Below are 120581 nucleotides of genomic sequence, written 5' to 3' on the forward strand. Positions count from 1 at the left end.
TTTGGCTGATCAGTGTATTTAAACCTGAAATACATTAATATGCTGATATGGTGTTAGCAAACAGGTGCTTATGTACACCTCCTGTTGAAATGAAGCAATCTACTATTCACTCTCCGTTTGGTTTTATTTGTATTTCTGAGGAATATATCTGTCTCTTCAGCTGTTAAAGGCTCCTCTCTGTTTATCTGGTTCTTTTTTTCTGTCTGCCTTTGGGTGGTGGGTAGGTAGCTTTCACTGATAACAGCTGCTGGTGCAGACCAGAAAACCAAACCAAAGTGCTGAAAAACAGTTAAAAAAAATAAAAATAAAAAGTTTATTTCCTTATAGTTTAGTCTTAGTTAGTTTTGTATTGTTGCCAATACAGATTTACAGAGCCAGATACCCAGTTTTCAGAAAAATAAATACCTGGCAATCCTTGGCAAAAAAACATCAATTATACCAATATAACAGGTTATGAAGTAAAATGTGGCTGCCATTATACAAATTGAGCAAGGGGATATGTCATTTCCAGCTATCTTCTGTTTGTTTTATAAAAAAGAGTGTGAAAGAGTATTTTTGTGCAGCAGACAGAATATTTATTTTTTTGAGTTTTTCAATGATTACCGGGCGTTTATTTTTGGGAAACCAGATGCTTAGGTCTGTGACTCAAAAGTAATTATAATACATGAAAGACAATCACTAGAGCTACGTATAGCTGCAAATTCAGGTGATAATTCTCTTTGGGTCCATCAAGATAGAAATCTTTCACAGACAGGTAGATATAGTTGCATGACTTTCTGCAAGCATATCTAAACTATTATGTTCAACTGAGGTTCAAAGTTTAGCAGAAAATAGCAAAAACCAATCTCACCATTTATCAACTCGTCTACAATTCCATGACAACTGTGAACTCCATCAACTGATGAAAATAAAGCGATGTAATCAAAGGTGTGTCTGTTTTTTTATGTTAAAGTTTAATTTATTTTTTCTGGAATAGATTGCACTTTAACATTACAACCAGAAGTTACTGATGAGTTATTGGTTGGATTGAAACAGATTTTACTTAAAAGATTCCACTTGTCAATGACTTGCTTATAAAGCCACATGTTCTCTGCAGTATGTTATTGTAAATTATGCCTGCAGAAAGGACAGCTGAATACATATGAATAAGGACTATTTTTTATGTTTTTTTTTTATTCACATGATTGATGTTTTGTAAAAGACAGAAACATACAGCATACATTAGGCATAAGCCGAAAACATCACTAAGGAAAACGTCTGCATTTGTCGAGCACAAATCCACAAGTATGACATGCACACAAGTTATATGTGCTTGTGCATAATATACACATATACACACACACACACAATGTGGTGTGCTGGACAGACTCCATAATTCAAGTAGTTTTCAGGAGACAGTCTGGCTTGGTGGAGATGTTCTGTCATCCCATCTTGTCAGCTTAACACTGCTGTCCCGCAGAGCTCGTTTTCATTCCCTCCACCTCATCCTTGGCTCTTCATGTCTCCTCTCCATGCTCTGTAAAATATGTATTTTTCCCCCTGAGGTAAAGAACTGATTTCTCATCTGCAGCAGGATGGGAAGGCTCTCCAGAGCAGCAATCCTTTATTCCACCTGTCACAGCAACAACTGAAGCACACACAATCCCAGTCCAGTCAGCAAAAAGCTTGGGATTTGACTGCCGGTTCATCATATCAGAGGAGGTCAGAGGCTGCAGTGGAACAACACCTGAAGACACAGCATGGATGAACCTGAGGGCATGACTACATGGGGCCCATCTGTAGTCAAAGAGATACAGTCAGATGCTCCCCCCCCCCCCCCCCCCCACAAAAGGACATCAAATATAATCGGCTTGGCACACTCTGCAATCCCCATCAGTCAAATGTTTGCTTGTCAGGATATTTCATAGTAATAGAAAAAACATGGCAGTGATATTGGATTTTTTTAATCCATTAACTTGTTGAAATTCCTCTCTACACTGTACGCTTTGAGATACTGGAGGAATTTAAGTACTGACGTGAGGCTGAATTCACAAGTAGAATTTTGTCCAAAACACTCCTTAGTCTGTGAGGAGCTTCTTAGAAAATATACACAAACAAGCAATTTGCAGCCAATGAGGGATATTTAACAAATACAGCAGCAGCAGATTTCTGCACTTGTCATTATTTACATGAACTCTTCATAATGACTGTACCGATGCTGCCTCGAAGGAGAATGTCTGTCCTGTTTTTGTCTTAGTTTGAATATAGGTGGTTAAAGAGAGCTGTCCATCATTGGTTTCAGTAGTGCAGGCTGACCCAAGCCTGCTGGGAACTGAACTGTAGTTAATTAGTGCACAAAGCCGGGGGGACAAAGAAACTTTGGGGGGGCTGAGGAGCTGAGTGGGGGGGCTGAAGATTTGGGAGAGGGGGATTGGGGGTGGGTGAGTGGGAGGGCGGTGAGGGGGTCTTGAGTTTGTAGGGAAGAGGGACTTTTGGGGGGAAAACTTTGTGTGTGTGTGTGTGTGTGTGTGTGTGTGTGTGTGTGTGTGTGTGTGTGTGTGTGTGTGTGTGTGTGTGTGTGTGTGTGTGTGTGTGTTCCTCTGTGTAGGGGTACAGCAGGGGGGGTTGAAGCAGTGGGAGGGAGGTGGGGAAGGGGGGACAGACAGATGAATTAGCAGTGTGAAGGGGAGCCTTGTGCCTGAGCTGAGAGCCTCTCCCTGCTGGAGCCCGCAGTGGGACAAAAGACCGGGTGGGTCTGGTGGAGAGGGACCTCAAAGGAGAGACTGTGTGACAGAGACTGCAAAAGGTCAAAGTATGACATGAACTAACGAGGGAAGGCAGTCTGTCAAGACATTGCTTTGCACTGAAGATATCACTTTGACTTGTAGTAAACTGTATTGCCTTTCTTAAAAACCTAGAGGGAAACCCAGTCTGTGTTCCAGCAGTCTGTCTATGGGCTTCAAAGTGTCTGTGCTACCCAATAATGAGGTTTGAGTTTCCTTACTGTAGGGCCACTTTATTATGAAATGAATCAAATAGCCTAAACCTCTGTTATTTACTATGATTTCGGTCAGCCTCATTGGTCAGATCTGTGAATTTTCTTTCGTTAAATCACCATATGCAACTCAACCCACAGATGGTTGTTATGCAGTATCAGCCTCAAAGGCCATTCAATAACCCGCGGGAGGCGCTGTCTATCCATTGTTATCAGAGCTCCTATTGACGTTCACCGCAAGCGAGACCGCAAGCCATTTAATAACAGAATTGATCGACGTTTAGCGGCTCTGAGCGGAGCGTCCAGGCCGGTGAAAGCTGCTGCCAGGACGGACAAACACTGCGGGCTGGTGGCCGCCTCAGTCTGCTGGCCAACAAGCCTCCTCCTTCTCCTTCTCCTCCTCTCCCTCCTCCTCCTCCTCCTCCTCACCCCCACATCCTCCGCCAGTTTCGTCAAGTGAAGCAGAGACATCGGGAGGAGAGCCGGAAGTGTGGCTGTTTTGACTTCAAAGTACAAGGTTAATAATGTGTTTCATGCTTTGAGATGAAAATATGTTTTGGGGGATGAATGATTGATGAAATACATTAGCAATGATTTACATAACCTCCGACCAGTAATGCCAGAGCAAGATATTTTGACAGATGATCGAAAACCTAGTGATGCTATGACATCACTGCTTAGGATGAGGTCATCTTGGGACAGCTGCTGAATTGCCATCTAATTAATGAGGTGTAAAAATGAACAGTGGTTCACAACTGTACTGCACTGTGACCAAAAACTGTGAAATTTTATAATGAGAAAGTCTCTGATAGATAGACGACAGCAGTGGTTTTCAAAGTGGGGTGCAGAGACTCCTGAGGGTCCTTCAGCAGGTTCCAAGGGGTCTCCAGTAAAAAGAGGAATGATTTATTTTCAGTATAATCAATTTCATGAGTAACACAATGACAGAATGTGTGACTATTTTGGTCATGGGTTTCATACACTTCCTCCTAACAAAACATCTAGAGGCAAAAATTGCATCAGATGGGGAATTGGGTCTAATTTGTGTCAGTTAAGCGGTCCATGATGAGCAAAAATACATTCCCAGTATTGTCTGTTAGTGTATATTATAACTAAACTAATCTGTGATTGCTGGTTCGACAGAAAATGTGCCTTTAATACCATTAACACATAGAATAATAAAGGACGACTACTATGAAACAGGAAAAACAGTCAATTGTAATTAAAAGAGGCAGGACGGCTATTTGTACAGGTCATACAAACATATAGGCTAATTTTTTTTTTAACTGAAGTGTTAGTGTGATAGTGGTAGATGCATAAGAGCAGACACATCCAAGAATATTAGACATCTATAAATAAAATTAAATAAAGCATGCAAAAACAATCATAACTAAATACTGAATAATTTATGGGCTACACCAAACATAAATAGTAGCAAACTATGAAGTGTATTCACACTTCAAGATAAAGTAAGGAGACAAAGAGGCTGCTATATACAATAGACCATTGTAGATTATTTCCCCTTTTACATTTACTGTAATTATAATGAATAATATTTGGTTTGGTTAAGTCGTCATACTGATGCTATGTGTGCCATCATTTTGAAAATCCCGACTGGAAGCGGGCTGCTCATTTTTTTTGTCTTGACCCAGCCAGTGCCCCCAGCCCCCAGCCCCCTCTGTGTCTCTGTCCCAGTGTTGCCATTCCGACGCACATCCCTCGCAGAGGAGCAACAGCTTGGTCAAAGTGGACTACACACATACAAAGTACATACAGTGCATCCCTCCCGCGGACACAGACGTTCTCTCTGATCCGGGTTTTCCATCCTCTGCTCGGGGAGGGCAGCAGCCGAAAGATGCGCCCCTGGACAGAGGCTCACTGTCCGTAAAGTCAGATAAAGAGAATGAGACTGAGAAAGGACGCATTGTAGAGCTCCTGTGCCATCGCATTCATAACTCCGGAGGAATAACGCGACCTGATTGAATGGGAAAAAAACAAAGCAAGACGCGTTTGGTTATTTTTTATGTGGATTTTTTTCTTTTTTTCTTGGTAGAATGGGGCGATGAGAGCCCTCCTGGTAACTGAAGACATGAGAATTGGGAGAGGAACAAAAAGCTCGGCTGCGGTGGTCTGTGTTTGAGTCTCCATCCATCCGAAGGGTCCAGTCTACACACCTTTATTCATGTTGCAAAAGCCAGTTTTATGACAATGGATTACTTGCTGTGGGTGTGCAGCCTCATTGTTCCTGTGGTGCTGGCTGTAGAAGGTATGTCGCTTTATATTTTGATCACTACTTTTTTTTTTTTTTTCCTCCCGCTGATGAACAATGGACTGTTAGGCTGAATTTCAATTTGGCCATTCAAAAAAACACACACACAAGATACGAGATAGACAATGGATAGGGAGGGAAAAAGTAGAGCGTGTGTGTAAGCTATCTGATATCTGACATTTTAAATCATGTTTGGGAAGGTCCATCCTGTCAGTTTAATCCTCACATCAGTCATTTCTACATGTTTCAATAGGATTCAATCAGATCTGTAAGCAAGACTCCCTTCATGTTTTGGTTAATTAAAGCTGTTAATATCATGCCGTCCCGCTCTGTTAAATAGGCAATTATGCTGAGTATCAATTTGCTTTTTGATTGTAATCCATGTACACATGTAGCAGCACGTCCCATTCCCTCTGCATGTGGTGTGTCTGTCTTTCTATGTGTGTGTGTGTGTGTGTGTATGTGGTAGTGTGTGATGACATCCCAGTGTTCCCATTGCGGCTGAAGGACTGCCCTGTTGCTATTGTCCCTGTTGTTGTCACACCCACAAGCTGAGTGTGAGGGTGCCCATCTGCCCCACCTTTCCTCCCCCCCCACCATTGCCCCACAGAGGTTTGATCCGCACCACAGAGACAGGCAGAGTGGGGTGTTCCTCTGCTGCCACTGTCACAAGAGAGAAATACACTGTTCATACGATGCACGCCAAAGGTTTAAAACCTGCTGGTGGGGTTCGGCCACCGCCAATCAGTGCTTTGGACGCTTGAACACAGACCAGAGCGGATCAATCTCAGCCCCCTGAAGCACCACAGGGACACACATGTGAAACATATTAGATGACAAGTGTGAATTAAAGGTCAATGGCTTAACAAGTATGCTGCAGCCCCCGAAGCTCTTTCCACCATCGAGGGATTGTTGCTCCGGGGAGAAGCCCACCCTCGCCTCCTCTGCTGCTACTCACCCACCCACCCAGCTCCTCCTCTCTGAGCTGTAGCTACATTTCTCTGCCTTGCCTCCTTCTTTTCTCCCTGTCCAATCTGCCTCTCTTGGACCGTGGCCAGCCCGATCCCTCATCAATTCTGGTGTCAGCAAGTAAATCAATGCAGCGGCAGCAGCCCTCCAAGTCCCAGTGGGCTCTCACGCCGAGATGATCAGCCCCGTTTCCCAGCCCGGCCACTTTACTGTTACTCAAGGCTCAGGGGTTAACTAATGTTTGTCCTCTGAGTATAAACATGAAGGGCAGATCATCGGATGGGTTTAAATGAGTGGGAAAAAGAAGGCCTTTTTCAGCGGGTTGTTTGCCGTTATTTAGCTGCTTACTTGGTGGATTTCAACACATGGCTAGAATCTGGAATTTGTTTTTTCAGATTTCCAAGTGTTTGCGCATGGATGATGCAAGCTGGACTGCAACTTGAAGTGTGTGCTTATTTACAAAAGCTCCAAGTGATGAGTTATCTCCAGTTCGCACCAACAGAATGCAGTAAAAGCCTCAGCAACTGTGACATTTTTATGCTGTATTACCCTCATTCACAGTCAGTGTTTACTGTACTGTTATTTTAAAAGCTCATAAACTAGATGGATGACCACTTAGAAAGCATTTTATGAAATAATCTAAAGCATGTATGTATGTATTGTAGATGAATCATTGAGCATTAGATGAGTTTGACATTAATGGAGTGCTTCATGCCCATTTAGCTGCTTTCTCTAGATCAAAATATCAGCAAGCATAATTATTTGTTGACCTGTAAAGGCAGATGTAAGCAGCCCTGAAGACAGATGGAATTAGGTCAGCTTGACTTGCTCAGAAATTCCTCATCAAGTGACAAATGAAGCATCACACTCATCGTGATTCTATATAGAGAAGCATACACACATATTCAAATGAACCGTTGCTCTGTGCGAGTCAAGAAGTCACGCAAACCTCAGATTTTCTCCACTTTTTTTTATAGCCTCACATTTTGATCATTCTCCAATAGCTGATGATGATGTTTGGCTGTTAATATTTCATATGTTTGCTTGTTGGCAGCGAGTGTCAGTGTAGTACGAGGCGAGGCCTCCCTTTCATGATGCACACGCTCTCACAAAGTGAATAAAACATAAGCATGTGTGAGTTCCCAGAGCGCACTGAGAATGCAGAGATGTGTGGCATTTTGGCTCTGGTGATCAAAATGCCATGGGTGGTGATGCTTTAAAGTTGCCACTGCAGCATTGTGTTTTTTTACCCAGGGGCAGAGTGACTCCACTGCTGCTGTAGTTTTATGGGAGAAGGGGGAGATTTCTGGATTTGAGTTATGGCAGCGAGGCAATCTCATAGGCATTGTAAATTTAACAGGGAGGGGGGAGCTGTGGAACAAATGGGATCTTTTTCAATCTTGGATTTAGTGAGTTGACGATAGCATGAACAAAAACTTTTTTTGTTCTGAAATGTTAGTGCATTAAAGCGAGCTTGAACTTAGATGTCAAGCTCGACAATATACTGTCATCCACTCCTGCTGGTTAATAATAGTTTTTATAACAATACCAGGGTTCCTCATTTTTCTTGAGGACGGTCTCGGCTACAGAATAACACCTTTGGGATGGAAGATGCTCGAGTAGGGTAAAATCCTGCTTTCATGGGGGCTTGAACTCAGCTTTTACAGATACAGGATGGTCACCCTGCTGCCCCTGCATGTGTGTAGTGTGAGGTGAAGCCTGTTTAAAGGAGCATCAGGTCAGACTCGTGGCTAGCTGGATCAGGCACTTAAGAGGCAGGCGTGATACACGGATCAGCAGCATGTAGTCCGGCAGCTCTCAGCTGTGTGCCACCAAGGGCCAAGTGTAGCCAAGCAAACACAACGGTCTCTGATTTCACTGATTAGTAGTGCTGATTAGTTCCTCCTCTTCGACTCAAGTCGTGCTAATCAGTAAAACAACCTTGTTCACAATCGTGTATTTAGACTCTACAACTCAAGTTATTAACTGCTGTCGTCACGTCTTCAGAAGAATGAAAAGGCTTTTACAAATGAGTTACAGGACTTGCTTTTGTAGTTAAAGACTTGTCAGCTATTGTAGTGTCAAATTTCTTTGTGCATGATTATTACTTATTAAATATCATGCAGAGATAAATGTGATCCCCACTGTCCACAAAGATGGTGCCACTTATTTCTTTTTAGATTAAATGATTTTAACTTAATGCAGCACTATTCATCTGAAACCTACCAGCCCACTTTTCATTTCTTAAAAATACTGTGCTCTGCACACAACTTAAGCCTGATTTATGATGATTTAATGCAGGATGTATCATGAATCCTGCTCACTGTTAAGAAATGATCAAGTGATTATGTGTTTATGATTAGTAGAATGATTAGTGTAATGAATCATCTATTAATGATAGGATTTTTTTCCACAGTCACTTTGATTTATACGCCATCAAATTAGCTGGAATCCAGTTATGTAGAAAAAAAAGCATTTCAGATCCATGCATATGAAAGCAGAGCAGTACCTGTTTTCATTAGAAATATGAAACTGTTTTTATCACTACAAACTTCCAGGGTGGCAGCTAACATTTTTTTTCATCATCTATTCTTTTCCCGATTAATCAGTTAGTTGTTTGGTGTAAAAAATGAAATGAAATGGAATGAAAAAAGAAAATAGGGAAAAATGTTGATTTCTGTTTCTCAAAGCCTAAGATGATGACATCCTCAAATGTCCTCTTTTGTCCTGACAGTCCACAACTTAAAGATATTTAGCTTACTGTCATAGAAGAGGACCAAAGAAACCAGCAAGTATTCACATTTGAGAAGATAGAATGAGAGAATTTACCCTTTTTTTTAACTAAAATATGACAATAAAACAATGAATCGATTGCCAAAATAGTTGAATAATTAATTTAGCAGTTGGCAACTAATTGATTAATTGACTAACTATTGCAGTCCTTCAAACATCTATATGTTGCTGCATGACCCAGTCACTGATGGTAATTGTGTCAACAAATCACAGACACTCACTTTGACTTGATCATTTCTTAGTGAGCAACAGAGATTCATGATAATTTATGCATCAAATCCTCATGAATCATGAATCCTGCTTTAGTTATGCATTACCTTAACATTTGTTTTGTACCCCTCTTGTTCCCTCTTGGACCATGATCTGCCAAACTAACCATTATTTTCAAGGGGAACAAAAAGCTCTGAGAGCATTAAATAAGTACTTTATCCCTGCACATCTGATACCAGTTGTCAACTTGTGCTCCCATTAACACACACAGCGGGCTAATTTGCATGCAAACAAGTCTTACTGGTTTTGTGTTCTCTACAGTGTGAGTTTGACCATATGAAGATGTAAAATAAGGAGAGAAAACCATATTTAGTTCTCCCTCTACCTGCAGTCTGGTTAGAATTTAAACACACTGTTGACTCAATTGAATCCCTCAGATGTAATCTGTCCTTTTGTACATATCACTATTCATTATCCCCATCTTCTAAAAAGAAAAATAAGCCATTGTGGTTTTCTCTAATGAACACTGCAGCACAGACTGTAAACACTCTGCAATCTCCAGCTCAGCAGCAGCTACAGATGGACCAGTGATCTATTCACTCAATCAAATAACTTCTATTATTGACACACAAAAGCAAAGGACACACTGTTCTTTAAACTGCATTGTTTTCTGCCTTTGAAGCAAAAACATCAACCAACAGTATGGACCCAGAACAAAAAGCCACGCTCCCTGGGAAAGAGTGCATCTTCATTTTACTGCCACGCCGCTGTTATTCTACACAGGACATGCTATTTGTTTACACTCTCACACCCTCCTTTAGTGCCGTTATCAACGACTTGCGAGCAAATGGTGCACAGCAGGCGACGTGTCATTGAGTCTCCATGAAGAAAGTGTAATTGTTTCACTAATTATGTGCTAACAGCAACATAACAATGGGAGTCAACACGGCCACAGCTGTATGTTGAGAACATGTTGAGGTTGGTGAGCTGAGGTGAAGTGAAGTTGCTGGACCAGGTGACATCTGATTGACAGCTTGACAACAATACCCATTGATCCTGCTGTTTATTCTTCATCTGGCCTCTGATTGTCTGTCCTGCTTTCACCTCCTCACAAAGTCGTAAAGAAGGTGAAGAAAACAACCTCCAAGATAACATCTGATCTCAAATTTCAGGTGTCAAATGTATGCCCTGCTGCTTGTATGACCTCCCTGAATGAGCTCTATTTAATGGAATATTTCCCTTGAAGGCATCTTGGAGGATGCTTTGTTCTTAGCTCCACAAATGATTTTTGAAAGATGTGCATTTGTGTGTGACAAACACATAATTTTTTTTTTCAGAGGGAGAAAGCCTTAATTTGGCGGCATCACAGATATGCCATGATTGTCAGAGCAGTGAGGCTTTCAAAAACTGAGAGCGTGTGGGTGGAGGTTATGAAAGAGAGGGAGAGGAAGTTTTACCTGCATCCTTTGTCAAACAGAGAGAGGGAACGTGTGTGTGTGTGGGCGCGCGCACGTGTGTGTCTGTGTGTGTGTGTGTGTTTCTGTGTGTGTTTGTGTCTGTGTGTGTGTGGTCCTTAATGCCATGCAGCAATTTCGTTTTCCCTCTTCACATCATTTAATACCAGTTTGTCAACCTTCCTCCTACTCTCAATTTGCAGAAACCCTTATGGACAGTCGGTGGGCAACCACAGAGCTGGCCTGGACTACATTCCCAGAGAGTGGGGTGAGTAAGTGTGTGTGTGTGTGTGCATGTATCGGGTTCGTTTTGTCTTGCCTTTTTTCTCTTTAATAACATTTGTTCCATTTGTTAGTTAATAGAGCCCAGTCTGCCTTGAACAGCACACCTCCTACTGTTTTATATCTTTGTTTGTGCGGTGTGTGTTTGCTTTCTTGGATAGTAAAAAAGCAAATGAGAAAAACAATGTATGATATTGTGGGGATGAAATCGACGATTTTCAGTATTTAGCTAAATGTATAACGCTTGATGAACTGCACAGAATTTAAACAAACAAGGGAGCAGATACACAAAGCAAATCCCCCAGTGTGTGAGGACTATTAGGTAGGCTCTACCTTGTACGCCTCCCTAGGATAGAGAGCCTGATAATTGAAAGCATGTGTCTGTTTCTTTTATAATATGGGCCCAAGAGCGCATTACAGGCAGAAATTAAGGTTTTCAGTTGATACCCCCCTATAGGAATGGTGAGAAAATAAAACAACATGAATTTGACCCCAGGGCTAACAGCCTGACAGACCTCCCCCACTCCCGGCCAGTGTAATTTGTCTTCGCTACGTGAGCGCAAAGTCAGTCAATGGAAATGGTGGGTTTCCATGGAAACGATCTTCGGCAGCCCCGGCTCTTTCCTTTTCCCCACCAGGGCCGAGTCTGAATGTCCTAGCATCCATGAAGTCATATGTCATGACTGGCGAGGCAGCCCCTCTCCTCATGCCTGACAAGCCCATACGTTCGGGGGCCGGCAATTATCATATTTGTCAGGTAGTGCATCAACGTGTTGCTGGTGATTTACGACGTATAATGCTGACTCTTGGGCTCATCGTTTGGGAATAAATTGCACAGGAGCTCAGAGATGTGAGATGAGTTATGCATTATTTTCTTCCAGTTGAAATAATCAATTTCTGGGAACCTCATTTGTTATGGAAACGAAGCATTCAGTCCAAGAGGGAATTAGGGAAAAAATCAAAAAAGATTGACTTCTCACAAGGTTATTTCCTAATGGACTAAATTTATTGAACAATTGGGCCATTTATCATAGACTGTAATGTTAGTTACCATACAATATCACAGAAAGATCACTGTTACCACCATATAATATTCTAATATTTTGAACTTCACCCCAAAAAATAGTCATGTCAGTAATTAAATAACTATTTTGAAAGCAAACTGTAAAAGACACCAGTCCCCTGTTATATTAACCACAGCAAATGCATATATCTGCACTCAGACTGTGTGTGTGGGCATGGGAAAATAACTGTAATATATTCTGCATAACCTGAAGTGCTCAGGAGTGCTGCCATGGTGCAATCACACTCACAGCATTGCATTTAGTTGGCCATTTCAATAAATAACTCACTCTATTTATATTATAGATATATGGAGAATGTTGCAATTTCAAATGTGCAGTTTTATACTCTCTCCTCTCTCAAGCGCCGATAATAAATGTATATGTTATAGACACCAAATCTCTTTTTGAGGCTGTTTCAATCTGCTCTGCAGCAGTTATAGATATAGTATGAGCGCTGTATACGTGTCTGTGGTTTATTTCATAGCTATTGAAGGTAGATTTTTATAAAGCCCCCTCCAACATATTTGTGATGATCCTTGATGCAAAACAACCTCCAAACAGCTGACACGTGATCAGCATCAGGACTGTTAGTCAAATAGGCATAATGCGTGAAATGTGTTTTAATGGGCGAATGTTTTCTATTAATAGCCCGTAATGATTGGAATTTCTGAATGATTCATGCAATTAGAAACATTTTAGCAGCAAATGAGTCCTCACAAGCCACACATACACATCACACTGTGGGAATGTTTGTGTCTCTTTGGGCGCGTGTGTGTGTGGTCTGTCATAGGCTACTTTTGGGGACAAATTTCAGACTTATGACCAGCTAATTGGGGAAGGCTTTTCCAAGTAATTTTGTTCCCAAGGAGAAGGCTGATTTTTTTGGTCAGTGGTTAAGGTTATGGTAAGGTTATGGTAACATTTAGGCAAGTAGTGGTGATGTTTAGGGTTAGGGTAAATCTCCAGCAAATAAATGTAAGTCTATGTAATGTCCCCAAAAGTGACGACAGTCTGATGGTGATGGTGTAGGTGAAATGATGTATGTGTGTGTTTGTGTGTGTTTGATTTGCATATTCAGTGTATATCAGATGTCAATTGACATTTGTTTGTAATGCCCTGTGTGCTTGAATGGTTTGCATTCTGTTGCTCTGCATTTAACATTACTCAATATTAATTAACAGCATGTTAGATAAGTGAGTTCAGTTGCTTCCCAATGAGAAGCAGAACTGTTATCGCATTAAGAAAAAGCATTTGATTATTAATTAAACTGTGTAAACCTTATTCTCTTCATTGTTTCCATCAGTCATGTCTCAGAAATGTCTTTCTTCTGAATTTCCTTGTTTTCATGTTTTCTTGTGTCACAGTATCTCTCTGTTGTTTCCACAGTGGGAGGAGGTTAGTGGCTATGACGACTCCATGAGCCCAATCAGAACATACCAGGTGTGTAATGTCCGACAGCCCAATCAAAACAACTGGCTGAGGACAGACTTTATCCCCCGCAAGGGCGTACTGCGTGTTTACGTGGAGCTTAAGTTCTCCGTCCGTGACTGTGCCAGCATCCCCAACATCCCCGGCTCCTGTAAAGAGACCTTTAATCTGTTTTACTATGAGTCAGAAGGGGACACAGCTACAGACACGAGCCCTCTGTGGAGGGAGAACCCTTATGTGAAGGTGGATACTATAGCCCCAGATGAGAGTTTCTCTCTCCTGGAGGCGGGAAGGATCAACACCAAAGTGCGCAGCTTTGGCCCGCTCTCGAAGGCTGGCTTTTACCTGGCTTTCCAGGACCTCGGCGCCTGCATGTCTCTCATCTCAGTCAGGGTTTTCTTCAGAAAGTGCTCCACCACCATTGCCAATTTCGCTGTCTTCCCCGAGACTGCTACAGGTGCAGAAGCTACTTCCTTAGTGATTGCTCCGGGGGCCTGTGTGACCAACGCTATGGAGGTGTCTGTCCCTCTGAAGCTGTACTGTAACGGGGACGGCGAGTGGATGGTTCCTGTGGGCTCGTGCACCTGCATCGCTGGTTTCGAACCTTCTGGAGACGGGACTCAGTGCCAGGGTATGTGTATTTAACAGACGTTTGGACTTTTATTTAACCAAACCTCCTTTGTATGCTCGGTGCAAGTCACCTCAGTCTGTGCCCTCTTCTCTGCATTTATTGTGTGGCTCCTGAAAGGGGGTGAAGGAGGGTGGAGGAGAGTATGAATTAATGAGGTGTTGCAGTGAGGGGCAGCATACAAATATTGTGAGAGCAGGACAGAAGGGAGAGAAAGATAGCGGGAAGGCACAAAATACAGAGCCAATAGATTCGCAAGGAAAATACAGATAATAGGAGGGATAGGCGTTGGGAGCTCAGAGAAGAGAGATATTAACAGAGAAAGAAAGATGAAGTAAAAGGTGTGTATTGCCAAGGATGGGACAGAAACAGCTGCAGAAAAGACGAAGAATGAAAAGGGAGGGGGGCGGCTGCAGGAAGTCAAAGACAGACAAGCAAAGCCTCCTCTCACCTGGGCGTGAGAAATCGTGTCTAACACGCGCTGGAGAGCTCATTCGTTGCCATTTGGCGGCTCAAGGTTAAAAGCTTGCCGCCAATGCCTGATAAAAAGCTCTCCAGGGCCTCAGCCAGCGGTTGCGATGAGGAAGTGTAATTTCCTCCGCGGCCTCCCGTTAGTTAATCTACAGGCGGCCACACTCATTAACACCATTCAGACCAACGTGAGCCAACACTGCCACGCTAACATTAATCACTCCGACATTTCATTTCTTACCTCAGTCCCGTCACCGCTCGCAGCCAAACGCCGCATGAGATGGAGAGAAGGCGAGGGAGAAGAGCGGAGGAGAAAAAGGAGGAGCAGGAAGAGAGACAGTAGAGGGGGAGAGAGGGAAACATTAGTGTATCAGAAACAGGGAAATCATCATGCCCTCCAAAGAGGTTAATGGATTGAAGCAAGACAGTGGGGGTGATTCAGCACCCTCTTGAAAGAAGCGAGGAAAATAAACAAATAAAATATAATGATGATGCACTGTGTAATAGAAGAAAAATAAATCAGATCAGAGAGTGTTGAGCCCAAAGGTCTCGGTGCATTATGCGATGGAGAAAAAAAAAAACATTTTCATCTTATCTTCTTTGGCTTTTTATTGCACGGTTTTAGAGCTACAATGCGGGGGCCATTAGCTGCGCTGATTTTCCTAAAAGTGCCATTGTTGGGAATTAGGGTGGAAAGACCACTTAGCCCAACTAGTTAATCACACTGTCTCTCTCACTGGCTGCATTTTACGAGGCCTCACGCTGACAGGACAGATGTTTGCCAGAGACCCCACTTTTACACCACCAGTTAGGAATGTGGCAAACAGTAAAGCGTGGGGCTCTGGAGGCTGATATATCCAGACCTTTTGCTGCTAATCCCCTTTATCTGAATCCTTCTTTAGTCTGGGCTTATGCTGGTTTATCCTTTAGACTTGATATTAGCCAACCTTCAGCGTGACACTTTGGAATTCAAATTAATCGCTTGGACACATCGTCTAAGATTACCCTACTTTGTATATTTTAACTCCTCTCAGCTAATTTATGTCTGGTCTGATGTCCTTTTATTTGGATTGATTTATTGGCTTATTATGGAGCTGCTCTGCATGCATTTGGAGGCCTTGTTTGTATGCAGCGTGCGGTTTGGAGAGCTGATGACTGAACAGACACTGATTGATGGGTTTGGGTGTATCCTGTATCTCAGAAACATTCTCCATCCCTGTTTGCTTGACAACAGCAATCTCCTGTCAACAGTCTATCTCAATCTTCATCCTCCGTTTCCTCCTCTTCAACATGAAACTTTGCTGTCATCTCACCGCTCTTTTTGGGTAGATTAACGTCACCTGGAGGGGAGAGAGAAAACGAGAGAGCAGATGCAAATGTATAGATAAGACCTTATGCTTAAGTGTGTGCCATTTCTCACTTACCTATCAACATTTTCCCCATAAATATTGGCCTCCGCTGGTACAGTTTTTTTGTTCCGTGACAGACGTAATAGCAGCTTGTCTTTTACACAAGTGACAGCTTTGTTTAGTTTTTCTTTTTTGTCTTCATTGTCCTTTTTTTCTTTTCTCTCCCTCTCATCCAGCTTGCATCCCTGGGACTTTCAAATCCAAATTCGGGGAGGGATCCTGCATCGCCTGTCCTTCCAACAGTCGCACCAGCGTCCGAGGAGCCAATATTTGTCCCTGCCAAAATGGTTTCTACCGTGCTGACAGTGACCCCCCTGACTCTGCCTGCACCAGTAAGTCATCCTCCGCTGCACAGACCGAAGAAAATCCTCAGCTTTTCTAGTGCTGAGTCAGAGAAGGGCTCCGTTAATGTACTCTAAATGATCATTGCCAGGCTCTCGCTGTAGCTGTTTTGTTCGAAATGGCAAATCTGCAGCTGCGTGTCAATATTTCAAATGGAAACATGATACCTGGTGGTGCTGGTAACGTGGTAACATGTTAACACGGTCTGATGCTGAAGAGCTTGTCTATTCTTGTTCTGCATGAAGAGACCTTTAAAAGAAGTTCCAGCAGTTGTGCTGATAGAGAGAGATGTGCTGCCATGACCGTGTAAAATCGCCCCCCACGGGCCTTTCACGCATTAAATGACACACACGGCCCGCAACTGTCTTCACCAGATCCTCGTCACAGCAACACTGTGGACTCTGACATTGACCAGCACGCACAGACAGGCTGGGCAGGGACACAAGCACCACCTCCGACTAAACACACACACACACACAGAAACACACACGCACGCACAGGCCTGACAGTTCAGTCCCTGCGGTTTGTCAGAGCTTGTGCCAGGCAGCCTGTGCTTTGTGTTAGAAGCAGTGTGTTGCACAAGCGAGGCTCAGCCAGTCAATGGCCGGCAGCTTGGGCTCAGCGTGTGTTTTAGACGGGTGTCCAATTAGAAGAGCCTCCACTCTGAACTGAGTCTGCCTAATTAGAAAGGACAGTGCGAGTGGAATTGCGGCTTAGAGCGAGCCGGGTAAGGAGCTGAATTCAGCGGACGGGCACTTTTGGCCGAGGAGAGCTTGATGCCCTGAGAGCTTACTTTCCCTCGCTCTCTTTTTCTCACTCTCTCTCTCTCTCTTTCTCTGCTGTGAGACAGGTTAGACTTTCTGCCACTCGAAGCTCAGAGGGAAGGCCCTTCTCTTTTTTCGCTGTAATAGGATGAAAAACGCGTTTGCAGAGCCAATCTTTGTTGCCTCCCTCTGTGGTTATCATACTTCATCCAGGTTTCAAACGCTCGTCACTCAAAACGCAATACTGCTTATTGAAACGAGGTGGCCTTGGGTTATACTGATACAACAACATGACTTTTCTATCACAGTGGATTAGCCCAGTTCCAAAAGCACCGATAAGGTTTATGCATAGAAATAGTCACACTGCAGAGCTGCACAGGATTCTGATTTTCTATAAGGAACATTACTAAATGATGAGGAGTGGTGTTCTGTTTGTGCATGACAAGTTGTATTTATCCTCCAGTTTCTGAATGTGTTGATTTATTTATTTGAACCATGAAGAGATTTTTCCTCTTGTGGTGTTTTACATGTATCCATGTACATTGCTGCATCTTGAGGATTTGTTTGGAGCGTTTTATTTATGCAAAAGGCCTCTATAAAAAGAAGAGGATTACAGTATTCGCCTATTTCTGTACATTAAATACTCCCCGTTGTTGCCTTCTTATATCGAAATTAAGCTTTTTTTTCTGTCATCAGTGTGGAGAGAGGATAATGTAAGCACTGCATAGGGAGCAAGGCTAAAGTCTCTCGTGTGTGTTCCTCTACTCTGCCTGCCCACCTTCTTTAACATTGGTGTGTTTGTGCAGCTATCCCCTCAGCACCTCGCAACGTTATATCCAGCGTGAATGAGACTTCACTGTCCTTGGAGTGGGAGGAGCCCGAGGACACAGGCGGGAGGAACGACCTGGTGTATAACGTGGTGTGTAAAAAATGCCTTCGAGACCGGAGTCCCTGCACGCGCTGTGACGACAACGTGGACATCGCCCCTCGGAGGCTGGGGCTGAGGCAGAGGAAGGTGGTGGTGAGGAATCTGCAGGCTCACACCCGCTACAGCTTCGAGGTGCAGGCTGTCAACGGGGTCTCTGGGAAGAACCCCATCTCACCCAGATACTCCACAGTCAACATCACCACCAACCAAGCCGGTCAGTAGAAGATATGTCAATGACATTAGATGTGTCCACAAACCAAGTTAATTAATATAGCTTACCCTGATCAATACCACTTAACATCAAGATGAAACAGGCTGGTTAGTGGATCCTACGTTCAGTCAATGTCAGTGAGTGTCTTAATGAGCTTTCACTATCCAGAGCAGTATTAGCACTAACAGTAAACATTGTTGAATACACTCAGTGAGAGCGACAGATGGGACAAATTCTCTGTTTTTCTAGGCAAGGAACAGGGAAGGCAGATAAAATGCAAAGTATACTTTTTATCTCCACTGTCAGCATTCAGCACACTGTCAACCAGGCATCTTACATTACATCACTGACAATGTCACCTTTCAACATCTCCTCTTCTCATATTTGCAGCGTCATCATCAACTAAACTGTTCAGCACCTTTCACAGGCTGTAATTACTCTCCCAGTTAACCTGCACTTAATCCACCTTACTGCAGTTTATAGACCCAGAACAATGACTGCCAATTGAGTCACTTTCAGGCCTCACAAATCAATAAACTGTAGAACAGTGAAGGTTAAGCAAGTACCATTTTTCTAAAACTACTCCAGTTGAGGAACTTCGGATAATTATGATCTTACTGTGATGGTTTGTGATTTCAAAAGAGAAAATCCTGGCAAGTCAGAAGTTGAAGTGACAATTCCCATTCGTCATAAGTGAAGCAACTTTCCCAGTGCCCCACATTATAATGTAAAGTGTCTCCTCTCCGATGTCTACCCGCAGCACCTTCAGCGGTGCCTACCGTCCATCTGATGCGCTCCACCTCAGACACTCTCAGCCTGTCGTGGCTGCCCCCCGAGAAACCCAATGGGGTCATCCTCGACTATGAGATTAAATACCATGAGAGGGTAAGTGCTGACTTTTTAGCAGTTGCCTTAATGGAGGTCTCACTCTGCCTTATTGATTTTGAAAATCTACTTCTCCAGCCTTGTACAGAGAGCAACTTTTTTTTTAGATGCTGAGAAATGTAATTTGGAAACGATCTGTGTGTATGGGTTTGGGGGAATTTAGAAATGTATTTTGTTGGAGTATGTACTGTCAGTTTCAGCAACTGGTGTGAGTTGCAAGTCATCGATATTGATCAGATTTCCTAGTAATTCCCTGCAGATACAATTCTGCCATTTTAATAACTGTGATGATGGTAAAGTACACATTCACATTCCTAAAAATGTTAACAGGACATGATCTGCCAACAATGTGTTTCCTGATTATGCTGCTTTGAAATGAAGGGAGCTGTATCTTATGCTGTCTGAACATGGATTTTTACCATCATGTAAAAGATGGGTTAATGGCTTTATGCTGAAACATAATGTAGCAGTTGCACAATCAGTGAAACGTCATACAATCATCATTACCAAATGTCAATTTTCAGTATTTTTTACAGTTAGGGTTAGGGCTAGCTAACCCCAACCCTAATCACTGTCAATCATCACTTATGGCCCACTAGGGTTAGCTCATGTTAGCCATCAAAAGAAACTGAGTCTAATGAAATGGAAAAAGACTGTAGTGGCAAAACTGCTGAGTGTATTAAAATGAGCAAAGGTACATTTTATGAATTCAATTATTAACGATATAATAACATTGTCTTATTCATTGTCAGCAGTGGTCCAATTTAATTTTTTGTCATGATGCCAACTGAGGACCAAAGCTGGATTCCTTACATGTGGCATCTGAAAATGATCTATTACTACTTTATAAAGGTCTATTGTTGTATTTCAGGGCCAGGCGATGTCGCACACTGTAACATCCCAGCACAGCTCGGCTAAGGTGGAGGGGCTGAGGGCGGCCACGCCCTACGTGGTGCAGGTTAGAGCTCGTACCGTTGCCGGATACGGACGCTACAGCAACCCATTGGACTTCAGCACCAATCTACACAGTATGGACAACCTCTCTGCTTTTGTTCTTGATGAATTGCTGCTATAGCTTTTCTCAATGAGGGCTCAGACTTAATCGTTTTTATGGCTGCCTTAATTGGCAGCCATTACCCATGCAGCACAGACCCCCCTCTAATCCCTTAAGTCATTCTTCAACTGTTATTTACTCATTTGTGTCTTTGTGTGTTATCTGGTCCAGGTGACCCTCAGAAGTCGGTACAGGACCAGCTGCCTCTCATCATCGGCTCAGCCTCCGCCGGTCTGGTGGTCATTGTTGCCTTGGTGGTAATCTCTGTTGTCTGCCTTAAGTAAGTGTTTGATTTTTATTACTGACAGCCTGAACTACATGTTGCATTTTGTTATTTAGAATCTGAACAAAGAGGCTCATTAAATTTTTACATGGTTTCAAAGGGTGTATACTGACTCTTTAGCTTCAAAAAGGAGCTCTGGAAGAAAGAGAAACAGAGCCGCTCTCTGTGTTCTTACCCTGGCAGTATGTGGATTCATCTGATAGTGATGTTAGATATTAGTTTGATTCGCTGTACCTTGAAAGGGTCAAGACTGATCATGTGAATGTGACTTTGTTCATGTGCTGCTTGTTTACAGGAAGCAGCGCAGCGGCTCAGAGCTGGAGTACACTGAAAAACTGCAGCAATACAGTAAGTTTATGTGTTCTGCTTGGAACCATGTCCTCCGTGGTCACGCCAGTACAGTTAACCTACTGATTCAATCAATTATCCAGTCACCTGATTGAGGCAAGAAGCCATTTCTGTGTTTGCTTGGAGGAAGCCGTGACCATGAAGTCCACACAATCCTTTTTTATATGTTAACTTTATAAGATATGTGGTTTAAGGTGTCTTTGTAACATTTAAGGGACAACAGATAATTACAGACATTACATTATATCAATTGCAAAAATAATAAATATATAGAGTTTGGCAATAATTATTGTATCAACTTTCTATGGAATTGCATTGGGCTGATGTGATTGTATCATCTTATGTTTAATTTTACACAATTTTGTCGCAATTAAAGAAATATTTTGACAGTTTGGGAGATACACTTATTTGTTTTCTTGCTTGATGATCAGTAAGCTATAGCCAGCTTAGCATATAGCCTGGAAACTGGAAAACAAGCTAACCTGGCTCCGTCCAAAGATAAAAATCAGCCCACCAGCACCTCTAAAACTCACCAATTATCATGCATCTCATTTATTTAAGTCATTAAATAAAATGAAGCTGCCAGGCACTGGAAGTCTTCTTGTCAGCAGCCAACCAGCATATACGACAGCCAAGAAACAGTCTGGCACATAACGCCCTAAAAAAACACAAATTTCCATTTTTACATATCAGTTTTTGTATGTATATAACTTGTTAATTAGTACATTTTTTGGCTAGCTGTTTCCTGCCCGTTCCCAGCATTTATGCTAAGCAAAGCTAACTGGCTGCTGCTGGCTTTAGTTTCATATTTACCATACAAACCTGAGTGTGGTATTGATCACCTAACTCTTATTACTGACAAAATCAAACTATTTCTTTAAGGATTATAATCTAATTGGATATCAGTAGTATTTTATGTCATATTATGATATATATGAATATATGATTTCTTAATTTTGTGACATTGATTTCAGTCATATTTCAAAGGCATGTGTGATTAGATGCTGACCTCTCGTCGACCTCTTCTTTATCCTCTCAGTTTCTCCAGGGGTCAAAGTGTACATCGATCCGTTCACCTACGAGGACCCCAACGACGCCATCCACGAGTTTGCCAAAGAAATAGACATCTCCTGCGTGAAGATAGAAGAAGTCATCGGTGCAGGTAAACACCGCCGCTGTTTTTGTCTAAGGGGACAGAGAAGGATTCAGGTTTATTAATCATTTATTTGAACAGGAGTGCACCACCAAGCCCCGAGTTCTGCTCTGTAGGAGAGTCCTCTCTGGGAGAAAAGGGTTAGGATTCAGAGGGTGCATGAGAGCTGCGGGTGGGAAGGATTGAAGTGAAAATCATCTCACTAGTTCTTTCCCTCTAGTCTTTTTTTTTTCTCTCCAGTGGCATGTTGTGTCCTAACATCACCTCAAATGACAGTCTGCTCCTGCTCGTTCAACCTTGCTCCCTGTCTTTTCTGTCTTTCTTTCTCTTTCTCTATCCATCGTAAACATTTGTACTCAGACACCAAATGCAAAACCCTGAGGTTCCTCGCCCGTCCTCTCTCTCCCTCCACTGCTCCGAGGTTCCACACTCGATCGATACCAGTCACACCCTCTCTCCCCAACATCTTTGACCCCTGACCTTCTGCTTGTTGGTCTTTCCTCTCCTCTTCTCTAATCCTCCTTCACAGTTGAAGCCGACCCCCGACTCTTTCAAATCAGCTCCCTCACTCCCAAATCCGACCAGTAATGTTCCCTCTCCCTGCACTTTCCCCAACTTCCTCTTTCCCTCCACTCCTCTTCTTCTTTCCTCTGCTCACTCAACCCCTCTTCCCCATCACCCTCACCCTCACCCCCACCCCCCCCACCCCTTCCCCTCGCCCCCACCCCGTTGTCTTACCCCAGGTGAATTCGGCGAGGTGTGTCGCGGACGGCTCAAGCAATTCGGCCGCAGGGAGATGGTGGTGGCGATTAAGACGCTGAAAGCCGGCTACACCGAGCGCCAGAGACGGGACTTTCTCGCTGAGGCCTCGATCATGGGCCAGTTCGACCACCCTAACGTGATCCGGCTGGAAGGTGTCCTGACGCGAAGCTGCCCTGTCCTCATCATCACTGAATTCATGGAGAATGGAGCGCTCGATTCCTTCCTCAGGGTAAGCGTGGCAGGAAGTGTGTACCGCAACACCTCTGACTGAGAAGATTACTTACTGTTTTTATCAAAGATGAGAGGAACACACACACTGACAGTCATTCACAATCGTGACACCTCTGGGTTATCGGAATGTTTTACTCTCTGTAAAACACCCCAAGGCGATCACTTGCTGAGTGATAGAGATTAAATGTGCAATATAACGCCTGGAGACAGCCATAGTTTCTCTGCTTGACGTGACTGACTGATGCTGACAGGTTTTCCAATGTACAAACTCCGGGTGGAAAACTGTCACACACCAGACCTTTGGGTAGATTTGCTTCAGTGTATTAGAGAGTCTTTGTACGGCTACAGAATACATTACTGATCAGAGTTTTCATTTAGACCACCACCACCTACACAAAATGCTGAACAAAGGAGAGATGAGAAATGAGGTGTCACACAGTACTTTCTCAGCTGTGTGGGGGCTATTACATGTCAATTATGCTTAATAAAATGTGTTTTCTTGCATGGCTGCACTGTGAGGAAGTCTAGTTACTGTAGCTGCTAGATGAGGTTACTTAAAGGTATACTGTGTAGGATTTTGCTTTAAAAATATGTATTGATTCATACAAAAGTAATCACTCTCAATCATCACTTGTGGCCCACTAGAAATGTAAGGTGGTGTATTTATCTGCAGAGACTCTGCCGCCTTCTACCTATTTTCTTATTATTTTGTTGTGTTCTGGATGCTTCTTGGCATCAACCTTTGGTCAGTGAGTGTGTAGCTCCCAGCCAATAACAGTGCACAGAGTATGAGGTCAGGACTCGTAGTGTAGCAACCAGGTTACATCACTGATCTATTTTCTATGCTCCACTCTGCTCTCTGTCTCTGTGTCATGGATGTATAAAGAGCTGCAGGTTTGTGTGTCTGCCTGACCGAGGGCGAGGCTGAGCTACACACACACACAGAGCAGATAGGCCACAGTGGACAGGATGAAGCTCTGCATTCATGCAAAATCATGTAATGCTGCACTTTCTAATAGGGTTGTGCAGGGGTTAGGGTTAGGGTTAGGGAAACAAGAAACAAGGAAACAACGTTATATTTCTCTTGATCCTGATTCACTGATTCACGACTTTGTTCTCGCCAGCATCGCTTCCTCTCTTCAGTCACTCTCTAGCTCGCTCGACCGCCGCTGCCCTCTCTCTTTCAGCCAGGGAGGAGGGGCCAACTTTGAAAGCTGTGTGTTTACAAACACCAACCGACAAATCCTGCGTAGTATACCTTTAATGTTTGTGGTGAATCAATGCAATGCTGCTGGTCTTAAAGGATAAAGCTGGTGATTTTCTGTGTTTTTCTTATTGTAAACAAATCTCATGTGCAGAGCCAAACCACCAATGAACTCATCCTTCTTAGAAGTATTGTGTGTGTTTGTGTGTGTGTGTGTGTGTGTGTGTGTGTGTGTGTGTGTGTGTGTGTGTGTGTGTGTGTGTGTGTGTGTGTGTGTGTGTGTGTGTGTGTGCGTGTGTGTGTGGGCATGTTTGTTTAGAAAAGGCTCCAAAGACTTTATAACAGCGATCATGTTTTCAGTCTCTGGAGAGTAGTTCTTTGTAAGGCAGACGCCATTATGCATGCATGGGAACGCTGTCCCAGCTTGTTGTGTTACATATCACAACGTCTTGACTTTACATTTAAGTTATATAAGAAACATACAATGTAGCAAAAGGTAAATTCATACACATTCATTGTTGGTTTGACTCTGACATGAAATTTCTCAACAATAACAAAAATATAGAAAATTGCCTTTCATATCCCTTAAAAGCAGTTGTTCTTTCAGTGATGGACAGCTGATTGTTACCAGAGGAGATGAGAAATTTAGTGTTTCTAAATTGATGACAATGATCATCTTGTCTTCGCTTAAGTGGGGTCAAAACATGTCATGTGACCATGTTTCCTGTCTGAATGTACCCATTAAGGAACAATAACCAAGACATATTATTAAAATGATTGGACATCATTTTGTAGGGCTCGGTATTGTTTTCAAAATGTTCAATATTATTTCCAGTAGTAGTTACAATACAAAAGAATACCCTTCAATATTGTGATTGTTATCTAGACCTCTTAGATGATAAATGTTGTCAAAACACAAGCAGTTATACAGGAAGTGTGACTAAATAAAATACCAACATTGGCAAAATGATTATTTAAATCAGTGAATAAATGAATGAAGAATGAGCATGAGTCTGATTCTTGAAATCAGAACTCCTTTCAGCCAGTGCAAAAAAAGTGAATATACGATTAAATTACAAATAAGCAAAAATATAAATTTGACCAGACGTTTGACAGCTGTCGATTCTTATGGATACGGACACATTTTAGCAAACATTTGAAGTAATTTCTTTCTTTCACAATTATTTTTATTGATTTTGTACCAATAGTGAGTACAGACAGTGGCAGCGTAGAGGAGGGGAAAAAAGAGAACACAGACAAGAGGATTATTTAAGTAATTTATTAAAGTCTCCCTCCACTCAAAAATGTGTTTATTTTCTCGATCCTATAGTTTAATGTCTCACTGTGCAGAATGATGTATGTGCAGAGTTTGACACTTGAAGACTGTTTTCACATCCAGCTGCTGAAAGTGAAAGGTTTCAATGTGCTCATCAAAAAATTCTGAGTTTAAGGGGCGGGCTTACCAGCAGGATTTTTGACATCACAACTAGTTTGGAGCTAATCGTGATCCAGTATGCAATTTGCAGAAATTGTGATGTAGAAACTTGGAGTACACATAGACTTGTTAAGTATATAAACTTTGGAAACTAAAATTATTTTTGAAATAAGGGAAAAAGGTAGATTTTAACAAGGTATTGATCATTTTTGGTGGAAAAAGCATATCAGGCTCAGTTAATTACTTCAAGCAGAGAATTTTTAGGTGTTTTAAAATATGTCCTTAGGGAATCTTCAAGCAAAATGGCTTACAAATTTGCTGCTTTTCTCAGTTTTGAAGATTGAATATCTTTGGGTATCGTTCAGACAAAGGAAGTGATTTGAAGACATCACCTTGGGCACTGGGAATTTGTGATTGTCATTTCTACAACTTTCTGCCATTTTATATACCAAGAAAAAGATCAATTAATTAAAAAAAACCACTGGTTAATCAGAAATTATAAAAAAATTTGAGCTGAAACGATTTGTCAATTACAGTAAAATTAATCAACTTTTTTGATAGCGAATTGATTGTTTGAGTAGTTTTTAAGCAGAAATTGTGGAAAACTGACTGGTTTGTGCTTGATATTTTCTCGTCGTCTATGACATTAAACTAAAAATATTTTTGAACCGTTGATCACACAAAACAAGAAATATGAAGACATTATCTTGGGCTCTGGGAAGTTGTGATAGGTGTTTTTTATTATTTTATTATTTTAGAAAACAACCAGTAGATGAAATGATAAAGAAAACAATCATTAGTTGCAGACCTACACTTGTACACAGTGTCCAGCCTGATTCTCTTTCCTCCTTCTCACCCACTCCTCTCAGTCAGCTGTCTTACAAATAATGCTAAAACACTCCTCGGCCTATGCGGTACTGTGCTGTACTCACCCCCGCGTCCGCTCTCACACTGTCTGTGACTCAGAGGAACTCGGAGTTCTGGTCTAATAAGGGGACTACAGAGTTAACTCACACAAAACTGTCCATGTGTGTCACACACAGGAGAGCTCGTACTCCAGCTCCCTGGAGACACATGACATATGCACATGTAGAAACAATGCAGATACACAGCACACACTCATGTGCACACACCGCCACGGCTCTAAAGGCCTGCTATGAATCATGGCTGTTTATACATCCATCTATCCTGGCTTATTTTGCTGTCAGACTTCATTGGAGTGTGCAGACTACAAAGCAGAATGTTTATGGTTTTGTCATGTCACGTCTTTCTCCTTGTGGAGTCAAAGAAGGGATTGATTATGTTGAAAATTGTTTTTTCTCCTCTAAATCCTGCTTGAATTAAGTATGCAGGTCAAGAAATAGAAGCCCAGTGTAGTTTCAGCTTTGCAGAAATTCTTACTTTTTTTCCCTCCATCAGTTAATTGTGTATTGACTCAGCATTGATTAGTTTAATTCACACACATCAGGTTTCACAAGCCCTCACAGGTTGGAGCGCTGATTTATTGCAATCTAGAGTTTATCCTACTGTGGCACGCTTCATAAATGTGGAGAATTGTAATTTAAACCCCTTAAAGCCCTAATCTCAGATTTGTTTCATGCTTCTCAAATGTTAACACAAAAGGGAAAATTCTCCAAATCGAGGGATTTCAAATGGGAAAATGAGCTTTCAGCAACATGCCATTCTCATTCAGTCAACGGGCCACTTTTGCTTTAATGTTCACAAACAAAACGAAAAAAAGAAATGCAAACAAAGCTTTTTCGCCTGAAGAAGTCATGTTAACAACCGTGCAGTGCCAGTACCTGCAACTAGTTTGAGGACGGAAAAAAACCCTGCTGTTTTTGATTTGAGTGCAGCTCCTTTTCTGTTTTTCATCTGGCTTCAAAATTGGGCCTTAATGGTTTTACTACAGCAGTAAAGAGTCTAATTAATCAGCTAATTGGACAGCTTGCATGAAAAGGTCAGCTGTCACTGATTGTCAGGAGCAGCCGTGAAGCATTATGACAGATGTCATGTTTATGTGGCCTCAGTGACCGATTGGCCGTCTCTGGTGCTTTCTCGCTCCTTTTATCTCTTACATTCTCTCCTATCTTCTACTTCTTCATATTCTAACATGTCTTCTTTTTTTCTCTTCATCATTTTCCACTCCTTCACTTTCTTCTCTGTTGATTAACCACCTTTTCTTGTACTCTCTCCCTCATTCTCTGGCTGTTTTTTGTTTTTTTGTAGCTGAACGACGGGCGTTTCACGATGACGCAGCTGGTCGGGATGTTGCGTGGCATCGCTTCAGGGATGAAGTACCTGTCAGACATGAACTATGTTCACAGAGACCTGGCTGCCCGGAATATCCTGGTCAACAGTAACTTGGTCTGCAAGGTGTCTGACTTTGGTCTGTCACGCTTTCTGGACGACACTTCCGCTGATCCCACATACACAAGCTCCCTGGTCAGTATTGTGTGTGTGTTCGTGTGTTTGAGTGTAAGTGTGTTTGCTAACTCTGCTTTGTGTTTGTATACTCAGCGCAAGTTTAATTGAGCTTGTTAATCTGAGCCCCCTCACTTGTTTCACATGTGCATATGGATGCATGTGTGACTGCTCATGTGTGCCAATATTTGCGTTAGCGTGCAAGACCGTCTGTGAAATTTGCATTAGCGTCTGCATGTGTGTGTTGTTATGTGTCTGCAGCGTCTCCCAGGATGTTGATACCATCCCCCTCTGTGTCTTTGTGTGTGTGTTTGAGCAGGGAGGGAAGATTCCTATTCGGTGGACGGCACCAGAGGCCATTGCCTTCAGGAAGTTCACCTCAGCCAGCGATGTATGGAGTTATGGCATCGTCATGTGGGAGGTGGTGTCGTATGGAGAGAGGCCGTACTGGGACATGAGCAACCAGGATGTGAGTTAAACATGCTACATACACATATCTATAGACCAAACGCACATGCAGAGAGTTTTATGTTAAGTTTAGGCCTTGCTGGGAGTTTAAGCTTAGCTTTTGTAGCTTTGATTTCCAGCGTAACATGTTGGACCTGGGCCTGCTCTGCTGTCTTTATCTCCTCAAAGCAGATGCTGGTGCAGCTGTGTGCCTGTGTTCTAGTTTTTACCACCTTATTTACAGCCCTAGCCTGCACACCCCCCTACAAATCCATACTGCAAAGCTCCCTCCTGACACACTCCCAGACATAGACACAAAGGCATGCTCAGGAAAAGGTTTTTTTACGGGCGTTGTTACCTGTAGGCTATCTGCACTGCACAGACATCGTAACTACAGCAGTGAGCTCACAGGAAAGAAAAAGAAATCTCTTGGTTCCTCCTCCCTGAACAAAGTGCCAAAGCAATGTGTACACCTCCACTTTATTCTCTGTGGAATAGCTGCTCTGTATTGTGCTTCAAAAAGAGACTTGGAACGCTGATAGCAATAAAGCAAAGAGGACCCAGAATGAAAAATGCCAGTAATGTATGTATAACTTTCATAACAAAACCCACATGCAGTAATGAAAGCATCAAAGTGGAGGCCCTCTATTGTTCCCAATAGCCTTTGTGCCACAGTCATTGCTCAATAAGCAACAGAGCCAACAAATACGAGATATAAACAGAGGTGCTCGCCGACTAGAAGCACGACATAAAAATCAAAGGACGAGCAGCAGGAGAAGAGGAGTGCAGCAGAAACGCTTTATTGTTCCCAAATGGCAATTTTTTATTGTTGTGGGGAGTTAAAACCCATACAGAGCTTATGGATAGAAATGCAGTTGCTAGGTGAAAACAAATCAATGAGCAAACGTTTCTGTCCTCCACTTATTGTCGTTCTCATCAATCATGTCACTTTTAAAGTGACAAGTTTGAGAATATTGTTTGTATAGTTTCGTACAGATACTGAAAGAAAGATTGGAATATGTGACAGCAAACTGTCTAATATACGACATTATACAGTAACCGGGGATTATTTTTTCCTCTACGCTAACAAAGGCCAAACAGAATGAACATAATACAAATGAGTCAAAGCCAAATGGTAACAAAAATGTTAACAAGAAATCTGTTTAAACCCTTGTGTGGGCTGTATTCTGGCTTAATACCTATACATAAACACACACATATACAATTTACTGTTAATTCCACATTTTTAACAATGACTTCCTGTCCCCAGGTGATGACGGCAGTAGAGCAGGACTACCGGCTGCCCCCACCTATGGACTGTCCCATGGTGCTGCACCAGCTGATGCTGGAGTGCTGGATGAAGGAGAGAAACCTGAGGCCCAAGTTCTCCCGCATCGTCAGCACCCTGGACAAGCTGCTCCGCAACGCCGCCAGCCTCAAGGTGGTGACCAGCACCTACTCAGGGTGAGCCGCAGGAACAGAGCGAGCCTTTAATCAGAACTGCTTTTTTTTTAATACATTTTTTTACTCTGGAGTAAATGTGGGGAAGTTGCAAGTTGTGCTTTTGGAAATGTGTTACATCTCAGCTCTTTTTAGGAACATCAGCAGAGCATTTTATTGTACTGACACCTCGGCACGATTGTTGCGAGATTTAACAACTTTACAGACTTAATAGCTGCAGCTTTAAATCTCACTGGGTTTATAGTCTGTAGAGGATTGCACCAAATAAACGTTCATGTGGAAATTAGTGCGACATTATCTGTGTTTTTTAGAGACGCATACATCACATGGTGTGTGCCTTCAGCAGCTTCAACAGCAACCAGGCTTTAAATGCAGACGCCAGTGGTAGACATTTTGTAGTATTTGTTAACAAATTCACAGGAAGTCAGAAAGTCAGCCTGTGTTGCAGTTTGTTGTGCTGTTGGCTGACTTGGCAGCTACACTTGTGGGAAATATATGCATTTGAGGTTTTTCCACAGTTGCGGCAGGGGAGTGCAAACATAAAAAAGAGGTGATGCAATTCTCTTTCTCTCTCACCTTGTGTGAAAATGTCCCCTGTATTGCGTATGACGGCTGTGCAGTGCAGGATGAAGACTCCTCCTCGTGCAGACATGAGCAGAGCTGTGTGGCTGGCCTGCTGGAATAAGATGTCACAGTAAAAAAAAAATTACGGCTGGCCTAAAGAGAGACACAACAAGGTTCATGCTTGTTGGGTTTGGCTTGTTTTATGCTTCTGGTTGATCTGGGAGGATGCTTCTTTGAGCTGAAGGATTTCACCGCCAGACAGACGCCTGCCTCTTTTCCACTGACATTTCCCTGAAGTGTAGAAGTTGACTTATTCATAGGTAGCCGTCGCGCTGACGAGTTGTTTTCCAGCTTTGTTTTGAACGCAGTGACTCCAAATGTTCCAGCCATCCTGTTTGTTCTGAATTTTGTCATCCTGGCACCCAGTCAACAGTATGATTACTGCTAGTTTAGATGCAAGATCCTCAGTTCCGTAGTGATGTATAATGAACCAAGCGCGCATCCTCAAAACTGTGGCTCTGCCTGGGCGATAGATTCCTGTTTCTGAACGACACAAAAGGCAGAATTCATACATACAGTATCCAGGTTTTGTGCGAGTTTCTTGGCACACAGTTTCACTCTAACACCGGGCCCCAAGGGCGATTCCAATGCCAGGATTTGGGCTCAGTGAAGCTAATTGTGTGTGGAAATGTAATGGCTGACCTCGGTTTAATTCCCCCTATACTTGGCTAGATGCTGGAATGTAGGTGATAGGACAGACAGCAGCCAGAGCTGCTGATGTGGAAAAGCAGGAGGTGATGAAGTGTGAGTAATAAGGGAGATTGAGGAGAAGCTAAAAGAGAGGAATGTGTTTAATTAGGTTGCTAATGAGCTTTTTAATGCATCGGGGGAGGGCGCGCCCAATGCCGCGATGGGCGAGGGATATGTGTGTGTATGTGTGTGTGTGTGTGTGTGTGATGCTTGTGTGTTTGTGATGCTTGTGTGTGTATGCATGTTATGCTTCGCGTCACTGTGTGCAGATGACATGCCAATGATTAATTTATGGCCTCATCTATATGCAACAGCAAGAGATAGACGGAAAAGGAGCAGGAGGAGGAGAGGGGAAGAGAAAGGATCATGTTGTCAGAGCATGATTTAGAGAGCGTCTCCTGTGTTTGCGCGTGCGAACGTTACGCTCGCGTATCTCCGCTGCTCCTCACCTGCCATTGGCTGCTCAATGATGTTTGGGCAGATAGCACAGGGAGAGAGAGGATATGAGATGCAGTGCTATCGGAAAGTATCTTCAGGCACGAGGGCCTTCAAAACAAGGACACCGGACGAGGAACAAAGGACAGTCAGACACTGCGGAGCTCTCTTCAAGATAACTGAAAAAATAGGTTAAACTTTTATTAAATCTAAAAATATGTGATGAATAGGTTTGACATTACATTTTATGTTTGTAGCCACAAGGTTGTAGGTGTCTGCAGGATTTACCTACGCTAACACTAAGATTGATGAGACCTTTATCCACTGGATGGAAGCACACAGAGGAGTAATAATGAGCTTTATGTTTTGTTTAAGTGGCCGTGAACCTGCCGCTGAACTGTGTTGCTTTGTGTTGGCAGGGACCTGCTGCGGCTCGGAGGTACGCTGCCGGGACACAACAGGAAGAGTCCGGACACATGTCAGGAAGTCGTTCGGCAACAGATGAGCCAAACTCTCCCCATCAGAGTGTGAGCTGCTGCGGAACCGAAGGATACAGAATTAAAACTACCTAGAAACTCTGACGTGAAGATCTCGATGTAAAATAAAAAAGAAGAAAAAAAAAGAAGGAAGCCACAGATACAGCGAGAGGACCGTTTGGGACATTTCCTCCGTGAACGACAGGAGAATTTTAAGAGAACTTCCCATCACAGTGTGTGTGTTCATTACTTGACACTTTGTGGATTTGTGACTGTTGACATAAACCCAAACTTCCTATTGCCCCCCCCCCCTCTCAGGTTGTGTTTGCATGTCTGCATGTGTTTTTCTGCTGGTTGGGAATCAGTCTTTCCTTCACTTCACCCGCTTCCTCAGACTGGAGGACGGGAGAGCTCACACAGATGATAGGATTCAGTGTCTAGAAAGATACAACAGTGCCAAGACAACTCAAACGTTTTCTTCAGACTAACTCCTTTAAGACAGCCACACATCTGTAGACCTTCCATCCAATCACTTTTTTTTTTTTTTTTACCCAGCCAACTATTCTTTTAATTTTTTGCTTTTTTTTTAAACCAGGACTAAAAGAAAAAAAAAAACACACTTTCATCCGCTTCCTCTTAAATACTGTCTTCCACATGTACTGGGAGACATACGTGTTACAATTTTGTACAAAGCATCCGAGTCTTCACGTCGTCTCTCTGCCAGAGGAGAGCCGTTACTGACACTGTGCGGGACACGTCATGTGCATGCCAAAGTGGAAACTTCTTCATGAGAAAAAAAAAAACAACAAAAAAAAAAACAAGCAAACGTGCCAATAAGTTCCACATTAACTGTTGCTTCGGTGGCGTTTGCTGTACGGACTTTTAACGTCCGCGTTTTTCTTAACCTTTGTTTGATTCATATAACGCATTGTTTTGAATGCTAAGTTATTATCTATTATCGCAAAGAGGTGTTTTTTGTGTTTTTTTTACAAGTGCCAGGGCTTAACTTTTTTATTACGATGTTTTTTGCTTTTTTTCACACATTAACAAACCAGACAGACAATGAATGAGTGAGATTAAAAGGAGAAGTTCTGCTCAGACAGAATAATTACCTTTTAAAAACACTGACAAGGCTTTGTCGAGATTGTTCTTTGGCCTTTTTTTTAAAAAAAATGATGAAAAGCGCCCGTGGTAGTGCTGTGTTGTATATTTTACTTTGGCAAATATGTTGCAGATCAGAGGGGAATTAAAAAGGTCGCTGTCCTGATGATAGCTTTGCGACCTTAATATTGACCTGACCTATAAACATTAATGTAAAAACAAGTCACTCATTGGTTCATTTCTCCTGACGTGTCTTCTTCAGCACGCCAGCTGTCAGTGCAGTTCCTATTTAAACGACTGCTTGTATATAACACTATATTTATATTAGACCAATCCGCTCAGCATTTACAACTATCTGATCTGACTTCGGCCTCTCTACAGTATGACCCTGATTTATATGCTTGTTTGTTTATTGTTGAGGAACAAACAGTGGGAGAAATTACAGTTCAGTCATTGCATATCTGAAACTATATGTCACAATGAAAGAAGAAAATGTGTGTCTGTTAGGGCAGACTTTTTCCTGTGCAATTAAAGGTGTATTAGATTGTAAAAAATGCCAGAAAACTAGAACAAAAATAAGCATTTCTGTTTCAGTATTTTTACGATAATCATATGCAAATAAATTATTAAACGGATCTCTGGTATTCTCTTTGATTTCTCGGCGGGTTCACTAGGCTGAAGTTCCAGGTCTCCTCTCATCCGGCCGAGGGATGAAAAAAAGGGAATAGCGAGTGTGTTTTACCTCCTCAGTCAGAATATCACAGCAGCTTTGGATGGACTCATTAAGTTTTAAGATTAATCAAAGACTGGTCCACGCAGCTCGCCAATTAGCGAGACCACAGGACTATTCTGGGGATTTCAGCCTCTGTTGCTGGAGAGGCTTCAAGGAGGCAAAGTTAATCTGGCTTCACACCAAATGTCAATGTTGTTTGGCTTTAATCTATCAGCCACAACGCAAACCCGTTCTCTCTCAGATGAGAATGCAGATGAGTGGAGCTGTCACTTCCTGTTTTTATTGACTGCGAGGAAGCTCATCTATCTAGGGGTGCGGGGGTTCATACTTAACCGGGCTCATTCTTAACCATTTTTGACTTGCTGCTCAGACAGCGGTTGCATGATCAGGCACCAAAGGGAGGACTGCTGGTATCGTGTTCTCTACATGTTCCCTGAACATCTCCGCTGCTCTCACAGGATGTATGTACAACAGGGCTGCACAAAGGCCCTCAGAAGCACACAGATGGAAATGTGCAATATATGCAGACAGTGAGCCACTGAACGTAACTCCACTGGGTGGCCCGCCAAGCGTGGCATTCATCATGTGTGTCAAAAGCTTTGCAGATAGGCAGCAGATAAATGCTTTGTGGTGGTATAGCTGCTCTTTCCCTGATGTAAGAAAGAAGAGGCACTTGACCTTGGAGGGTAGTATTATGCATACAAGTCTTCTGAGGAGGTGAAGTCTTCCAGTGAAAAGCTGCATATTGTGTTTTGATCCAGACATATTTTTAATCAAGTCTGAAAACACCAAGGGGAGCCTATTTTAAATGTTTGCTTGACATTTTTCATCGACACAATGTCAAAAGTGAAGTGTTGCGTCCTGTTTACCATTAAACATTTGAAGCGTTTCCACATCTGGCTCGCTGCCCACCAAGAGAGAAACTTTGCGTCCCTCCATTGCAGCTGAGCTGGATGTGTAATATTTTACGGTGCTGCATCCTAAAGATGATGCAAAATGGCAGGAAACCTAAAAGAAAATATCTCATTATCGTATTACAGACCATTAAGCGATGAGAAATCAGCTGCGACAGTTTCTCACAGAGATTTTAATGAGCGTGCTCGGTGGAGGGAAAACTGTGGATGTGATGGCAGGATGACACAGTTTTTATTTCATGGCTGCTGGTTGCTCGTCAGTGACCAGACAGTTTGCGGTTCAACATCAAATCCCTACATCACCAGAGTGATCCCCACGATTACTGCGAGATTAGCTGCAGCTCGGCCGTCATACTGGATGTGCATAATCGCACGCAAACACCGGCCAAGGAGGGGCATGCAAGAACAAGAAGACACATAGGCGCACTGCAAATACACATGCATATTCATATGCATAACTGTACACACTGCTACATCCTCCTCTCACACGCAGATCTGGTGGATTGGCAGTGATTTGTCAGATTTAACTGCATCTACTTGTGTACCCCTCCCGAATGCACCAGTCAGTTTTCTTCCAAGCTCAAAGCATTCATTTGCCACCCTGTCCAAAGCAAGTTTAATGCCTCCAATTACAGGGGGTCTGCAAGCAGGCAGATTTGGAGCGAGGAGGCTTGGCAGGAGAGTTTGCTACGCATCAGGGCCTTTTAACAGAGTAGTGATTTGCTGCTGGTGGTGCTGAAGCTGCCTGTGCCGGCTCATCAATGGAAAACTACCCTCTTTATGGCGAAGCGCATGCAGCACTAAGCTGAAACCGTGAGGAGAGACACAAAAATATCAGGCTTTTAACGAGTCGGCACCCGCTCTTTTTCACACTCTGTGTTGAGGAATTTCTGCATCTCTGCACCACAAGCACAAATGGAAATCAAAGTCTTTTCAGCAATAATTTTTATGTAAAACTGGCTCTGTTTTAATGGAATATTCTGAGACACTGGAGAGTGTCATGGTGGAAAGGCAGCAAATGAAGGAAACATTGCAAACAGACTTTCATCTTCAAATCGGATGTCAATTTTGTTGTTTTATTAAAATCAGCTTGGCTTTAACCTTGACAGTCATGCATTTTTGAGTTGATCTTTTTTCGTTATTTAAAGCTATATTGTCACTAAAGTTTATAAATCCCAGATTTCATTCATGCATATTCATATATTTGATGATATGCACCAGAATGAGAGGAATTATCACAAAGCTCAACATTTACAGGATCATTTTCTGCACTCCAAATGGCACATTAATTACTGTAGTTGTGCTCCATGATATCTGACAAAAAATATACTCAACTATTTACTGTGATCTATTGCAGTACTTACTTATTCCCACTAAAAGCATCAATTTTTGCAGGCACTCATTAAGCAATATGAATCTTTACAGATGTATAATTGTCTAGTTTATCCGTAATTTTACATTTAACTCAGTTCATAATAAAGCCACAAGTTATAAAACATTCTTATTTTTAATCCAAATTAATGGATTACATTAACCATTTCTTGTAACCAGATTATTGTAATCTTGTTAAAGATAATCCGTTACTCCCTAACCCTGGTCTTCAAGTATTATATCTGAATATATTTCAGTAGAGCAGTTAGCACTAAATGCAACTGTAATTTTTTCTGCAGCATCACCTCTAATGAAAAATATAAATGCGGAGCTGCAAAACATCTCATTACAGAAATACTCAATTTTCCCCTCAAATGATTTGTTCACATTTAATTAAAAAAGCCCCAACACCCTCAAACACTTTCGCACACTCACACACACACACACACACGCTGGCTGTGGTAAATAAAGCTTCCCAATTTCGCCTTTACCTCACAGCACTTTCCTCCTGAAAGCCTTTAGTGTTGCAGGGACTGATGATTAGCATGACAGTGCACTTTGTGCTCAGAGAGGCCTCCCCACCTCTGCCGTCTCTGACTGCATCTCTGCAGTGTGTATGATCCATTAAATGGCCTGTGAAGCCCCGGCCATTGATTAACGGGTGTCAGTACCCAGTTGGGTTTGAAGGACGGGACACTGTGCATCAGAAAAGGGGCTACTAGCTGCTAACCACCCTGAATCCCCCCTCCTCCCTACCACCACCCCTAATACACTGCTGCTGCTAGGGTGGCTGATCTCTGGGCCATAGCCACCCACAGTTTGAGGAGAATCAACAGGGACAGGCCAGCAAATGAGGGCAGGAGGAAGAGAGCAAGGGAGGAGGAAGGAGAGGTGTATAAATGAAAGGGTGAGGGATTGGAGATAAATCACTGTTAAAGGAATCGTTTTGGGAAATATGCTTAATTGCCTTCTTGCCAAGAGTTAAATGGGAAAGATTTTTGCAACTCAATCATGTCTGTAGATTTTGTTAAATTTTACAGCATACAAGGAAAAAGATTTTTCACTTTGTGTTAACATGAGAGCATTTTCATGACTCTCGTTCTGTCCAAGTCCAAGCAGCAGCCAATTAAAAGAATAGTTGGACATTTCTAGAAATACACTTATTGCTGGATGTAAGACGAAAAGATTGATACCAGTCATATGTCATATTTACAGTAAGCTACAACCAGAAGACCCAATTAGCGTAGCTTAGTTTAACACAAAGACTGATGTTTTTACTCTTTTCTACAAAACCATACGGTCACATTTTATTGGTTTAAACATATGTGTTGCACCCTTGTAAAATACTGATTTTGTGAGGATTAAACAGTCAAGATATAGTGTGTTAATCAGGGAGCTTTAAAGGTGCTGGTGGGGTTTTTTTTAGCTAGCTGTTTTGCTGTGTTTCCATTTTTTCACTAAACTAAGCTAATCTACTGCTGGCTCTACAGAGTCATATTTACCATACAGACATGAGAGGGGTATCAATCATTTAATTTAACTTTTGATAAGAAAGCTGAGAAGCATATTTCAAAATGTTGAACTATTCCTTTAATTGACGGCTGGTAATTGTGGCTTGGACAGGGTGAGGATGTGACATTTCACTGCTGAATTGTGTGAATGTTCGTCATGACTACACTGTCATGTTGCCATGAGGTGAAAAATCAGAAAACATCCCAACATTGTCTATTGTACACTGTAAAATATAACAGAATCTAGTCTGATCTCATCTAAAAGGCCTGGGTGTGTTTCAAAGTACCAAAGCATTGAGCCCCTGGTGAAAAGAGGGGCCAACAAAGATCATTAGCATGCATGTGAATGGGGCTGGAAAGAAAGAAAAGATTATGCATTTGTATGTTTGCTGATGAGATAGAGGGGTTTAGGTCCCTCAACCCAGTTTGAATCACAAATCCCCACCAGGGGAGGGGAAAGGCCATGAACAGAGAAGAGCAGGAAGAGACAGACTTTAGGCTTTTGAGTAAACGTAATGGGGGGGGATGCCGTGGTCTCAGAGCAGATGTCCCAAATTGGCAAAGAAAAGAAAAGGAGACCAAAGGGATTGGTGGATCCCTAGCTCAACTCCTATCCTTCTAAATCTGCAAAGTATCTGTGTGGAGCGTTGGGGCGGATCGCATCGCCAGGCTGCCAGTCAAAGTTTTGAGAGGTTGTTTTCAGAGCCCCTTTTGTTGTGGCCCGTGGGGCATGTTAGCAACAAGGCCGTGAGTGAGAAGGCTGGCTGGCTGGCTTCAGGGACTCTCCTCTACATGTGGAGGGCTTTACAGTTCGCTGGAAAGATGAGGAGAGACAGGGAACAAAAACACTTCCTCGTCGTCCGAGCTGAGAGCAGCGACGAGCCAGTATGTCACACTGTCTCGTCCTGTTACGGGGGTCAATGGCGCCGATCTTGACAGTGATGTGTTTCTCCGCAGGTTTGTAATTAAATAGGAGCAGGGTGTTTGACTGAAATGCAGCGTGATGTCTTTTTGTCTATATCTCAAAAAGAGACAAACACACTCACAGGCAGATTCTTATCGCCTGAAACTACCTGTATATTCGAAATAAATGGCCTGCCAAGCATTTGATGGGTTGGCTAGAAATCCCAAATGCTTATACTGCCTTGGTTGCTTTCAAGTAATCATCCCCATGGTAACACCTGACACCAGCTATTCATCATGCAGCCCATATAAACTCCAGCATATTCACAACAAGTCACACAGTCAACTTTTCATACCCGCTGCTGACAAATAGCCACACAAAACATGTCTGTGCATGATGATGGACTCAAAATCAAAGAGCTGGGCTGCATGTGTGTGCGCGCTAGGAAGTGCACGCATCGCGTTGCATCATGCAGCATCCTCAACAATAATTGTCAGTCGTTAGCGTTAATGTGACAGGTGAAAGTGAATTTGTTAAGATGGCACTGACTGTAATGAGATGCTATAGTTTCTATCAGCAGCTCGAGCGTGCAGCACCGGTGAATGAATATTCAAGAATCAGAGCCTCATTTAGCATTAAAACAAGATGGAAATTTTTGGTTTTTAAATTAGATGAGGTTGCACACATAGTACAAATAGACCTACTGTATGTACTGTAGCTATTATTTTTTCTCTCGCTGTGTTTCAACCATCTGTCAGTGATATTGATGTTTCTCGCAGAGGGCTACGGGGCTCAGGATGAAGGAGAGGAGTGATAGCGAAGAAATATTTGTGTGATGTAGTCATACACATCTTCTCATCACTCCTTCATAGTGAGTCTGGGGGCAGATAGAGAGACCTGAGGTTTGATGCTGGACTGCAATCAGCTTTAGACAGTGGTGAGAGCATACATATATAAATACTCTGCTACATGTAAATACAGAAATACACAACTTCAGCTCTGTAATACAGGTATATGTGTTGAGTGTATTAATCTGTACTATAATCTGCAAAGTAACTACCAGTGTCAAATAAATGGACAAGTATCTTGAAATAATGCTGTTTATTGGCCACTTGGATGAGATGGAAAAAACATAAACACAACAATGATATCATAACATTTTAAATTAATATTGCAAACTGAGCAACATTATCATTTGAAGTTGTGTCTCTGTCCACCTGGTGAGTGTAAGACCAATATTCACTCTCTTTTAGCTCTCTACCAACTCCTTAGGGAAATATGTGTCTCTTTAGCTGCTAAATGGTCCACTATGTTCACCAGCAATCTGCGAATTGTATCTGTTTGCCAGTATGTGCTGAGCAGGTAGTGTACAGTGGGTTTTTACAGCCTTTTCTCTGAAAACAGCTGCCTGCTGTGACCGATAACGATCCTATGAGAGAAGTGAGAGTGAACCAAAACAGGAACGTTGCAGCCGGACAGCTTAACAATGAACTGAAACTCACTGTGAAGCTCCATAAAGCCGAGCAGAGCTGCAAATTCGGGTGATAATTCTCTGTAGTTTCATCAGTATGAGCAGCATCCCTCACACTGTCATGATACATTGTTATTATTCAAAATATTGATTGTAGCCATTTTAAACCCTGTATGATATTAAGTTAGATTCAACCACTTGTTAGCAATGGCTCTAGGGGTGGCAATAACAGCCTGTTGGTCACTTTAGTCCAGACTGAAATATCTTAACAACTATTGGAAGAATTATTGTGACATTTTCTCCAAATGTTGATAGTCCTCTGACTTTTTCTCTGGCATCACCATCAAGTTTACATTTGTGGATTTCAATGTCTCAACAAGTATTGGTTGGATTACCAAGAAATGAGGTACACACATTAATGTCTCCTTTCCCACTAACAGTTAAACTCTGAAACTTTTCATCTTGTGCCATTGTCATAATTTCAATTACTTTAGTACTTTGGTTTATGACCTTGTTAAATAATAATATCCCATCAACTAAAATCAGCTGCACTTTATGTTTTGTGCTAATTAGCAAATGTATGTTAAAAAGAAAGTGAACATGGTTAATATTGTCCTTGCTAAACATCAGCATATTAGCGTGCTAACATTTAACATTTAGCTCCAAGCACAACCTGACAGAGCAGCTGGCATGGCTGTAGACTCTTAGGGCCTTATTTACTAAATTGCATGTGCAGTGCAACAGATTGCACGTATAGGTTAGCGTGCATTTTGCAGGTGATCTACTAAGAATAACAACGCAAATAACAACAGGGTGGAGACAGCAGTAATAAAAAGAGGGTTTTGCGTGTCTTAATGGAGAGTTTGGACAAATTAAATTTGATCCCATGGAATGGGAATTAGAGATTCTAGTGGAAGAGGTTAACAGACATATTGAGTTACAGCAAAAAAATATTACCAGAAAAATCACCATATGAGAGAGTATTTGTGACAAAATCAGGAATTCCACTTCTACAATATTAACATGTGTGGAAAAAAATCCATTCTCTGCATATTCTGTTTTATATTCTATTCTATCTATTGTGCCTCCGTCTCCTCCTCATTTCAGTAACAGCCGGTTAATACCTGCCCTTCAAACATATTATTTATAGACACAGTTACCGTCAGCAAAATTACCTCCAGGTTTGGTAAATCACAATGCGTGTGCTAAATAACATATTTGCATTTTCTCCTCCCTGTATTTTGCACACTGGGGTAAAATTTTGTATATTCATTATGGCAAACTTACTAAATGGACAGCGCGCACTATCTTGCACATTTGAAAGACGAAAGCCTCAGTGCGCCGCGTCAGAACATCAGCTTGCACATTTTTTTTGCACGGTGATGTCAAGTTTGCAAACGTTTCTACACATGCAAACTTTTAGTAAATCAGGCCCATAGTCTTGCTTTAATAGAGATGTCAGCCTTTTTTTGAAAGCCTGTATTTTAAAAGTCATAATTTGGCACAAAGAGTGCTGCTTTTTAAAGGTTTCGTTGAGCAGGAATTTTGAAGTTCATTGTTTTTGCTCCGGCTTCAAAGAGCGGAGTTGAAGAAAGCGATGCTCCTGGCTGCTGTGAGGTTCCCTAGCTGTGGACTGCAGATAATGAGGCGGTATCTGGTAGCTGGTGGAGAGCAGCCCAGCCGGACCAGAGCATCAGTCTGAGGAGAATCAGCGTCTCATCCAGTCAAACAGTAGCATAAGGTTTTGTAAGGTACATCCTGAATTCCTCCAGGTTTAATGTCTCCATCAAAAGAAGATCAAAAGGAAGGGATTAGAGCTACATAACAGAGGTAAGTGTGGAGAGGAGTCTTCGCTAAACTCCAGGGCGCTTTTGATACCACTCATCCCTGCCAAACCGTAGCCATGGCAACAGCTAGAGTGTGCGGCACTGATAAGAGTGCGACAGGGGATGAAGGGGTTGACAGATCATTTTGGAGAAGTCTGACCCTTCTGCAGAAGGACCGTCGTCTTGTCTGGGAAATTAATACCATACGCAGATGGTGTGTAGAGATTGACAGTCTCGGACCCATTTCTCCCTGTGGGAGCAATTTAACACATATCATACTACAAAGTGTTAACTTCAGACACTAGTGAGGGTATTTTCACACTGTAAATGTCTGTGACTGTGGGACTCTTCTTCAAGTCCTTTAGGATTTATCTGCTGTGGCAAGCTTACCCTGCTTTACATTGTTATGAAAATATGCACAAAACTTCACTACCATGCCTTTAGCTGCGCTTTGGCTCGGTGCTACAAAACGGTTGTCCTGCAGAAAAAGACGTTAACATCAGGGGCTGAAGTTTTTAAACGGACAGAGGCCACAAATGAAATATCGACACTTGCGTTCTTCTTTTATTTGTTAAAAGTGCACTCCCTGCTAGTAGGATTTTGTGTAAACAAGACTGAAAAAAGAAAACTAAGCTATGGGAAACCACTGGGATTCCTCTGTTTCCCCTCTCCGTCTCTGAACACATGAGCAGAGAGAGAAAGGAGGAAGAGGAAGAACAACGTACAGTAAAAGGGCCTCCAGCCTGCCTCAGGGGCAGCAAGCCGGATACAGCATATGATTTGACAAACAACGTTAGTTTTTGCACCACTGATTCAGGCAGAGTGTACTTAATTAGTAGAAATGGACACTAATTGAGCCCCAGCTGTATGTGAAAAAAAACAAAGATGTGAATCTCCAAGCACACACCAACCCAAGAGCTCCAAGTCTCTCTGATCCTCTTCTCCCCCTGAGCTCGGTCTGTTCACTCACTGAGTGTAGCGGCTTGTTAGCACTCTGGGAGATTTGTCAGGATAATGAAAAGTCAGGAGAAGATGGGAGATTCAGCAAGAGGACGAGGGACTGCAGAACTTGTTCTTTGCTGAACAACATGTTGTCCAGCAAGTGTTGTAGCAGCACTAGACATCCTCTGATTTAAGTGGCCAGCAATACATGATTTACAGCTAAATTTACAGCTAAATGGTAAAACATCTGTTAAAATCAAGCTATGGCATCGCACTGGGTATTTCAAAAGACACAAATATTGCTTTGCTGCATCATTTGCACATTTTGTTTATTGAAGGAGAGTAAATATGATTTCAGGATCTCAGCCAGACAGACACAGCGGCTGCAGCTGAAGTGAACCGACACAACAAACTTGAAAGCTGACTTTACTAAAACATGTAAATGAGCTTTTCGCTACGCTAATGAAAATGTAAATGTCCAAAAAAACCCAAAAAAAACATTAAACTATTCAGCCAGAAGGCAAAGTAGAAACAGTTAAAGTGAATTTGTCTCCGTGCGTCCACTGGGAGGCTTCGTATCTTCACACTGAGCACAAATCAGTGTAAATGCTTGCAAATGTTTTCAGCTGTGCAGGTTTCTTTCAGTACATGCTTACTTTTTTAGTGATGATTGCCTTAATTGTGCGATTGGTGGTTTTTCTGACAGATATTGCCATGTAGTTGTTACACACAGATGCTTTCACATGTCACACACTATGATCATGATAATTGCAATCATTACATTTGTGTCAAGGCTTTGTCTTATTTTTCTGTCATCTGTCTGGCAGGATCATGCAGTATGTGGCATAGTGTGTCCCTTTAGACCCTTTTAGTGATTTATCTATTGAAACCCAACTTATTGACAAACACATACATCTTTATGGCATGTACTGGGCCAAGAAAAAATAGACTTTATAATATATTCATCTTCATTTTGCACACATACACTAATCACACAGCAGCTGACAAAGGTAAGGTCAAATGGCTAATCCAATGAGTCCTTTAAAACTGCAAAATATTTCAGAGACAGTACAATGCATGATTTGCTCACACTTAATAATCCTGCTTCCCGTTATAAGGAGGTAATCCCAATTGGCAATATGTGAGGAAAACTGTTAAATCTGTCGTGATGAACGTAATTAAACCATTTAAGATGAATTATTTATAGTGTCGAGTGTAGAGAGTTGTTAATGTTCCACTGACAGATGCTTCTCTTTTGGCAGCAAAGCTTGTTGTTCATAATTTCTTTCCTTTTCCTATACTGGGTCTATAAATGATGGTCCGTCTGAAGGACAACTGCGCTGTATTTTTGATGCTGGCTGTTGATAGCCTGCAAGCTTTTATCTGCCATGTTGCTGAAAACAGAAATTGAGCCCTTTTTTTCCCCTTTTTTTTTTAAGCTAAACTCAGTGTAGCTAAATGAATTTTCTGTTTCCAAGTTCTGAGAAAAGATGTTTTCGTGTTAATCTTTATTCAGGACAGGAATTCAGACTCCCTGTAATCTGATTTTAGGCAGACTGATGAGGAAGATACTTTCCTGCTGGTTTTATTATAAACAATCAGGCAGCTGACAGAAAACACATGTGTTCATGTATAAAGGTCGAATGTTGAAAGTGAAGCTGCTTTCCCACAGTAAATAATCGTAAACCCCCCCAACATTTTGACCTCTGTCACATGATAATGTTGGATTATAGTATATCAATTCTTGCAAGTCAACTTAAAAGCAACAAGAAGTACTGCGAGTTTATGAGCATAGTCGTATAACGTCCTATCTGAAGGAGCTTTTTTGATGCCATTGTGATATCATCAGGGTTATCTGCTTGGAGACTACAAGTTAATAAGAAAAGCCTGCTTTAGAACTGGGGTACATGGTGTTTAAAGGATGCAGGCAGTTTCCAAGCAGTCAGGGCTGAACAAATGACACTATGCTATTATTTACAATTCGTAATTATTATAATTATGAATCGCTTACTAGTATTTAGAACTTCAAACTTAAATCATTACAAAGTCCATGAGTACTTATTAATGAATTACACACAGAATTTATTCCTGCATTATTACCAAAGAGAAAAGGATAAACACAACCTGGCAAACCAAGCTGCTGTGTTTGAATGGCTCATAATACTGATGTATAGAAAGCAGCAGTAAATAAGAAAAGTGATACCATCATTTGAAGTCATGACCACATTCTGCAGATTAGATCCTGAAAAACAACAACACTAATTCTTATTACAATGTTCTCGGCATGCAATGCATATTTTCCAGTATGCAAATTCACTTCATAGCAAGACATGCAGCCTATTAGAGAAGAGAACTTTCATTAAATGTATTCTTCACAATTCCAATGATGTGATGTATTATATACCTATAATTGAATGTGAAGTATCCTGGTGTTGGCTGTGAGTGAAAACAACATTGAAAAAGATTAATCAATTTCTTTTTAAGCCTTTTTGAAATGTGGGGGTTAAGCTTCTATTTGAAGTCTGCGTATTATAGCAGCCGTCACCAGTTAGAGGTCCAAGACGAAGCGACCTTCCAAACACACACCTTTTTCTTGAGTGATTCCCATTTTCAGGATACTGATGAATACAGCGAAGAACAGAGTTTAATCTCATTCTGCAAGCTTAAAATCAGGATTTTCATTTTTCAAATGTCCCGTGCAGTTTTGCCAACAGTCACTGCTCGATCAAAATAAGATATGAAAGTTTAGTGAAGGGCACACTTGATTTAATTAGGAGGAAGATTTTTTTCCTGCTGCTTCTCATACTGTAATCGTCTTGTTTTTCCTCGGCTGCGCCTTCCCATTATTTTCTAACATACAGTAATGAAAGTCTGTGCTGATTGCAACAGCACTGGTGGATCCTCTGCTCATTTTAACACATTAACATAGTTTGCAACAACTAGATGAGCTCCTGATGAAAGCGATTTGATTAGAAAATGGTGTATGGTTATGAAATGTGGGCTAGAATACATCTGTTAATTCAAGCTGGAAGTGTTTTGTAGTACAGTCACTGATTGAACTTTTCCTGACAAAGACCCTTTGACACCAACAAGTATTAACTTATTAGAGTAATAACATTTTTACAAAATCAAAAACATTCATCTATTTCAAAAAAATCCTACTTAGAGGTATCAACACTCTCACGCTTTTCAACTTACATCATTTTGATGACATGTGGACACTGTGGCCGCAGTGACGTGCACTGAAAAGAGGAGCCACTTTCAACCCTCTGTTGGAGAGCCAAACGCTGGGGTCTGAATACTGACTCTGACCTCTGACCTCCCTGTGGAGGCAGGTTAAGTGAAAAGAGAAGTTACAAATGGAGATCATTCCACATTAATGCCCCTAGGGTGAATTTCAACACCAATAAAATCCACGTAAGACATAAATCAGCTGAAGTGTGACAAAACTATACCCTTGTTTCTGTCAGTTAAAATGGATCTGCTGATGAGACTTTATTGTCGCTATTGAATTCAATAACTGAAGCAATAAAATGGTGGAGCCATATGGAACGAATGCTCCTACAGAGAGTTATGATCATATGGAGGATCCTGGTTTTAAATTCATATCCTAAAGTCTGGAGCACGTGTGTGTGGGTAACTGTTCACCCTCAACCCAGTGATAATTACAGCTGACATTATCGACTGGTTTTCGGGAGACGCTCTGGTTCTCTTGCTTGCTGGTAAACCTGTCCGAAAGAGGCTTTAGTCGAAGTGATTTAGTCTCAGTGATTTCCTAAAACAGCTGGGCACTGTAGATTTCAGCATATTTTACTCAAGCAGGAGTAAATAATACATCTTTTAATAATTATTTTCAGCTGGCAATTAATACACATTTGGCGCTCTAGTGAGTATTTACAGCAGAAGAACAGTGCATGTGTAAAATAAACTATAGTGGGCATGTTCATCATAATGAAGGAACACGTTAGCTAATGCAATAGTGTGACTCACTGATGTGTTTTTAATGGTTTTTGGACAACAATGGAGCTCTATGACACAGGGGAATAACATATATCAGGCTCTGGCAACACAGACAATCCTTAGTTAGTAGATCAGTTCGTTGTTGGTTTAGATCTTTTCGTGGTAATTGTTGAGAATAATTCATTTCATACCACCAGTTTCTAATACATTAATCCCTTTAATGATCAGTACATCTTTTTGTTATGTTTGGGTAAGGCCAACATGTTTGCTCTCATATTTTTCTGAGTCTGAATTTATGTTTCACCATTACTTTTCAATGAATCACAACTAGAAACTAAAAATGCCCTCAGGGCCACAAACATGAAAACAGCAAGGTCAGTATTTACTCTGGTGTTGGTAATATAAAGCTCATCTCAGCACTAGTGTCTCCAATTACGACAGACCACTGGGCTCACCGCTCTTCCTTAATAGCTTCCTCCATATCTGACACTCTACATTTCATGTAATGAGACTCTTCAAGATGTGAATAAAGGTATGCATATGATTTGGTACAAGGGCTGAAAATGAGATATGCCTCGGGGCTCACTTCAAACAAGACAAAATTTTCAGCTCAGGAGGAATTCTGTGGCTTTAAACCAGACATCTGTTCTTCGTCCCTCATTGGGCCGAAAAAGGAAGCAGGCTGGGCCTTGGTGCCAAGGAGACCCTGTCTAAATCTCTGCCAACTTATTTGTCACTGTGGCCTCATTGACCAGAGAACCAGCCAGCCACTCAGCCTAATGGTACGGTCATCTGTCGGTTCATCTCACAAATCGCAGCTAAAGCCTTACGACACAGAACATCAGAGAGAAGTGGAGGAGGAGGGAGAGGAGAGTGAAACCAAATCCCTGACTGGATTCACTCCTCTCTGTTAACACCGTAAAGTCACCTAAAGTTTATTGCCTGCCCATTTGCAAGCAATCCAAAGAGAGGCTCTACTCTCCCAGGAAGCTTCAGAAAGCTCCTTAACTGCCTGACCTTCCTGTTTTTTTATAGAGCCGGGGAGCAATTTAACATGTTTTAGTTTCCCTGCTACACCAGCTAAAATGCAAGTAGTGACTTGAGGCTTGAAATCAGCATCAGCTATCTGACCGTGGAGATGGTCTGCTACACAGAGGCCAGTATCAGCTTGAAGCATCTCGATCACATTTGTCAGTGCTCAGCCCAGCTGGCCTGTTGTGCATGGAAGCCTGTCCAGCTGTAGTTTATCATAAAAAACTGGCTATAAAGCGCATTATGCAATTACCTTGGAATCTAAGGGCCTGTAATAGAGATATTCACCAAGTGCACAATGACGCCGAGGCTGGAGGAGACGTCTGACTGCATCAACAATAGACGAAGGAGACAGGGTTAGAAAAAAGAAATCTCCTGGATAAAGAAACTGTCATACAGCCGCAGCTCCAGTTTATCTTTTAATTAAGATCTCCAAGGCCAAGACAAACAGTCCATCAATAATGCAACAGTAACATGGTACAATATTAATGTCAGATGAAATGAGGTAATTAGACGAGGGAAGCTATTTTAAGCACATGTCTGCCCTGCTAGCATGTAGAACAAAATTATTCACTAAAAGAAAGGGAGTGCGGATAAATAGAGCCATGAGAAGAGGGGAGCAGCTGATCCCATGTGTGACTGTTGCCGATGGGAGGGGAGCGAGGGCCAACATTTTGTTTGTCAGTATGAACAAATGGTGACAAACGATGGCAAATTGGAGTGAAGGCCCCCTGCTGAGCTATGGTCTGCCCACTGGGGTCCCAATAGAGCAGAGGTGCTAGCTTGGGAGAATAAAGACACACACACACACACACACACATCCACACACACACGTATAAAGTTATCGAAATGTAATAAAGTTCAAGGCGTGGCGTGCATACAGAAAGACCCTCGCACACAATGATAAGATGCCAGAGAAAAGAGCCATTGGAAGAGGCCGAGACGACACAAACAAAGGCTCTGTCACTATCTAATCCAATGTTTCACATGAAAGAGTTGAGCCTCTGCTGAAGGCTAAAACAGCATTTGGCCTAATCCTATAAATCTATATGATTGAGACAGATGGAAAGTAAGTTCTCTGCCTCTGGGAAAAAAAACTATCCCACACCTCTCACCCAAACTCTGGATTTCCAGCCTGCGTATACCTCAGCCTGCAGTGTGAAGTGAAGCTCTGTGCGGCAAGGATCGTGGTAACCACAACACGGTCATAAATAGATTCCGGGGGCCAGCTCCAGCCATGTACAGAAAGTGTATTTCATTTAATTGGCTGGATAAGACAAAGATTTTTAATTTCCCTTGAGATCCGGGTTGCCAACTTTTGTTTTTACATGGCAGAGAAGTAGAACTGCACTGAGAGCAGCGCCAGGAATTTACAATGCTCTCTTTACCACAGGCAATGCTGTGTTTTGGCTCCTTGGAGAGCTTCGCAGATATTAGATTAATTATGCAGATGTTTAAATATCAACCACACTAAAACACCACTACCACCCACTAAAGACTACCAGTCTGTGAACCTTATTTGTCGGTGCACTGTCTCCTAAGACCTATCATGGCATATGCTCTGGCACAGAGGACACACACTTACAGCTTTTTCCTCTCTTTCTCTCTCTTTCTCTCTGCTTCCCTCACTCCCTCCTCCACACAGACAGGCCATTGTGTGCGGGCACAGATGAGATTTGCATGCATGTTAGACTGGATTACACATGCAGGCTCTGGGAACCTGGACCCCTGTGGTCTCCCTTCACTGTTTCGTCCCGAAACCGGCAAGCTTTCCCTTTCAGTCCACAACTTCAAACGGATCTCACAGCTTAATTGGCCGTGGAACATACAAAATCAAAGGTTAGATTCTCTAGATTTTGAGAGAGTGGGAATCTGTGTCAAAATAAATTTCATGAAACCCTGACTGCACACACACACACACACACACACCCCCCCCCCCCCCCCCCCCCCCCCCCCCAAACCCCCATTAGAATTTTACATCCATCAGTGGTCAGATTCATAACTTGGGGGTGATGAGAGTGTGCGAAAGGGTTAATCCTCTGAGTGATATGTATAATGAGAATCCTTAATCCTTGATCTGAAGATGCTGCATCTAAGAGGGTGGAGATAACAGATAAGAGCAGACAAATCTCCTTAAAAATAGATGCCAGCAGATGTAACAAACATTTGATGAATTGATTTTAATTTCATTTTGCTGCTACAGTTTGTCAATACTTTCCTTGATCATGTTTGCGTGCGTGTGTATTTGTGTATTTGTGTGTGTGCACACTTTGGTCAAGCTTCTCCATCATCCATCAGTGTATTTATAGTGCATTTGTTGACAATTGAACAGTACTAAAGTGCCTGCAAACAGACAATAAAAAAATCTATCTCAAAGCACTTGTGTGTCATTACATCTATTCATATGAGTATTAAAGTAAATTGTCAAATGCTGTCTTCTTTAAGCAGCTAAGCCCCGCAGAGCCTCTGCTCAGCAGGATTATAAATGAGATAGGATTTAATATTGATCCTTGGCTGACCTCCTATGAAGTTCTCATCATTTTATAATATTCTTCACACATACTGTTAATGAGATCAGTGGGCTCCCACAGGTCCATCTGCAGATAAACCTTGACCTTAACGCTGTCAGACAACAAGCATGACCAAGCTTTTTACAGCCACAGAAGGATAAAGGAGGGTAAAGTGAAACATGAGGATTAGTTGTTTACTTGATTGTTTACCGCAGGCAGGATGGACAGGTCTGCATCCACCCATGACAATAAAGTGTCGGTTCGAGCGCTGTTTCATTTTAGCTTCAGAGCAAATCGAGCTTTGCTGAGTAACACCACCTTCAAAAGGGCCAGACCGTGACATATTGGATAATTTTACCTCACACTGGAACGAAACTGGTTGATGAGCAAATTTACTGTCAGCTCTGAGGCTCTCTGCTGCTGCTGCTACTGCTGCTGAAAAAAAAACAAATCTCTCTCTGTGTGTCTGCACAAAGCAACACAGGGTTCAGTCACATACCTAAATGAGCCCGATAATTATCAGAATATATTTCCATTGCTATTACAATAGACTCCAATCAATGAGAGAGGCTGCCTTAAACTCAGTGCTCGTGTGTGTCCCAAAGGCATTAATTTCACTAAGGCTCACATATGAGCACGGGGGTGGATGGTTGGTGTGGGTGGAGGCAATTGATTCAATGTATCTGAGGCGATGCCAGCCGCAGAGAATACAAACACATAGTCATGGCAGCTATAAGAAATGCAGAGGGGGGCTACCTGAGTGACTGTTGCCTCTGCACATACACAAACTCCGCGGGCGCCGGCTTCACATGCATTAAATCAAATCATTTGCTTTCCTACCAGCGAGCTCTGTTTTTGAATCTGAAGCCACTTAGAAGAAAGAGACATGAAAAAAATTTAGATTTGTATTACTGATACTGAGCCATGAGCACACACTGTCCCCTCTCTTCTCCTCTCTCTCCCCCCCCCCCCACTCCCCCGTCAGCTCATTAGTAGCCCATCTCGATATTGCTATAAGGTGTAGTTATCCAAACTCTCATCCAATTATGCCTGCTCGCACTTATAATACCGTGTATTAGATCAAGAAAAACTTTCACATAATTGGTTGCAAATTTGCTTCCATGTGTGTGACAAGCAGATCCTCTAAATCTCTCTGTCTCACACACACACACACACACACACACACACACACACACACACACACACACACACACACACACACACACACACACACACACACACACATACACATACACACACACACCATTGGATTTGAGCCACACCCTGGCAAAGATATCCAGAAGTCAGATTCTTAAGTCAGCAACAATAACGGTGAAACAGTAAATCTTTGATAGAGCTGGCTATTGACCAACCACTAACATCTATTTAAAACATTTTTTTTAATTAATAGCTACAACCGGAGGAGACAAACGAATAAATACGTTCCTGTAAAATTAAACCTCTCAATAAATGATTTGTTAGCTCTAATCTTTCAGCACAAAATATGGATAGCAGCGGGGGAAAGTGAATCATGGAATGAATATAGCTGGCCTGATTTCATCCCCCCTTCATGTTTTTCACCAGACTATAACTCATCTATCATCTACGAGCCATTAACAACCATCTTCAATCCAGCTAATACCATCAGGAAGAGAAGAGCCACTCTGCCCCTCTGCTGCCGCTAACATAATTGTTATACATTGGCTCCAGTCGAATGCTGTTTTTCTCTTTGCAGCCAATTACCTTTATCTTTGTTAGATGACAGCGTCAATTTGCCTTCAGAGCTGGTCAATGCAAATAAGTGAAAACAGCCCTGGGTAAATTTCCTTTTGATAAAAAGAGGATATTTATTAAAGATAAACCACTTAAGCGTGGAATGAGCTGGACCGCCTCTGAACTGTAGTTACTTCACTGTTCACAGTGCACTTGATTGCACATGAGCAGTAACACAAAAATAGTAAACACTGAATAATGGTCAGAGCTACCAACATATTTTCACACTCTACTGAATAACTAAAATAACTGCTTGTAGCTGAGTTATTCTTCCTCCTTGTGGCATGAAACTTTCGTGTTGTATGGAAACCAAACTGAGCCATTTATAGTGACATGCAGATACTTCCTCTACACCTGCATCTGTTCCACAACCAGCTCCACACGGGAGCAATCAGAGTTTCCACTCTCCAATTACATAACATTATTTTATCTCTGGCTTTTACTTACTTCACAAAATCCCATCTCCATAGCGACAGACCCTCATCCACGGTGCACAGATATAATTGTTGCTTCCTGCATCAAATGGTTGTTCTATGTATCTTTAAAATTTCATAACTTGTGTGTCCGTGCCTATCTTTGGTATATTTAACATAAAAGCCTGAGGCCTCTGACTTTTCTATTTATGTCCTTGGGGGGTTGTGTGCCACCTCTGTAGGCCGTTACAGAAGATGCACCGATCCAGACAATCTTGTGTATGAAATCAGGAGCTGCACTCTGCAGAACACAAGTGCTTTGTCTTGCTTTTTGCCTCATACTCTGGTGCCACATTTGATCAGTTATTTTGAATTATATTAATGAGACTATATATCTAGAGGCCCCGAAAACATATTTTCTCAATCAGCTTCTCACTGATAGTGTTGGGGTCCCACATGAACACACTATTTTCTGCCAAACTTGGAACTGTTTTGGTGATTTAAAGTGTATTTGTGTTTTTGTACTTGCTTTTCTTGCTGGCTTTAAGTGGATGGGGCTCAGCTGGAGGAAAAAAAGTTGTACTTCTGTGCAGCCAATCAGAGTTTAGAAGCATTTGAATCCAAACATGATGGTGACAGTTGTGGGGCTGTTTGCTATGTAGCCAGCTCAGTCTGTAGACGAATCTCTGCCAGCTGATTTGAAGTCCCCCTCCACTCAAAAATATGTTTTTCTTCTTGTTCTTTCAATTTGATGTTTGAGCTTCACTGTGCAGAATGATATATGTGCAGAGTTTGACACTAGAAGGCTGTTTTCACATTGAGCTGCTGAAGACAGAAAGCTTCTCTTGGCTCCTCTTGAATCTCAGTTTAACACACGTACCTACGAGCAGGATTTGTCACATCACAACTTATTTTGAAAGCCAGTCTTGGTCCAGGGGAGAATTTTTTTTTTTGTAGAAACACTGTATTAGACACACATTATTATTCCAAGCAGAGAATGTTTACAGATCGTAAACCATGTCTGAAGGTCATCTTTAAGTGTTTTGCTCTCTAGTCATGCCACCATTTCTGTGGAGGCACAATCACAGACTGACTCTGAAATCAGTTTGGGTTGACCGCAGTCAGCGATCAACCCCTCTGATAGATGAAATTAGCTATGTACCCATGTAAAGGTGAAAAATGTTCAGTCTCAAATCACTAGCATGAAATTGATTGTGATAGCTTTAGGAAAAAAAAAACATTAATGCTTTTGTCCGAGCTCCACTGGGAGGATGTGAAAGTGCTGTGTAGTAATTAAAGCCTGCCAACATTAGCGGTTAGTTTATGATCATAAATCAACAAGCTTGCAATCCATTATTTCTTGCGTTGTAATCTGATAAAATATAACATTTAATGAAAATCTGAAACACGTGTAGTGGAAGTTTTACCAGAAAACGTACACAGGATAAACTCAGTCAAGCTAGCAAGAGATCAGAGACATGTGTTTAGCAGTTTCTGATTGGTCCATTTTAAACATGTTGCTCAAAATGCTAAAGTGAGGATATAATGGAGATAAAAATTAAACTGAAATTAATTTTATATATCAGAGGCTTGTCAATTTTGCTTAGCTGATTTGTAGATAACAAAGCATCTAATGGACAGATTCTTACTTTTTCAAGTTTTTCCTAAAACAACAGTCAGGTGCCCAACATTTAAAGGAGTTTTGCTTGCCGTAATCATTCCTGATCATTAAAAGATCCTTTCTTAATGTGAATTCAATGTAAGTCATAGGGGCCAAAATCCACAGCCCTTGTTCTGTGCAGTAATGTAATGTGAGGCTACAGTGGTCCAAATCGGTAGAATCAAGTAGGTATGCTCCAAAGTCTTTACTACACATTTCCCTCCTATTATTACTAGCCTCTCAATGCCACTCAACAGAGAACCACTGTCCAAGGAAACAAGTGGAAGACACTTATTTTTACAAATGTGGACGACTGAAGCCTCATATTAGCTTCAGATACACGTTTAAATAGTCTATATTTGTGGAGGGGATCTTGTAATAGTCAGTATGAACAGGAGGAATGACTACAGCAAGTAAAACCTGTTTCATTGTTTATTTGGGCACCTGGCTGTTGTTTAAAGACAGATTGAAAAATTATGAATCTGTCCTTTAATAGTAACCTTTTTTCATATTATTTTTTTATGTAGGTTTAAAACAGGTGGCCCCGCAGTGATTACAGCTGTGCTCAAATCTGCTCAAATCACACCTACACAGTCCTAATGAAGCACATAAGATGACATTTGAAGACATTCTTAATGTTAAACTATTAACAAATGTTAACTAAGGTTAATGCTTATTTAGCCATTAATATTTAATGTTATAGAGAAATACTTAAGATATAAATCTGAGAAAAATGGTTATGGATATTTACGTTGTTATATAGGCATTTCCTCACAAACACAAAGCAGCTGGAATCAAGCTGAAAAAGCGAGCTAGTTCAAAGAAAGTGAATTCAGGTTTGACCTGATTCTATACACCCTCTTATCTCCCTTAAAATGTCAAGTACCTGAATACGCTGATCAGGGCATGAAAGTACTTATAAATATTATGTCCTTCAGTTCCAGAGATTAGAATTTCCATTTCAGGCGAAAAGCTTCTGGAAAGCCAAGCATCACATGCTGAGTGTAGAAAACTGGAAAGGTTACTGAGCCTTATCTGCAATTATGCAAAAACACAGAGATTGGCCAAACCCATATTCATTGGTACAAAGGAAATCGACAATATCCTTGATGCTTCTTAAAGCATTCTCCTCTCAGATGCAGATGTGTAGGATACAGCACATCCTAGAGGAGAATACAGGCTAGAACAGCACACAAGTCACACCTCATCATGTTTTGAATTATGAATACAGCTGATTAAACTTTAACCCCCCTACAGTAAAAATATAGAGACTGCAAATTAACAAGGATATTTTAGATTTGGTTTCTGTCCAGGAGCTTCTCATTTGCACATATGAAATGGAGAAACAGATTCAAACAAGTCCAGTTTAAACACATGCAAGGCTTCGAGTTTTATTTGAATCATATGAAAGCATGTTGTAGTCTCAAAAACCGTACAAATAAATATCATCAAATCTGTACTGCATTACTCTCTTCGACCTCTTTCCTCTATCAGCTCCACTGACACATAGCTGCTGAGATTTTGACAACTCCACTTCTGCGCTCATTGTGTCAACTGTTTCATTTTTTTTTTTTTTTAAAGAGGAAGACAGACATGAAATAAAAATTGGGTACACGGGTCACATGGAAAAACCTGCTCTCTTATCTTTTCATCAATGCCAGGGAATATAAATAGTTTAGTTTAAAAATAATAGCTTTCATCTTCAATTATGCCTCTGAATATTCAATATGAGAGCAATGGTGCCCCCTTGTGTAAAATATAATTAATAGTCTGATAGTGATATGCATACAAGATAGGAAGGTAATAAAATCTGAAGATCCCCTCTTTGACAGGCTCTGAGGTACATATGTTACATCTGAACATTTTTATTGCCAAGTCATACACTTCCCTCAGAAGCAAACTGATTCTCTCAGAAGTGAAGTGCATTCCTTCTGTCTGTCTTCTCTGGCTCTTCAGACAGACTGCAGCTCTATCCTCCACTGTCGGAGCTCTGGGCGCACTGCACTGCCCTGGGCTCAGTCAGGCGGTCATAAGACAGCACCGTCATAACCTGTGAAATATACAGCATGATATCGCCTTAGAGAATAGAGAGTTCCGAGAAATAAGCAGAGGCCATCAAAGGCATGCTGTGTTAAAGGCATACCATGCAGGATTAGTCGGTTGGTGTTTGTAAACACACACAGCATTCCATGTTACCCACTCCTCCTCGAAAAAAAGGGAGAGTGAGAGAGCGGTAGTGGTCAAGTGAGCAAGAGAGTGAATGAAGAAAAGGAGCGGCGCTGGTGAGAATAAAGCCATGAATCAAAGAAATATGACGTTATTTTCTATTTCCTGTTTCGCAGTTACGTTCTAAAGCAAAAAATGAAGACGGCCACATCTCCATCCAGCCCTGTGAGAAGATTTTCCGTGAATGCAAAGCTTCATCTTGTCCGGTCTGGCCTCTCTGCTCTGTGTGTGTGTAGCTCAGCCTTGCCCCGGGTTAAGCAGACACACAAACCTGCAGCTCTTTATACATCCATGACACAGAGACAGAGAGCAGAGTGGAGCAGAGCGAGACGGAGGCAGTGATGTAAACTGGTTGCTACGCTACAAGTCCTGACCTCACACCTGCATACTGTTATTGGCTGGGAGCTACACACCCAAAGGTTGATGCCCAGATACATCCCAAACACAGCAAAATAATAAGAAAATACAGGCAGAGGTTAGAGTATAACAATTCTAGTGGGTCATAAGTGATGATTGAGAGGGATTGTTTTTGTGTGAGTCTAAACATTGTTTATTAGAAAATCCTGCATAGTCTCCCTTTAAGAATTTTATAAGCAAGCCCACCTTTGAACCTCCTTTTTTTTTAATTCAGGAATAAGAAATAAAAAATCAGTTTTCAAAAGCCAGTGTTGATTGATTTCTAATAGAAAATGTACATATAGGGTAGAAGCACTGAGTTATTGCATTAATTTTGTCAGTTCCAGTGTCTTCACACTATTAAAATTAACACACTAGTTCAATATTTTAGAAAGAAAGAAATATACTTGGGGGAGAACCAGGAGGAAAGTAATACTTTTCAGATAAATCTCCTTTCAAGAGATAACATTACAGACGGCTCACATGTTGGTTCTATGTAGCAAGACACAGCAGATTTTTGGGTGAAGCTCCACATAAATATGATGCATCCAAAAACGTTGTGTACTGTGTGTGCTGACGCAGTTTGGCATTTCTGACTTGTGTGGAGTATAAGAAAATCTTTACTTTCATCCCAGTAGGATTTGATACCACTGTCATATCTGTCTGTTAAATACGAAGCCATGCATGTGAGATGGTTAGCTTAGCATAGGATAAAGACTGAAAGAAGAGAGAAACAGCTAGTCTGGCTCTGTCCAAGACAGAACAAAATCTGACCAGTAGCACCTCTAAAGCTGACAGAATAATGTATTACATCTCATTAGTTTAGTCTCTACAATAAGCAAAGTGTAAAAATATCAAATTTACGACAGGACTCCAACTTTACACTTAGGTTTTTGCATGGATTAAAAAACAAAACAAGACATGAGCTTATTAATGAGCTTTAAAGGTACTGGTAGTCTGATTTTGTTAACTTTGGACAGCAAGAAAGCAAAAGTGTGTTTCCATGTCAAACAATTCCCTTACAATTCCCTTAATTCATCATGTGAGCAATTTTCTATCTGTTTGATGCTATGAAAAAATAAAATGAGCTGTGTTCTACTTACTGTGATCATTATGAGCAGAGCTAGCATCATGCCCAGCATTATGTATAAATTGTTGGTCAATCCTCCAGCCCACAAAGGACCCAAGATGGTGGCCAACCCCCCAACTGACCGCCTGACGCCTTGGCTGAATCCTTTTGGTGACACATCACAAAGAATTAAAGCTTATTGCCTTCACCTCCAAACATTAAAATATGGTTTAGAAGTACTGCATCTATAACTGTTTCACATATTAGACTGTTGTTTTAATATACTGAACCAAGTGCCAAGATAATATGAGCCAACCTTGTGTTTTCTCTGCAGTGACTTTGGAGAAGAGAGACACCTGAGACACGGCCACGAAGGGAAGCCCCAACAGCTGTAGAAACACTCCAATGATGAAGGCCGACAGCTCCCATCCATAACCACCTGGCAGGGACCGAAAGATAATACAGAGGTATTATTGAATTACAAGCTTGCCCCCAAATTATATGGACTACAACGCTGCGCAATTACATTTACATGAACAACAACATTGAACAACATCTCTCACATATGATTAAGATTCACACGATTCATTCATTTGGTAAATCACAGCTATTAAAACAGGTTTTGATGTTTTTTCTTTACGATACATCATGATAACGTATAAAGTATATGTGACAGATCATGCTTCAGTTATGCAGCCCCTTTTTTCTTGGTTTTTAAGTTCCTTCCACAAATGATTTGGCATCACCAGAGATAGCTCTATCTGAAAATGTAGCCACTGCCAAGCTGGCAGCCACTAGATTTTTGTTCTCTACTGCTTTGCATCATGCACATGTTTGTGTGAATTTGTGCCCACTCAAAATGTTGGATGTTCCCGACTAAGCTGGAAGCCTATAATCTTATTATCAAAAAGCAATTTCACCAATGAAACATGTTTCTTAGTGGTCCAAAAGAAAATAATTTCTTGCAGGTATCTACCCTTTTAGGTTTTGTTTCTTTGTTCGGCTGTTTTAACTGTAACTGTAACAAATAGCAAACAAATGTAGGATATGCTTTAACAAATAGCATTTTTGTCTAATTAGATTATTGTAATCCTTTTATATGTACTCAGGCACTTCCCGGCTCCAGCACCTGTCACTTGTAATCAGAGCGATAAACGTGACGAGCTGCAACAGACGCAGGCCAACATGAACATACAGGATCCAGTTTGCCTGTATGATCTCCCGCTGGCCTCCGAGAGCTGAGTGATATCATTTACAGACCACAGTCAATTCAGCCAATGTGTAACCCAATATGTGCTCCGCCGTGCTCTACACACCAACACCAGCCTCGCTGAAAGGATTTGGCATGGAAAATGATGCGGTTTTGAGCCTGTGTGTACCTTTGCATGAGTGTATGTGTGTTTGTATGTGTCCCGGGCGGGGTAGCACCTCGGGGTTTGCAGAGGAAGATGAGGCACCAGATACAGGCGGTGCAGCAGATGACCAGGCCCACTGCCAGCACTGCGCGGTCCGCCACCCTCCTGCTCAGCCAGCGCACAAAGAAGAAGCCCAGGATGACCTCCACCCCACACAGGCTGTACATCAGGCTGTTGCCCAGTTCACTAAAGCTGAAGTATCGCTGCGTCAGAGGAGTCACCATGGTCTGAGGGTTTTTAGAAAGATGTTAGCAAGGTCAGTCAGTTAGATAAAGTGATTCAGTCAGTAGTAAAGGAGCACCTTTTAAGTCCTTCAAATGCTTCACTCAGGCCAGATCAAAAGAATAGTTCTGTTTTGATATTAAAATGACTCCAGGTCAGCACTGTGTGACTATATCCAGTCACCACAGTTTAATGAGAGGCAATAAGGCGTCTTCATTCGTCATGTTCAGGACATAGAGCAATAATGTGCTCTTGTTACATCAGTTTTACTCTGATAATTAAGCGATATTTGATCATATTCTAACAGGGCAGGTCTTTCCAGGTAAGGCCCAGATTGATGCAGTGTGGAAGAAACCCAGGGAAAAACAGTTTGACAGTGTGTGAAATGTTTGGAAACTCTGGCTGATGGATCTCAACGGTGGCTGCTCTCACCTCCAGCGCTGTCTGATTGAAGAGAGTGATGAACTGAGCCGTGAGGAGTACAACCACCTCCTCTCTCAGGAACTCTACAGAGTGAAAGACAGAGAGATATACTGGATAAACCAGAGAAACCATAGGGAAAAATCACAAAATAAGCTCATGTGGCACCAATAAATTGAAAGTTTCAACTGGAAAGTTATGCTGAGATAAAGAAGTTTAAAGAGAAAAGAAAACTTGGACTATCAAGATTGAAAGAGGGAAGTGTGACAAATCCTGGCTGGTTGGTCATGTTGATCCTCTGGTTCAATAAGCTGTCTATTTCTTTTGGAGGAGATAAGTGAGAGTTCTGCTTTTTTCTTATGTTCAAAACATGATAACAGAAGAAAAAAAAGTATTTTAATAAATTCCAAATTTTGATACCAGCTTTTTTCTGGAACAGAATATCCGTCATGGACTTGGAGAGGAGGAAAAATGAGCTGGGCTTGCTGCTAAATTTGGAAGTGTATGCCAGATGGCTGGAGGAATGGCTTGATATTACAGTGTGTGATCTACTATGGTTCAGTTATCAGTGTTTGATCTACTGTGGTTCAGTTATTAGTGTAGTGCACTATTATTAATGAAATTTAATTTTAGTAAGTTACTGCATGCGCATGTGTGCATATGTACAGTAGACTATGTACATTTATCATGGGTTTAAAGGGGACCTCAAATAATTTATTATTGTACCAAAATAAATTGGGGGCCTTGCAAGAGAGCAATTAAAAAAACATAGAAACAAAGAAATAATAAAGCAGAGGCTGAGATATCCTGACTTTTAACCTCTACAAATTTGTCAGGATATAAAGCCTGGATCCTACATTTCCCATAATGCAACTCGAAGAGTATTATCTACAAATCCTTTCCTGCAACAGCCACAACTCAATGCCCCTAATTTGTAAGTTTGTCTCTGTTAAAAATGTGGAACTCCAACACCAATTACATTAGACTTGATAAAGCTCCTCCAGCACTGAGCAGCAAACCTCATGAGAAAATTGTGCTTTAAAAAGCATTCAATAAACAAACATTTTGGAAAATACTCTTAATTGCTTTTATGCCGAGGATTAGATGAGAATTTTGATACCATGCTTATATGAGTCGGTTAAATATGAAGCTACAGTCAAGAACTAACCTTAGCACACAGACTGGAAAGAGGGAGAGATAGCTAGCCTGGCTCTGTCAGCAGTTAAAAGGTCTGCATACCAGCACCTCTAAAACTCACTAATTAACATGTTATATCTTGCTTGTTTAATCTGAAAACAGAAATGTAAGACCTCACCTTGTTTTTACACATCAATTTTTCTTACAGATTAAACAAACAATAAAACATGCTAATTTGTGATTTTTAGAGGCATTGAAAATGATATTGTGTTAAGCTTAGCTAATCAGTTGCTAAGCTAATCGGTTGCTGGCAATAGCTACATTTTTGCTATACAAACATGAGAATGTCGATCTTATCTAACTCTCAACAAGAAAGTGGATCAGCGTATTTCCTAACTACACTTTTAAACCATTATTAATTGCTTTTATACTTATTAATGCTAAATGAAAATGACTGATCACTGATCCAAATCAGACTCAGTGTTTTGGCAACAGTACGTCTTTAGAAAAGACAGACATATTTGTATAATTGTCCTTATTCAAAAATGCTTTTACTGCTTGAGTTTCAAAGGTTTCTCACTGATGCACAAAAAGTCGGGGAAGATCAATAATTCAAGAAAGCGAATACCAGGCACACTGCTCACAGCCAACAGACACTGCTACAGTATGTGCAAGAGACGCAGACTTCCTCCAGTTTTGCTCCGCAGTTTCTGGTGTTGTAGATTTTCTTCAAAACAAAAAGGAATCAATAAGACGAATGTTGGCCACATTACCAATTCTGTATCCATTTCATCCACAAGTCAACCACAGCAGGCCAGTCAATAAAAAAGGAAGTCTGCTATCCATCCCTTTGCCACATCCTCAAAGAGTGAAAGAATCGATACAAAGGTTTGACACATGCGAGAGCACACACACACACACACACACACACACACACACACACACACACACACACATAGCTTGGAAACTAACAAAGTACAGAAAAAGGTAATCAATAGCGGCAGACAATCACTGCTTGCATCCTATGTATATTTACTATGACACTAATCCAATAAGACATCTGACATCACATATACACATACAAACAATCTGACATAAACCAGACACATACACACAGGTCCAATCAATACAGAGGGAATCTGATCTGACATGGTGCACACAATTCCACAGAGAGACCTGGAGAATGGAAAGTGCGTATGTGTGTGTGTAAGCGTGAGTGTGCATGCAAGAAAATCAATAGAGCAGATACGAAACATGTGCATTGGCAGTGACACTTCTTCCTACCTGAATCCCAAAAATAGGGCAGAGAAAAGCTGACAGTCATTGCATAGGACAGGCAGTCAAACCTCCTTGCTCACCTCTGCTGGCGCTGAAGTTTTTGAAGGGGTTTGAGACCGTTGAGGCGCCGTGGAAAGGCTGCATTTCAGATGAGGTGGAGGTCTCCACTAGGTCGGAGTTGACAGCTCTGTAGGTGTGCACAGGCTCTTCGTCGGACCCCATCAGCGGCATCTCCTCCTCAACCTCCTCCTGTTTCATCTCCACTATCACCGCTCCCTCCTCTTTGGAGCTGATGGATGGTATATCCCAGTACATAGCCAGGACAGCAAACTGGAGAAGCACCCACAGCAAGCACATGAAGATCTGAAAAATAGACAAGAGTGCCCTCAAATATTTTATAAGTTAACAGCAAAAAAAAAAAGTTCTTTGTACAACATCAAAATACCGAAAAACTATCCTGGGAGAGCTGTGAGAGAGCCTCTGAGTGCTCAAAAAATAAAATAACCTGCCTCAGTGAAATCAAGAGAGACGTGCAGTGTCAAATTATGTGGAAAATGGAAGTAGGCGTACAGAAGCTTTGTTATATCTCATTTAAGCTACATCCGTGCTACAGGTGTTTTATTCAGAGAGACTCATGAGATGGAAATGGATCGATATGAGCTGTTACAGGCCTGAGTATCGCTGCAGGTGTTTTGTATTCCTCTTATTCAGAAGAGAATAACGAAAAATACATGAGTTCAGAAAGCAGAGTGACTATTTCTGAAGATTGTTTCTGTATTCATGAGGCTTTCAGAGGACCTTAGATTACTGATTATCTGGATGCTGTTACCCCAGGAGATGTATACTTGTTCACAACAAAGGGCCCCAGTTTGAAATCACACAGCCGCAGGAACAGGTTGAACGCCGGCCCTGGAGAGACAGGAGGAAGCACTTTGAAGAGGAGATGGAATAGAAACAGAGGATGTGGTTACAGTAGCCTCCACCTTAGTGATTTTATTGAATGTCTCTTTCTCACAGTTGAAACTGAACATCAAAGATGACATCGCAAAAGGATGTGAGAGAGAGGTGAAATGACACCAGTCTCACTGTTAGGTTGAAGGGGGTTTGACTGACCGACAAGGAGACCAGCTTGTCGACAGGCCATGATGGCTGCAAAGATACCGGCTCGCTCTTCTGGCTGGGTGCACCGAGTCAGGAAACCAAAGATGGAGGAGCCCGCTCCTGCACCGACACCTGAGAGGAAAACAGCATCTTTCTGTTACACCTTCACACTGCCACACATGCTAATACAGTTCATGCTTTGGGTGTTATTTTACTGGATGCATATGTGTGTGTGTAGTACCTGCTACAAGCCGACTGCACAACAACAGCCACTTTGAATATCCAAGAAAATACATGAAGTTACCTAAGGAAAAATATAAATGAAAACATAAAAATGTTTGGGGGGGAAAAATGCTTTTCAGGTGTGAAACAAATGCTTGACTTAAAGGTTATGTCCAAAAATAGTTTTTTAAGCAAAGCTTCAGACTGAAATATTTCAACAACTATTGGATGGATAGTTGTGAAATGTTCATCCAAAGCCACCATCAGGTCAAATGTTGAATTAGTCCAATACTTCAGGTTAAGTTTTTAATTAGTGCTAATTATCAAATGTCAGTATGCTAAATTGCTAAACTTAAATAGAGACCATGGTAAACACTACAGCTGCTACACATCAGCATGTTAGTATCGCCATTGTGAGCGTGTTAGCATGCTGATATTAGCATTTAACAAAGCACCAATGTGCCTACATATATGCCATGAATGTATTATAGTAACTTGGTATCAGACTCAAAGACGGTGTGTTGTCAATGTAATTCTAGCTTCCCAGCTTCCCTGTGCGTTGTGTGGCCCACTGAATATGCGCAGTAGTGTTTCTTGCACCAGACATGCCCACGAATTTGTTCTCAGCCCACAGACTTTACATTAGGATGATGACAAATTAGGGGGAACGTAAAAAGTATACAGTGTGCAATTCATGGTCACTGGCTGAAAGGTAACTACCATCATGCATTGCACAGACAGGTGAACAAGATGAAAGGAATGACCAATAATTGACTTTATTTTGCCATCTTGAGCCTTTTATAGTCCTATACACTGAATTACCATTGTGGTGTGGAGTGAGTAGTGAACGAGTGAACAGTGTCTGACAAAGCCCAATTACCAGCTACAGAATCTCACACAACAGATAAACACACAGCCATGCCAGCTACTTCTAAAATCTGACTCTTTGTCATGTGATTTGTCTTGTGGTTGGGTTACTCACCGGCAATCTCAAAAATATTGGAGAACAAGATGATGGACTTTGTAGTTTTGCTCCGGTCTGACCAGAACCCAAACAGCGGGCCCGTGAGCAGCCCGCTCATACTGAACGCAGACAAACCCAGACCCAGGAAGTATGGAGGGGCCTCCAAAATCTGGAGATACCGCCATATTGTAGGCAGAATGACAGCTGAGACCACCAGATAGGGTTAGAGGAGGGTATATATGGAGAAAAGAAATACAGGAGGGAGAGAGGGGAGTGAACGATATGCCTCATTTACTCACAGCAAAATATATTTCAATTAAATGTGATGCCACATTCTCTGTGATGTGAGTACACAGCCAAAAGTGCCAGGCAGATTCCTATTTCAGTCTGCTCTAATGAGACCATTATCATTATCTGATATCTATAAAGTCTATAAAGCTGTCATAATGAACTTACCGTACTCTATGCCGCTCAGCATAAATATCAGTCCAATGGTTAGAAAAGTTAGATTCTTCTTTTGGTGATTATCCATTTTGCTCAGTGACTTGCTGCCTTTTATACACCGACCTCTGTCTGCGCATGTTGTTCAGAAATGTTGTTCAGTGGCATAATCAGATAACAAGAGACACTGTGCGTCCAATTACAACTGTTAGCCCAGATAATCAGAGGAATTTGTCGCACCATTGTACAAGGTCATCTCAGAACTTCTAAAGAGGTGGAAAACAGAGATCATGTGAGTTTGCTCCCATAGAAGAGGCTCAGCGGGGGTGAGACCTCAAACGACGGACAGAATAATTCAAATCAGCGCCGGAAAGAAAACAATGCAGTCTAAAAATGATTACAGTCCTCCGTTTCTGTTAGGCAATTATGTTATGTTCCATTAGAGTCACGATCGCAGTGCAGCACCACACTGTGAGTATCACGGTCAAGGCAATGTCTCAGATTACCAGGTTGAAGTAAAGTACACTGAACTTTATACATATTTAATATTGTTTTCTTCAGTTTCATCAAAGGCACTTGATCCTCCCAAAACCCAGAGAAGACACTAGGGTGAAATGTGCCAGGCCTCTCTGCCCTCTTGTAGGTTACAGATGTGAATAATTTTGTTGTTTTACCCAAAAGAGACTCCATTTGTCCCCTATACAATAAATTGAATACAGAAAAAAATATACAGGTAATGAAATATATTGGATAAACAACAAGTATGTTTCTGAAAATATGGATGCGTGGTAAAGGAAAATATTCAAAATAACCCTTGTATTGTATTCAGTACTGAATAAATTGGTGTGACAGTGCTACCTGTGTTATTGAATGGTTGGCTCCATTTTCAACCTGCTGTAGTGTTCCTAGCCGTGGGCATGTTATATTAAACAGGAATGTCACCAATGCCCCCATATGTTTTTCCTGCTACTCATGAATAATACAAGAAGTTTTGATTGTTTGAATAACACATATAAACTCGCTCAGCATCTCCCACTTATATCACACAGCGACTGAGAGGTCTCAGGCTCAACAGACAGACGATAGCATAATGGGACGACACAGGACTCACGTGTTTGGGTCAGTATGTCTTCTAGATGTGTGTGCATGTGTGTGTGTAAAGATAATTTATTTGGCACACAATTGCTATTTGATGCCTCTCTTTCTGAAATTCATCTTTAAAACTGACTTCACAAAGAATATTTTCTGACTCTGAATAGTGTCAACACGCTGCTTTATTTTGTGTAAAAAGTTAATAATCAAGAGGGGATTCATGCAACTCTTATTTTCCGTGTGGTAGAACCTCAGGGGCCCACTGAAAGGCTATTAGCATCCTACCTGGCTTACCTGTGGTGGTTTCTATAGAAACAAACATGAGGGTGGAAGGTGTTTTTGCACTCACCTTTGAGCCTTGGTAAACAACAGGGTGTTCCCCTGTGAATAAACTGCAATCTAGTCCATTCAGTCAGTCACTGCGCTCGCTGCACTGGAGCCTGCCGGAGACATCTGATGATCAGGGGGTCATTTGACTTTAAGATACAGAGAGCGAGGAGCTCGTTAGGTGGTGGCCCGGGTGGTGGCTGAGGTAGGAGTGGGCATGTTCTTGAACACAGCATCTCCCAGGAGGTCGTTCACCGTCCCCATTAACATCAACCTGCAGGGTGCTCGCAGGCGGCAGACACGGTAAGAGGGGGTTCGACTGGGCCAGACAGCAAAGATTTGAGACTACTGGTGGGAGTTCACTGTGAATGAAAAAACACTGTTTCACAAAACTTCACATTCAGATTTCTAACTGAGTGTGGGCTTATATGAGCATCCATTATAATTCATACTGCATGTTAGGGTTGTGAAAAAACAGAAAAGGTTTGAATTGATTAATATCACGTTAAAAAGGCATTGACTTTACACCTTAAGGTCAGTTTACTTGTCACAAGGAGACTGTAAACAGTTGTACAGTGGCTTCTTGTAGCTGTGGGAGAAAATAACCTTGCATTGCACTTGAAGTCTTAAATCTTTATCAGAAAGCCTGTGTTATAAACTGGGGATGTGGAATTTGAAAGATGTGTCTATTTACCAGGCTTAGAGGGTCTAATGATGGGTGTTGTGTTTTTAGAGACGTAAAGTCAGATATCTTAGCTTTTGCTGCTTTGATTTGGATCCTTTTTAAATATCTGTATTTCACAAGTCAGGTAGTAGTATAACACTAAATTGGTGAAGTGCCCCTTTAAGTATGTCTTGTGTTTCCACTGCTAAGAAACATGGTAAAAGCACTAGTTTTTACTGGATAAATGTTTTATGAGCTCTCTGTTGTGCAAAGCTAAATATAAGGAGGAAACCTTGAAGAAGATGTTGAAAATATTTTATGGAGACACTGAGATGCCAAAGTTTGAATTTGAAAATGACCTTGGTGTTCGGCATATCTGTTTTTTCCACCAAATTAGATTTTTTTTTTTGTGTGTGTGTGTGTGTGTGTGTGTGTGCGTGCGTTTGTGTGTGTGTGTTGACACAGGGATTTCGCCCACACAGCGCCCACGCAGGAGCATGAGTGGAGAAGAGGTGTGGATGGACGCGGGGGTCAGCGAGCTCGCACCCTGCCAGTGTCAAGTGTCGGGGAGGACAGAGCCATCCTGCTGGGCTTCACCATGATGGCCTTCTCTGTGCTCATGTTGTTTGTGGTCGGCACCGCTATAGTCAAACCTTATGTTAACAGGTACACTCTGCAGTCTCTGTGTTCCTGCTAGAGTGGAGGATACTGCTTATTATGCAGTAGTATGACTGATTATAACAGAGATGTTATTACACATTGGTTCACTCATGCAAATGAATTCATAATACAAATTTCAAAAGGGTAACAGTTGTAGAGTTAGATTTTTGATTGATAGAGAAATCATTACTGAAATGGCTGCACAACATACTGAAGCAAATCTTTACATTTGTGAAGCTGGAACCAGCGAGTATTACATTTTGTTTTTGGTTTCTTTTTTTGTTTGTTTGTTTTTGTCAGATTTATTAATTTATTCTTTTTTTCTGTGTTCTCTGTTCTCAAAGCTGTGACAGTTGGTCTTCTGTCTGAACAATGATTCAGAATTTAGTAATTTAAGAGAAACTCCTTCCACATCAAGAAGCCATAAGTGAAACAGAGAAACAAGTGAATATGTCTAGACACAATTAAAAACAAAAAAAAGTAAAGTCAGAATTTTGAGTTACTTAGTCAAAATTATGACAGTAGTTAATTTTATTATGCATATGTTATCTTTTTTTTCAGAGATGGGCTTCCATAAGATAACTCCAAAAGCTTCCATAAGCCATATTGTCATTGATATTTAAAGCTGAATACACAGCGAGCAAGTCGTCACTCAGAGTTTTATTGCAATATTCATTTCATATTCGAAAATGTGGATCTCCCAGTTTGCTAGCCTGAAGAGTTACTGTATGAAGTTCACTGTCAGTATTTGTACATCCCACATTCGTCACCCTAATAGGTTTCTTTTAATTAATTCGCCATCTCTGTTGGGAGTTCATTTTGGTCTTCTGAGAACTAAAAGTTAAAAGCTGAATCCTTATCTGCCTTTCCTCTGCCTCTGTCTAATGAGCAGTAAAGTTGCAGTGACCAAGTCTCACAGCTCACCTTTGATGGTACCTGTTGGAAGCATTGTCACACAGCAGAGACACAAAGTCTTACAATGTGCTCTTGGCTGGAAAGGCAAATTAAGACAATAACATAACGGTATAAGTTTCCATTTCACCTTCCATCGTCAGAGATCCATTAAGAAACAACAGGTGTCTTTCTGGTTTTAGTTTGTTTGCGTGTGTTGGGGATATGTAGGTTGGATACCTTGAACTTTTCCTGGCTCTTGTCTTCCAGTAACTGGGAGGAGGAAACCAGCTGTGTGCTGCTGTATACTGTTGTCCTGAAGGAGTGGGTGGACTGCAGAGGCGTGAGCACTGTGCCGTGCCTCAGGGTGACAGTTAACCTCACAGCCTCCAACCAGAGCGCTTTTCTACACTTTGACGAGGAGTCGGTCCTTCTTGCTCCTGAGGTGGGGATTTATGGAAGTAAATTCCAGGTCTTACCTTATAGCATTATGGGTCTCAGGTTAGGCTCTACTTCACACCAGGTTTGGATTGTCGACTGTCAGGGAACGCCTGCAGGATAGTAACCCTCGAGTGGATAAAAGCTTTATGTCTATTTATAACCGACACATAGGACCACTAGGTGCAGTAGCTCTAAATTCTGCTCCACAAGATTCAAGATATCATAGTTTTCATATTATATCCATAGCCATAGCAGTGACTTACACCTGTGAAAGTGATGACGGTAAAAAAAAACTTCACTGAACAAGCTAAAAAAAAAGTAGTAGTAGTACCTGCTCCATTCAGATGAATTGTATGAAACAAATTTCAGTATCAGTGCACCACAAAGGCAAAAAGGGGCTGTTCAGTCTTTAACAGACAAAAAACTGTATCAAAAATGAACGCTAGAGCCCGTCTTGCTGATTGCAATCAGTGCTTTCAACTTTGACAAGCAGGTCACTTGATAAAAATTACACTTGAATTATATCCTTCTTTCCACAGTGTTTCTACATACCCAAATGTCGGATGGACTGGACGGAACTTCAAGATGAAGTCCAGAAAGTAAAAAACACGTTGGACACTTACCTCGGGAACACCTCATCTTGCTTAACTGACCTCACAAGGCACCCGAGGGACGTCATCCTGAGCAGGAAGTACACTTTGAGGAAGACCTTATTTGCATTGATGTGGCCCGGTCTGATGCTGGGTGGCGGAGCTCTGCTGGTGGGCCTCGTGAAGCTGACACAGTACTTAGCTCAGCTGTCCTCTGAGATGTGCAGTGAGATTGCAGAGGGCAAGCTGATTTCAAGATACACTCAGGGCAACCTGTATAAACTCATGCGGCGATCCAGTGTGCAGTCTCCCACATGTAATAACTAGTGCTACTGTTGCCAGGGACTATAGCAACAAGCCAAAAATACAGAGTTTATAGATAATGTAACATACTGATGTTTACATATGTGTAAAAGCATTATATTTTGCTCATCAAAATGCAATTTTGCTGTTATTCTTACAATTAAGGAATAGTGCCACACAGAACCCTGCAAATGCCCACAGATTGTTTTCACTTCAAATGATTACTATATCCTTTGACTGCTTTTAAGATGGAAACCTTTTTTGCTGACCTCCAGTTGTAAGTTGAACTTCTCACCTCACTGCAGTGATGTAGAAATGTACTACAGGGTGTTTCAGTATGCTGTGACATCACTGTTCGGTGTGGTTATAGGTGCAAGAGAGGACACCTGTGAACCAGGAAGAACAGTGAATTGTCGCTTTTTAGCCTAGGGTTACTTTTAAGATAGGTAAGGAATAATGTCCTAAATAGTTTATGTGATACTGTCAAAATAATTGTAGAAGGAAATATTTTATATAAGCTTTGTTCTTGAGTGCTTCAATATATTCAAGCATATATATGGTTGGATAAAATGTCTGTCTTAAAACAAAAGTCAGGTTCCCAAATTAACATTAAATGAGGTAATTAAGGGATGTCTTCCTAATGCACTGTCAAAGTAAGTTATGGGGGACAAAATGCACACGAAAAGTGGGAGTTTGGTACAAAAAAACAACTAACAATCACTTGATTTGACTAATTTGGACTGTTTCATATCAGCTTCCAATAAAAATTTTAATCGATTTTTGCACAATAAGAGGGATTTAGATTTTGTCTCCCCATCACCTACACTGAAAGTGCATTAGAGAGGGATATTTTAGTGGCTGGTATGAACAGGAGGAATGACTACAGCAAGAAAGAACAGTTTCACTGTTCATTTGAGTACCTGACTGCTGTTTTAACACTGGCTGGAAAAACTGTGAACCTGTCCTTTAGCTTTAATCTTGACAGGATGCGTATGAAGCTGTTATCAGCTGAATTCAGTGCCTGAGGGAGGTAATTTTGGGTCGATATGATTGAACTCAAGTTCCGTTAGTTGTCTTCATACAAAACTGCCAAGTCCTACTTTTTTACTAAGGATTTAGGACTATTCCCAAGACACTTTGCACATTTTTTACATATCAGCTCAGTTTACCCAGTAAATACTCTTGTGGAAATTTCTAGGAGAAGATGGAAATAACCTATTTTATACACAAATCTAAGGATATCTGATTGAAGCCTTGTCCTACATTGTCAGTTTTTATCTTGAAGCATAAAAGTGCCTTGTAGATTTTACACATCCTGAATGTGTGTCAATCCCCAATAAAAATGTATTTATATAGGGAGAAATGTTTTTATTCAACAGTACAATAAATGAATGCTTACAGTTTATCAGACAGTCATATGAGGATGACTAAAACAAGTATTTGAAGTATTTATGATATATATACAGATGGATAGATAACTAACATATGGGTCTTTTTTTTTTTTTTTTTAAACATGCAGGTTAGCGTCTTCCTCCTTATTGTGCTTACAGACTTCCACTTCCGGCTTCACTTAGGCGTGAAAATCATACTCTGACAACAGCATCCTTGTCCTTCATTCCAACAATTCACGTCTGCTTTGTCATTCATATCGTTTCAACAACTAGAAGCTGTCTACTAGGTTTGTATGAGGATGGTGCACGTTATGCATGATTCCTCCTTTTTTTTCTCTCTTTTGGTTAGCAGTTACATATGAGTTTGCTTACATTTTTAAAAATACAAAAATATATTACCTCTGTAGTTATTCAAGGAAAGCATTTGCACATGTAGTAGCAGTATCAGTATCTGTTACCTTCATTGTGACTTTGTTGTACCTCACACAAGTAACAAGGTCATTCCTATACATGAAATTCAAGTAAACATCATCAGGTCAAAAACAAAAAGTAGATATTTGAGGACCTCATGCATAATGCAATGTGAGAAACAGAAAACAACAATCAAGTACAAAGGGAAATGAAGCATCATTAGAGTTCTTCTGTGAAGTATATACTTATGGGGGTCTAGTTTTCTCAGTTTGAATGGGTCCGGCCCACTGCTCTGTATCCTGTACAGAAGCACATGCATTTCAGTGGGATCAGTTTCCTGAACATTTTGGAGTCCACGTACAGAAAACACAAAAATTGGACTTCGACAGACTTGAGTGTCCAGGAAACCTTCCCTGTGTGTGTGTGTGTGTGTGTGTGTGTGTGTGTGTGTGTGTGTGTGTGTGTGTGTGTGTGTGTGTGTGTGTGTGTGTGTGTGTGTGTGTGTGTGTGTGTGTGTGTGTCATTTGGTAAAGCTAGAACATTTACTGACCTCTTACGTATGCGTCTGTGCAGTGAGCAGACCTGCATAGACTGTTTTTCCACACATAAGGGCAACAATCATAGGAAAGAGGAGGGAAGAAGACACTTGGAAGATTTCAAAAAGCAAAAAACAAAATAAAAACAAATTCACTTCAGTTACTTTTCTTTACCTGGATCTGGGATCATATGGCAAAACGTGAGGAAAGAGTCTGTTTTAAATCATCTGTCATATGTGTGATCGAGAACAAGGAGACGGAAGCGAAACATCTTACAGATGGCTAGACTGAAGCTCCGAATAGAAACCTGGTAAAGGAGAAGCAAAAGGCAGAGTTTGAGGAGAAAAAAAAAAAGAAGGCGTTTCTCACAGTTCTTTTTCAACTTGCTGGGAAGAAGTAGACGTTACTGTTACAGTGCAGCATTGTGCATTTTCTTTCCTCCATGTACTGTCTGTACAAAGTTCACTGACACGCTTGTCTGCATGTCAGGGAGATGCATTTCTCTCTCTTTCTTAGACTTACTCTGACATCAACTCTTTTTTTGCAGTATACAGTACATATATTGAAGATCACAACTTGCATAGTGTAACAGCACAGCACACAAAAAGAATACTGCACATCCTCACTCTCTCGCCCCTCCCCTGCGCTTTTTTTTTTTTTTGCCTTTTCAAATAGAAATCAGCTGACTAACAAAGACCAATTCATAACATGTTACGCAGCTGGCCGTTTGAAAGGTTCTCCACAGTCCCATCTTTGCGCCAACTGCGTGGGCTGAATGACAGACGTGTGCCTCAACATCTGACGCAGAATAATACTGATAGACGAAACAAAACAAAAACAAATACTGCAGAGATCAGTGCTATGGGTACGCATGAGACTTGGAATAGTAGAGACTATATATTTTTTTCTTCTTTTTTTTTTATCAATAAGACTGCTGAGTAGTGGGGTTACACATCTATTACTTTGGCTCAGTAGAAAATAGACTCAAAAAGGAATATGTGCACACACGTATGCATACAAGTCTATGGATACACTGCTGTACAAAAGTGTCAATGTCAGTTATCTGGCGTGAATGATTTCTAAACTGAGAACTCATCATCTGTAGGCTACAAATAGTCATTATTTCGGTTGCAAAGTTTACGCTCCAAACCTATTAAATGCTAGTTAAGTGTTTTCAACAACACTTCCTCTGTCAGTCCTGTACTTAGAGTATTAATGATTATTTTTTATGATTGTAAAGGGGCAACCATGATTTAGTGGACACCCACCAGGCTTCTCAGTGTCATTCTCAGCTGATAAACACACCAGCCTGGCTGCGTGTGCTTACATCTCCGCCGTCTTCATTAGTTCACAATAGGTAGTGGAAATAGTTATACTCTTCTCTAGAAAGAAAGAAGAAAAAAAAAAGAAAAGCCCAGCTGTGCTCATGGTTTACCACTTCATGATGATGTTCCTTTCTTAATGCTGATGGTTGAAGATGTACTGAAAGGAATAAAAAAAAAATAAGGGAAAAAATATGTGTCTATACTTTGTTCACATGAAGAAGGCCAACTTTGTTGAGGTCCATTACACTTGTTCATTTCCTATGAAGGAGACAGATGAAATATAACTCCACCCCGCCTTCTTCAGTTCATAATGCAGGGAGAAGAAATTCAGACACCTGCAGAAACAGGAGCATTTAGGCATTATGTCCCTGATATAGGCTCTTCTTAGCACCGTTACTTTATGGTGCGCTGGCAGGTAATGTTTCAGTCACACGCTGGCAGAAATATTAACCAGGCCTTAGTGTGTATGGCAGAAAAACACTTTGCCATTATTTCTCAGTTCTCTTTTGGTTCGTAGTGTGCAGTTGTTGCCACAGTCAACCCTTCTGGTTGCCATTTCAGTTCATGGCGTGCTGGCGGATAGTGTGGAAGATCCAGTCCATTTTGGTAGTCCAGCCGCCGTGGTGAGCGTCGTTCATCTGCTTCATGAAGTAGTCCAGGGCCTCCTGCTCCGTCTTGTCCAGGGCCAGGGTCTTCCGAATGTAAGCGATGTCGTCGAACGACTGCAGCTCGGGCATTCCTGAGCCCAGCATCATGGAGAAAAGGTTGATGAAGAGGTTGGCGTGCTGCCTGATTGCCAAGTATGCCTTGTAACACATTTCCTGGAACCTGAGAGGCAGAATGAAAGAAAATTAACAAAAGGGGATGCAAGTGATGGAGAGTCTGATAATCTGCCACAAAGAACAAGTGAAAATTGTATCTAATAAAGCGTAAAAATTGATCAAATTCCAATTGTTTCAGCTCTTTTGTATTTTAAAAGTTTAAAAATGTTTGAGCACTGGTGTTACCTTTCAAACTCTCTTGTTTTTGTGCACTCTTGAGTTCCTTTGCTAATAACGATCAAGAAGTCTTGTGTGAGCACAAAGGGCACACGTTCTCTCTTGTACCCAAACTTTTTCTTTTTGTGGTCGAGGAAATGGCCAAAGTCTATGTGGAACAGCTGTGAAAAAAAAATCATAAAAAATAAATGACAGAACAATTTAACAAAGAGATACATAAAACACAGAAAGAATGTCAAAATATAATCTTTACCTGCCCGTCATCTTTGACCATGATGTTGCTATTGTGTCGGTCCCCTATGCCCAGGATAAACGTGGCTACACAGTAGCCTGCACATGACCGTGTGAACAGATCTATGGCCTGGTCATACCTAAAAAACCAAACAAAAGAAAACGCCCAAAATTTTCAAGAAAGGATTCAGTAACTATTCTCACACAAAAAAAATACGCAACAATTTTTTTTTGATACTAAGTCTACATATTATCTATAACGCAACTACTCCTTACAGAGGACCAGAAAAGCCCCATAAACAACTGTTTTTACTCACATCTCTCCCTTGTTCTTATCCTTGAGCCACTGGTGCAGTGTATGGCTGTTGAACTGCAGCGCCCCCTTTAGGCCTCCTTTACACTGAATCTGCATGATGGTGTGAGAGTTTCTCACCACCTCAATCAAACCCACACAGTCACCAATTGACAGACAACCATAAGGGAGCATCCTGTGAGAGGAAGGACACGAAACATAAAGAGAGGCAGAAAAAAAAAAGAGGACACAGATGAGAAACAAGTGTGTCACCCCCGCATTCTAATTTAATGGATTCTCTGTGCTCGACCACAGTAGTGATGGACTTTATAATAAATGACCTGAGGTGGCTGGCAGCGGCTGCCACTAATCTGCATGCAGGCACTGGAACATGAAAGGTATCCAGAGCCTGTTAATGTGTACCTGCATCCTTGCTGTCATGGTAAAGTGAGGAGCCTACCTGAGATCAAGGCCTTGGTTCTGCCAGATGTTCTCCATTATCCTAATGATCTGCAACGTCAGCATGTCCTGCCTCAGATCTGCGGAGGCACAGAGAGATAAGTAGGTGGGTGACAGTGAGGTGAATATCAGCTGCTTAGCTGCTCTTTGATCAACTACGTGATGCATTATGGAGCAGAGCTGTCAAAGTCAGTTTTGGTCACAGATGGTGCAGCAAAACGCTCAAACAGCTGCTGCGAAGTGTGATTCAAATAACGTGACTTGTTCCCTCTGAGTTCTGTGTAAAGAGCATAGATGAGGTTGTGTTTGTGGACCATGATATGCCCTACAGCCTCAGACTGAGTTATGCTGCATGCTCAACTGGAGCATTTTCAAGTCAGTTTGTGCAAGGATGGATAAACAGACAGGAGCAGTAAGAGAGATATAAAGGGGAAAAGAAGCTGAGACAGAACTCACCATCTCCATTTTTGAAGATGATTTCATTGTTCTGAAAGAGCAGCTCCGACATCATATCTGGGTTTTCCCAGTTAAGCCACAGAGGTCGCTTGGCTGATGACATCATCCTGCATTCCTCCAGGCTGAAACAGAGATGGGGATATGTTAATGAGAGGAAGAAAAATTGAAGAAAGGACTGTGAGTTCTCTGGAAATGTGACTGTGCTCAAAATAACATACATCATCCAGACTTGGTCATGTGGATTGCTGTTACTGTAAAAAGAGGGATGAGGTTGTTTCCTAAGAGTAGATTATATCCGTATATGTACTTCATCCACTCACCCAAGAGCCATTTTCTATTACATATGATGAGAAATAATCAATATTTTACCTTTAAAAGGGTAAAAGGCAAAGGCCGAGGAAATAAACAATAAATGACAGGTTCAGTTCAGGAGGAGCCAGAGTTAAGTAAGAAAGACTGCTGATGTACCGGAGATTTCCCAACTGATGTGCTGGATTCAGCGGGGAGGTGAAGCTCTGCAGTGCGTCCATGTAGTCAGGTCTTCTCATCTGCTCCACCAGAAACTTCATTTGAACCTTAGAGGAGAGAAATAAATGGATCAGTTAACAATAGATAGCTGGAGGAGTCAGTCATGTGGTAAATCTAAGTTTATTCAGCTTGCTGCTGCTATTCTTCACCAACTTACAGTATGAGGTAATGCTGCTTCATGGGGGGAGAGAGAAGCATCCTATGGTGGGAATGATGGATGACCACAGTTTGTGACATTACCACTTGAGAATAATCGATGAGTTTTCGAAACTGACTATGACTGATCTAAAAAGTATGTAGACCCTTTTGTGTGCTGTATAGATGAGCAGTGGTCATTTCAACATAAATTCAGCCAATAACTGATTTAATAATGTTGTGTTTGGATATCGTTGTGCTTCTTTACTAATTGTCCGTCAAACCAACACATCTGCGTTGACACTCATCACCAATATAACCAGCACAGTAGGTTGAGTCCAATCCATTCTAACCTATATTAACCAATCACTATACACCATATCAAATTTAACATTATGTACTTTGCTCAGCTTGTTCGGTAGCTAGCTAACACAGTTAAATAAAGATATTTTAATTTTGGATTACATTAAATAAGACACATTTAAAGAATTTTTCAATTCTTAAATATTCTCCTTTTTTTCTTTTTCAAGTGAAGCGTTGATCAGATCAGTCAGTAAACAGAAGGACTGATAATGAACTCAAGTTTAGTGAGAAGCAGCTCTGTTTCTGATCTGCATTAATTTGCTTTTGCTGCGGTTTTCTTTTAATGCAATCTCAACACTTCCTTTGACCATTTCACATTAAAGCAGCCCCAGACGTTCAGGGGGTATAAATCTTTTCACTTCCAGAGAATGCTTTAATTATTAAAAACAGCTACAGAAAGCACTGAAATTCATTCATTAACACAAACATAATAAAATCAATAAAAAGCTAACTGCACATGAAGACTACATTTCTGTTCAAAGTTGCTAAAGAGCAACTGATTCTGATGAGCGTTGTGCAAATGCTATAAATACTGTGTCGACAATATAATTAAGGGATCAGCAATTCACTGATTTTACATGGTTTATTTTTTACAATGGCTTTTGCTTGACCCCAGCTTTTGATAGAACAGCTTTCATTTGAGAATTTTCTTTATTCATATTTCGCCGTTACTCTATGAATTATGCATTCTGAAAAACTCTTATCCTTGTTTGGTTGAAATACATTTAACTGAACAAACTGCCCCAACTGTAGAACTCTACAACACAATATAATGACCTCTCTGTGGCCATTTGGTCCAGATGTCAACAAAATTAACCAAACAATTGAGCAGATCACCGTTCACAGCTGCCAGCAGTCAGTTTACCTTCTGTGCCTCATCTTTCTTCTCCTGTTTGAGGAGGTCAGTGAGATTGATGAGTTTCTCCATGGCCTCCACCTGCCGGCTCAGGTGCTTCAGGTACATGCCACAGGCTCGGCAGTACGACTCCAGCAGGAGGCCAAACCGTTGGCTAACTGTCTTGTTGTGCATCTCTGACCTGAACACATGTAAGGAGGGAAAAAAAGAAGTGGCTGTTGTCTCCTAATGGAAAATGTGCGCACACACACACACACACACACACACACACACACACACACACACACACACACACACACACACACACACACACACACACACACACACACACACACACACATAACATTGCCTGACATCAGCTTTTTTCAGAGAACAATTTAACATTTGAAGTCACATGCTAACATTTCCAATTTCCTGAAAGAGGTCCCTTTTAGATTAACTCACTTTAAATGCCAGAAGAAAAAATGTCCTATCCTCTGATTGGTTAATGCCTTTTTCAGCAGGAAGCGTGCAAGTGGATTATCAAGGTATTGCTCGTACTTCAGAACCTGGGCACAGAAACATAAAACATACAAATATCATGAAACACTACAGCAGTGAATCCACCTTCTATAGTATTATAATGATCAAGAGTCACACGGTTTACTTAACACATATTTACAACAACACACCTGAACCAGCTGAATGAGGTACTGTGAGAGTTTGTCATCAGTTAGGTATTTCTCAAGGCACTTTACGGCAAAGCCTCTGATCTTCGGATCGGGGAAGTTGCAATCCAGCAACTCCATGGCTTGTTCTGGCTTGATAGCAGGCCAGTCCTTCAGAAGGCAATACATCTAGGTGGAAAGAGAAAACATCCACTGACTACTAATACATATTTTTTGTATTCTTGCTATTTTAAACAATGCATACAGTGCACGAAACAGTGTGTTAGTATGCGCTATCCATGTAAAAATCAGCTGAGTTGCATTAGCACAACAAGTGAGCTAGGCAGAGGTATGCATTTTCTCAATGTAATGTCCTTCAAAAAAGAAAAGGCGTGTCAGCAGTAGAAACCTGAGCTCACCTGTGCAACCTCATCTCTGGAGTTCCACTTCACAGCTAAGAGGATCTTGGGAAGGATCTCTGGTATGTTGACACAGTAATGTCTGCAAGAGTGTGAGGAGAGAACAGGTATTTTTTTACATCTGGGTGACTATTGTGTAAAATTGTGATGAACGGAAAGGTTAAAATAGAATCATAAATGCAAAAAAAAGACCGTACACACACCCTCAAAAAACAATATAATGGTGAACCAGCGTACACACATTACCTGTGCCTCCATACAAAGTCTTTCTCCTGCTCAGTGATTTCAGACAACGGGTCCCTGTTACACACCTGGCGAAGCTGCTCATTGTCGCTGTCCGTGAAGGGGTTATCCCGGGCCACTCTGTTACTCTATTACACCACATAACACAGAGATTACTCAAATAAACTGAGCAACAGTATCACCACTACATGGCACTGCATGGGTGCAACAATGGCCCGAGTCACATAAAACTTGAGAACTACAACATAGCAGGCATGTAAAGTGATCAGCCATGAATGAAAATCAGATCTCCTGATGAAGCTGATAAGTGAAACAATACATGTAATAAAAGATGAAATATTATCTTACCAAACTGGTGTGGCAGTAATTAAAGCCAAGCTCTCTGGATATATTCCAGTTTGCATGGTCCTCAATGGTGGTCATATCAGGGAACTTGACTGGGCAACTGAAATGGTCAAACTCCAGCTCCAGACAAGGGGTTTCCTGCATGGCAGAAGGGGAAAGGTCATTCAAGGTGTTTACGGTAATCAATGACAGGCGCCTTTGAAGAAGCCTGATGTATCAATGAGTAATTAATTAAGTGGGATAAGAAGCTTGGTTGCTTAAATCGAGGCGGCTTAAATCCAGCTCTGAAACGCTGCCGGTTGGCACCAGCTCCATTAAAACTGGGTCATAAGGCTTAAAGGTCAGTCGCAGACACAAGCGTAATGCATATTTGAAAAGCTACAAGGGTCAAAGTTTGTTCACTGTTATTCTATCTTCTTAGTGTTTCGTGATAATACAGGCAACACGAAAATGCTGAGCCTTTCCATGTAACTGAGAGCAATCTGTTTTAACAGCTTGCGCATTTTAAATTCTGTTATAAATTTAACAATTCTGGTATGTACAGCTTTGTTTTTGTTTGCAATAATACATTTTGTAGTTAACTAATAAATAACGTGACAGAAAAGAGGACAGCCATGTCTATTTACATTTTAAATATTTCCACCAGACCAATATTTGCTCTGCAAAAAGAAAAAAAGAAAAAAAAGACAGTGCTCGAGGCACAAACAGAGAGTGAGCATTATGTTCATAGTGTCGACGTTTGCTGTTCACCTTGTTGGGGTTAGAGCCTGTGACGCCGATAGGGTTGAGCAGGTCTTCAAGGCCGTGAGGGACAGGCCATAGGTTGAGAGCCATCTTCCCAGCAACTAGTGTGTGGGTGTAGTCAAACAGGTTGATGTTGCCCCAGGCTAGAGGACAATGCTCCTACAGGAAAATACCAGTAAGATGATGCATATGAAAACGATTAGAAAGGCAACAGCTCGAGGCTATGGAACCGACAGGTGCAGTGCAGATCACAGGGAAGCTATTTAGTTCCCATGTCGACATTAACGGCCTTTGCTAACCACTTTGATTCAAACAGGATTAGACTTAAATGAGAATTAAAAATTCAAGTGTAACAGTTGAAGTTATAATTTTCCATGAAATCATAACCTGTTTATTATATTGGGTTTTTTTTTCCATCAATAGTGTCATTCCCTCACTAGATTCAAACTGTCTACCTACACACAAGGAATTCACAGGAAAATGTTGCATCTAATCCAGCCTAGCTGTTAAATGTACCTCTTTGATATCAACCTCATTGTTTATTGTTCACTTTCCCACGGCTGTATCACAGCTGTATTAAAGCCACTGGAACCCAAAATCCACAATAGCCTTCTAACAATGCATTTAGGATCTTATATACATAACATAACTAATAGGTTTTAGGAATTAGTTTCAATCCAAATTCAAAATATTGTCATTTAAGTTTTTGTAAACTCTGCTGTTATTGGGTTTGAATGGGCGTGGTTATGTCAGGTAATTTATTACAAAATTACACAATTAATTTTACAAACCAATTATAAATGACGTGGCATCGTATTGTCTCTTTGCCAGATGCCAGAGTTTCTGTGACACTGGTAGCGCGTTTGCATCTCAACCCAGTTAATTTTGTGATATTCTTCATTAGTGTGGTTGATTACCCGCTGTACATTAGTTTTGCTCAGGCATTCTTAGCTCTCTGCTTCTTTAAGCGACTTTATTGCAAGTCATGCAGTTGTTAAGATACTTTTGAGTTACTTTAGCTTATCAGTTAGCAAAGTCTTTCTTCTCTTTCCTGTTCCTGGTGTGTCTGATGTTTAGCTATTCCTCTGCCTCCTTAAGTTATAAGGGGACATGATCCATGTAGCATCATTATCATCTTTAAGGTGAGGCTCTGTGAGTTAGAAGCGCAGCTCTGCACCATAGAAACCCATCTACTGTAGTTAGCCAGTCCCCAGTTGCCGGTGAGGGTGACAATCAAAACGTCATCTGCAATGCGTACACAGTTTTTAGAAATGGCATTATTACTATATCAAGCCAAATTTCCAGAGGCTTAAAGTTACTGCAAATGCAACGTTTCCTACTGCTGCTGCTTCACATTAAAGTGTTCCAACTGGCAAAATACAGGGTGACTTTTAGTTTGTTTTAATAATGGAGAAAGTAGCAGTCACTGTGAGCAGTTAGACTGTGCTGCAGGCGACCGGCTTCACACCTATAACTCCTCAGCAAGACAACCAGCTTTATTGTGCCCTGCTGTTGTGTGAAAAACTACCTGCGCCGCATGCAGCATGAAATCAGATCGTGGTTGCTCATGGCAGATGGAAAAAGGGCCAACTAAATACAGACTTCTTTGTGAAAAACAATGAGTTTCATTGGTTGCACAGTAAACAGATGCACCAGTTAGTTGCTCTTCTGCTGTATGCCTGTAAGAGTAGCTGTTGGATGGGAACTGTAGTATTAAATGGCATATATTGTTACCACCAGTAAGCAAATTAACCAGGACTTAAATTTCTTAAATACGTTTAATGTGGTATTCATTTGCTAACCTCTTTTGCTCCCTTTCTCCCTTTCACGGAGCAGATGGAGAGGCAGAGTCGGGCCGCACGGGGGATGTCTGGAATGTACATGTCGTAGTTCAGCCACTCATTCCACCTGGAATATACAAAATTATTGTCGTAAAGCTGAGAGAAATCCCAGAGCAACATCACAGTATGTAACGCTATTCTTCACTGTGTGCTACCTGGGGTTCGAACAGGGCACACGCTGAGTGTTGACATTGTCACAGAGCTGCTCTCCACCGTGGTATATCCCAGTCCTGACGTAAATCTAATGCAGCAACAAGAACAACACATTTATTTATTAACGACTCCATCAGGCCAGGAAGAATAAATTTCACAGCTTTTCTGACTACATGAAGTAGAGGACAGCGTTAAACATCCTCTAATAATCTCCAAGGTACTCAAGATGTACAAGCCCATTAAAAGTGACATTACAGCCAGAATGTATTTTAGTCAGAGCAAAACAAGAAGTGAAATCAAAACAAGAAGAGGAAACCACATGATGTACTGCATATGTACCTTGTCAATGTCTCTGATGTTGACATTGACATAAGTGGCACACAGTATCCTGATCCTCAGCGTTCCGTTGATAGTCCATAGAGGCTTGGTGGCTGTTTCCCCATTCATGTAGGGCGTTGCTGTGGATATTCGCCTCGCATATGACGGCATGGTGAAGTTGTCTATGGGCAGCTGGGAATACAGGCTGTCTTTTGCCATTAGCATCAAGTTCGGCATCCGTCCCAGCATGATACAGCTGCGCACGTACTGTCGAGGACAGACAATGTGACATTTTGAAGCAGGAGTGAATGTGGCATTTTGAAGCGATTCGTGCTGTTTGACATTTTGGAGGAATTCATTATATTTCTACATTATCAACATATTGATTATTTGGTTACAAGACGGCAATAACCGGAACATTCAGCACATTGTTTTTATATATCTTGATGTTTATCGTTTATTCTTGAATCAGCACATTTTCCAGGCAGCATTCATGTAACTCTTAATTAATGTCGTGAATGCCAAACACATTCATAGTGGATGATAATTTGATGTGAAGGGAATCTCTTTCCCTCTAAGTACAAAAGCATCAGATGCAGCTAGTCTTAGATTAATTAGATTACCTTGTACTGACTCAGAGGGTATTTCTCCAGTAAGTACTCGTCACAGCCGCAGACTTTGAGGATGTACTTTCCTTGATACTCCTGCACACACATCTTTAACTGCTCCTGAGAGAGCAGCATGCTACGTGTCTTCTTACGGATGGCCTCGGCGATCACCTGCTCTGGCACGTAGTCATGGTTGATCTTCAGGGTATACTTCTGTTTGTCATTGCTGGGTGACACAATAACCCATATGACCACGATGATTTGACCTGAGGGAAAGAAGATTAAATTGATCAAAAATGTGAACGTTCGCAAAACATATTTCGGATATAAGAAAATAAATATAATAAAGAGTAAAATGCCTTACCTTTATCTAGCTTGTTATAGATGTGCCTGGGAAGCTCTACTGAAGATTCTACATTGGGAGGATAGACGTACAAAGCTCTACTGTGGGGACCGTTACTGTCTCTGAGGTCCACAGCTTCTTTGCAAACGTTCAAAATGTTTCTTCTGAAGTCCTGTACTTCTGGGTCTTTCACCAACTCAAACTCACATATCGGCATGCCAATAGCAAAACCTACAAGGAACAACAAATGCCCATACCCCAAATACCCCAAAATGTTTTTTAGACATGTAAAAAAAAAGTTGGCATTTGCCTCATCATAATACAATGCAACACATAACACAATACTAATTAAAAGGTAACAGTAGTCCCCTCATTGTGAGTAATGATGACAATCCCAATTCCCATTAGCAATCTTCCAGCAGTTATAGATCGTATGGGGTACATCTCAAATCTCTTTAAAAAGGTCCAGTATGTAAGACTGAGTGGCATCTAGAGATAAAGTTGCAGATTGCAACCAACAGAACACCCCTCTAACAAGCATGTAGGGGAACCAATGTTGGCCATGAAAGTCACGAAAAAAGTGAAAGTCCCTCTTTAGTGCCAATGTTTTGTTTGTCTGTTCTGGGTTACTGTAGAAATATGGTGGGCTCCGTAGAAGAGGACCCACTCCCTATTTAGATATAAAGAGCTAATTCTAAGGTACTGAAAACACATCGATTCTTATTTTGAGATATTTATTCACTAATCAAAATACTTATGAACATTATATTCAATTTCTGCCAAGCTAGTTCTGTTGGATGCCACTTAATTCTACACATTGCACCTTTAAACAAGAGGTTGTTTCATAACTGCATAAGGAATCAAAAACCATACCTATCTCTCTATTGAGAATTTTCTCTTCTCTGTTGCCTACTGGCTCAATGACTTTGAGGAAGGCCTGGAAGAGCCTAAGATCACACAACCTCCTGGTCTCATCGTAAAATTCTTCCCGCTCTGCCTCCTGGGTGACACTGACAAAGATGTAAGAGCTCTCCTCCTGCAGCAGATGGTGAAGAGGGTACTTCCTGGCCTCTTTGAAAAGCTCATGCTTGACTGTGATCAGTGTGGCCTCCCGGAGGCACTCCAACGTGAGAATCATGCCATTTGGCAGAAGGCAGTCCACAAGGATGCTAGGGGGCATCAAGTGCATCCCCCATAGTTCTCCTGAGGACGGCCTGGGAGGCATGGTTGTGCCAGCAAATCCGCTCTTTTCAGAGCCTGCTAATTATGTGATGAGCAATGTCAACCAACTGGGAGAAAGAAGGAAACAGAGAATTATATAAGAAGCACTGACCTGTGAACAATCATGCAAAACGCTTGTGGTAAATATTTGACTTCAGCCATGATGGAGTTGCATAGGAATAGCATATAAAGATGCTAAATAAACACTACATAAGAGTATTCCACTTCAAAATGGGGTGAAAAACATTTGATAAACAGTCTGCTGTCAAAAGACAGCCTATAAGGGAACACTGTATGTTGTTCCCATATGATTTGACTCACCTTAGTTATTAGTTATACTAAAAGTGACGAAAACACATTAATAACATATACACCTACTGTGTATGGTATCGTTTATAATAACTGAAAAGGTTAGTGCGTTTTCTTCTCATCAATGTGACAACTAACCTGACGTTTACATCATCTTGGATGTCAACACAAAACAAAACCCCTTCACTTTTGCATGTCAGTGATAAAATAGCTCACGGTCACTGAAAAACAGAAGCAATGAACTGATAAATGTCCAGTGATGACGAATGAAATTACTTCAACAATATTGTATAAACAAACTTATTAGCAAACTAGCTCTACCCCCTCACATTACTTAGCGTTAGGTGCGACTAACGCTGTTGAGATTGAGCTTTTCAACCCAGGTTTGACTGTCACCTCGACTAGTTTGTGTTGTGCTACTCGGTGAGTTAACGCTAGCTGTTAGGTGTTGTTTCTTAGCTGGCTAGCGGGCTAACCGTGCTAGCCAAGTTCACTAAACAGACCAATGTCATTTGTCATCAAGTACGTCTGTAGCAATAACAGGGGTGTAACACGGCCGTTTTGTCGTGTGAATAATTGGGTAGTTGTTTTGGTTAACAACAAGAGTTAATAACAAAAGACGAGAAAAAAACAAATATGAAGCTACCTGGGTCAGAGCTAACGCCAACCGGTTAGCCGCGGAGCTAGTCAGCCAGCACAATCATTAGCAGCGGCTAGCTGAGTAAATCCCATTCGTGAAGTCTCAACCAGCGGTGCTAGCTCTAACGTTAGTCCATCCAAACAGTGATACTGACTGGTAGGGACAGTCCAGCTTCTGTGGAAAGACCCCCCCTAATTCCCGGTGAAGTTGTCAATATGTAGGGGTGGAATAAGTCTATGATACTTCATGATGGTCTTCATCATGCTCTCCCGAAAATGAACCGCACAGTTTGAGTAGCACGCTAGCTCCGCACAGCTAACTTAGCTCTGTCGAGTGCTGCTGCTAAGCGGCTCATCGATATGGACCGCCCTCGCGCACACACACACACACACAGAGAGAGAGAGAGAGAGAGAGAGAGAGAGAGAGAGGTACTTTAGTTACACAGTGCTTGTCATGAGATGAGACTGCGGGAAACCGCTTGGTGACTGTTTTCTTCAATAGGAGATGAAATGCCTTGTAGTTGTTGTTGTTGATGATGTTGTGTTGCTACGGACAGTCATATCAGCACATCCCAAAATAAAGTTATTTCTCCAGCATGTGCGTGAGTGGGGCCACCAGGGGAAACGAGGATTTAAGTATTTAGGGGTATGATTCATATATATATATTTCATTTTTTAATTTACTGTCATCATCGACATTGTGTTCTAATTGCTTAATATCTCTATACGTAATATTTCAGTGATAGGCAGAACAATTAGAAACATAACATAGTGTATGTTAAGGCCCCTGTTTTGACTGACTAAATGATGCACATCTGTCCTCTTGTACAAACAAAGCCTTTCTCCAAAAGGCATAGTCATCATCAGCACCACTGTTGTGCATCACAGTGTTTTGACGTGAAGTTTGGAAGCAGAGGAAAAGTTTCTGAGCCCCTTTTTATCTTCTTGGCAGAAGTTCAATATGTGCTCTGACTGAATCCTAGTGCAAGAATATCCTGGAGAGATAATCATTTATTACAGCTGTGCAGCCATAGTGTGTGTGTTCTCATAGACACATTGCTTAGTGCCACTTCAAAATCCCCACAATGGGAGCATCAGAAGTGCTGATTTTATTCGTGAGATAACCTCAAGGAGGTGTTGTGTTGAAGAGTAAACTTATGACCTTGGAATCTGGAAGAAAAAAAAGTTTGACTTGATAAGCATAGTTAAGATGTTTCAAATGTAAATCTGCAAGTAGCAGACTTACAGGAAGACTGCATATTTCAAATGCATACATAGATGTTAAGTTTGTATGAGTTCATTGTGGTTGGTGAAATAAATGTGTGAATATGTGCACCTCATGTTCAGACTTCATTTTTTTAATCAGACCAACTGCTTATTATTTGGTCGCTGGGATAAAAAATAAATAAGCATCACTATTCAGAAAACAGTCACATATATGGAAATCACAAAAAAAGGGTAAGTTTGAGAAAGTGCTTGGAAATTATTTGTCAGCATAAACAACCACAAACAGGAAAAGAATTTGGACTGAAAGCAATGTTTTTCTCTGTCTGTTTGGATTGTACGTTGGTAGCAGTTGGTGTTGTCATATATATGTCATATGTGACATAGCAAGCACATGCTCATAATATGCCATATTTAAAACTTACAGGCAGGAAAAACTTCCTTGTAAACAAGTCCTGGAAACATTTTACAATGCTCTAACACCATGCAAAATCCAGTCACAGTTTTCCTTGTAACAGCCAGTTGTCTTGACAGTTTCCACCTTGGAACATTCAGTTCATTTTTATAAACAGTCACATCCTCGATCCAGGGTGAAAGTCAGCTGTTCGAAATGTCTCCACCGAAGAGGAAAGTTTACAAGAGGTCACAGCAAGTCATTTGGTTAAAACAATCCCTTTCATGTTGTGTGTCCATCACCAAACCGCCATATGCTTTTCTTTGTCAGCTGCTGCACATATTTCACCTCTTGATCTTCCCTATCTCTTCACACAGCCTGGAGAGGTACTGCGTGAGCTTAACCATCACTATGATGAGGGCCCCTCCTGTGAGCATGCAGGAGGGCCACAGCAGCGAGTGGAAGACGACGCTGTGGTCGTACAGCCTGGTCAGGAGAACGGTCTCCTGCTGCTCACTGGGGTCGTAGTAACAGAGGACCTGCTGATTCACCTTCAGGCGATCAGAGATATTCATGATCATGGCATGCATGGCGACGCTGTCCTTCTGGCACCTGGGCATATAGAAACACTGCAAGGATAGGATTGAAGGACACTGAGGTTATCTATATGGGTCAATCAAGCAGTCATACTTTTTGTCTTGTTGATGGGGTGAAGTTTTTTTCATCTCACAACAAAGAGTACATCAACCTTCATGTATCATCTCTCTGACATTTTCAACTTGACCCGGAAAAAATGCAAATCCTATCAACTTACATTTTCTCAATTGGAAATCTACAACAAGGCCAACATCTGACAGCCGTTGTCAACATTTGAAACAGTCCAGTAATTCCCAGTATTTTCCCTCTGGCACTGTACTCACTTCAGAGCTGGCGTCCTGGGTCTCTTCATTGTGAGATAAACGGCTGACACGGCCGGTGTTATTGACGCTCACGTAGACCTGCAGACAGGGGTATTTGGAGACTCTCCAGCAGTCTGACCCACAGTTGTAGGAACAGTTCATGTCTGCTGTGACCGTAGAGTTGAGAACAACACACACACCCTCCTCTGTCCACACGCTGTTTTGACATTTAAATGAAAACCCAATTTAATGCAAAAAATAAAAGGCATAAAAACAGTTTGGGGTTCTCATAGTATGAAATCAACTAAGCTTGGGGTATAATTTTCTCCTGAAAATCTGCTTGTGGATTTTTTTGGGGAGGGGGGTTGTTGCAATTTTCAGGTTGAGAAAGCAGTGAAACAGTTTGTCAACAAGCATATCTGATGAATAAAACATACCTCTGACAGGAATATCAAAGTTAACACTTTCACAAGGCTTTACACAAAAAGGCAATTCTAACAGCAGGCCTGTACCTGTCTGCGTAGGAGCGTAATATGGTGATTCCCAGGACAAAGTACATCATGACAGAGGAGAGGATCATTCCGAGACCCAGGAAAATGGCCCGATCTTCACCAGGCTTTAGAGCTGTCACTGTCTTCTTCTTGTCCAATATATCTACCTCACGGAATTTCTTGTAGATCGATCTGATGATGGAAGAACAGATGAAGAAGATTCATGTCATGACTTAGAAGCCACAGTGAAAATACTATAATATTATGAGGTGAAGATAAAAGTGTTAAATAGGTGAAACAGTTTCCCCCCATAGGCCACAGGAGCCTTATTCCTCCTCTGCAGCATTTTAAGCCAATGTTTACCTCCTTTCATTTCCTCCGCCTGATCCAGCCTTATTTTTGGCCCCTGCCACGAAGAACATCTTTCCTGATGATCCCCGTCCTCCTTTCCTTGCCGAGGCAGAACGGAAAGACTGTTGAAAAGACCTGTGAGGAATTATAGACAATTTTGTATTTAGCTGTCCTGTGGGATGACAGTTAAGTTTGTAACACTGAAATACACTGTTCACTAACAGAAATCCCAAGTCACTGCTTAGAGAACAAGGCAATTTAGTAAGAAAAGTAAACTACAAATCATACTGTACCTTTGGTGCATATTTGCTGTCAAACTCTGAAATTACGTGCAGTTTTGTAGAAAAATAGCGAGTATATGCTTCTCCTAATAACCCTGCCAACTGCAGTTCCTCATTATCAGTATATTATGATGTGTTGGGGGCAGGAAGCACCCCTGATATAGTGGACTACCTGGTCCCAACCACCAGGTAAACATGTCATTTTGAACACAAAGCACCTCTACAAAAAGGTAAACAAGATGACAGATTGCCACGGATGAAAGGTGTTAATGCTGATGAGGCGCTGCATGAAAAACCTACCCGCTGTATCCTGAACTCTTCTGCTGTCAACACAAAGTCATTGCTTCCTCTCTTGGCACAACAACAACACCTTGCATGTACCGCCTCTCTCTCTCTGCGGGTCCTGCCATTTGGAGGAAACACAGCGTTGAAAGCTACACATGCAGCTTCAGTCCCATAAATAACATTAGCCTTAATTCAGATGCAAATGAATGGACAACTAAGACATTATGAGTTATTAGTTCTGGGTTGATTGAGTATTAGCGTTGAGGTGAGGGTCGATGCAATACCACTCTCGAGATTGCCAGGCATTTATTTAAAAATGTCATTAAGAACAAATGTATTTACACAGGCACGTCAGTAGTTCTGCACGGTCGTATTGTTAATTCTGTTAAAAATCTAAAAATGTGCCAAAAATACTCAAGTTAACAATCAAATCCTATTGTTTATTTTCCCTGCCTCAGATGCAGAATAATCAGCACAGAATGGATCATTCAGTCTGCTAACATGTGAGCAAAATAAGCAGGCTTGTTTTCATTTTTGCGGGGGATAAAAAAAACCTAGCCTTGAGTGCTGGGAGCAGAATAGTTAGAAAACAAGCCAACAAGTTCCTGTTAGATGAGTAATTTCCTCGTTGTATTACATTCCCAGCTGCTTAGGGGAAATGTTGCTGAGAGTCAACCCCAGTGTGACACAAGACATCTGAAGGAAATCATAAAATGTTATCTACGTGTGTGCCTTCCTCGAAACATTCCATACTATTTTACATGCCCACCCCCCCCAAAGAGTCACACTTACATGAATTTTATGCTCTGTCTTACAACTTTTCTCCTCCGTATCAGCATGCTGACCATTGCCTCCTGAGTGCCTCAAGTTCCACACATAACTGTATTGATTTCAGCTAAACATGGACACACACACACACAAACACACACACACACACTTTAAAAATGACCACCTTTTACTCCTTGTGCCAACGTTAGAGGTGAGCTAAAGCTTTTAAAGGCTTTTGAAAGCGGCTCATTTGTTGGAAGCTGTGCCTCATGCGCCACAGAGGCTGGACTTACAGCGGCAGGTGACTTCCTACCTAATAACTTATAAGGAATGACTGGTGACGCTCACCGTAATGAAATACGGGTCCAGCAGTCTTGGCTGACCTTGCAGGCCCTTACAAGTTGGCTCCAAATTAGGTAAACCAACTTAAAACATCCAAGAAAAAAGCTCAAAATGTGATATAGACATTTTCCATACTTGGTATGTTCCATTTTAAAATTGGTGTTACCACAGTGTTTGTAGTCATTTTCTCACACAATAGCAATTTTCTCAGTTATCAAAGCTTTTTGAAATTTGATCCCCTTGAGGGAATGAAAAGCATGTAAATTTTGCCTGAAAATCTGAAAGTACAAAGTAAGTACAATAACTAAACAGATTTTTTGTGGAGTGGTTCTCTGAATGTCCAATTGTCTGAGCATTTTGAAAGATGTATTTTAAATGTATTTGCCTCTTCACTCACATCATCACTGCTTATTTAAAAAGCTACTGAGTCCTCAGTGTTGCCACCTGAAGCAGTGGATTGGAGTGAGACAGTCTTTGTGTATCTGAGGAGATGCTCCGAGTCCCGGCAGCGTGTGAAACTGCTTATACCGGCAGGAACGGACTGTTCGGATTTTCCTATTATCAGTTTAATGAACAACATATCCTGAGCCAGAGGCAGATAAGATCAGCCGGCCTCCCTGTATATTTTTTATGGGTGTGTCCTTGGTTCATATTTCTTCCAGCTGCCTCTCTCCCATGTTGAAAGCTTGAGTGAATGAGTGATGAGGCAAAATGGCATGTGGCAGACTGCATAATTGTAGAGCAGGTGCATCTGTATTTGTTTTGTATTTCATTATTTTATTTCTGAGATCATTAAAGTGAAATAAATGGAACAAATAGAAACTAGTTTTAGGTTGAATTGGTTTCTTTATGTGTCAGATCATCTTTGATCCTGCAGATTTTGATTTACTATGTGTTTACTTCCACTGTGGCATTCAAAGCGTGGCCTGCTTTCAACACGCTCTTTGATGGAGAATGTCTCAGGATGTATTTTTTGCCTTGTCCTTCCAGTGATTATTGCTTCCCTGTCAGGTGCCTGAGTGTTTGCTGCCTTTCAAAAGTCATGTACAGCACCCCACAGGGCGGTAAACACTTACCTGAAGTGCGATAAACTAGCAGCTGGATCGCGTGAACAGTGTGAGACACAATAAACTGCATTTCTCAATAAGAACATTGTACATGCCATTAACATTATTGTACACAATGCAATGTCAAAACCCATTCATCTATTCATGAATGAATTAAATGGATTTTACAGATGTTTACTGCCCCATTGGTCCTCAAACAGTCACGTGTCTGTTCCTATCAGTGATGAAAAAATCACCCAATTGAGATTCGTCAGGGAACCTCTGAATAAAATGTTTTAATTTGCAGTAGTCTTGTGCATTTTTTAGCTACCCACATAGCTAAATCAGAACCCTTATAAATCAATTTCACATGTATGAGACCAGTAAGATTTAAAATCCTTTGTACTGGCAGCTAAGTGCTGTGTGTTGAGCCTCTCTCGTGTGCTGGATCATTTTTAACCACATGGTCTGATATCTGTGTCCAGTCTCAGTGTTCCTCGCTGGTGCCTGTAATAATCTCTTTCTTTGCACGTCCAAATGGTAATAAGCCCCAGCTTTTGTGTATGACTAACATGTACTAAGTTGAAATAGCAGTGATAATATGTCCAATCTGTGAGGTCCTACCTCTTGTCGCTGGGGCTGTTATGATAATCCAGACTTTTGGCTACAACTGTCAGCAGTGGCTCTCCAACATGGTCTGGGCTCCCGGGGACAGCAGCTGGCTACCTCTTATTTAAACTCTTACCCCCAAGTGAACAGGATGCCTGCCATACCTGTGTACGTAATATGAGTTCCCTGTACAATGCAGTCAGGCTTAAAATGAGATGGTCCCAGCACAATGAATCTCCAGTGTACCTCCAAATAACTGACTATGAAGGGCTCCCATGTGGTCCCATTGCTATGTCTGTTGCAGGCACTGCTGCACATCCATAGAGTAATTCAGGGCCACTTATTTTAAAAAACACCTCTGCCTTTTCATGTCACAAATGTACAGGAGTTTATGTATAGGCAGCTTGAAAGAAACTGCTTCAGAACACCATGACTATACAACTGTGCCACATTTCACCACAAGGTGTCTCTGCAACCTCAGAAACTGGAGAAAGAGAAATTAAAGGTGTGGGTGTTACCTCCTCTAGAGGTCAATCTGATTAAAAGCAACAACTCACATGGAAAGCTTGAATATTTTGTGGTGAATGCTTTCTTTAGGTAGAAAGATAAATATATATTTGTGAAATGTGGTGGGAATCACCTCGGGAAGGCTAATTTGATCAAAGCATTGGCCATAAATCTATTTTGTTATATCTTTTTTTGTTTAAGGATGCACATTTTGTAGATGATCTAGAGCAAATGAATACACTAAATGTTGTTGTTGGCAGTGCCCATGGTTCCCCTGAGACTGGACATCTTCTCACATGGTCGGGGTCAGAAAAACAGATGTCATTTTGAACCATGACAAAAATATATATAACGTGACACATTTTGCGAGCAAAATTAATCTAAAGAGGTAATACATTGTTTTGTGATGAACAATGAAATCCTCTCTGTAGGCAGGATAGTTCTGGTCTGACCAGCTGGGGGATTTTCCCTCGCAGACCCCAGCTGATGAGCCATCTTGGCTGCAGTCATTACTCATTCCCCTTGGTGTGCGTGTGATTATGAAAGTCTGTCCCTCATTGCAGATCAGATTGTGTAAGGAGGTTCACACTGTTCATCACTTTACTTCCTGTGAGCCCCATCCAGCTGCTGAGCAGAGAGTCCAGAACATAAGAAGACTATTTCCCTGAAGAACGCCAGACCTCCATCCGGCCTCTTAGTTCAGATTCGTCCCCCTTCAATTATACCCAAATTAAGCCTTGAAAAAAAAAAAGAAAAAACATTCCCTTTGCATACAGTAAGACAGCAGGAAAACATGCACAATTATAACAGGATGAGGAGAAAAAAGACTCAAGGGCACATGGAAAGGCATTAGTATTTATTTGAGGTTAGGCCTAAACATAGCTACAAAGAGGTGCAGACTGTCTTCGAATGCCACATTTGGAGGTGAAACGATGTTGGAGATGATGGAGGGGGGGATGAAAGGCGATTCTGCTTCTTTGTTTTTCTCCGGATCTAAAAATAGCTCTTGCTGAGCAGGCAAGTAAAGCAGAGATGCAGTCCCTTTTCTTTGCTCCATTTTCCTCTTTTTTTCTGCCGCTCGCCTTCTCAACGCATCCTGTTAATGATGCATGTGATATGAATTTTAAGTCAGACATGTTAACACTTATTAGATCAGGCTGGTCTTGTCCAATATGAATTGATGTTATAATGAATTACATATCAGGGAGAGTTATTAATATGTATGTGGCGGCTGAGTGCAGTGTCACCAGTGCTGCTGTTTATCAGTCTGCTGAAAGATATAATTGAGTGGAAGGTTGGGACTGTCCATTGTGCATATCTCTCATCATGCCTCTGATCTTTCATTAGATGCATCTGTACCCTCAATAAGGAAAATACAAATCATCAGCCTGTTAGAGTTTGTATTCTGTGCACTTGCAACAGAGAATCCCAAGCAGGCATTACATATTCTGATGATGTTAAAAAGTTAAAGAAGTTAAAGAGTTAAAAAAAAGAATCACTGATATCCTGTTAATATTGATATCATGACATCTTTTCTGAGAAAATTAGGCATTGCCTCAAAGATTTTACACCACCTATCCAGATCTCAGATGTAGCCTCTACAGTAATCTCCAGGTCATTTTATTTCTTCTTCTTTACACACAAACAACAAACAACAAACACACGAAAATGAATAGGCAATGCTGCTGTTGCTAAGGCAGTTGATAAAGCTCGCTGCCACTTGTGTGGCTGTATCCAAGCAATTACACAATGCCAACAGGTCCAGCACATATTTATCAGTGTTGCTGCTGTGCTTGCATCCCTAGCAACCTTGTGTTATTGTCCTGCAGATTAGTTCCCCACCTCCACACAGATATCATACTGCTGTACTCCTTCCAGTCTCACATTTATGGAAGGAAACTGTGCTGATCAGCACAAACTTCACTTAAGATTTAGGAATTTAGGCTGAGATGTATTTTCTATTCATGTATGGCAGTAGTATGTGCATGTACTGTAAGTGTATGTAAAAAGGGATGAGTAGGATTTTCAGTCACACAGAAGAGGTGAGTCAATTCACAATATTTGCCCCTAGAGTGAATCATAAATTGTGTAAAAGCCTGGCATCAGAAAGGAGGAATTCGCCTCGCATTTCTTTTCTGGCAGCCAAAACTCCCTCACACAGTGGGAGCGATGGAGCACATATTTCAGTTTCTCCTGGCTTGAGGAGAAAGAAGCGAGGCAGAATGAAGGAAATCACTCTTAATTGAATTAATAGAGGCAAACAGCAATAAAACTGAAGCCGCTTTTGCAGTATTTTGTTTGAAGTAGAAGCCTATCAAAATCCAAACCATATAAGTGCTGATGTTTGTGCCATCAAGACCATCCTCCCAGTTTTTGTTCTGTGTGAAGAGATTATAATTCATTGCAAGACCCCATCACTCATCCATATTTGTGATTTTGTGGCACAGGATATTAGACAGGGAGGTCTCTGGTGGATGAGTTGCAAGGATGTTGACAAAGGGCCAGATGAGCACGGAAATAATTGAGTGGGTGTATCAAACAGCTCAGGGCCTGGGAGGTAGCAAAGAAAAAAAATATGTGGACTGCAGCTCCTGCTACAGTCAAATCCATCACTCAGCAACACTGTGTGTAGACTAGATCATAGAGCGGATATACAAACAAATTTGAACCTTTTCGACTTTTACTATCTGATTGCATGCAAATACTGTACTTCTGCCTTATTATCAATGTTGACTTAGAGTAAGAGGATATGCAAAGCCATGTTTTTGCAATGATACGTTATTTGTTGCACGTAATTACACACCGCTGTTGTAGTTGTTCTTTCGTTTTCTTGTGTTTGTGAAGATGTGAAGATGCAAAGATGATTAGAGATAAAGGAAGGATGTTGTAAGTGCATCTGTACTCCCAGCAGAGATTCTTACATTTGTGGTAAAAAAAAAAAAAAACTGCAACAAAGGATGTACTGAATATGCTGCACAGTTGCTTTGGTTGTACAACTAATGTAATGATCCCCGATTCAGCATTTCATGGTATGTCATCATCTCACATAGGAAAGGCAGAGGCAGCCAATTACATGGAGGGCAGTCACTGATCGCATGTGCACAAGTTATATTGTGGTAGAGAGTACATCGTATTGAATCATGAAGGTCAGCACCCAATTTTTGGTCAAGGTGAATAACTGATATTTCATGAATATTTAATTATCTGGGTACAGTTTGAATATCTTCACACAATCATCTTCATTGGGGGCATTGGGAAAATTAATATGATTATGGATTATCTATCGAGGTATTAAAAAAAAAAAAAAAAATTAAAAATCTGTGTAAAACACAGATTGCAATGATGATGTAAGCTTGTTGTTGACTTTCCCAGTCTGAATGACTGAGCAAAGGATAGGGGGGTGGGGTGTCATTAATCCATGGCTAGTAGTGACCAGACAAGCAAAAATGAGGTGTAGTGGGGGATGGGCGAGCACTCTGTTGTTATGACTGGTCCTTGGCTGCGGGACAAACTTCCAGAGGCCTCGGTATTTTTTTCCTTTTCATCTCATTGGTCGGTTTTCAACGAGGAAATGTGGCTCCATTTTTCTGTGAACCTGTCAAACGGACCGGGATCTAATATTTAATCACCGCTGGAGGACGGCTTTCATCTTTTGCATATCACGAGGTGGTGTTTGGTGCTTTTCGTAAATAGGTTAGTTACCGATGTAGCGATATATTATAGTTCCGCTCGCTAGAAAACAGACAAAAAACACGCTTTTTATCATGGTGCATCCAAAAGCTACGGTGCTTATATGAGCTATATGTTACATTATTCGACAGAGGTCGGATAAATTGCCGCCGTGACGGGTTAATCTTTACATTGAGCTTCAGTGAAATAACAGTATTTACAGGCAGCTCATTTTCGCATGTCGAGTCAGCCCACTGTGTCGAATAGCCGTTGCTGGCTTCTTACCGCCTGGCTTCAGCCTTAATATTATAACCTCACGATAGTTGATGTAACGTTATGTGCGAAAACGATCAGTCTTCCAATCGATTAAAGAGACAACATTGTCTGATTTGAACACAAGAGCTGTGGAAGATATCGTCTATTGAAAGGTTTAACCCAAGTAGGTACGAGATTGTAGCGACACTGTCATTAGCATAGCATGGTAGTGTTAGCTAGCTCGCTAGCTTGTTAGCAGGTTAGAAGGATAGCGAGCTGACTGTTTCATTTTAAATGCTTTAAAAAAGACGCTAACTTTAACTTTATTGCATCCAAATGCATTAGAAAGTGATTAAAACATAACACTAACACATATATAGCCTTAACTGGGTTACTTTGGTAGCTAACGTAACTGTTGATGACCCACACCAAATGATCCAAACGTGAGACCGCCTTGCCTGACTGGCTAATGTTACTTAGCTCACAGTCTGGACACCGTTACATGGGCTGTAAATAACAAACTACTAATTACACCAATTAGCAAAGTCAATAACAAGAAGACGAAAGGAATGCGTGTTTACTTTGCAGTTTACTAAGTAGGCAAGTGCCGATAAAGCCCGTTCCCATTTCTCCGTACATCCACTCTGTAGTGACCTATGACATGTGGACACAACAGTAACGAGTTAACTGCACAAATACGCTGCTGTGTTACCCTGCTGATAACAGTGCTATTTTATTTCACGGTAGTCTTGGAAGAAATAAACAGCATTTTTGAGTCATTCATTGGTGTAAACTGGTGCTGGTGACTTAACACTACACACCCCAAACAGCGTGTCGGTTAATGTACACACACTGTAATTTGTTGAGCCCCATTCACTCGCCACCGTGTGTGTGGGGGGATGGGCAAGTAACTAACATGCCATGCTATCTTGTTCATTTAGCTGCTGATAGATCAACATGGTGACATAACCTGAGCACGAAATCAACCTGAGCTGAAGAGGAACAACAGAAGTAGGCCTGCATACACACAGGCGACTGTAGACTGTAAACGCGGCAAAACAAAAATTGAATGGCGCAGTTGAATGTAGTTGCATTTAAAATGATAATAAGACACCAGAGTCCTTGATCCACGTTGATTTAATACCTGAAGTGAGCTGTGGGGTAATACTGAATGCGTCTAAAACGTGTCTTTGCTAAATTAGATTCATGACGCCACGTCTGTGTTTCGTTTTTCTTTTTTTCTTTTTTATAACACATTGGCATACTTCCCCTTTAATTACAGTCCTGCTGAGATAGTTACACTGTGCATAGTACAGATATCCCACTGGCTGCTATGGCTTTTTACAATGCTGACCCAGTTTCTCTCATTGATTGGTGACACGCCCCATTGTTCATAACACTTTCCTCTGGCTGCCTTTTCACCTACTCTCTGACACACCTCTGCTAACATGTCCATTCTGGTCTAAGTCATTTGTCACAGTGCTCAAAGGGAAATCCCAACTTCTGTGAATTATTTGGCACTTCCTGTACACTTCTCATGCTGATTGACCAAGATTTTAATATATATAATAATGTGCAAAAAATGTTAAAGGCAGATTACTAAAGGAGGTTTACTGATGTGTAAAAAGGCCAAGGAGAACATTGAAAGAAATGAGTGATTGCGTTTCATGTTTATTGATATATTCATATGCATTTTAGTCAAAATGATTAAGAATTTAGTTCTACTTTGTCATAATCTCTTCTAACAGTCGTCAGAGTGCAGGTGATTTTCACTCTGAGTATACACTCCAGTCTTTATCATTAATGTGATCTAAAAGTGTTTTTCCAGAGGTGGAAGAGACGAGATGGTCATATTCTTTTCTCTTCCTCTCAGGAGCTGCGAGTTCTTGCTGAGAACAACAGAGCAATGATGCTCATCTGAAGATATCTTGATCACATGGGTAATGTATCTCAGTTTTTATTTTTTTCTTTAATTCACCTACATATGTTTTAATTTTCTTCTTCTTGTTTCTTAATGTTTGCACTGATATCTGATCCCATGCTCATGTGTCAGGAGTCATATAGAGAAGATGATTGCTTTGTATTCACCAGTGGGAGGACAGTGTACACTAGTGACTAATGTGACTTAGTATTACAGATGTCACAAGAAGAGCGAGGGACAGGATGATTAACATGTCTGCCTGGTTATTGAGACGGACTCACCCCAAAGGTGCTTTCAGACAGCGAGCATGCTGCACCCTCCATTGTTTCCAGTGTAAACTTAGCACTTATTTGCTGCCGTTATTGCGGTGGATGATGTTTTTCAACTTGAAGTAGCAGCTTGGTATGATTATGCCACAGAAACTACAGCGAGGGAAATGATACATTAGCTAATTTTTATCAATATCCAAGTTTGAATGATACATCTCTTCACCAGCAGTGAACCAATGTATAAGTAAGGAGAAATGATCTCAGAGCAACATCATCTTAATTTTTTTGATCTGATCTGAGCCAGTAAACATTTCAAAGACAAAAATATTAGTCAGCAAAACTTTTATTTGTGTCATATTGCCTCTATTTCACACCCCGACACTGGCCGGCAGCAGTCACAGCAGCACTTCTCGCTGTCTGAATGCACCATAATAATTACTAATGTAACCTAGTTAATGTTTTAGCAGTTGCATTTATCATAAGCCTCGCTTTAATCAGTTGCCAGCAGAAGTGTTAGCGTTCGTATAAATGTAATGAACATCCTGAATGCCCAGGTGTTTCAACAATGAGCTGAGGGTACAGTATATGTAGGACAAACGGTTAATGTGGCTTCAACACAGACCGACACTTATTGAAAAGGCAGAAAAACACTGGCGCTGTTTCACTGCTGTTTTGGAAATGTGGGATTGATGGCAGTTGTGTTATTAGTTTGGTCGTTTCGCTGCACAATTGCTGTATTGTACCTCTGGTGGGTCTGGACAAGGTTTGGCAGTGCAAGTGCGGCACTGATTCAGTACACTTTGGCTTTCAGCAGAAATTTGTATCATATGGGACCATGTTGAAATCTGCTGGAAACTGCAGTTGAAAAACAGCTTGAAACCAAACATCGCTTCAATTTTGCAGTGGAGCATTTGGAGAATATCTTCACAAATCTGATCGCCGCTTCCTAAGATAAGCTGCACGCTGCAAATGATCGTAGATGCATTTGTCTCTGGCTGACGTCTCAGTTTTTCCAGCTGACTCATTTCTAAATGTGGACCTTTTTTTGAGTAATTTTTGAGTAATTCTTTATGCAAAATCACATAAAAAGTTAAACATACACTTGATACTCTGTGAAACATTTTTTAAAATATATACAGAATCAAAAGACGACAAACTTTTACACTAATGTGAACCAGCAACAAGACAATCTATCTTGCTGCTGGACAAGTTCTTCCAGCTTATTTCACCGCTACTTAAACAAGGTTGTACAAGGCATCATCCTCAGTTATGTGTGCAAGACATGCAGGCGCACTCAGTGCCAGACCTTCATTGGCACAGAGTAGACGTAGTGTGGACTTAAGTCTGGTAATGTGAGACAAATGTCAGTGAGTTTAATATTGGAATGTAAACTGTATCTTGGACAGCTCTGCTTTCTACCTTCTTGAGCTAATCTTGGGTTTGTCAGGCAGCTACTTCATCGCCTCGAATATTTAGGAGTCGCGGTTCTGAAGTATTAAGTTGATCAACTTGAACATGAATGATTGATGATGTGTAATTACTGTGTCCACTCAGCAGCTATATCGCTCCCCTGGAGAAATAAACTCCATTTTGTCTTTAAGTAGCAAAAGTGATACAGATGGAGTTATTGATCAGCGCTGATGTTCATCAAACAGCGGACATTATGTCAGCCGCATAAATTGGCCGACCTGTTCTTGTAACTGAGCTCTGACCTCATTCACTGCTCTTGCGTCGTTTGCATGGTGATGACATTTTGCAGGGCGCCCTTTGAAAGCAGGCGAGTGTCATGTAAGCAAAAGTGTTAGATAGGGGTGAGCGCTATGACGATATTGGACCATGAAAAATGAAAATGTCTCCACGATCTGTCTTTATAAAGACATTGATAGTTTTGCGCTTCAGTGTTCACAGCAGAACAAACTATCTGCACGGTTCACATCAGGAGCCCAAACTGTTTGTTTTTAACGGTAAATGCTACAAAAACATTGAGCAGCAGCAGCGCTTGTTTTTTAATTTTGCAGCCTTAGTGCACATCCTGCTGGTTTTACTAAAAGCTACTACTAAAATATCCAAGGCCAAATAGACTGGCACTACTTTTTAATTCAGCTCTGCAAACCTGCTCTTATTTATTTATAGAATTGATTGTGTTTTAGTGTAATCTTATTCGAGTCTTTCACGAGTGTATAATTACGTCAATGAGTTTATGTTGTTTATGAGCCCCTAACCTAAGACACATTTCTGTTACTATGTGTTAGCCAATAAAGTTTTTTAAAATCTTGAGTACTGTTCAGTAACCTGCAAAATAGTCTCCAAAACTAGCATGGAAGAATAGTGATATGATATTTTTGTATGCTTACCTATGATTTTAGTGCATTCAATGCATCATAACATTATATGTACATTACAAGTGCAGCGGGAAAAAGGCTGATTATTTTCATTGATTTCATGGTATTTTTGTTTCTTGTATTTTACAGTTAGTGCATCCTGAACAGAGCGTTAGTCAGCTGTGATTAAGACATTCATTGAGTTGCTGTGATTTTGCTTCACCGTGGAAACTTGAACCGTCGGGACTTTGCGACCACCTTGTACGGGGGGTTTGCCGAAGGCTTTATGCAGGATTCCAGCCCCCTGGTTTAGTTGGTCTTGGATCTCAGCCTCTGGGATGCGACAGGAGACATGTTGACTCTTTCAGCGGGCTGGCATGATGGAAACAGTGGAGGTTCTGTCCCTCGTCCAGACCCCTTGTTTATTTCCACAGTCCCGTTTAAACAGTGTGGATTGTGCATGAATAAATATGGAGCCCGGACGCGAGCGGCGTAGGATCTGTTTTTGCTGAGGTTTAAAGTCCTTCTATTCCAGATGTTTTAGCCCAAAGTACCCAGCTCCTCATGAAGGGGCTTGTAATTATTTCCAGTTGTAGGTTAATGAATGGAAACCGGTGCCCTGCCTTAGAGCCTGGAGGCGTCTGCCACCACCAAAAAGCAGACGGGAACAAAACGTCATTATTTATCAAAATGGCAGATCACAGCTTGTGTTTGTCTACACTGTTTTGAAGTTGCACGATCTAGGTCAAGCGAGGCGATGTGTGTGTTTTTTTTTGTGTGTGTGTGTGTGTTTTTTTCCAACCGCTTCCTGTTCTCTGTTTTCATCATGTGTGCCAGTTCGGTAGTGAGTTACGTCGTTAGCTTGTAGTGTAACACCATCCTCGGTGTGTGTGACGGCTCTCTTTTACACCAGGCTCAGCCCTCTGATCTGTCACGTCACTTTTTCAACCATATGTTTATGTTTCTGGGTGATTGTTAATGCAAAAATGTGTGATGAAAATACAACTACACCTTTCTTTCAGCTGAATTTGATCAACTCTTAATAAGCAGGACTCTCCTCTCTGCCATTTGCTTTCACAGGCTCCTATCCTGTGCTGACCCAATGGTTTAATCACCAGGAGTAAAAATGAGCATAAGCAGTGATGAGGTCAATTTCCTTGTTTACAGATACCTGCAAGAGTCAGGTAGGTCGGACTAAAAAAAAAGTATTTTGGTAAATACCTCGCTGCATGCTGGTTTCACTAATATAAAAAAAACCTTAATTTTCAAATGTAATATTATACGCTGCTGCTCTCGGCTCGCTGTATTTAAACTCCATCCTACTTTCCAAATTATTTTCGTCTCCTCCAGGCTTCTCCCACTCAGCGTTCACCTTTGGCATAGAGAGCCACATCAGCCAGTCCAACATCAATGGAGCCCTGGTGCCCCCTGCTGCCCTCATCTCCATCATCCAGAAGGGTCTGCAGTATGTGGAGGCTGAAGTCAGCATCAATGAGGTCAGTCGCCACCTTCACATCGCCAAGTACTAATTGGTGCAACCTTGCAGTATGCTGGCAAGTACGGTGCAATGTCAGCTGTAAGTGTGTCTGTTGTTTACATTGTAGTGTGTTTGGTTGTTTACAGAGTTGCTGCATTATAGATTTTTTTTTTCCTTACTGCACAAATTAGTGAAGCCATTCAACTCTTAGCAGTAGGCGCCTTAATAAGGAATAATTTAAATCTCAAATGTTATAAAATAAATGGTTCCTGGGTACCATATAGGCCCAAATATAAGGCGACCCTGATGATAAGACAACCCCCTCTTTTCAAACTTGCATCATAGTATAGTAACATACTCACACACTCCTACCAGGCTCTTGGAAACAGTCAAAAATTATTTTCAGTGGCATTTAGCATTTATACAACTGCCTGTTTGTCTTTTTGAGCTCCTGATCATCTGTCACAGTGATATTTGGCAGCTTGACCTATTTAGATTCTGCAGTAAAGACGTCAGAAGACGCTTTGGGCTTATTTTCAGTCATGAATTTATTTGCTACATTACAGAAAAAAAGTCTTTTAACAACCCATAAAGCAAAACACTGTAGGAGTCGTTGTCCTTTCAAAAAGAAGACCTGATGTTGTTAACATGTAATTGTCTAGACCCTGAATATAAGATGAATCCAGTTTTTCAGAAACCTGTCTTATATTGTCTCTAGTCTAAATATCTGTCTCTATTCCATGTGTTTTCATTAAGAAGCCAAATTTGCGGACATGATTGCGTTGCTGCGTTCACCGTGGCATCTCTAGTTGTTAACAATACAGTTCTCATCTTATTAGAATAAAAGTGCAACTGTATGAAGTTGAAATGTTTTTTGTGTAGGACGGGACCTTATTTGACGGGCGGCCCATCGAGTCGCTGTCTCTGATCGACGCCGTGATGCCAGATGTGGTCCAGACCAGGCAGCAGGCCTACAGGGACAAGCTGGCCCAGCAGCAGCAGCAGCAGGCGGCAGCAGGCAGCGGCAGTGGCACAGGGCCCCAGGGAAACACCAAGAATGGAGAGGGCGCCGCCAACGGGGAGGAAAACGGATCCCACGCTTTAGCCAGTAAGCAAGCTTGCAGTTGTAAACATTCTCTGAATCAGCTCCGCAACATAAACAGCTGTGCTTTCTCGTGTTTATTGCGGAGAAAAGAAAAAAAACTGGTGGACCACATTGTGGACATATTTTATGATCTTGTGCAGGATGTTATTCTTGAGTTAAATGCCTCGACACGGTCTGATTGATGTTGTGGAAGTTGTATGACGGGATTATTGTTATGTCATTGTGTTTCTGTCTTCAATGTGTGTGACTGGGAAGCTTTTTGCCATAGAGGGTTGTTTTTTATCCTGCAAAAAGACAAAAGACTGCTGCAAATGAATGCTGGGCAGTATGAGAATCTTTAATTACAGTATTTAAAAAAAAAATAAATCATGTAATAGTTCATGCTCACCGCCTCCGGTTTCCTTGTGTGTGTGTGTTTGTGTGGGTGTGTGTGTGTGTGTGTGTGTTCACTCGCCCGTTCCCGTGGCAGCTGCACCACAGCTTTGGGATTTTGCTTTGTGTAAAATGTCTGTGGCTCGCATGGTATTACATAAAGTGACTCTCTGGTGTTTTCTTCATACTTCAGAAAATGTGGTCTGGTCTGCTCAGTTGTTTTCCCTCACAGCCTCTGCCTTCCCCCAACATGTTTTAATCAGACTAACACTGTGCATCTGAACAAAACTGGCTACTGAGAGATAAATTGATCCAACTCCTGTTTGTAGCTAAGCTATCAGCTATCCAATAAAAAACTGTTTAAGTTGGTTGAAATGTACTTGGCTGGCCCTTAATATACTTTCCCCGGTCACCCAAGTTAAGGCTGCAGTGTGGGAAGCAGCACTTAGTCATTTAAACAGTAATAGGCTATTTTACTAGAAAGCAGTGATTCATTTCATCTTGTTTATGTTCCATTACCATCGAAAATCACAATCATGCCCTCCTTTCCATCAGAACAGTGAGACAGTAGTTCATAAATACTGATTTTTAGTTAAAGGGTTTGTTTTGTTTTTTGCTTCTTTCTGTCCTCCCTGCAGATCACCACTCAGAGATGATGGAAGTGGACCGGGACGTGGAGATCCCCCAAAGCAAAGCCGTGGTCCTGAGGGGGCATGAATCCGAAGTTTTTATCTGTGCCTGGAACCCAGTGAACGACCTCCTCGCCTCCGGGTCAGTGCAGAGTTTCTAGGTTACCATACCTTTTAATAGAAATGCCTTTTTAATGACAGCCATCAGACTTATTGATTTTAAAACACACAGCAGCATTTGTTTTTAAATGGTCCCTTTGGTCCCGTTTGCGGCCAAGAGGAGGAACTAAGTCTAATTCTCAGAAGGTGATAAATATTTCTCTTGTATTGTGGAGGACGTAGGAGAGGAGTGAGCTTCTTTTCATAAATCCTCTCAAATTGATCACCACTAAAGAAATCTTTGTTGAATAAAGTCATTGTTTATCCAGTGTCATTATCCCTCTCCAGATGAGAGTAATCATGCAGAAGAATCCCTTACAAACGAGATTCAGATTATTACTGCAATGTTGGAAATGCAAAGTTGTTTCCAGTAACGACTAATGACTCAGGGCTTATTGCCCATAAAGAACAACTAATCGTCTGAGCAGTTATTACTCAACCAAGACTCCGCTGACAGATCAGTCGACTTAGAAGGGACTTATGAGGTCTGTTGTTCAAGGTCTTTCAGAAGTCATGTAGTCTTGTACAGTTTTGATGGGTTGATGTTGGGATTGAAACATTACATGATGCAGATTGACCGCGTCGGGCAGTGCGCATCACTTGTTGTTTGGCTTTAGTAAAACCAGACACGCGGCCTCAAGAGTAGGATTAAGTTCTGTTAACATAACATGCTCCTTAGTTGACACGGCTGGCTCACAAATATTACATCACACACTTCAATTTTAGGGTACAATTTCAAAAAACACAGATTTGTTAATCGCAAAATCAAACAAATCCACTCACTGAATCAACTGTTTGCTTCAATGAAGTCATGTGTTTACACCTCCGCTCTGACTTCCTGGTGTGTTCGGCAGCCAGATGGGAAATAAGCTAAATATCCCACCCCTAAAATGAGTCATAATAAACAGTTTAGTGTAATTTACATAGCGCATCAGTCGAAGCCTTTGTCAGCAGGAAGAAATGATTGAAGTCAGGGACCCGGCCGATTTCTAAATTCAACAATGTAGTGTTCATTTATGAAAGTAGCCAACCTAGCAGAGTAGTCCGCTGGGTTTATGCGTAGTCCTGCTTGTAAGCACGGCTCCCCCTCTCAAAATTAACCGTAAATGGAGAAAAATAAAAATGATCTCGGGCATGGGTCCTGTAATTTAAAAGGGACTGCGTAGACGGAAAATATGTTCGCAACTAACGCAAGAGTTGAGGAGCGTTGTGCTTTTAAAATGTTCTTTTTCTTCCAATAAATGACTTAGAAAGGTTTTACGAGTTTGAAAATATTTCAGATTTGATACCGATTTCAGGTTCAATAAACTGCTTTCAAGCCTCAACCCGACTCAAGATCAATGCTGGTCAGTTTTATTGCATTATCAGTGCTGGTATGAACAGTCAGTGAATTTTCGTGTGTGTGTGTGTGTGTTTTCAACCCGGGCAGGTCCGGGGACTCGACAGCACGGATCTGGAACCTGAGCGAGAACAGCACAGGCGGATCCACCCAGCTGGTTCTGAGGCACTGCATACGGGAAGGGGGCCAGGACGTACCCAGCAACAAAGACGTCACCTCACTAGACTGGAATGTGAGTGTGTGATTGTGTGTGTGCCTGTTCCAGTGACTGCAGATTTTAGTAATCTAATCTATTTGTGTGTGTGTGTGTGTGTGTATGTGTGTATGTGTGTGTGCATGCCTGTGACCGCTACTTCTGCTAAAGGCATTCCTTCCAGCCAGATATATGGGGGCGAGTCACTCCCACAAGCCTTTTATGCTGCTCAGCTGCAGACTACTTTTCCCTCAGTAGTAAAAGTGAATGCCTAACGCCAAATCAGCACTAATTTTTTATGTCATGTAACACTTGGTCCTCAATGTGAGTCGTGCTAATTAAGAAAGTGAATTAAAGCACAGTTGTGTGCCAAAATATGCAAATGAAACCGAGAAAGATTTGATGCAGCTGACTACATGCTAATGAGAACTCTCTGTTTCAGAGTGAGGGTACGTTGCTAGCGACAGGCTCGTATGATGGCTTTGCTAGAATATGGACAAAAGACGGTAAGCCTCTCAGCTACTTCTACGTCGGTTTTTTAGGATGTTTGTACATTTTCCCTCTTTTAATTGGGCTTTTTTTATTTTCAGGTAACCTGGCCAGTACTCTGGGCCAGCACAAAGGTCCTATATTTGCACTCAAGTGGAATAAGAAAGGAAACTTCATACTCAGTGCTGGTGTAGACAAGGTGAGACAAATTGATTTTACCCTTTGAATTTTTAAGAGATGAATAAAGATGATAGATGTTTCTTGTGCTATGCAAATGTTTCCTGACATTTTAATTAGAGTTTCCACTTTAAAGCACCCTTGAAATAGTACCTCACTCTCTTACTGTGATGTATTTCCTGTTGTAAGTATTTATGGATCTACAAAACACGCCAATGTAATGGATAACATTAACAAGTAAGGAGTTATGTCAAACATGATACAGAATAACAGTTTCCCAGGATGTGAAAAGAACCTTAGAAGTCCTTTGCGTTCGGTCACTATTGATTATTTTCATTAATATGGAGATTACTTTCTAGATTAAACATTTTGTCAATAAAATGTATTAAAAATATATTTTTAAAGCCTATGGTGTCATGTTTGAATGTCTTACCATCTACAATGCAAAGATATTCAGTTTACTGTCATGCACCATACAGACACTTGAATTTATCACATTTAAAGAGCTGCAACCACCAATTATTTGCCATTATCTCTTACTAAATTACTCAAATGATTAATAGATTATCAAAGTTATTTGCCGATTCATGTTCTGTTGATCGATGCATCAAGTAATAGTTGCATGTGGATGGTGTGTGCTTGCTGGTAAAAGAGAGGTCCATGCAGATGTGATGCACGGTCCTCAGCATAGCTTCATGTCAGGGTTTGCAGACCATTAAAAAATGTGATGGACTGACATGTGCCTGGGGCGCATCTTCACCACAAGTCAGGTAGACAGGCTCACTTCCTGTCCAAAAAAAACAACAATAAACAACCATTTTTGGACATTGTTCAACATTGCCATCTAGTGTTCTTTTAGTATATTGACGTGTGCAGTGTCACCTTCAGCATACGCATGAATACATTCATAAACACTGATGTCATGGTGATATAAAAATGCTTTGTTAGTGATACATTAGCTTCACTGTATATCTTCACTGAAGTGTTTATGCACATTTTTCAGGTCAACTGAGTGTGATTTTTAACATTTCCAAAATGAGAAAAAGAACATTTTTTCTATATTTAATATGGTATTATTATTGATTTCCTGACACAAGCGATGCCAGTTTAGTATAAATAATGGAAACCTTCTTCTCACAGACCACAATTATCTGGGACGCTCACACGGGAGAGGCAAAGCAACAATTTCCTTTCCACTCGGGTGAGTGACAGGAGTCAGCTGCATTGTTCCAAATGACTTTTCACGCTACAGTCTTTCTGTTTTTAGACAGATGTTACCTTTTGCTGTACTGCACTGACACCAAAGTGACAACAAATTCTTTTTTTTTGTGTCATCAAATCCTCTTTTCACACTATGATTGACACCTTTTACTGCCATATGCTCAACTTTACACATTGCACACTGTTTGACATTATTTGGTGTGACAGTGAATGGCTAGACCCTAAAATATGAGTATGTTTAGAAGCAACTCATTAGTATGTGTATATAATAAGATATCCATTAGCTGCATGTTTTAATCATTACAAAGTAGTGTTTAATAATCAGATTGATTGTGGCAATTAGACATTTCTAAAGATATTCTGTCCATCATACCCATGTTGTCTTTATCTACACACCTCTAAGCTCTCTCTCTCTCTCCCAACAGCACCTGCTCTGGATGTAGACTGGCAGAGCAACAACACGTTTGCCTCCTGCAGCACAGACATGTGCATCCATGTGTGTAAGCTGGGTCAGGACAGACCTGTCAAGACCTTCCAGGGACACACGGTAAGACAGGAGTCCTGTGCGAACGCTGCTTTCTCACAGGGAAAGAAATGAGAAATACAGCCACCAAGTACATTGAAGCATTAAAGGATAGCTCATACAAGTCCTGGCACTGGCTCTCTGTAGTTTATAATCTGAGGTTTATTGTTCTTTAACAACTTCCAGATTTCAGTGGAAAGTGGGAGAGTCATTGCTGTGACAAACTGATAAATGAGGACATTGTTTCATTAACCATTTACTGAATTTCTTTGAGAAAGGCATCTGTATACATGTCCATATTCACGCCTGTGTACATCAGTCACATTTTTTGGTCTAGTTTTGTTGTCTAACTCCCTATTATTTGCTTTAGAATGAGGTGAACGCCATCAAGTGGGATCCCACTGGCAGCTTGCTGGCCTCCTGCTCTGATGACATGACACTGAAGGTCAGTCCATACAAAAAGGAGTTATTGTGAATTGTGAATTTGGTCAAAAAACATAAATATAGAAAAAACATGTTGATTGTGTTAATTGCCAGTCGATCCGCTGTTTTCATATGATCACCTTTTTTTCCCTTGTAGATCTGGAGTATGAAGCAGGACTCTTGTGTCCACGACCTCCAGGCCCACAGTAAAGAAATCTACACCATAAAGTGGAGCCCCACAGGCCCCGGGACCAACAACCCCAGCGCCAACCTCATGCTGGCTAGGTGAGACTGCAAAGCTCCACCTTGTGATGTATTTTTCACTTGGAGTAAAAATCTCTGTCCTGTCTACAGCATGTTTAAAAATCAGCCGCCTGGAGACAATTGAGTGTTTCCAGAGGGCATGAAGTGAAATATCTTTAATAACATGCACAAGTTCTCACTCCACTGCTTTGATCCAATTTGAGCAGCAGTTCTTTGATAACACCAGCAGCAACCTCAGGGTTTGCTCCACATGCATTATTCATGTTCAGTTTGCCATAAAAAGTTTAGTCTGGACTCTTGATTGTCTTGATCAGCTAAGTAGATTATGATGCACTCATTTGTGTTATGAAGCTGTTGAGTGTGTCGTGAGTCGCCACACGGTCAGCTTTAATACTTTTCAGACATGTTTGTAAAAGATGCCACAGGGGCTCAACAGATCCTGGATAAACAACAGGCAGATTAGAGTGGGCCTGCCATCAAACAACTGCACTGTCATGAGGTGTCTGAGCAGAACTGACAGTACATTACTGAAAGACGATAGTTCTGCATCTTAGTGAGAGATGGAAAAACAGTTGTGTGTTGTTGGCCTCTGGTACCACACATCATCTCTGCCGGGATGTATTGATTTATTCGTTGTGTTGTTTTTTCTCTCAGAGTTAGGAGATGGATGATGCATAATGGTGGTGGTCGTGGGCGGGGGGGTAATTGAGTAGTGTGGTATGTGGCAGTACATTTTCATGCAACATGACACTTTGCTTCCGGCACTTATTCCACCCTCTCCAGTGCATCATTTGACTCAACGGTGCGCCTGTGGGACGTGGAGCGCGGGGTGTGTATCCACACACTGACCCGCCACCAGGAGCCCGTGTACAGCGTGGCCTTCAGCCCTGACGGCAGACACCTCGCCAGCGGCTCCTTCGACAAATGTGTCCACATCTGGAACACTCAGGTCTGGTATAATAATCCCACACACGTACTAATAAACATACATGTCCTTGTGGCATAAATACATATGATAAAGCTGCTGCCCGTCATTGTTAACGTGTGTGTGTGTGTGTGTGTGTGTGTGTGTGTGTGTGTGTGTGTGTGTGTGTGTGTGTGTGTGTGTGTGTGTGTGTGTGTGTGTGTGTGTGTGTGTGTGTGTGTGTGTGTGTGTGTGTGTGTGTGTGTTCAGACTGGTGCTTTAGTCCACAGCTACCGAGGGACAGGAGGGATCTTTGAGGTGTGCTGGAACGCCACAGGGGACAAAGTAGGAGCCAGCGCATCAGATGGATCTGTAAGTTTTTCTGCCTGAGCATTTTTCAAGTCACACATCATAATCACTGCTGAAAGTAGCGGCCCCTAACCCAGGCCTCTGTATACAACATTCAACCAGCAATGTGACCCAAGATATTTGTGTGTCGACCACGTGTGTTAAAAGTGAGAGGTGAGATGACACCATAAAATGCTTGTGGTCAGAATCAGAGTTCAACACTGAGGTCAAACTTTGCTCTGCTGGAAATGAAACTTCAGTAATTCACTTGAAATCAGGCTTCCTGGTTTCATCTGTGTCATATGTACACGTAGCTTTTAGGACCGGTCACATGACATTGTCGACTGATGCTCAGCATGCTGCCAGCAACAGGGCGATTTACAAAATTGACACACAGCTAGTTTATAATAAAAAAGTTTTCAACACTAAGATTTAACGGTAAAAAAAAATGAGTGAATTACAGTGATGTCTGTTGTTACTGGTGAAGCCAGTGAGAACTGAAACTGTGACAGCTGATTCTGCAGTGCCATCAGCTAACACTAGATAGAGCCACTGGTGCCTGAAATTAGTTGCTGCTCACTCAGAGGGAGACACACCTATAAGATGTTCATAACCCATCACACTGTATGGGTGTGGTAAACACCATTATACCCTTGTTTTGAAACATCTGATGTCTTGCTATAAAAGTAATTAATAACACTATATTATTACCCTGTGCTTTTATTTGTGTGCCATCATTTTACATGTTAATACCTCCATAAAGTGCATTTCTTGTTAATGTGATTCTCACAAAAATGTGTGCATGCAATCTTCTTGGTTTTGCACACACTTACGTTACAGAGGACTTAAGGAATAATTTCTCTCATCATATGAGAGGGACCTTGATGAAGCTTGTATGTGTGAATGTAACTAAAATACTTAAATGTGCATAAACATATTATGCACGTTCACAGATCTATATTTTGAATCTGCTGCTCTACTGGAATATTTTTGCATACATTACAGTTCAAAAGATGAATTTAACTCTTACTGGCCTTTCATGCAGCGCCTCAGTTCAACCTTTGTATGAAACAGGCTGTTTTAACTGCTGTCTCTTTAAGGCACCCCTCCCGATGAGCACACTATATTGTGATTGGTCAGATCTGGGATGCTTCCCCTCAGGAGACTCCTGCCAGCTCTGGCAGCTTCATAAAAAATGTTTTTTTAAACTAGTAGAAGGATTTCATTATTTTTTATTTTTCAAAATGTCAACCCTTCAAATATACCTGCACATGTTCTAGTCAAAGTCTGAACCAAAATATGTGAGTGGACAATGCAAACACATGGAAAAACCAACCTTAGCGACCAAGTCTACGGAACAGACAGCCGTTCATGACATCAGCTCATCGGTAAGGTAGAAAAAATAGTTGGAATGAATCATTCAGGTCGGTTTGAATCTTTGGCTTTTGAGTTGCTGGCAGCTTTTCTACATACGTTCACCTCAACAAACACAAAAAGAATGATTTAAGGTACTGATGAAAAAAGCCAGTAACAGACCTGATATGACAGAGAGTAGAAATTATTGCATTACGTCGCTAACCCTCTGCTCTTTCTTGTTTCCAGGTTTGTGTATTAGACCTGAGGAAATGACACTCGTTTGGGGGAGCCATGGACCGACTACGAATGTGTACATAGCCAAAATGACTGACTGTCCCTGCCTGTCCACCACACTGCTGTAGTCCCACCTGATGCCATGGCCCGCCATTACAGCCAAACAGAGCGCTCCCCCCTCCCTTCATATGTACACACACATTTAAAGACCACACATTCACCATATACAGTTCCTCTGTACATGCATCGGACATAAAACAGGTCTATACGGACACTTGTGTTGCTCTCACAGACCTGCAGGAAGAAAGCATCTCTTCACTCTGTACAAACTGGTTGGAACCATCACACATAAACCAAAACATCCAGGATTCCTTCTTGCTTTCCTCTTTTTATCCTTTGTACCAGAATTTTACAGATTTTTTTGTTCTCTGTTGGTGTGTGCATATTGCATATGTCAGCATTGGTGTCCTGTGGACATTGTTGTGTTGAATTTCGATTTTACCGATCTCTGTAGGTTTTATATCACATGTGGGGTGGGAGAGATGAGAGGAGGGGGGGAGGGTTGAGAGTTGTTTGTCTTTTACAATAGGTGTTTAAATCTGATCATTGGGAGACCATTCATCTCTTTCTTGGCGCTCTTTAAGGCTCAATAATGCTGATGTATAGCTGAGAAGATGAAACTGTTTGTTTTTTTCAGTCTGTTTTTATCCAGTAAGCTTGTTCCATTTTTGCCATTTTTTAACAAAATGTAAAACAGTTAATCAAAGGGTGAGCTGTCCTTTGTTTGCAGCTTCTCAAAAATGGTTTTCAGGTGTTCACAATTCATCAGGTTAATATAGAGCTCTAAAGAATTCAAAACCTCAAGGCTGAGATATAATCTCTTTTAGCTGTTAAACACCGTGTCAATCTCCATCTTTCTAACAGTGTGCTGGGCCAGAACAACATCAGACATCAACGCTGCAGCCTCCGTTTCCCGTCACTGAAACTGAGCTCATCCCGGAAATGTGTCTTAAGCTACGAAGAGACCGCCGTGCTTTTGTTTCATTAGTGAGGCAAAATGGCACAGCAATAGCTCGCGTTTCTGGCGTCAGTGCATCGTCTGGGATCTGTGGGCAAAGAGAGAGCGAGAGAGAGAAAGGGGGAAGGTGGGTGGGTAGGTCCGGGAAAACAGGCCCATAACCGCTTGAATCCATTTGACGTAAACAATTAATAGTCATAATTGTGCTTGTTTCCTCAATCCATGGCTCCTTGCGAACCAATGCTGAATGATAATCAGACTTAACTGTTCTAATTGTGTCCTGTTTCCATGATCGGTCATTAAACATCAGGACATTATCTGGAGTTTCACTTCCTGTGCGGGAGCAGGGATTTTTCAATCGCACTGCGTTAAACGTGACTCGACATTCTCTCACGTCACATCACATGTGAAACAGCTGATTGACGACACTGGACGTCATATCACAGTTTGAGTTTAAAATGTTCAGTCAGCTTCAAACGTCCACTTTGACTCGCCGCTGTCGGTGTGCACTTTTCTTGTCCAGTGTCGACCTCAGTACACACTACAGCCCCTGCTTTGGTTTGCTGTTGTCAGGCAGTTATTGCCCAGCATTAACACACACACACACACACACACACACAAACACAGAGTCTCTGGAGACAGGCTATTTTCTGGCCTATGCACGGATAGACAGCGCTTTTGTTTGTAGTGTTCAGAGTTGGCGTATTGAGGCAAGTCTGTGCTCGTTACAAAGCAGACTTGCAGCATATGACTTGATGTAACATGGTATCTGCATATAGTATATATGAATATATCTGTGCTATCACAGGGGATTCTTTTGTATGCCACTCATATGCTAAGGGTGGATTTTAACGATGCTTGAAATATAGCGCGTGAGTGATGTTCTCGTGCATCACCAGGGGTCGTGACCTTGAGGAATGTTTTCTTTTTTTATAAAATACCATTAAACAGTCATAGCGAAATTAAAAGAGCAGCCCATCGAAAATCGAAGGTGTTTGTTTTTTTGGGTTTTTTTGTAGGTAGGTTTTTTTTTCTTTTCTTTTTTTTTTTGCACTTTAAAAATGGAAAAACAGGGAGGTGTGTTTATTCAAGCCATTGTCGACACATCTAATGCTTGAATGCTCTTTAAAGATGAATCAGAAATGATGCAGGAAGCGAATGCAGCGTTCCAGTGGGATGAAAGGGGGAATAGTGTCTTGTCTGACTCCTTGGGGTACGTCGAAGTCGAACCAAGCCAACTTCATGGCATTCCAGGTCTCATCTCGCAGCCATAACTTAACACCTAACGGCTTGATACACACACACACAAACACACACACACATCATCGGACATTTCAGAGGTTTTGTTCAGAATGTTACTTGTTATGAAAAAAAATTTTGTACTGATGCTAAAGACTATTTTGAAGTTTGCTTTAATACAGTCAACAGTGATTGGACTGTACCACAAAGACACTATTTCAAATGATGTCTATGACAGTGGAATGGTATTTTATAATGGTTTGTTTTTAGATGATAAGCTTTTTACACTGCATTCAAGTGTGTTTGCTATTTTTTGTTCCTACCGAAAGTACTAACGTTAATTCTATCTTTGCTATGTTTGAGAGCCCTTGAAGGTTTTGTACTTCTCAAAACTTTTGTAATTCTGATTTATTTGTAGCTACTTACTCAAAATGAACAAAAATAAAAGTAAAATCCGGATTTAATTGTTGATGTATTATAACACAGAACATGTAAATACCAATTTACAGATTTGTTTTTCTTTGTTGTGTTGTCTTTGCCCTCACCTATGTTGTACTCTCTTTCTCTCTCACTCGCATGGTTGCAGCCCGCAGCCTCCTGATCTGACTGTTGTAATATCACTCAGATCACAAGGTCTAGAATAAAATCTATTTTGATAATATCAATGTGTTTGCTTGTTTGCTTTTTTATTTCCACATTGCTGCATTAACTATTTATTTACTAAAGGAGTTTTTGAATAAATGTCTCTGTGTTGGGCTCATACACAAGTACAGTACGTCACACTCAGCAGCTCAAACCAAAATCTAGTAAGCAGTTTTCAGTTTTAAGCCATGCTAGTTTCGTGGTGCTAGGGATTACGATATATTGGTTTGTCCAACACTGGTCCAGATTAAATATAACTACATGGATTTCCACAAAACTGATCCTACAGATGCTGCTGACCCTTTTTCTAGTGCCATAATGAGGTTTGTGTTCCTGGTTTCAAGTCTAGAAAACTGTTAGATGGCTTGACATGCAATTTGTTACAAATATCAACGGTGTCCAGCAGACGACTCCTAAGTAGTATTCCTTTAGTAGTCCCCTGACTTCCTGTAGCGCCACCATGAGGTTGAAATTCTTTTTTGTTTTTGATGCCTCTGTGCTGGAAACTTCACCTTAATGTCATAATGTTCTGCAAAAACTAATATCTAGCCATTATTAAACAACATACCTGAGCAACACAAGGGGAGATTGTGAGCATATTTCGCATTGGGTTGGATACTGAATTGGTGACAGTAATCTTGGGTGTCCACCGTCAAACTGTGGGGACTGTATAGATATGTGATGCTGGGGGAAGATGTGTGTGAGCTGTCCAAGTTTTAGAATTTGTCACTTCTTTGCAACAACATCCAAATCTGAAGCATCATCTACCGTCCTGTTCAATCGGAATCAGCTTTATTGGCCAAGCATATGAACATAATACCTTCTATTAAATTCTTTCAAAGTCTTCACTACAGTTTTTATACAACTTGACTGATTGGTAGAGGCATACAACTGCAAACACCTCTCTTATCAGGGTTAGCATGACTAGTCTGTGGTTTTCTTTAAAAATGGGTAAGCGGAAACAATTACTTCCTCTAATGTTATACACTGGGGTAAAAGTTGCTTACATGTTCAATAGCATAGTTCTTTAAGCAGCCTTTTTGAATGTAATTTTGATTATAAGGAAGCAACGAGACTCTGCCTCTCCTTTTTAGTTCATATTTTCATCATCAAGGCTCTCTTGACTGTTGTTATTACAGCTCCTGTTGTTGGCTATCAAGAGTCTCACACAATAGCACTGAAAGCTGAATCTAATGTTTGACCTGAAAGAAGTAAGTAAGTACTTCCTCCCTGAAAGTCTGTATGGAGTCAGCCACCAGAGACTTTCCAATACAAATGCTTTTTAAAATGTAAAGAATGGGGAAAAGTGAGGCCAGTGCACAGAGAAAACAAAAACACCAGCTGTCACCCAGGTATTCATATGTTTTTTGTTTGTACTTTTTAATGGTATGGTGATCTATTTGTGTCAAAACAAGTGAAAATAACAAAACCAACAATAAACTGATCCCACTGACATCACTGTTGGTACAACCAAATCATGATATATTTACCTCTGTGCCATTGACTTACATTTTTGTCCAAAAAAACACATCAGTGAGCCGCACTCTTGCATTTTGACATGTTCCTTCACTACAATAAACTTGTATTAAATGTTAGCTAGAATTAAGTAAAACAATATCACCTAATATCAGCTAATAAATCATTTGCTAGCAGACCGAGCACAGAGAGCGCAATTTTAATAATGAATGAATGATGTTGAGCAACAGTTGAATGGTGAGAGAAATGCTATGCATGGTCGATATAACACTAAAGCTAAAGGTCTTGTGACATTAATATTTGTTATATTGACAATTGCCTTGGAAAAAACAAAACCAACTTCATTGTAGCTAGCGCCCATTAGCTTATTCTTCTGTAGCCACAAATGTTGTTGTTCAAAAAATATAGTTTTTTTGTATTGTATTGTGTGTTGTATTGGGCTATCATAATTCCTTCTTTACAATGAACATGACACTTTTTATTTTTTATTTTGAGTCAATCCCACATTCACTGACGTGCTGTTAAAAAAACACAGGTTGGCACAAACTGTGTATTAATCCACCGCAGAAAATAGTCCCCCATAAATGCACTATTTACTCCTTTTTGAGTAATGCTTTCTAAAAACTATGGTGCCCAGCTGTTAAAGAAATGATTTATCCTTTTGTAAAGTTTAAACTATGTCTTTAGTAGGAATCAATGAGCTTTAGAATCTAAAATAAAGTTTTATAGGTTCGAATAATGTTTGACCATGCAGGGTTTGTAAGGACTAGGGTTGAGCAGCTTTTGCTGTTGTCAGGGTTTAAATACCTGATAAATGATCTTTGAACACAGAAAACATAATACTAAGGCACATTTCAGAGATACATCTGAATCATCTGAGTGTAAAACTTTAGCTTGTTTGTTAACCACTTCCTAAAGGCATTGTTTTGTGGTCCATACATGTCATTGCAAACAAACGTCTGTGTTTACATTGTGCATTTGTGGTTAAACAACAAATGGGCCACACATAACACCTGCTTTACATAATTGTTTATTTGTTGAAAGAAGATAATTACAAGTCTCTGGCAGTCTTATATACACAACTAAACTACAACAAAAGATTACAAATAACGAAAATAATGTAACGACAATCCTTTTTTCATTCTGTTAAATAGACAGCTAGCATAAGAAGAATGTAAGGATGACAGAAAATCCCTTTGAAACATCTGTTATTTGTGGCTAATTGTTATCAGAAATACTTCCAGAAAAACTACGGGTAATACTATAAATGTTGTGCATGCTTAGTTCACTGAGCAACTGCATCTGGGCCTAGTTTGCAGAGGTGTTGATGGATATCATTGCCAAGTTCATGCCAATATGGAGTTACTGAAATCACAGGTTTCCAACTCGTTAACATCAATGTTATAAGATGTAAAGCTCAGAAAGAGTATTTCATACAAGGTAAAAAACGAGCCTGGTGTGTTATTTTCTTAGTTACAGGCACATTTGATAGGGACTATTTTCAGCAGCGGATTAGTACATACGTATTAGGTGCTCTTGTGAGTATTTATGGCAGCAAGACGATGTGCTATATGTGGGATTGACTCAAAATAAACCACAGTGTCATATTCATTGTAAAGAAGGAATACGTCACCCAATACAACACACAATATAATACAAAAAAACAATATTTTTTGGACAACAAGATTTGTGGCTACAGAAGAATAAGCTAATGGGCATTAGCTACAATGAAGTTTGGATTTTTCCAAGGCAATTGTCAATATAACAAATATTTACTTTAATAGCTTTAGTGTTATATTGACCATGCACAGCATTTCTCTCACCATTCAGCTGTTGCTCAACATCATTCATTCATTGTTAAAATTGCGCTCATTGTGCTCAGTCCGCTAGCAAATTATTTATTAGCTAGGTGGTGATATTTTTTAAACTTAATTCTAGCTAACATGTTTAATACCATGCTTTGTTAGAAAATAGGATAACACTTTTTAATACAGCCCATGTCTTACAGTGTAACTTTTGCTCTATGCTCATGGCAGTTACAACAGTCATTTTTTATGTATGTGTGTTTGGCAGGCAAACAAAATATTATATTTTTATAGTTACTTACTCATTCAACCCACAGTTTCTGTCAATGTGTGTGCATATGAGTAAAAGGACGGATGACTAGAGTGAATTTGATACAGTTTTCCTTTCTTATAAAGGATATAATTTTTATATTTATATAGACTTACACAAATCTGAATCTCTCCTTTATTAATACACTTGAAAAATCCCATGATGCATTGAGTCATTTGCTCTGCACAACCTTAGCCTTCTACATCTGTGACCTCCTGATAAGCATTTCTTCTAATCAGGTCGTTCTGTATATTTTTAGACATCCATCTACCGGTTGGTAGCTAAACTCTCAGGTGATATTCTGAGAAACTGCTTTGATGTGGTTTGACAGTTTGGAGGTAGCTTGTTTGTCTCAAACACTACAGTAAATGCAAACCGATAACCTATTGTAGTTGTAGCTGTAGTAGAAACATTGTAAGCAACTGTTTGAATAGAAAAGCGACTTTGTCTGGGTGATTAAAAAAACACAGGGCAAAATGAAACATTTACCAGTGCAATTATGTTTGGTGTGGGTGTTTTAGGTATGTTTATAGTTCTGTTGTCTTTGCATCTAACGCAACCAGGACAAGAGTCTCTGCTAAAACAAGTTTGATTATAATTGTAACCTGACTGTCTCATGTTATCCTGTTTTCTGTACATTTACACACCAAAGTTACTTCACGGTTCCTTACTTTCTTTATGCTGACAATTCTATGACCACGTTGACTGGTGGTTAATCTAGTCAAAATGAGACCATTTAAGTAAATGCTAAGCAGTTTTGAAATAACCCGTGGCTTATGTACATTTAAGTTGTCAAGTAAAATGTATTTATAAAGCACATTTTAAAACCACCTAATCGGACCAAAGTGCTGTGCAGACCACAGCACGTGGTGTTTGTGGTGGTACAGTCACCTGGATTTAGAATAAAGGGTTAGAAGGTTTTTAATATATGAAGGGACAAGCACATGTAGGGCTATAAAAACAAACAGAAGAACCTTAAAATCAACTCTGAACCATACATGCAGCCAGTAGAGAAGGCCAGGATAAGGGTAACATGGTCCCTCTTCTGGGTACCTGTCAGGAGCCTGGCTGCAGGCTGTCTTACACTCAAGTTCTGTCTCATTCATTTATTACGAAACTGGATGCAAAAATTATGATTCAAACAAACAGCAGCATGGCTGGGAGTGGTAGGGAGGAAAAAGGTGCATTTTTACAGATAACATCACATTCAAAAAAAGTAAATATACATGTCATCTCTGTACTGTCAGCTGTGGTTGAAATCACTCATTCCATGAACAATGTATAGATTGTTTTTCCCACAGTAATCTGGGTGTACAAAGTTGCATGTTAACCCTTACATACTGTTCA

General features: G+C 41.1%; 6 protein-coding genes across 10 annotated transcripts; 3 read left to right on the top strand and 3 right to left on the bottom strand.

Annotated features, from left to right (window-relative positions):
* Window positions 1-5176: 5176 nt before the first annotated feature.
* On the top strand, window positions 5177-32163 carry ephb3a (eph receptor B3a). The gene is made up of 15 exons (XM_062429720.1): window positions 5177-5240; window positions 10873-10937; window positions 13402-14074; window positions 16128-16283; window positions 17864-18199; window positions 18957-19081; window positions 19953-20109; window positions 20307-20415; window positions 20714-20766; window positions 21806-21928; window positions 22663-22910; window positions 27781-27996; window positions 28295-28444; window positions 29693-29886; window positions 32052-32163. The coding sequence occupies exons 1-15, from the start codon at window positions 5177-5179 to the stop codon at window positions 32161-32163; spliced, it is 2781 nt and encodes a 926-aa protein (XP_062285704.1).
* Window positions 32164-56198: 24035 nt separating this feature from the next.
* mfsd8l2 (major facilitator superfamily domain containing 8-like 2) lies at window positions 56199-65211 on the bottom strand. Its single transcript, XM_062429511.1, has 11 exons — window positions 65136-65211; window positions 64698-64883; window positions 63735-63797; window positions 63506-63625; window positions 63222-63301; window positions 62473-62755; window positions 59990-60063; window positions 59349-59562; window positions 58237-58359; window positions 57955-58085; window positions 56199-56279 (listed from the first exon to the last, which is right to left on the bottom strand). Exons 1-11 carry the CDS (start codon window positions 65209-65211, stop codon window positions 56199-56201), a joined length of 1431 nt encoding a protein of 476 aa, XP_062285495.1.
* A 1545-nt stretch (window positions 65212-66756) lies between these two features.
* Window positions 66757-70112, top strand: kcnmb3 (potassium calcium-activated channel subfamily M regulatory beta subunit 3). Its single transcript, XM_062429179.1, has 4 exons — window positions 66757-66842; window positions 67669-67869; window positions 69025-69199; window positions 69735-70112. The coding sequence occupies exons 1-4, from the start codon at window positions 66757-66759 to the stop codon at window positions 70110-70112; spliced, it is 840 nt and encodes a 279-aa protein (XP_062285163.1).
* Window positions 70113-72303: 2191 nt separating this feature from the next.
* On the bottom strand, window positions 72304-86152 carry LOC133990437 (phosphatidylinositol 4,5-bisphosphate 3-kinase catalytic subunit alpha isoform). The gene is made up of 21 exons (XM_062428752.1): window positions 85907-86152; window positions 84604-85019; window positions 83752-83961; window positions 83403-83653; window positions 82801-83046; window positions 82464-82549; window positions 82270-82375; window positions 80474-80626; window positions 79727-79861; window positions 79382-79506; window positions 79136-79217; window positions 78741-78905; window positions 78514-78617; window positions 78079-78250; window positions 76656-76762; window positions 76188-76309; window positions 75733-75811; window positions 75298-75468; window positions 75003-75120; window positions 74759-74910; window positions 72304-74579 (listed from the first exon to the last, which is right to left on the bottom strand). The coding sequence occupies exons 2-21, from the start codon at window positions 84953-84955 to the stop codon at window positions 74309-74311; spliced, it is 3207 nt and encodes a 1068-aa protein (XP_062284736.1). The 5' UTR covers window positions 84956-85019; window positions 85907-86152; the 3' UTR covers window positions 72304-74308.
* A 1709-nt stretch (window positions 86153-87861) lies between these two features.
* Window positions 87862-89562, bottom strand: kcnmb2a (potassium large conductance calcium-activated channel, subfamily M, beta member 2a). Its single transcript, XM_062429181.1, has 5 exons — window positions 89552-89562; window positions 89271-89393; window positions 88929-89099; window positions 88438-88633; window positions 87862-88146 (listed from the first exon to the last, which is right to left on the bottom strand). The coding sequence occupies exons 1-5, from the start codon at window positions 89560-89562 to the stop codon at window positions 87862-87864; spliced, it is 786 nt and encodes a 261-aa protein (XP_062285165.1).
* Window positions 89563-96637: 7075 nt separating this feature from the next.
* On the top strand, window positions 96638-115448 carry tbl1xr1b (TBL1X/Y related 1b). Of its 5 annotated transcripts, none has more exons than XM_062428792.1 (16): window positions 96638-96789; window positions 98894-98960; window positions 102612-102715; window positions 102882-103027; window positions 103891-104116; window positions 105124-105256; window positions 106703-106844; window positions 107248-107311; window positions 107396-107493; window positions 108612-108672; window positions 109118-109239; window positions 109586-109660; window positions 109796-109923; window positions 110686-110851; window positions 111077-111178; window positions 112757-115448. In XM_062428792.1, the coding sequence occupies exons 3-16, from the start codon at window positions 102658-102660 to the stop codon at window positions 112781-112783; spliced, it is 1548 nt and encodes a 515-aa protein (XP_062284776.1). In that variant the 5' UTR covers window positions 96638-96789; window positions 98894-98960; window positions 102612-102657; the 3' UTR covers window positions 112784-115448. The 5 variants fall into 5 exon arrangements, with proteins under 5 accessions (XP_062284776.1, XP_062284777.1, XP_062284778.1 ...); XM_062428793.1 differs by having other exon boundaries at window positions 96742-96762; XM_062428791.1 differs by lacking the exon at window positions 96638-96789 and adding an exon at window positions 97059-97208.
* Window positions 115449-120581: the final 5133 nt, after the last annotated feature.

Source organism: Scomber scombrus, chromosome 11, assembly GCF_963691925.1.
Source record: "Scomber scombrus chromosome 11, fScoSco1.1, whole genome shotgun sequence".
In the NCBI taxonomy this organism is placed as follows: Eukaryota; Metazoa; Chordata; class Actinopteri; order Scombriformes; family Scombridae; genus Scomber; species Scomber scombrus.

Coding starts and splice junctions, on each gene's coding strand:
- ephb3a (XM_062429720.1), top strand. CDS start 5,177: ATGACAATGGATTACTTGCTGTGGGTGTGCAGCCTCATTGTTCCTGTG. Junction 16,284..17,863: donor CCCTGACTCTGCCTGCACCA/GTAAGTCATCCT, acceptor GTGTTTGTGCAG/CTATCCCCTCAGCACCTCGC. Junction 20,110..20,306: donor CTTCAGCACCAATCTACACA/GTATGGACAACC, acceptor TATCTGGTCCAG/GTGACCCTCAGAAGTCGGTA.
- mfsd8l2 (XM_062429511.1), bottom strand. CDS start 65,211: ATGGATAATCACCAAAAGAAGAATCTAACTTTTCTAACCATTGGACTG. Junction 63,798..64,697: donor CAATATTTTTGAGATTGCCG/GTGAGTAACCCA, acceptor ATTTTTCCTTAG/GTAACTTCATGTATTTTCTT. Junction 63,302..63,505: donor ACAAGCTGGTCTCCTTGTCG/GTCAGTCAAACC, acceptor CTGTCTCTCCAG/GGCCGGCGTTCAACCTGTTC.
- kcnmb3 (XM_062429179.1), top strand. CDS start 66,757: ATGTTCTTGAACACAGCATCTCCCAGGAGGTCGTTCACCGTCCCCATT. Junction 66,843..67,668: donor GCTCGCAGGCGGCAGACACG/GTAAGAGGGGGT, acceptor GTGTTGACACAG/GGATTTCGCCCACACAGCGC. Junction 67,870..69,024: donor GTCAAACCTTATGTTAACAG/GTACACTCTGCA, acceptor CTTGTCTTCCAG/TAACTGGGAGGAGGAAACCA.
- LOC133990437 (XM_062428752.1), bottom strand. CDS start 84,955: ATGCCTCCCAGGCCGTCCTCAGGAGAACTATGGGGGATGCACTTGATG. Junction 83,962..84,603: donor AATTCTCAATAGAGAGATAG/GTATGGTTTTTG, acceptor TGTTCCTTGTAG/GTTTTGCTATTGGCATGCCG. Junction 82,550..82,800: donor ACATCAGAGACATTGACAAG/GTACATATGCAG, acceptor TTGCTGCATTAG/ATTTACGTCAGGACTGGGAT.
- kcnmb2a (XM_062429181.1), bottom strand. Junction 88,634..88,928: donor TTACGCTCCTACGCAGACAG/GTACAGGCCTGC, acceptor ATGTCAAAACAG/CGTGTGGACAGAGGAGGGTG. Junction 88,147..88,437: donor CCCAGGACGCCAGCTCTGAA/GTGAGTACAGTG, acceptor CTATCCTTGCAG/TGTTTCTATATGCCCAGGTG.
- tbl1xr1b (XM_062428792.1), top strand. CDS start 102,658: ATGAGCATAAGCAGTGATGAGGTCAATTTCCTTGTTTACAGATACCTG. Junction 104,117..105,123: donor CGGATCCCACGCTTTAGCCA/GTAAGCAAGCTT, acceptor TCCTCCCTGCAG/ATCACCACTCAGAGATGATG. Junction 109,924..110,685: donor GCCAACCTCATGCTGGCTAG/GTGAGACTGCAA, acceptor CACCCTCTCCAG/TGCATCATTTGACTCAACGG.